At 36.4% G+C, this 119,520-nt stretch overlaps 10 protein-coding genes and 2 pseudogenes across 16 annotated transcripts; 5 read left to right on the forward strand and 7 right to left on the reverse strand.

The window, feature by feature from the left end:
- The first annotated feature begins 1,421 nt into the window (after positions 1-1,421).
- LOC149021112 (elongation factor 1-gamma 1-like) lies at positions 1,422-7,260 on the forward strand. The gene is made up of 8 exons (XM_089149367.1): positions 1,422-1,531; positions 1,631-1,669; positions 2,171-2,320; positions 2,421-2,481; positions 2,559-2,611; positions 2,742-2,843; positions 2,940-3,453; positions 6,624-7,260. The coding sequence occupies exons 2-8, from the start codon at positions 1,661-1,663 to the stop codon at positions 7,001-7,003; spliced, it is 1,269 nt and encodes a 422-aa protein (XP_089005493.1). The 5' UTR covers positions 1,422-1,531; positions 1,631-1,660; the 3' UTR covers positions 7,004-7,260.
- A 3,298-nt stretch (positions 7,261-10,558) lies between these two features.
- Positions 10,559-12,444, reverse strand: LOC149021113 (bidirectional sugar transporter SWEET3b-like). The gene is made up of 7 exons (XM_089147052.1): positions 12,332-12,444; positions 12,197-12,233; positions 11,865-12,087; positions 11,586-11,747; positions 11,219-11,338; positions 10,985-11,099; positions 10,559-10,821 (listed from the first exon to the last, which is right to left on the reverse strand). The coding sequence occupies exons 1-7, from the start codon at positions 12,369-12,371 to the stop codon at positions 10,790-10,792; spliced, it is 729 nt and encodes a 242-aa protein (XP_089003178.1). The 5' UTR covers positions 12,372-12,444; the 3' UTR covers positions 10,559-10,789.
- A 4,617-nt stretch (positions 12,445-17,061) lies between these two features.
- LOC149021114 (putative receptor-like protein kinase At3g47110 pseudogene) lies at positions 17,062-21,048 on the reverse strand (annotated as a pseudogene).
- Positions 21,049-23,954: 2,906 nt separating this feature from the next.
- Positions 23,955-24,584, reverse strand: LOC149021115 (polygalacturonase-1 non-catalytic subunit beta pseudogene; annotated as a pseudogene).
- Positions 24,585-29,409: 4,825 nt separating this feature from the next.
- LOC149021116 (bidirectional sugar transporter SWEET3b-like) lies at positions 29,410-30,859 on the reverse strand. The gene is made up of 6 exons (XM_089147427.1): positions 30,820-30,859; positions 30,684-30,720; positions 30,368-30,590; positions 30,082-30,243; positions 29,737-29,856; positions 29,410-29,526 (listed from the first exon to the last, which is right to left on the reverse strand). Exons 1-6 carry the CDS (start codon positions 30,857-30,859, stop codon positions 29,410-29,412), a joined length of 699 nt encoding a protein of 232 aa, XP_089003553.1.
- Positions 30,860-35,668: 4,809 nt separating this feature from the next.
- LOC149021117 (uncharacterized) lies at positions 35,669-41,215 on the forward strand. Its single transcript, XM_089149368.1, has 3 exons — positions 35,669-35,816; positions 37,949-38,227; positions 40,140-41,215. The coding sequence occupies exons 1-2, from the start codon at positions 35,741-35,743 to the stop codon at positions 38,185-38,187; spliced, it is 315 nt and encodes a 104-aa protein (XP_089005494.1). The 5' UTR covers positions 35,669-35,740; the 3' UTR covers positions 38,188-38,227; positions 40,140-41,215.
- A 5,201-nt stretch (positions 41,216-46,416) lies between these two features.
- On the forward strand, positions 46,417-52,157 carry LOC149021118 (agamous-like MADS-box protein AGL11). Its single transcript, XM_089147053.1, has 7 exons — positions 46,417-46,598; positions 49,157-49,238; positions 49,383-49,444; positions 49,661-49,760; positions 51,672-51,713; positions 51,853-51,894; positions 51,993-52,157. Exons 1-7 carry the CDS (start codon positions 46,417-46,419, stop codon positions 52,155-52,157), a joined length of 675 nt encoding a protein of 224 aa, XP_089003179.1.
- Positions 52,158-53,358: 1,201 nt separating this feature from the next.
- On the reverse strand, positions 53,359-65,175 carry LOC149021119 (KH domain-containing protein At1g09660/At1g09670-like). Of its 2 annotated transcripts, none has more exons than XM_089149369.1 (7): positions 64,680-65,175; positions 63,556-63,650; positions 58,380-58,525; positions 56,062-56,196; positions 55,807-55,926; positions 54,950-55,093; positions 53,359-54,863 (listed from the first exon to the last, which is right to left on the reverse strand). In XM_089149369.1, the coding sequence occupies exons 1-7, from the start codon at positions 64,778-64,780 to the stop codon at positions 54,717-54,719; spliced, it is 888 nt and encodes a 295-aa protein (XP_089005495.1). In that variant the 5' UTR covers positions 64,781-65,175; the 3' UTR covers positions 53,359-54,716. The 2 variants fall into 2 exon arrangements, with proteins under 2 accessions (XP_089005495.1, XP_089005497.1); XM_089149371.1 differs by having other exon boundaries at positions 53,361-54,863; positions 55,807-55,923.
- Positions 65,176-66,693: 1,518 nt separating this feature from the next.
- On the reverse strand, positions 66,694-84,151 carry LOC149021120 (immune-associated nucleotide-binding protein 9-like). Of its 2 annotated transcripts, none has more exons than XM_089149372.1 (6): positions 83,914-84,041; positions 82,585-82,835; positions 81,771-82,045; positions 71,640-71,804; positions 71,433-71,561; positions 66,694-67,438 (listed from the first exon to the last, which is right to left on the reverse strand). In XM_089149372.1, the coding sequence occupies exons 2-6, from the start codon at positions 82,814-82,816 to the stop codon at positions 67,226-67,228; spliced, it is 1,014 nt and encodes a 337-aa protein (XP_089005498.1). In that variant the 5' UTR covers positions 82,817-82,835; positions 83,914-84,041; the 3' UTR covers positions 66,694-67,225. The 2 variants fall into 2 exon arrangements, with proteins under 2 accessions (XP_089005498.1, XP_089005499.1); XM_089149373.1 differs by lacking the exon at positions 83,914-84,041 and adding an exon at positions 84,060-84,151 and having other exon boundaries at positions 66,696-67,438.
- A 641-nt stretch (positions 84,152-84,792) lies between these two features.
- Positions 84,793-86,486, forward strand: LOC149021121 (uncharacterized). 3 transcript variants are annotated; one of them, XM_089147054.1, is made up of 4 exons: positions 84,793-85,029; positions 85,406-85,773; positions 85,863-85,979; positions 86,183-86,486. In XM_089147054.1, the coding sequence occupies exons 2-4, from the start codon at positions 85,432-85,434 to the stop codon at positions 86,258-86,260; spliced, it is 537 nt and encodes a 178-aa protein (XP_089003180.1). In that variant the 5' UTR covers positions 84,793-85,029; positions 85,406-85,431; the 3' UTR covers positions 86,261-86,486. The 3 variants fall into 3 exon arrangements, with proteins under 3 accessions (XP_089003180.1, XP_089003181.1, XP_089003182.1); XM_089147055.1 differs by having other exon boundaries at positions 84,793-85,014; XM_089147056.1 differs by having other exon boundaries at positions 84,793-84,909; positions 86,183-86,485.
- Positions 86,487-88,683: 2,197 nt separating this feature from the next.
- Positions 88,684-93,287, forward strand: LOC149021122 (PPR superfamily protein). Its single transcript, XM_089149374.1, has 4 exons — positions 88,684-89,749; positions 91,148-92,465; positions 92,569-92,645; positions 92,764-93,287. Exons 1-2 carry the CDS (start codon positions 88,999-89,001, stop codon positions 92,239-92,241), a joined length of 1,845 nt encoding a protein of 614 aa, XP_089005500.1. The 5' UTR covers positions 88,684-88,998; the 3' UTR covers positions 92,242-92,465; positions 92,569-92,645; positions 92,764-93,287.
- An 8-nt stretch (positions 93,288-93,295) lies between these two features.
- On the reverse strand, positions 93,296-111,647 carry LOC149021123 (regulator of nonsense transcripts UPF3-like). Of its 3 annotated transcripts, XM_089149376.1 has the most exons (13): positions 111,166-111,647; positions 110,628-110,734; positions 110,277-110,372; positions 110,022-110,120; positions 109,697-109,776; positions 107,929-108,042; positions 103,729-103,876; positions 100,869-100,969; positions 100,024-100,579; positions 99,898-99,957; positions 99,671-99,792; positions 99,512-99,566; positions 93,296-94,660 (listed from the first exon to the last, which is right to left on the reverse strand). In XM_089149376.1, the coding sequence occupies exons 1-12, from the start codon at positions 111,303-111,305 to the stop codon at positions 99,531-99,533; spliced, it is 1,659 nt and encodes a 552-aa protein (XP_089005502.1). In that variant the 5' UTR covers positions 111,306-111,647; the 3' UTR covers positions 93,296-94,660; positions 99,512-99,530. The 3 variants fall into 3 exon arrangements, 2 of the variants coding, with proteins under 2 accessions (XP_089005502.1, XP_089005501.1); XM_089149375.1 differs by having other exon boundaries at positions 99,898-100,579; XR_016172279.1 differs by lacking the exon at positions 93,296-94,660 and having other exon boundaries at positions 99,671-99,809; positions 99,898-100,579.
- Positions 111,648-119,520: the final 7,873 nt, after the last annotated feature.

Raw genomic sequence — 119,520 nt, forward strand, 5'->3', positions numbered from 1 at the left:
ACTTGTTTGATTACATGAGTATGGAGATTTCAAATATATATACATTTCAAATCTATGTAATCATAATTCATAAAATTAACTGTTTGGTAAATATGTAGATTCATTCTGAAATAATATTTGGTCGACGTAATTTTCGTGAATGCGCAAATGTTTAACGTTTTTATAGTAGAGGTGAAATCTCTATATTATATCTATATCTCTACATATTCACGTTTTTAATGTAAAAACATGAATAAAGAATCTTAACAATCAAACAGATATAAATTTTGCATTCATTGCAGTATTTGCTATTGACATCACACCCCCTATGCAAGGCCACTGTGACCGTTACCAATGCTCAATTTTCCCCTACTTTCCTTACAGAAATATGGCGAAATCCCTGTAGTAAATTGAACTATTAAATGAATGTTTGTATCTGCTCTGGCTTTACCTAGTTTAATAAATTTTATAATCATATGTGAAATCAAACCAAATCTGAAATAGGAGTTTAGGGTCTATTTGGTTACACGAATACAAAAATTGATTAATGAATGCGAGATTTATACTTATATAGTTATAAAAATTCCTAGATTCATAAAATTTAGAGATTCATATTTTTAAAATTAAAAACGTGAATCTGTAAATTCATGGGTATATTTCACAACTACTTAAAAGTACTAAACATTTACGCATTCACAAAAATCACGTTGACCAAACAGTTTTTTCATCATGAAATTTCCACAAAATTATGTTAACAAAACAATTAATTTTATGAATTATGACTCCATAGATTTGAAATCTCTAGATTGTTGGAATCTCCAGACTCATGTGACCAATCAAAGGCCCTTACCAATTTTGCAAGGGCATATTTGATTATATGAATCCAGAGATTTCAAATCTCTGGATTCACAAATGAGAGATTTATACCCGTTTGATAATGTGAATCTCTGGATTCATGAAATCTAGAGATTCACATTTTTACACAAAAAACGTGAATATGTAAATTTATGGGTATAAGGTGAAATTTAGAGATTTCATCCATACTATAAAAAGTGTTAAACATTTGAACCATGACTCCATAAATACTTTTTTAGGATGAATCTATAAATTTCCTTCTAAATATTCAGATTAACCAAACAGTGAATTTTATGAACCATGATTCCATAGATTGGAAATCTCTAGATTTTTGAAATTTCCAAGCTAAAAAAAATGAGAGCTCGAAAAAATGGAAAATAAATGAAAAAGGGAAAAAAGAAAGAAACATAAACCGCAAAAGAAAAAGGTCTGAGCCGGGTGCGGAATCGAAACGAGTTTGTATCTCTAAAGTAGACCGGATTGGTCTAAAAGTACTTTTTTCGGTTTATTGGTTACGCTCGAAAACGGTAAACCGGATATCCAGCAGAACCTCTCAAATCTCACAAACCCTAGTACACTGCGCTTTATATCTCACAAACCCTTCAATAAAAAGCCGGTACCACAGACGCTTCGTTCTCTTTCTCGCTCTAGTTCTAGTTCGTGCATCTGCAAGACTAGGGCTTCTCATTCAGACAAGGTAAGTCTATTATACTTTTCTTCTTCTTTTTCTCGCTGATTTGTTAAAGCTTCGATCTGTAGTTAATTCGAGTTAATTACTCACTCTGTGTTTCATCAGATCTGCTGCATATTTGGCGAGGGTGTCGCTATGGCTCTGGTAATATACCTCTCATTTCTTTTTGATGGGTTTCACTAGTTTACTTCTGCGGCACAAATATGCATCCTGATGATTTCGCATGTTAATTTTAATTTTTTTTTTTTTAACTCCATTGATTGAGGTTTAATACTTCTTTATAATAAGTACAAAATTTCGTGTTGCTATTTTTACGATTACTTTGAACAGAAATTCGATCTTTCGTCGCTATATTGTGAATCCCATTTAGTTCGAAATGGATTCATGTGGGTCAATATCCTCTTTCCTGAATTGCAATAATTATGTCTGTATTTCCTAGAAATGTAGGAACTCAGTGAGCCGAGCAAACGGATCAATGCCTGTTTGACGATGATCGGTTTCAACTTTCAATTGATTTTATTTTTAACGGATTTTCAGAAATATAAACCAATATGTTTTACCTACATAAATGTTTTTATTTTTATTTTTTCGGTAGAAACCTACACATGTTTTCAGTATTACTAATATGTGTTGTATGCGTTAAAGGTCTTGCATGCAGGAAGTGGTAACAAAAATGCCTTCAAGGGTCTCATCGCCGCGGAGTACAGTGGCGTCAAGGTTGAATTGGTCAAGAACTTTGAGATGGGTGTTTCGAACAAAACTCCTGAGTTTCTCAAGATGAACCCTCTTGGAAAGGTACACAACAACTGTTATAGCCTGGATAATATAAGGGTCGTGTTTTATCCAGTTGGAGTTTTTTCTCAGTTCAAATGAAAATGCTTCGTTGGTTCTGCAGGTTCCTGTATTGGAAACACCTGACGGCCCTGTTTGTGAGAGCAATGCCATTGCTCGTTATGGTGAGAAACTGTTGTCAGATTTCGAATTTGAATCAGTGAATTCTAGAAACCTTACAGTTTTGAGTTACTTGATGCAGTTGCTCGATCCAAGGCTGATAACCCTCTTTATGGCTCTTCCCTGATCGAATATGTAAGACATTGAGTTTTGATGGACATGTTCTATATTTAGTGCTCAATGGGTCTCGAGCCCTTTTTCATTGATACTGTTATTAAATATGGTTTTATTTTTCTCATTATACTTGGATCTTTTCTTTTACCAGGCTCATATTGAGCAGTGGATTGATTTTTCTACTACTGAAATTGACCCCAATATTGCGCGTTGGATATACCCAAGACTGGGATACATGCCATATCTTCAACCGGTCGGTTGCTCTTTAATTTTGTTTACTTCTTTTGATTTGGTTGTGACTTTCTGCATGTTCAATTTCATAAACTGCTGATTTTTCCCCCACATGAAGGCCGAGGAATTTGCCATTTCTGCTTTGAAGAGATCACTTGGTGCATTGAACACACATCTTGCTTCCAACACTTACTTGGTTGGCCATTCTGTCACTCTTGCTGACATCATCATGACCTGTAACTTGCATTTTGGATTTGTTCGTGGCATGACTAAGAGCTTTACCTCGGAGTTTCCACATGTTGAGCGATACTTCTGGACCATGGTTAACCAGCCAAATGTCCGCAAGATACTGGGTGAGGCTAAGCAGGCTGAATCTGTTCCAGTAATTCAGTCAGCAAAGAAGCCTTCTCAGCCAAAAGAGCCTGCAAAGCCCAAGGCCAAGAATGAGCCTAAAAAAGAGGCAAAGGAACCTGAAAAGCCCAAGGAGGAAGCTGCTGATGAGGAGGAAGAGGCACCAAAGCCCAAGGCAAAGAATCCCCTTGATCTACTGCCTCCTAGTAAGATGATATTGGATGAATGGAAGAGGCTGTACTCAAACACTAAGACCAACTTCCGTGAGGTTGCCATTAAAGGTATCAGTTGAGATTTTTTCAGCTTCTTTTTAATCTCTTCTTTGCCGTTGTATTCTTGATATGTTTGTGATGTACGTTTACTGTAATATATGTTAATTGTTTAGTAGATCTTATCTCTTCATTGCTGTTGTATTCTTGAAATATTTGTGATATATTTTTTTACTTCAATATATTTTAACTAGTTAGTAGATCCGTGGTTTTAACTTTCAAGCATTGGTCAGTTATGGTCTTGGTCTCCTTGACTGATATAAAATTGCTCTTCCATTCAGCTGGATCTGATCAATCTGCTGATCACGTGCTTGCATTTTATGAATTATGTTGTTTTTGTCTGGTAGTGCCTAAGAATTGTATTTTTTTCTGGTGCCAGTTTTCAACTGTCGCCTGAAAGCCGTGTTGCATTTGGGTTATGTGGTTTCTGAAGAACTTGATAAGTTTAAGTTTGTGATGGATGGCAGTGTAGCATACTGTGATCTGTAAACTCTTTGCAATCACTATTTTGAAATTGTTATGCCTGGAATTTCATGAGTCTCTGCAGTGAGATCTAACATTCCCAAGGTTTGGTATCTTATGCTACCCATATGTACCGCAGAAACAAGTTGAAACCTAGGACATGCATATGGTTGTCCTCTTGGATAGAGGATAGTACTATCCTCTACCCAGGACATCCATATGGTTGTAGTCTCTGGGTTTCAGTGAGTTGGTATAATACTACCCTACATTTCGTCCACCACACATTCAAGAGGAGGCCTCACCTTAGAACACTAACAAGGTGGACCCCCCTCCTAAATGTGTGGTGGAGGGGGTCTGAGGGTAGTGGTATCCTGTAACCCTTGAGGGTAGAGGAACTAAACTCAGTTTCAATAAGGACTTTGGGATGTAGGGTTTTGTTGGGCCTGTGTTGGAATGCAACTTCTTTGTAGTGAATATTTGAACATATATTTGTATTCTATATTTATTTATAGATGTCATTGGTGCAAGATGTAAGGAAATATCTTATCCATGAAGCAGCAGGGTGTAAGGTTGCAGATGATACAGCCTCCCTGACTCCACAGTACCTGGAGCTTCGTGCACTTGATATTTCCTTTTTTGGATGCATGACGTTAATTGTGAACTAAACAGGTAATTTCACATGCAGTGAAAGATCTCAAATGAAATATGGAAGGATTATTTCCTTTTATAGAGGTGTCACATAGAAGTTGTCAAGTTGCAGTAGCAACTTTAAACAACTGATGGTTGTAGATCTACCCCCTAATAACTAAATATCTAGGTTACATAGTGATTGTTTGACTCATGGTGCAATTTGTAATAATATAGCAAATTGTACATTTTCTTAGGGTTGGCAAGTTATTGTTTAACAGGTTTATGGTCCTGCTTGTTGTAAATGCTTAGGTATGTGATATGGTCTTGAAAAGGAATGAGGCTTTTGAGAGATACTGCTTGTTTGATGGAGGGCGAAAAAAAAGGTGAGGGCATGACTTTGCTTAAGTGGGGTGGGAAAATGAATAGATGGGTGAGTTTGGTAGCCCTGCCCCCACAAATTACCAAAATGTGACTTTGCTCAAGTGGGGTGGAAGAATGAGTAGATAGGTGAGTTGGCAACCCCTTCCCCACTCCCTATGATTTAAAATGGTTCCATGCATTTTAATGGAACATTTTGGGAAATAAAAGTAGCTTGCTTTTTGATTGTGTTGGCAACTTCTTTCACCTTTTCCTTATTTTCCTATTCTCTCCTTCACTATACATGGGTCCCTCCCATTTAATTATTTCACCTGTTTTTCTGTCTAACAAACAGTCTCATATGGAAGGTTGTCGGGTTTTCCTCATCTCACATGCTTCGCTTGGAGAAATTGTAAGCAATGTTTAGGAGTGTTGGGTACAGTGTTGGTTAAAACATGATGGTTGCTCTGAAAATTTGTCTTGTAACCAACATTATGTTGTGTAATTTTAGTTGATACTAATGTTTTACTTTTTTATAGTTGAAAAGCAACCTTCAACACTGTATAGAGCTCTATATATCTGTTTTTCTTGCAAATTTTTTTTTTTTTTTTTTTGAGGGGGTGGGGTTGGGGGGGGAGACTTTTTACCCCTTTGTTTATGTTGTTTATGCTATAAATGACCTGCAGTGTCTTAGGTAATGTTGGTATCAAATGGAATTGCAAAAACAGATGCCATCAAAATTATGCTGATCAAAAATTTTCTTCACTTGCTGTACAGCCTACTATATATTTGCAATTAATGGAGTCTAGATTCTTTCACCGAATTAGAATGCCAATCATTAGGGGTTGCCTGCAGGAGAGTTGTTACTTGTGACCTGACTCTGGTGATGATCTAGTTCAATTAAGGCCCAAGTACACACTTTTATTTTCTTTCACATTAAATGCAAGTTCCATTCTGGAGTGCAGAGCAGAAAGTTATTTTGTAAAACAGATAGGGGTAGTCTTCAAGAGGTTACTTTTTGTTGCCTTCCATTTCGGAAATTATTGTGTAAAACAGATAGGGATAGGATAGTCTTCAAGAGGTTACTTTGTGTTAACTTTACCACCCTGAAAGCCATGGTTTTTTACTATGAAATATTGTAGGGTAAATTACATGATTAGCTCCTTTTAGCTTTCCCTTTACAAAAGTAGCCAATCAATGTTTCAATTAACAAAACTAGTTAAAATCAACTTTGGGTTTACAAAACTAAGCAATTCAGTGTTTTTTTCTTCTCCTTGGACGTTTTTACCCCTAAGAATAATCATACTGTCACATTAGGCAACCAACATCTTCATGCAACCCAATCATGAAACCCCACTTGCTCCTTTCTTTCTTTTTTCCCCCAATTGATTGATTTTATGGTTATCTAATGTGATGGTATGATTAGTTTTAGGGGTAAAAATGTAGACTCAAAGTTAGTTTCATGTGGTTTTGTTAATGGAAACATTGAGGGGCTACTTTTGTAAATGGAAACTTAGAAGTTGCTAATCATGTAATTTTTCCAAATTTATATGCTATCATGAACCTGATGGTTGTATTCGTTCATTTCTTCTTACTGCTGTCCAAGTTAGATGATGCAATTAGAATCTTTGTTTTAACTTGTCTAGTGTTTATGTTCATGGTCTTACCCCTTCCCTTTTCTGTCTTCTCAAATTTTGAACAGTCTGCTTAATTACGCCTGCTGTTTATTGTAGGTTTCTGGGACATGTACGACCCTGAGGGATACTCTCTCTGGTTCTGTGATTACAAGTACAATGATGAAAACAATGTTTCATTTGTCACCATGAACAAGGTCGGTGGTTTCCTCCAAAGGATGGATTTGGCTCGTAAATATGCTTTTGGAAAGATGCTGGTTATTGGCGCAGAGCCCCCATTCAAGGTAAAGGGGTTGTGGCTCTTCCGTGGAACAGAAATTCCCAAGTTTGTGCTAGATGAGTGCTATGACATGGAGCTCTACGAGTGGACCAAGGTTGACATCTCAGATGAAGCTCAGAAGGAGCGTGTTAGTCAGATGATTGAAGATCAAGAACCATTTGAGGGGGAGCCCCTGTTGGACGCCAAGTGTTTCAAGTGATTGGAGTCAATTGCTTCCATTGGCCCTTTTTAACTGGAAAGGTTTTTGTTACCCATTTATAATTTTTGGCTTTAGAGAACTTCACTTTACTACAGTAGTAGATTTTGTGCTTAGTTCTTCATGGTTTGTCAATCATGCTTTGATATTTATTAGGACATTTTTTTAAAATTTATGTTCTGAGTGTAGTTTTTAGACATATTCAGCTGTTTTCCTTCTGCGGGGTCGAAGTCTATGCATCTATAGTGTTTCAGGTTTCATATTATAGTGTTCTCATTCAATTTTGCATTCAATATGAGGTTCACTGCTGTGTGGTACATGCTGTTTCTCTTTATCCTTTTGGGCGTGTATCGTTTTGCATTCGAATCAGGAGGCAACTGCTTCTGTTGGCTTGAGTAGGGAAGATGCAGTGTGCAGATTTGTCTTTCTAGATTCAAAATCAACTTACCTTTCCAAAAAATGAGTATTTGATACTTGGGTAATGCTGTGCACTTTGCATATTTGTCTTTCTATAGCCAGAATCAATTTACCTTTCCAAAATGAATGTTTCATACTTGGGTCTGCTGTGCATCATAACTGAATTAAGTTTAAAGCTATGTACATCTCTCTGAAGATGGTAAGATGGTCGTATTTGACTATTATCTTGGCCGTAATAGCTGCCTTGGTTGCGACAGCGATCATTTGATGAATACTTCTACTGACAGTGCCTATATTACACACTACATGTCAACGGTTATACTGTCTTAAATCTTGGGGGTTTTTACATGCGGGTCATTTTAGTGGATCATAAACTAATGTTGGGTCCTGGGTACTTTTAATGTAATATATTATTTGTGGGTCTTAGATTAAAACATTAGCTGCTGTTATGTGTATTCAAATTTCAAACCTGGACGGATCATAATATATCTCAGTTTATTTAATACAATGTGTTATGACTAAAATGTTTATATATATATATATATATATATATATTAACGTTTATAGTTTAAATTAATTAATGTGAAGGTGGTGGCTGAATGGAGGTGTGAATATGTTAGCTAAACGGTTCTAAATATTTATTATTAGATCTATTAATCAAATGTGAATTGTCCAATAAAATTCTTATTTTTCTTCTCATTATTTATGGGTTAGATAGGTTAACCTTCTATCAAGCTAACAGTTAGAGACTTAGAGTAATGTCGCTTTCTTTCTTTGTTTGTTCCTCCTCTATCTTTCTTCTTCCTCTGTTCCTCCTCTATCGGCTTCATTGTGAATTTTTTCATAAAAAACCAGAAAACCACACATTCTCTCACTATAGAAAACTAAAGACAAAAATAAAAAAATTGAAGGGAATGGAGAAATACAAGAATTCTCATGAGAAGAATGAGATTTGCGACAATGGATAAATAATTTAGTTGAGATAGTTGAAAATCCTAAGCAGGAGAGCAATCATTGTTGTGAGAAACATAGAGAGGATTTGTGAGTGAGACGAGAGAAAAGGAGAGACGACAACAAAAAAAATACAGGAATCAAAGGGTTTTCAAAAACTACAAGAATCAAAGGGTTTTCAGGTTTTCAAAAACTATAGGAATCAAAGGGTTTTCAGTGACAAATTCCTAACTTGATGAATGCAGGTAAAAGAATTTTTAGTGAAGCCAATAGAGAAGGAATAGAAAGATGAAAAAGACATTACCGCCAATGAAAATCGACAACCGTAGTGGGAGGAAAAATAAGAATTTTATTGGACGATTCAGATTTAATTTAACAAATTTGACAATGAATATTTAGAACTGTTCAGCTAATCTATTCTGTTCAGCTACACTTTAACCTTAATTAATATATTTACGAAAAAAAAGTTTTATTTAATATTTAGTATAAAAGCATATACATCTTGGCTTAATAAAGTCCCTTTGTACAAAAAAAGAAAAGAAAAAAGAAAGCATATATATATATTATGGATAGTCAAAAGACATTTTAGTTTAACACATTGTATTCAATAACTTGAAGGGTATTTCGGTCCCTCCAAGTTTGAAATTTAAATACACTTAATGGGGGTGTTAGTTTGGTTGGGATCCATATGTACTATATTGCACTGAGGAGATCTAGCATTAGTTTATGGTCCTCTAAAGGGACTCACATGTAAACATTTCTAAATTGCTTATCATCATCAGGGGCAATAGCATCTGAAAAATAAACAATGATTTAATGATTTTTAATGACAAATTAGACTAATGTATTCAATAAAAATCTAATTTTAGATGTCTGTGTTTTTAAAAATAATGTGGATGTCAGTGTGTTAGTGCTTTAAGGCCTCCATTGTGAGATGCCTATGTAATTTGCTCTTTCTTGAGTTACTCAATTTATCGGTTAGATCTATAGGGTGAAATTATGTTAATGATAAAAATACCTCTTGTCTAAAGAACATTATTATCCTTCTTGTGAATTTGTATCCTCTCCACCCAGATTGTTCGTATAGTTATATACCCACATTCACAGGACTGTCTGTACTTAAGTTGACCATAAAGCTATACACCCACATCTACATAAGTGTGGGATCTTGTCTTGTCTCAACGTGGGTATTGTAAGTGTGGTTGTATGGCAGCTGGGTGGAGAGAGTCCAAATTTTGAGTCTTTTCACCTAGGCCGCCCAGAGTCTGCATCCTCACTCCGTCAGGGAGCACAGAGTGCTCCCCGACACCTTCCTGACCAAACAAACATGTGGGGCTCACAGGTGAAAATTTTAATTTTTTTTATTTTTTTCCAAAAAGTGTTTTTCACCTGTGGGCTCCACATGTTTGTTTGGTAGGGAAGGCATCGGGGACCGACGGGGTGAAGATCCGGACTCAGCCGCCATGTAAGTCAACATTCACACCCACAAGGCGACAAGCTCACAAACTTGCCTATGTCGGGGAAGGGCTGGCTGGGTGCCGCACTGACTCACCAACTGTGGTTTGCTTTTTTCATTGGCTGTATGCATTCGTTTTGGGTAAGTAGGACCCACAAAAGGACAATCGCCAGATCAGATGGCTGGAATACCTCCATCAGGTTCATCTGTGAACAATGGCATCTTCGTAAATTTCTTGACAATATATGTCCCAAAAATTGTGATCATTGCTCTACGACGACAAGTCTTCGGGGCTTCAACTCGACTTCATTAGCTTTGACTCGATGAAGAGATTCTATCTTCAACCATTTTATCTCATCATTAATCATTACCACCTTCACTGGTTTTGAGTTATTCTTTCATTTTTAAAATCTGTGTTGGAAATTGTACATGTAAAACAAAATTAAAAAGCTCTCTTTTTTTTTCTTCTTTTTGGTACATGGAACGAATCACGAGAACTCAAAAGTAAAAAAACAAGAAACAAAACAAAGCTGGCGCAGCCAGCAAATCAGCCTGAAGAATCATTTTCCAAATTCGAGAATTGATTTTTTGAAAGATATTTAATATGATATTATTTTTTTATTTTCATAAATTATTTTTGTGCACCAATCAACTGCTTTATTTCTTTCTCTACCAATGTAAGCAAATCAGACGTGACCATTTTAGTTGAATATTTGACGAATCTCAGCCACCAAACTAGCATATTTACCCTGCAAACCTTATGCAATAACAAGACAAAGCTTTATTTATTGAAAAACTTTCTAAGAGAACTAGCAAGACAAGGCTTTATTCATTGGATGCTTTTGTGCATTAGAATCTCATAACAAAATTGCAATAAAAAAAAAAAAAAAAACAAAGAACTAAAGTACACAAATTACAACAACTGTTAATCTGATACGTCAAAAAAGCTCCAGAACTGCTTGTCTTCAACTGGATTGGTTCGTCTTCTTACTTTCATCTGTCAAAACCATAAAAGATGATATTTTAATTTTCTATAAAAAAAGGAAATTAATTTTCAAGATATCTGTAGATACAAAAAAATCTATTCTTAAATGCATATAAAGACATTCTGATATACTTGTAATTTTTTTCCTTCTTTTATTAGGACGTAATTTTCTCACCATTCTTCTCTAGATCAATTTCACCCATTGGTTCTTGGTGAGTTTTCCTCTTCTGATAAATGCAGTATAGCACAAGTTGGAAGAGGCCTAAAGGTACACCCAATAGATTGGGCAACTGCAAAAAAAAATATCATTTCTTGAGAAAATTTCAATATGAAACAAGCATCAAATCAGATGGTTGAGCAGTTGAGCTCTTTTAATTAGAAAAAAAAGTAAAAATAGAGATAAGATTACCGCAATGAAAGGGTCATGACCCAGTATTCCATATGGTCCCCAAAGTGAACTGTTGAGGAATGAAAATAATGACAAGTAGAATGGCATAAATTCCACACTTTTTGTCTCAAACACTTGCTTCTGCAATCATAGATAGATACAAAAAAGGTTAAAACTTTTCTCAAAATCCTTAAAAGTTCATAAAATTATTGGGTATGGAGATTTAAAATATCTTTTTATTAATTGAGTTTGAGGATCAGATCTTATGGATTTTGAGATTCTCTCTTCATCTACAATTTTAATGCTAAGCTTGTCATTTTGGAATTAGAATCACATAAGATTACTTTAAGAAAAGGTAAGAAAAAAAATAGTGAGATGAAGAACTAACCACAACTATCAACGGGGAACTATACATCACTATAGCTACCACTAGTCCAATACTCCCAACAAAAAGCTTCCGATGATGGTGATCATGTAAAATGAATGTGGAGACAGATATGGTGATCGACATGAGTATGACCAGACCAGCCATCATTAGAAGAACAATTCGCTGCATTGTTGAAAATTTATGTGTTAATATCATATATACATATCTGATCACTAAGAGTTGATTGAGTATATTTCCATGTAAACTGTATGGAGATTATCTTGAGTAGCAGAAGCTTGCCTTTCCTCTTGGGGAAGCAAACCAATAGTAAATGAGAACGAAGGATGACTCAAGGAGAACCCCTACAGCACAGATGGAGGCAACAGTGATGTTTTCCCACTTGTAGCTAACAATGGGCAAACCATACCAAAGGTACAACATAGCAGTCAAGAGAGTAACAGTGTAAGGAAAACAAGAAAATCCCTCAGTGCTTTGCTTTCTTATCACCCTTCTAAAAGTTATCCTGTCAAGAAGAAAAACAAAAAAATGTTAAGAGTTTAGATGAAGATCAAATTAGTCAAAAACCATGCAACAAGACAAGAGTACAGGTTAGTGTAGGTGGGTTTACTTACATGGGAGATGCATAGAGAAGCACAGAAGTAACATTTCCTGCAAAACATAAAATACACATCTCATGTATCAAGAAGATGCAGCCATGCACGACGACCTAAGAAAATGAACACCAACACATAGCTAGTATATTGCACCTGCAATTCCAAGTGCCAAACGCAGTTTATCTCCTTCCATACTTAGAACTCTGAATATGAATGACTTCAACAGCTAGAAATGGTAGAGAGTTAAGAAAGAACTGAACACAATGCTTGGTTTTTCAGATCTGTTAATTGCATCCATATTTATAGCTGGTGTTTGCATGGAACCCTAGAAGGGGTATATGGGTTTGATTATCAAGAAGAGACAGCTAGTGTTCAAACTGAAATCATAGGACAAGCACGAGGAGAGAGAGAAAATCCATTGTATTTGTGAGTTTGCTTACGTGGAGATGTCAATAGATTTCCACTAACTTGTAAAGAAAACCATGTTTTTGTACTGTAAGTCCGGAAGTGATGGTCAGATTCTTACATTAAATATCTTTTGCTGCTCAACTCAACAAGTTGTGTCCTCCGTGGAGTCAAATATGTTGGCCGCAGGCTAATTCCCAGGCTTTTGGTCAGTTTTTTATTTTTCTAACCCAGTAGCTCAAGTGGAATTGAATTGAAGGGTGTTAAAATAGCATAAAACGTGCATATGCCTGAGATAGAATAGCATCTGATTACTCAGGTGTGAGTAAGAAGCCATTAAGTCTTCAATGCTCAACCACATCCAAAGATTTTTTTATCAGGTAAAGCTCCACCAAATTGAACTGAGAGAGTGAGAGACCATGTCAAATCAATGAGACCTTAAAGAGGCTAGCAGCCAATGAGATAGTCATCTGTTACTGAGATACTATTAGAATGAGCTAGAGCTAGAGATGTTTTTCTGTCATTAGTGATTATGCAATACTGTTTTAGATAACTATATATATCTACGTTAGTGTTCCTTGCATTGAAGGCTTTTCTGAATAGCCTACGCTAGAAAATAACCTATCAATATCCTTAGAAAGAATTACTTTATGAAATAGAGATTTACAACTCTAGAAAATGCACTCCCTTGAACCAATTACCACAGTTTGGTTGGTATATTGTAAAACTGTAGGAAGTGATATATAATACACCAAGTTGCCCATCATAATAATATCTATGTTTGACCATCTTAGTAGAATAAAACTAGAAGAATAATTTGACTGATCATTCCACAGAAATAGAAAATTGTTGAATGATCAAAGTCAGAAACAATCAAAAAGACCCCTGTAAGTGAGTGAGGTACAGCTTTGGGCCATCAAAGTTTCTGGAATGCAACAGTGGATGCGTGTACGGGTACTTTTTTTATTCTTTTAAGTTAGAATTTGATATAGAGGTACTATTTTGTCTGCAACTGTTTCATCTATCGTCTGTTGCCACCGCCACTAGTAGCTACAACAATTCATTCATGGCGGCCCAGTTCTTGACGGCTCTCCTTCCATGAGCAAGCTGTAAGGAACTATTCAGTGAAGAATTACACACGCTTTTGGAAAGTGTTTAGATTACTGTTGTTGCTTTATCTTGTCTCTTATCTACAGTGTTTTAACTTTTAACATGAATTCTCTGGAGCAGAACCGTCCGTTACAAATAGAGCCGTATGACTCTATGGTCTATGCTAGAAACATGTTGTGCTTTACAGTTTGTTTTTTAATGGGTAACAGACAATTTTGGCAGAAAAAGGAAAAAGAATGTGAGTGTACATAATATATAATGAGAAAGGGAAGCTTCATATACAAGTTCAACACAAAAGAAGCAAGATGAGCAAGTGGGAAAAGGTTCTCTTAAACCTAAGGTGTATATTTGTTCAACCAAATTCTAATTTTTAGTAATGAATCTAATTGATTGTGTGATATGGTGGAGAGTATTCTATGTTTGAAAAATCTTTGTAAACAAGTTGTCATGCAAGACATGAAATCCTTCCTCAAAAGAGAGGACTAAACTCAAAGAAAGGAAAAAGAAGCAGCACTAAAGGAGCAATGTCTCTGGAACCGTAAAAGTTTCTTTCTTGCCAGGTAAGTTTGACATGGAAAATCTACAAAGATCAAACAAGGTGACATTGATGTTCTAGTATGAAAATGATGTTGAGATTGGAAAAAAAAAAAAAAAAATTGACAGGGCATATATGTTTATTGATGTCCAAACAGCAAATAACAAAGCCAATAAAATTGGATAGAAAAGTGGAGAACTGTCTGTCAAAAGTTTTTTCAGAAACAATAATATTCAACTGTTCTTCAAAAGATATACAAAATATGACTTTATAGTGCCAATAAACCCTAAAACGAAAATTACAAAATTACAAAAATACCACTAAAAACAGTAAAATATATTCAAAACAATCCCGACAGACAAAAATCCAACGCTCACCACTGCAAAGTCGTGAGTCCTTTTCATGGGCTCGGTTTGGATCAACTTGACAAATTTCAGCCCATTCCGATTCCGGGACCACGAGATACCTCATATGCCACCCCATATGTATCATTTATCACCATTTTCATATAAGAAGGGTGTAAGTGCTATTATCTAATTATAAAAGGGTGTCATTTAATTTGACCAATTATAAGAGAAGGTAACTGTACTCTTATTATTATTACATTACTTTCTTACAATTTCAACTCAGCTATCAGCCATGACCGTCCAATCCTTGGACAGTTCTAGGTTCTTATGCTAGCTTCTCCACTGGCTTGGTAAGCTAAGGTGTTAATGAAAAAAAAAAAAAAAAAAAAAAAAAACAAGTGACATGATATAACCTATCATATGTTTATAGCATATTAGCTGAATTTGGAATCACTTTTGGAATATTCACACCAGAATGCCTGATTATGGAAGGAAAACTTTGGTAGGAAAGGAAAATTAAAAACTTAATCATAGTGAGATGTATTAAGCAAATATTAAGAATTTTAATGAGGAGATGCAATTATTGATGTTGGACACTATGGTGAAACTTTAGATATGATGATATTGGGCAAGTCAGAATATACCATTATTTATCCTTCAAACATAGAAGTAGGTGCATGTAACTCAACCAAGAGAACTAAAAGATAACTAAATCTTTAAAATCCCGTTCTCGTTTATCCAATGGGAGACCTCAATTTGGCTGGGGCCCAAAACCTAGTAGTTTAAAAGCACAATGATTTGGATTCCTAGATGATGTGTAATAGTGACATGCCATGATTGTATGATTTATTTTCTTTTGAGAATGTACATCAACTCCATATACTTATAATTTTGTTAGAATATGATGGCAACAAATTTGAAATAATGCATTACACCCAAAAAAAAAAAAAAAAAAATCTGAAATTGGAATGGCATGCTATGACATATGGTTGAAGTTTGGAGAAGTTTTCCTAAATGAGTTTTATAATGTGAATTGTAACATTCTCAGTACTCCATATGCATACCTGATGCCCTAATTTATTGGTGACAAAATCAATGAGGCCCTAAGCATAAGTCGCACAAGTGCTTTGTTCGCCATGATTAGGACCTTGTTCACATATCTTGAGGGTGCCTTGGAGATACTTATCCATGTTTAATTTATCAGGCACACCCCCAAAAGCTTTTTAAATTCTTCAATTTGAGCAAAAGAAAATGGGTTTTTGATGCCAAGATTATGGCAAATATGATCTATATGACATTGGATCCCTTGGATTAGGAATAGCTATTAAATTTCCTTCTTTAACCGTGGACTCACAGAAATGCGCCAATTGCCATTTGCTGACAACTGATAGGGGAGTTTCATTCGGAAATTCTTCATACTTTAGTTTTTCACCATTCCACTAGGTTATTGGTGGCATGGTTGTGTCATTGTCTAGTTTGGGCATTTCATTTGGGAAGTCTTCGTATTTTTAATTTGTCACCATTCCATTGGGCTATTGGTGGCAGTGTAATCTCATTCTTTGTCTTCTCCAATACATTTGTAGAACAAGCAGCATTAGCTTGCTTAAAAAAAGAACTAAGGTGGGGATCAAAATTAATTTCTTTCAACAAATTTCACAAATAGTGTTGTTTGGTTGAGGCCTAATGGAGAACTCTTTTCAACTAACAAATTTGGACGATCCAGAAGACCAATATGCTCTTTTCAATATTGTAAAAAGGCATTTTCAGCTTGAAAAGTGAAAACCCTAGAATGAAGGGGGTGGGTGATGAATAAAGTAATATCAAAATTAAAATTATTGTATTGAAGTAAAATTCTAAAAGAAAATCATCATTTTCCTTCCTCTAACATATGCTATCATCAAAAGTCCAAGCAACAATATAGCATGTGTCATGGTGGAAGGAACTGATATATCACTATCTGCAGTTGGTAACCTAATGAAAGGAAGTCCTTGTCTGATTGCTAGTTGAATCGATAAATGGGTTGTGGGAATTACAAATAAGAAATAATAAAATGAGATAGAGAAAAGTTTAGTCAATAATAAAAAGGACCCAAACCTTCCAATTTTGAAAAGATATATATTAATTTATAAAAATCTTTTGAATTCCTACTTTACCAAAAATTGGGATGTTAAAAATTTCCAGAATAGAACATATCAATAAAAAAAGTTCAGATTCTAACTTTCTGTAAACTTTGAAAAATTATTTACAATATTTTCAAGATCATGTGATATCACATTTCTTGTTTTTGCATTTTTTACAAACATAAAATATAGAGAATCAAAAACTCTCCTCTGCACACACAATTGCAACTCTACAAATACATAGGCTTTCAAAACAAAAGGCACACAAAACCCCCACTTAATGCACAAAATTTAAGTGGGAGAACTAAAAAAAGGTAACACTAGCAAATTTACAAGGATACTATTTTTTTGGGACACTGAAGAGAATTAATGTACAAGTACTTCACTATGTAATGGAAGGGGTTCATCTACTAATTGAGCTAGCCTTGAAGAAGTTGCTTGTTTCTCGACACTAAGATATTTGTCCTTGATCAACTCAATTTTCCTTGTGACCTCCCACATATGCAGTCTTTCACTTGGCGACTCTGAAGAGCACACTATTCCAATACGTATCATCGAGGTCAAGCAATCATATATTTTACTTCTGTCAGTAGATATTTCCTCTTCTGTGTTATCTACTTCTTCTGTAGGCAAGAGTACTGGGTCAATGATATTTATGAAATTGTTTGTCAAAGCCTTCTTACAGAAGGTGTGAAGGGTTATACCATCTTCAAATGTTTCATCGGTGGGCTTTCTTTTTGTAAACATCTCCAATAAAAGAATCCCATAACTATATACATCTCCACTTGTTGACACTTCAGCACGTAGACCATACTCTGCCATAATAAATATTTTGCGTTATTCTATGGATGATGATAATCCATGTTTCATGTCAAAATTAAGAAAAAAAAACGTCAAAGCAATTTCAGAATTTAGTTAGGCACACAGCATTATAGGTGAATTGATCTTCTATATTATATATCCTTTCTACTTGTTTTCCCTTAGTCTTATTTTTAGACTCTACTTTTTTACTAAATAAAATAGAGTTTTCAAAAATGGTCTTTTTCATATAAAATGATAAGATTGACCGGGTAACAACAGATGCACCCAATGCATTCATAAGGTGTGTTACATGGGTGGGTGAGTGTGCATATGAAATCTATATTTTATATATAAAACTCTATATATATATATTTATATATATATATATTATATATATATATATATATATATATATATATATATATATATATATATATATATATATAAAAGATTCACCGGGGAACAACAGATGCACCCAATGCATTCATAAGGTGTGTTACATGGGTGTGTGTGCGTGTGCATATTTGCATAAAAAATTATAATACCGGGAACAACAGATGCACCCAATGCATTCATAAGGTGTGTTACATGGGTGTATGTGCGTGTGCATATTTGCATAAAAAATTATAATATTATATATATATATATATATATATATATATATAAAGATTATATGACTAGAAATGCTAATGGAGAACATATGCAACAGATCCCTTATTTATATATATATAAAAGAGTATATGAGTAGAAATGCTAAATACCTGGAGCAACATATCCAACAGATCCCTTTATCTCAGTGGTTTCAGATTGATTTCCAGAATTTGAAAGCAATTTTGCGAGACCAAAATCACTCACATGAGCAATCATGTCATTGTCAAGAAGAACATTGCTTGGCTTCAAATCGCAATGAACTACTACTGTTTGGCATTGATGATGAAGATAAAACAATGCATTAGCCACATCAAGTGCAACATTCAATCTCTGTTTGAGGCTCAGATTCCTTGGTAATTGAATTTTGGTGTCATCTTCCTTTGGATGGATCCAATCTTCTAGGCTTCCATTTGGCATGAACTCAAATACAAGGGCTTTGAATTCATTACCATCAAAATCTATGCTTGAGCAAGCACTTATAACCTTAATAAGATTTTTATGCCGGATGTTTCTCAATACTTTGCATTCAGCCATAAAACTCTTGGAAGCATCTTGCTCTCGATTTTCGAGTACCTTCACTGCAACAACTGTTGATATATTTTGTTCGAGAATTCCCTTATAAACTGTCCCATACCCTCCATACCCTATCATATTGATTGAAGAGAATCCATCAGTAGCTTTGTATAGCCCCTCATAAGAAACTTTGAAGTACCATGAATACTGTGTTAACGAAGTACTGGAATTCGCGATCTTCACAGATTTTCTTCTCCAGGATATGATAAGAAACATGATCAACAATAAAGAGAGAACTACTCCAACTACTGTGACAGATAATGTGACCAGAAAAGGGATACTTGGTCCTGTGTTAGATGCACTAGCAGTGTTACATGGGGGCAACTTTAGTTCAGAGATGCCTCCACAGAGGTTGCTATTTCCAGTAATTGAAAGAGCAGTAGCATTTCTGAAGACCCCATTAAGGGGTACTGGGCCTTGAAAATTGTTGAAAGATAAGTTTAATTTTTGCAAGGAAGTAATTTGCCCTAGAAAACTGGGAATTGGACCTGAAAGACTGTTGTTTGACATATCTAGATCTTGAAGAGTCTTCAAGGAACTAAAACTTGAAGGAATGGTTCCCTGGAAGAAGTTCCCTTGCATATGAAGAAGTTCCAGGCTCATGCAGTCTGCAAGAGTGGGCGGAATCTCACCAGACAAGTTATTGTAAGAAAAATCCATTGCACCAACATTTTGCAGCTGTCCAATTTCAAATGGTATAGGACCCGATAAAGAGTTATGAGATAGATTAAAGGCAATTGAGATGGAAGGAAGGCCAATAATCTCCTTGGGTATGGTGCCATTAAGCTTATTGTGGCAGAGATACAAGATTTGCAAGCTTTGGCAATTTTCAAGACTCACCGGTATGTTTCCTTCAAGAGTGTTGTTATGCAAATCAAGTAGAAACAATTGAGTCAAGTTACCCATGGAAGCTGGAATTGTTCCTGATAAAATGTTCCCATTCAACAATAGTTTTTGCAACTTCTGGATATTGCCAATGGGATCTGGAATGCTACCAGTGAACAAGTTTTGCTCCATATCTAGGTAAATTAAGTTCTCAAAATTTCCAATTCCTGCAGGAATGCTGCCACTAATCTTGTTTTGACCAACTGATAGAAAAGTGAGCTGGGTTGAAAGATTGACTACTGAATGTGGAAGCATACCTCCAAAATTGTTTGCTGCAATTCCCACAAGCCCTAAGTTGCTGCAGTTGGTCAAGGATTCAAGGAACCCTAAATCATCAACACCATCACCACCAGTTCCAAGTTGGTTGTATGCAATGTGAAACCAATTCAGATTTTGCAGACGCCCAAAACCCGTCGGTACATTTCCCACGAAATTGTTCAATGGGATGTCGATCTCTTGAAGGGTCGATATATTAGATAATGAAACTGGAATGGCTCCACTAAATTGGTTATCTCCAAGATAAAGCTTCTGAAGATTAGGAAGAGCAAGGCCAATATCGTACCTTAGAGTACCATTTAACTTGTTAGAGCTCAAAGACAGAATTCTCAAAGACGAGAGATTGTAAAGAGAGGGAGGAATTGTACCAGAGAGACTGTTTACTGAGGCACGAAAAATTGTCAAGTTTGTCATTTTGCCTAGGAAATCTGGTATGGTACCACTTAGGCTATTTGATGATAGAGTCAGATAATTGAGAGAAGAAAGATTTCCAAGGGAAGGTGGGATTTCTCCAATAAAATTGTTGACAGACAAGGATAGTTCCATGAGTTTGGACAAAGAGCCTAGTTCAGCAGGAATTTCCCCACTTAAATTGTTATACTTAAGATGGAGGTATCTAAGGTTGGAAACTTTGGAAAGATTTAGAGGGATTTGGCCAGAGAAGTCATTATTGTTCAAATAGATGCCTTGGAGTTTGGATAAATGGGTGATTTCATGTGGGATTTCACCACAGAAGCTGTTGTTTTTCAGGTCAAGAGAATGAAGGAAGGAGAGGTTACCTATACTGGAAGGTAAGGTTCCTTGTAACTTCTTTCCTGAAAGACCCAACGCCACAACCCTTTGTTGTCTAGGGCCACATGTCACCCCTGCCCACTGGCAGAAATGAACAGATTCATTCCATGCGCTCAAGAATCCGAGAGGATCGCTGGTAATTTGATTCTTGAAATCTAGCAATGCCTGGAGATCTGTTTGGTTTCCAGAGGTGGCTGTTGCTATGGCAGATCCAGCTGATGACCCATATAAGTTGAGGCACAAAAGCAGGAGGAATTTTCTAAAACTCATAATGGAAAGCTCCATTGAGATGGAAGAGGAAGGAAACTCAGGTGATCTGGGTAAATCTGGAGATGGTGGTATCAACATTTCTGCATTCAAAATAGCTGTTCTCATATCTGGTTACTTCATCTTGAATACAATCCTTGATTTTTTTCCTCTTATTCTCTACAGTCATGAAATGAACCTTTGCTTACGTGAGAAAACACAGGCATAAAACATCCCCATTTCTATTGCTTTGCACTTGGTGGTTTGTTTAATTTATTTTAGTCTTTGAACTTGATGGCTAAGTGGTGAAGAACTTGCCTGTTGGAAAATGGGTTCTGATAATTTGCTCCCTTAAGGGGGAGAAGAATATTATCAAGTTTGGTTTAAACTAGACCAGCTACATATATGGCACATATGCTATCCATCTTGCTTTGAGCTCAGCCATTGCACAACTATTTTGCAACAGGTCGCTGGTCTCCCTTCTACTGAAAAATTAACTATATATCAAATCTGGTCATACAAAATCCTTTCTTCATTCTACCTAAGTCTGCAGGTGTTCAACGGTCTTTGGGTGATGTTATCATCAATAAAACTGTAGTTGATTGGTTTATAATTTTGAAAAGAATCTCTCCATTTATTTATTTTTTTGGATAAGACCTCGAATCATTATCATCTGCAGTGGCAAAACAAGCAGTCATCCATCGGCTTGGATTGGGGTTTAGCTCAAATTTTCAAATCTTAGCCATCTACAGTTTGAGATGATGGTTAAGACACGTAGGAGATATACAAGTAGTGCTGATGCATGGATAACTGCTTGTTTTGCAACTGCAGATGATGCATGTCAATCTTAAAACTTTTCTTCTCATTTTTTTCTTTCTCTTCTTTGGGTTAAGAAAACCTCTCTATTTTGAACTTTGGGATTTTAGATTTTGTTCTTACAAACACATCTCCACTAAAACATATACCTTATAATATGAGATAAAAAGTTCAAATCTTCTTGGATAAGGGACGAAACCCTACCATATATTTAAATTATATATAAAAAGTTACTTTTAGGATGTGGTAGAGCTGCACAAAAATGGTAATGCATGAACCTCAAATCCAAAAAGAAAACACCCCCACCCTTCACATTTATATAAATGTTAACAATGCATGCACAGAAGATGTAAATGATCTTTACTAACTTATAGTGCCCCTACCTAGAAAAATAAAACAAAAGTTGCAATGAAATATATCAAAGACCAATTTGTTTGGTATCCAATGGTTATATCTACAATTCAATCTTCCACATACTAGGAGTAAGTGTAACACATTTTTTTGTATGTCGATTTAAAAAAACCTCCAAGATATTTGGTATGAAATTTTAGGACCTTTTGATAACCCACAAAAAATGGTGTTTCTTACTTCTAGAACAAAAAACCATTTTGTTTTGCATTATTTAAGTGAAATAGTTTTAGAAGGGCATTGATGGAATTTGACACTCTAAACATAACAACGAAAAATTTTCATAAATTTTATTACAATTTCTAAATGTGTTTCAAGAAATGCATTTTATCAAACGGCTATGGAGTATGATTTCTACTTCCAGAAGCAAGTTTTATCAAATGCCTAAAAAAGTATTTTTACTTTCAGAAACACTCAAAAACTGTTTTTAATGTTTATTGAATTAGAGACACTTGGTGAATAATAATACTTATGATATAATTTTTTCCCATTTCAACCCATCTATATGGAAAACGAACTTAGGTTCTCTCAAGTAGTTTTCTGCAATGTTAGAAATATTAACTATAATCATTTGAAGTGACAATAGTAATTAATGATATATAGACCTCAAGGCATGGTGCATGAATTTTGAAAGCATGATAGGTTAACAAATTTGAAGGAAAAAAAATATGACAATAGTAATTAATAATGATATATAGACCTTAAGGCATGGTGCATGAATTTTGAAAGCATGATAGGCTAACAAAATTTGGGAAAAAAAAGAAATATAAAAGGCAAACGCACACAACCTTTGGATACATGTGAGGAGCCTTACATTTTAGATGCTCAGGTCCATCCCATCATCCATGGCTGTGCCTTTTCTATATAAAAATTAGTTTTTTTAACATACAAATTAAAAAAATAATGATAATGGAATCAGATTATCTTGATTTGTGCATGATCCATGTAACGGAGTTCAATTTTCCCAAAAAAAATTAAAGCAAATTGTACTAGCACTCTAAAATAGAGGCCTTAAAGCACTCACACCTCATTTTATGTTTAAAAAGCGCAGAGACCCAAAAGTTGGATTTTAATTGAATATGTTTGACATGAAAAATCCACAAAGATCAAACAAGGTGATGTTGATGTTCTAGTATATATAAAAGTATCACTGTTGAGATTGAAAAATATCTATACTGTGTACATAATGTTTATCATCTTTTTCATATAAGAGGGGTGTAATTGCGATTATCCAACTAAATATTATTTGACGAATTATAGGGGAAGGTAACTGAACCTTCTTCTTCTTCTTATTATTTCAACTCAGCTATCAGCCATGACCATTCAATCCTTGGACAGTTTTAGGTTCTTGTGCAAGCTCCTCCACCGCTTGGTAAGGTAAGGTGTCTGTTTTTTTGGTCAGATGAAAGGTAAGGTGTTACTCAATGAGTAAAAACACACAAATGACATGATATAACCGATCATATGTTTGGCTTATTTGCTGATTTTGAAATCAATTTTGAAATATTCATACCAGAATGCCTGACTATGGAAGGAAAACTTTGGTAGGAAAGGGAAAACTTAATCATAGTGAGATGTATTCAGAAAATATTAGAATTTTGATGAGGAGATGCAATTGTTCATGTTGGACACTATGGTGAAACTTTAGATATGATGGAGATGCAATTGTTCATGTTGGACACTATGGTGAAACTTTAGATATGATATCAAGCAAGTCAGAAAATATCATTATTTATCCTTCAAATATCAGAAGTAGGAACATGTAACTCAACCAAGAGAACTAAAAGATAATCAAATCTTTAAAATGCTGCTCAACCTAAATTTGGTGTCCAAACAATGCCATTCTTGTTTATCCAATGGCAGACTTCAATTTGACCGGGGCCAAAACCTAGCAGTTTAAAAGCAAGATGATTTGGATTCCAATATGATGTGTCATAGTGGCATGCCATGATTGCATGATTTATTTTCTTTTGAGAATGGATAGTAACTGCATATACTTTTACTTTTGGTAGAATATGACAGTAATAAATCTGAAACAAGAATGGCATGCTATGACATATGGTTGGAGGTTTGGAGAAGTTTCCGTAGAGGAGTTTTACAACTCCAATTGTAACATTCTCATAAGATCCTTTGACATTCTCAGTACTCCATATGCACACCTGATGCCCTAATTTCTTGACAACAAAATCAATGAGGTCCTCAGCAGAAGTCACACAGATACTTTCTTTGCCATGATTTGGACCTAGTTCACATATCTTGAGGGTGTCTTGAAGATACTTATCCATGTCTGATTCATTAGCCACACCAAAAAGCTTTTTCAATTCTTCAATCTGAGTAAAGGAAAATGGGATTTTTGATGCCAAAGATTGTGGCATGAATGATCTATATGACATTGGATCCCTTAGATCAGGAACAAGTATGGAACTTCCTTCTTTAACCATGGACTCTCGAAAATATGCCAACCCCCCTTGGCTGGCAACTGATAGGGGTGTTTCATTTGGAAAGTCCATACTTCAGTTTGGCAGCATTCCATTGGGCTATTGGTGGCATGATTTTGTCATTCTCCAATTGGGGCATTTCATTTGGGAAGTCTTCATATTTCAATTTGGCAGCATTCCATTGGGCTATTGGTGGTAGTGCAAGGTCATTCTTTGTCTTCTGCAATGCATTTGTAGAACAATTAAGCAACATTAGCTTGCTTACAAAAAGAACTAAGGTGGGGATAGAAATCATTTTCTTCTATGAGTTTCACAAATATTTTTGTCTAATTGAGGCTTAATGGAGAAGTCTTTGCAGCTAACCAATGTGGAGGATGTGGAAGGCCAATATGCTCTTCCCAATATTGTAAGAAGGCATTTGTTGCTTCAAATCCCTAGAATGTAATGGGGCAAAAAATAGTCAAAAAAAGAGGGATAAAATAACATCAAGATAAAAATAACCATAGTGAAATAAAATTCTAATAGAAAATCATGATTTTCCTTACATTGAAGAATACAATCATCAGAAGTCCAAGCAACAATATAGCATGTGTCATGGTGGAACTGAAATACAAAACAAAATGAATTGAAACTGTGATCTTCGAGGAATGGGTTTGGGGTGTTCGAATTTATAGTCACGGGAAATTTTGTAGTCTCAAAGAAAAGAAAAATAGGAGTAGATTTTGTATTTCCCTAAAAAGTAATGAATTATTCAAATTTCCTGTTTCTCCCATCGATTTTTCATTGTTATGTTGGTTTACCATAAATTACTATTACTCCATGGCATTAGCAAGTGTCCACTTTTTTGTTTTTGCTAAAAGGTCATTTGTATAATTAAAGGTAATTTTGTTTTTTTTTAGTCATACAATAATACATAGGCAGAGAGGAACCTCATACACTCAATCCCGCAACAAGTTACTCCAAATACACCTAATCTCACGGAAACATCAAGATTTAAACTTGTGTTCATTCATTATTTAAAACAATATGAGGATGCCCAGAAGCATCCCAATCTAATTCACTCTTAATCATGGCTGACCAAGGTGAATTAATATAAAAACTTCTAGTCTTGCTGCTGAATCAACCAAAAAATCGGCTGTAGTGTTTGTCTCTTTGTAGCAATAAGAAATTTACTAAGTCATCATGTGGCAAGGTAGCACTCTTTTTTTGTTCAAATGACGTATATGGAAAAAAGGGGTTTGGGGGGGGGGGGGGGGGGGAAGTAACTAATATATGTGGCGGTGAAGCCCGTTTCCCCTTCAACCTTACAAACCGGGTAGAATGGCCTATTTCCAGTTAGTGGTTGTTAGAGCTTTGCTTAGCTACTTTTCAGATTTCTGAATAAAGTACTAATTACCAAAAAAAAAAAAAAAACCCGTTTCCCCTTTAAATTAGTTATAAAATCAATTTAATTCTAATTTACCAAAACTTTGGGATGTTAGAAATTTCCAACATAGAACACATCAATAAAAAAGTCAATGTGCTAAATATAGGTAGAAGGCATATATTTTTCGTGAGGATCCTAAGCCATATGTTTTAGGCCAGAAAAAAAATCTTTCATGAGGTTGGCTCTCGAAAACTGATGCGTGAGAATGACTGATATCGATTATAGAAGGAAACTTGAAAGGAATAGAAACTTTGAAATTTAATAGCAAGAGTTGCTAAGAAAAATCGAAGCATGAAAAAAAAGACAATTGTTATTCGAGGAAATGGTCGCAATATACAAATTGTGAAATATCTAATTGAGAGCAAGACAAATCAGTATCCTTCGTTAAAATATCTTTTAAGCTCTAAAGGGCAGCTTTAGGCCACACCAGCTTTGGAAAATTTAATTGGTAAAGTAAAAGTTTTGGTTGTATGGATATATAGAAAATGGTCTAAGGTTGGCACATAAAAGTTTAGTTTGGTTGAAGCATGTCACTTAATATTCTTTAGTGCCTCAAAGTTGCCTTCATCCTGCGATCCTTTGAATCCATCAATTTTTCCTTGAAATTTTTCTTGTAGTTTTCCCAGTGGAACATTTTTTAACATCAAAATCACCGTAGCAATGAAAGCTGCAAGTGAAGCAGTCCCAAACTCTTATACAAGGTCAATAATGCTAAAATAACCTGAATAGGAACCCTCCATATATCATGTAAGACCAACTGAAAAAGCTAGTCCTCTCAACATCAACACTCATCAAATTCATTGTAAACATTAGGTGCGAACAAGCAGAAAACCCTTGTAGGAAAACAATTATAGAAGATTGTGGAAATGATATCCAAATATCCATTTCATTCTTTGATTCATCAAAACCATCCATTTCTCAAATCTTCTTTTCTTTACTTTTAGATGTTCTTGAACCTGTTGAAGCACAAAGACAGTACAAACAGGGTTGATACCATTTGAAAATATATACGATTTAGTATGTGTTCAATTGAGAACATCAATAAATATTAAATGCATTCAAAGGCAATGGACTTTCCTATCATAAGAACACCAAACGATGCATGCATTGCAACATACTTAACTCAGAGATACAGAGGTGAACCTTGACGAAGAAGCTAAAAACTATTTCCTGTCGTTTCTGGATGGTGAAAGTACTTGTCTTCTTCAATGAAGCAACAATTTTTTTCCTGAAGCGTAAGTCGTGCAACATGGGAAGGGTTTAAATGAGTTATTGGTTGGCAGAGGAAGCTAGACGAGTTCACCTTATTCGTCTCTCCTGATTCCCTGAGAAATAGGAAAGTGTCGAGTCCGTAGTTCTTCTCATCTTCTCACCATTCCTTTCAAACTCAAAATTTCCAGAAATATCGGAAATTGACTTGGACAAGTAGAATAACATCTCATACGGGCAATAACTATTTTAAGGAATAAAAATATTTACACGTCGAAATATTAAAAGATGTCCTAAGAACAATAAATTTCAAAACACCCTAGGAATTCATACTTAGAAATGCAAACGTTAGTCATGCACAGGGCTTGGCTTTCTTGTTGGAAAAAGATATTGAAGCAAACAATCACATTGCATTAAGAATATAGTGTGTTTCGGCACAAATATTTAAATTGTCCGAGAGAATTAGTGATTTTTCAGTAAACTTGAAAAATTATTTACAATATTCTTCAGATCATGTAATTTCATATTGTCTGAGTTTGTATTTTCCCGACAGTGAAAAAATATAAGAACCTAAGAGCTCTCCTCCCCAAACAAGTACAACTCGACCATTTAAATGTAATGTTGCACAAAAGACTAACCCAATTACAAATACGTAGCCTTTCAAAATAAAAGGCACACCAAACCCTAGCTTAATGCACAAAATTTTGGTGAGAGTGTTAGGAAAAAAAAAAAAAAAATAGCAAATTTATGAGGAAATTATCTTTTGGGACATTCAAGAAGATCAATTTACAACGACTTCACTATGTAAAGGAAAGGGTTCATCTTGTAATTGAGCTAGATATGGTAAAGTTGCTTGTTTCTCGACACCAAGATACTTGTCCTTGATCAACTCAATTTCCCTTGTGATCTCATTCATGTGCATTCTTTGTTGGCAACTTTGAAGAACATACTACTCCAATGCATATCATTGAAGTTAAACCATCAGATATTTTACTTCTTTCGGTAGATATATCCTCTCCTTTTATTTTCTCTACTTCTTCCACAGGTAAGAGTAATGGGTCAATTATTTTTATGGCATCATTTGTCAAGGCCTCCTTACGGAAGGCATGAAGGTTTATACCATCTTCAAATGTTTCATTAGTGGACTTCCTTTTTGTGAACATTTCCAATAAGAGAATTCCATAGATATACACTTCCACTTATTGACACTTCAGCATTTAGGCCATACCCTGTGATAAAAAAATATTTTGTATCATTCTAGAAATGATAATGCATGTTTCATGTCTTAAACTTTTTTTTTTTTGGAGTAAAAATAATTCATGTTTAAATCAAAGAAAGAAGTAGTCAAAGCAACTTTATTATTTAGTTAAATACCGTAGCATTATGTGTGACTTGATCTTTTGTTATATACATATACTTTACTTATTTATCTTTTCATGTTTCTGTTTGTGCTTCGATGTGTGAAGGTGGGTTGGGTCTTTGTCATTTGTGAGATGTCAATTTTGCTTGTCTCTGTAGATTGGCCTGGCAAATAAAGCATAGTAACTCTTTCTTTTCAAGATTTTTGAGAGGAAAGTTACTTGATGATAAGGGTAATTTGCAGAATTCTAGGCCTTGCACTTCGATTCTTTTTGGGCTAAAAAAGGTTTGGCATTTTGTTGCTGCTCATGAGAGATGGACAGTGGGTGATGTAAATTTTTTTTTTGGAAGGATCGCTGGTTAGGAGACTTTACTATTGCTGCTTAGTTGGAGGTTCCTCTTATTTTGGCGGACAAGTTGAACCTTAAAGTGGCGGACTGCTTTCTTGATCGGCAGTGGACTGATTTGCAAGAGAAGCCTTTATTTATTGGATGCTTCTAAGCATTAGATCTCATAGCAAACTTTCATAAAGAAGAAAATACAAAGAACTGAAGTGCGCAAAATACAACAGCAGTGCGACTGTTAATTATTTCATACATAACAAAAGCTCCACCACCTCTCAGCTTCAACTGGACTGATTCTCCTTCTTAATTTCAACTGTCGAAATCATAAAACATGATATTTTAATTTCCACCAAAAAAAATTAACATTGATTTTCAAGATGTGTTGTAGAACTAAAATCTATTCTTTGAATGCATATCAAATACATTATGGATGTACTTGCATATAGTTGTGATATTTTTATTTTTTTATTTTTATTAAAACACAATTTTCTCACCGTTTCTCTAAATCAATTTCGCTGATCGGTTCTCGGTGAGTTTTTCCTTTTCGATAAATGCAATATAGCACAAGTTGGAAGAGAGCTAAAGGTACACCCAATAGATTGGGCACCTGCAAAAGAAAAGATCATTGCCTGAGAAAATTTCAATGTGAAAGAAACATAAAATCTGATGCTTAAGCTTTTATTTTTTATATATACATATATATATATATATATATATATATATATATATATATATATATATATATATATATATATATATATATATATATATATATATATATATATATATATATATATATACAGAGAGAGAAGATTACCGCAATGAAAGTATCATGACCCAGTACTCCATAAGGTCCCCAAAGTGAACTATTGATGAGTGAAAATAAGGACAAGTAGAATGGCATGAATTCCACACTTTTTGTCTCGAACACTTGCTTCTGCAATCATGAACAGATACAAAGAAGGTTCAAACTTTTCTCAAGATTCTTAAAAATTAATTTTTTTTTAATTTTTTATTAATTGAGTTTGAGGATCAGATCTTATAGATTAGGACATTCTCTCTTCATCCACAACTTTAATACAAAGCTTGTCATTTTGGAATTAGCACAACATGAGATATATTAAGAAAATGTACGAAGAAAATAGTGAGATAAAACGCTAACCATAACTATCAATGGGGAGCTATACATCCCTACATTGACCACAAGTCCGATACTCCCAACAAAAAGCTTCCGATGGTGGTGATCATGTAATATGAATGCAGAGACGGATATGGTGATCGAGATCATTATGACCAGACCAGCCATCATTAGAACAACACTTCGCTGCATTGTCAAAAATTTTATTGTTAATGTTTTATGAATACATCTGATTAAGAGTTGATTAAGTATATAGCTACATAGCCGTAACTAATCAAAGGGAGATTAGTCTTGAGTAGCAGAAGCTTGCCTTTCCTTTTGGGGAAGCAAACCAATAATAAATGAGAACAAAGGATGACTCAAGGAGTACCCCCACAGCACAGATGGAGGCAACAGTTATATTTTCCCATTTGTTGCTAACGACGGGCAAAGCATACCAAAGGAACGACACAGCAGTCATTAGAGTAACAACATAAGGAACACAAGAAAATCCTTCAGTGGTTTGCTTTCTTATCACCCTTCTAAAAGTTACCCTGTCAAGAAGAAGAAATTTTAAAGTTTATATCAAATTAGTCAAAACCATGCAGCGAGATTGACTACGGGATAGTGCAGCTGGGTTTAATTACATGGGAGCTGTATAAAGAAGCACAGAAGCAACATTTCCTGCAAGACATAACATACAAATTTCATGTATCAAGAAGATGGCCATGCACGAGCTAAGAAATAAACACCAACACATAGCTACATGCTAATATATTGCACCTGCAACTCCAAGTGCCAAACGTAGTTTATCTTCTTCCATGCTTAAAACTCTGAATATGAATGACTTCAAGAGCTAGAAATGCTAAAGAGTTAGGAAAGAACTGAACCCAATGCTTGTTTTCCAGATCTGTTAATGGCATCTATATATAGCTAGTGTTTGCATGGAACCCTTGAAGGGGTATATGGGTTTGATTATGAGAGACAGCAGGTTTTCAAACTGAAATCACACGAGAAGCACCAAGAGAGAGAAAATCCATTTTTGACGCTTTGCTTACGTGGAGATGTCGATGAACTTCCACTAACTTCAAAATAAAATCGTGTCTTTGCGCTGGAAGTCCGGAAGTGACGGTGAGATTCTTACATTAACATCATTTGGTACTTAAATCAAACAACTTGTGTCCTCTGTGAAGTCAAATATGTTGGCGGCAGGCTGATAGTAAGGCTTTTGACGAGATTGTTTGTTTGTTTTTGCCTTTTTTCTAACCTAGTACGTAGCTCAAGTGAAAACTGAAAAATGACTTGAAGGATTTTAAAACAGCGTAAATCTTGCATGTATCTGAGGTAATATAGCATCTGGTTATTCAGTTATGAATAAGAAGCCATCAAGCGAAAGATCTTTTCGATCAGGTAAAGTTCCACCAATTTGAACTGAGACAATGAGAGACCATGTCAAATCAATAAGACCTTCAAGAGCTTAGCTGCCAATGAGATGATCCTCTGTTAACTGGGCAATATTTGAGGGAGCGAGAGATATTTTATGTACATCTATGTTAGCCTACTTTTTCTTAGTTTGAAAAAGAGTTTGTCATTAGTCTACGGTGTCAATTTGCAGTTTGAACCGTTAAAATCGAACAATACTACCCTCTTATAGTCCAAACCGGCTCAAACCGAATCTTAATGGATTGTGTTTGGGCTGAGGGTGGTAGAGTTTGCATCTGCCCGAACCCAAACTGCATTCCATTATAATCCATTTTACAATGCATTTTATAGTTTTACATTAAATATTATTTAAATCCAAAGGTATTTTTTTTGCATATCAAACTAAAAACCAACCTAAAAAAAGAGACAGATTTCATAGAAGGGAAAAGAAATCCACATTTTCACAAAACAATAACCAATTTCAAGACAATTAATCATAGTACAAGTTGGAATTTAAAAGGGTTTTTGATTTGAAGAATTGTTTCAAGAGGACTATCCGGTGGAGCCTGATAAATGAGGTGAGTGTGATTTCTACAATGTGGAATGACTTTTCATCTTTTAATAGAAATTGATCAATAACAATTTGCTTTCCATAGAATTTTGGCTCTTGTTGTAGGATACTCAACTATTTATTTTTGTGTTTTTTCTTACATACCATAAATTGTTAGCTCAAACTGTTAGTCAACCCAGTGTAGACCATTAGCCCAAATCGTTAGTTAGTCCAAACTCAAACCGCACCAACCGAAACCAACCGAAACCGTTATTTTGCTAACGGACTGTGTTTGGGCTGGGTGTTTTGAGATCGAAACCATTAAGCCCAACCCAAAATCGCCCCAAACAGCACCGTTGACATCCTTACAATAGTCTATGGTAAAAACAACCTATCTATATCCTTAAAAGGAAATTGTTTTATGAAATAGAGATTGTGAGATTGTTTAGTAGCCTAGAAAATACACTTGTTTATTCTTTTGTAAGAAAATTATAAAAAATGATTTATACCCGAAGAAATAAACATGAAAGAATTACCTTAGTTGGGTTGGTAAGTATAAAACTATAGAAAATGATATATAGTACATCAAATTGCACATCATATAATAGTATCTATGTTTGACCATCTTGTCTATAAAACTAGAAATTTTTTTTTGAAAGATCACCCACAGAAATGAAAAGATTTTGAATGATCAAAGTCAGAAACAATCAAAAGACCCATGTGAGTCGTGAGGCACAACTTTGGATCGTCAAATTTCTTGAATGCAACAGTGCATGCATATGTAGGTGGTTCTTTTACTCTTTTAACTTAGGGTTTTGACATAGAAAACCATTTGCAATACTATTTTGTCTGTGACTGCTAAAGTCCACAATCTTGAATTGAAAAGAGTAGGACATATAGACGTTTTTCGATGTACGAGGTTTGGTTGTGGTTGATCTTTGTAACCTACGTCCATGGGAATGTGATTTACTTCATTTTGACTATAGTACAAGTTACATATTTACAGTTACAAGAATCCTTATTCAACATTAATTTAGACTTCTTACTCCAGAGTTTGATTTATATAAGTTATCTATTTGTCTTTGGTATGAAATATGTCTTCTGTGTGTTTGAGTACAACACTGAATTTAATCCCTTATGGATAAGATGTAATTTGCTAGAGTCTGATCTTGAAGCCTTGCACGCATGGAAGAGCAGTGGCGGCTTGAACAACTCTAGATTCAACTAGAGTTGCTTGTGGTCTTCCTATTTTGTTCTAAGAGTGCAAAAAACCATTATTATCCTTAACAACAATTGTTCATCTATCTCTGTTGCCACCACCATTACAACAATTCTTTCTGTTTAACTCTGAACATGGCTGGCCACTCCTTAGACTTCTCTCCCTCCATGAGCAAGCTGTATATGGAATTTGAGTGTACACATTAATGTACAATGAGAAAGGAAGCTGCATATGCAAGTTCAACACAAAAGAAGCAAAATGAGCAAAGTGGGAAAAGGTTCTTAAACCTAAGGTGTATTTTTTGTTCTGTTATTTCTATTGTTAGTAACAAACCTAATTGATTGTGTGATATGGTGGAGAGAATTCAATTTGTTTGAAAAATGTTTGTAAACAAGTTGTCACGCATGACATGAAATCATTCCTTTTTCTGGACTAAACACAAATAAAAGAAGAAGAAAAAAAAACAACACCAAAAGAGCGCAGTTTCTGTAACCGTAGAAGTTTCTTTCTTGCCAGATAGGTTTGACATGGAAAATCCACAAAGATCAAACATTAAACAACGTGATGCATGAAAGTGTCATTGTTGAAATTGAAAAAAAGTGTCTGCCTAGGAATGAGTTTGGGGTATTTGAATTTATAGTAAAGAAACATTTTGTAGTCTCATAAAAAATAAAAAGGGAGAGAAGCTTTTGTATTTCCCTAAAGAGCAATGAATTATTTAATTTTCTGATTTTCCCCTAAAAAGTGAAAACCATTTTCTAGTATATAAACTGTTGTATACTTTACCCTATTTCAACATTTCTCCAATTAACTATACCATGTACAGAGTAGAGTACTAATCTTGATGTGGTAGGATAGTATTTTTTTATTTTATTATTTTTTTTGTTGAAGAAGTCTGGTCCTTATACTTCTTACTTATGAGGTGTTGGTCTTTGTCAATTTTGTTAATCTATTGAAGTATATTATTGTAATTTGATTTGTAACATCTTCAATATAAGGATAAACTAGTTTTTTCTTAATTTCTAATCACATGAAACAAATGCCATCAGCCAACTGCTTAGGATATAACATAATAACAAAAAAGTTCAGGTTCTAACTTTCAGTAAACTTGAAAAATTATTTACAATATTTTCCAGATCATGTGATATATCTCACACTGATTGCTTTTGAACTTTTTACAAAAATAAAATATAGAGAATCTAAAAACTCTCCTCCCCACACAATTACAACTCTACAAATACATAGGCTTTCAAAATAAAAGGCACACAAAACCCAAGCTTAATGCAAAAAAATTTAAGTGGGAGAGCTGAAAAAAAAGGTAAAACTAGCAACTTTACAAGGATACGGTTTTTTGAGACATACAAGTTGCTTGTTTCTCGACACTTGGTATTTGTCCTTGATCAACTCAATTTCCATTGTGACCTCACCCATATGCTTCTTTCAGTTGACAACTCTAACAAGCATACTACTCCAATACATATCACCGAGGTCAAGCAATCGTATATTTTACTCTTCTCAATAGATACTTCCACCTTCTATTTTATCTACTTCTTCGTAAGTAGGATTATTGCGTCAATTCTGAACGCTTTCCACATAAGGAGATCAGAATTTGAATCCTCTTGGGGCCAGGGAGCGAAGCTTTTTTTTTATATTAATTATATAAAAGCTCCCCTGAGGATGTAGTTGTGGTACGTGCAAACTTGCCCTAATGAATTTTAGACAAAGTTAAAAAGTTGGATTAGCAATTTTAAAAAGCATAGGAAATAAAGTAGTAATAAAAATGAGTACAAGGGGAAAATAATAATTATCCCTAATAAATAATATCATAGACCTTAAGGCTTGGTGCATGAATTTTGAAAGCATGATAGGTTTAACAAAATTTGGGGAGTAGGGAACAATTGAACCTTTACCAGAAAAGGTGAGTAAGCGTTAACGTCGTTGGGTTGAGCAATTTAGCTTGGAGTGGGCCAACCTTATAAAACCCAAGCTCAAGCCCAAACCTAAGCCCAAGCCCAGGATCATACATAAGTCAGTCCAATAAGAATTATCTGGGCTATATAGGTTGGGCTTAAGCTTCCCAAGATGGGCCGGCCCAGAAGGCTCTAGTGGGCTTACCAACTACAGTAAAGAGACACTGAGAATTTAATGGGCCTATGAGAATTTATTATGAATAGAAATAGAAAAACAAATCGATATCAGTTACGCCCAATTTTAAATTTCAAAATCTCATCCCTACCATAAAGAGAAGAAAATTTGAAATCTCATACAATCAACCCTAAATAATTACTAAATGATCTCTCTCTGAACCTTTCCTTGGAGAAAACACAAAAGATTCAAATTGCACGCGGAAGCTGTCAATGTAGAATAATCTCAGCCCACCATAAGTCGACGTTACCAAACATTACAGGTTAAATAAATTTAAAATAAACAAAATATAAAAGCTTTAACGGTAAACGACGGGGAAAAGGACGACGACACAAGAGGAAAGCGAATTTTGTAGGGGGAGAGCAGAGATGACCGAAATCCGTACCTGGAGCTCGTTTCGTTTCTTTGTTTTGCTCTCTTCATTTTCCCTGCAATTAATTTCAGGTTTGTTTCTGTATTCGCTCAATTGGAAGAAATTATTAAGCATCAGTTAACCAGGATCTAAGAAAACGTGTTGGTAGTTTTGATCTATTTCTTCCTTTGCAAGATCTCTGTTGTTTACCTTGTGATATTACCTGAGAGCCTTCCTGAGAATTTTTGTTACTTGAAAGGAGAAGATTGGTTTATAATTGAATTAGATTTTGTACTTTATACTTCCATGGCGTTTGAAAGGGTTCACGGATCTGGAGATTTACAAATTTTGATATTTATGCTCTCGGGGTGAGATGAACAGGGGTTTTTTAGTATATATTTTTTATTTTATAATAAAATTGAAAATTCAAGGTTTTGGTAATTTAACGTTGCGCAAATGAGGGCTTACAGGATTTGATTTCCTGATTTTTTTGGTTTTAGGTTTGTGTTCTGTGATTTTGTAATCTCGATACACGGGTTATTGATCTTTGCTGTTGCTGCGATTTTTCAATCTTTCTCCTTCCCCGGCAGGTCCTGGGTTCCCCCTTGTTAGCCCATCGGAGCAACATACTTCTGGAGACTGCTGTGACTTTAATTTTTGGTCTTCAAGATTTGCTTTAATCAAATATAAAAGATGTTGGTCTTGGGGCAAGGAATTGCCTGAATTTTTTAAAGAAGAGTACTAGCTACTATGGATTCTATCTTTAGTGTCTAAGTGTGGGTTTATTGCTAAACACATTCCCCATGCTATAAGCTGTAGCATTGCAATTCTGGTGACTGATCATAATGCCTATTCTTTTAGTTTTAAGTGTTTTCCAGTGGTTGATATGATGTTGGGGTATGAACGGTAGCCTGGTTGCTGAATCACCTTCCTCTTATGTAATACTATCCAGAGGAAACTGCATTTTCCTCTCATTAGAAAAGCATAAACACACTAGATGTAAATGAGTTGTCTTTAAAAAGGTAGTGGCACTTGATATTCTTAAAATATTGGAAGACATTTCGACTATTTGAAACATTGGTTAAAATGCAGATGTGTTTAAGGTATGTGTATGCTTCAATATACCACGGGCCACTGCTAATTGGGTAATGCTATTTGTCTCATCATCTGGCTTTTGATCCTTTTGCTTTAAATATAAAGCATTACTTACCTTCCTGCCTTGGTAATTTAAAACAAGGGAAATCACTTACCCCAAGGTCCCTTTGGCCAAGCTCATCTGGTTCCAGGATTGCATCTCCAGAAAATCTTCACTGCCTTGAGAACTCTGACCCACTGTCTCCCCACCCAATCCCCCCCTGGGCTCCTTGTCCTGTTTCCCATTTGGCACTGCCACAAACATCCCCGTGTCTTGGAGTTTGAGTGTGCCTGGATCATCTTTAGTTTTGATGGTTCCACTATTATCGACTCCATCGGCAAGTTTGTCTTCAGTGTCTGCCTCCCACTGTTGGTTAGAGCATAACCTTCGTAAGTGTTCCCCAAATCTCACTCCATTGACACGATTTGGAAGTCCCAAAAAAAAAAAAAAAAATAGACCCTTTTACATTCCCCAAGGAATAGACATATTTTTGTTTCCTAGGGGTTAGATCCTTCTATTTTGTCTCAGCCGTGCAGTTCCTAGCTGCACTTAATATATTAATTATTGATCCAAAAAGAGAAACTTTGGCAGCTGTTTAGTGGATGGAGGTAAAACATTCAGTAATAGTATGATATGTATCTATGAAGATCCAATATGAGCCATATTGCCATTACTTGTTTATTTCCTTGCTAGTATGATGATTTTCCACTTTGTGGGTTTCGTCCTGATTGTGTATCTTTTTCTTTTTAGTTGTCATGAATAGGTGAGTTTCAGTTTTACAATATCTATTTGAAGAAGTTAAGTTCAAAACATGGTGTTATTCCATTATGTAATATGCTCTCTTTTGAAAACTGAATTCCAGTTCCTACTAACAGTAGTGCTGCATTTCATGAGTTACTAGATAGATTTTATCAGAGAAAGATTCTCAGTTCAACTTTTGACTGTGTTTATATGCTTCTGATTTGGATCTTTGTCATGTAGTGTAAAGTGTAAAGTGTAAACTCAATTATTATGCATGCCTCTGAGTTTCTTAGTTTTAGTCTATTCGCTCTGGAGGTTGTCTGATGCAATATCTCTATCTTGATTCAGGCTTGGCTGATGATCCTGCAAATTCAAACAATGGTGTGAAATCTGAAGCCGATGCTTCATCTAGTAAAAGCAAAGGGTTCATACTTGTCATATGCCTTCTGGTTGTGGCTGTTGTTGGTCTTTCGGTATTCTTGTTTAAGCTATGGCAAAAGAAGAAAAGAGAAGAACAGCATGCACGCCTTTTGAGGTTATTTGAGGAGGATGATGAGCTTGAGCTTGAGCTTGGCCTTCGAGATTGAAAGACGTTTTTCTTCATACTATGGCTATAACTTAGTTGAGGCAAGTTCCCTAATAGGCATCTGAACCAAATTGTCTATAAATTTAGCTGTTTCATCTTTTTAGTTCCCATCATTCTATATGAAGTCCATATCAGATTTTAAGTTGATTTTTGCAGACAGCTTTAGGGTTCCCTGATATCATTCAAAATTAATGGCAATTCTGTTAGTAGTTGTTGATTCTTGTTTAATCTTCTATGTATTTTTGTTTTCTAATGGTACTTAGTCTAAAATTGTGAGGGCAAGTGGCCAGTTTTAATTTTTAGGGTATATGACATTTCTGTCCCCTATTATGTGGTTTAATGCCAACCTTCCCCTCTTAAATTTGAAAATGACAGAAACTTTGCCCTATGTATCAAACATGACAGTTGTACCCATTTCATGAAAAATTAACACTTCAATTGATGACATACCTCCCCAAAATGCTGTTCCCCCACCACATAGAGATGGATGGGGATGTACTTTCTTAACTCATCACTAACCTTATAGAAATGGGTGAAGAAATATTCACTATCTCAGGTCTATGTATAGATTTATTGGTCAGCACAGGCCTTGCTGGCAATTTATGCAATTTAAAATTCGTGTTGCGGCAAATTTGTTGCTCTGCATTCATTGTTTTGTTTGATTGGATGAGTTGAGGCCCTTGATGGACTTCAGGTCACAGAAGGTAGATTCTGGCAAAACCTTTACTTTCTGCTATTATCGTCTTTTTTTTTTTTTTTTAATATTTCATTAAAGTTGTAGGTCAGTTTTACCTACCTTGTGGTGCCCTGTTTTCCCTTCTTATTTCAGTTAGCTTTGATCACAATAACTCATTTAATCAGTTATTTAGTTCTGAATATGGTAGTTTCTCTTCTGTTATCAACTAACCATTCCCTCTTATAGCTGTTTCCAAATTTTAGTCCTTCATCCACAGCTGGAGAGGTGAATGCTCTTGTCTGTTTTTCTATTTTTGTCCTGTTTTCTCATAGTCCATATATTTTCCTTTTCTAACATATGACAAATTGAATCAGTATTTCTAACTAATATTTCAAACATTTCAAGGGTTGGGAAAATATGATCTGTGAGGTGGAATAATTTTTCCAGTTAGAATTCATTGAGTTCTTCCCATCCCCAGTCCTCACCCCTCATGAATAATCTGTAGTTTCTACTGCTTTCTGTTGGAATGTTGGTAGCTAGATAAGAACTAGGGTGAGGCTTCCCCACATCCCCAGTGTAGGGAGGCATTTGCATGCCCAACCAGCAAGAGAATAGACATCAGGCTCACGTATTCTGATCAGGAGAGAGAATAATAAATAAGCCCTTGCAAGGGAAGTTCCAATTTGGCCCTGGGGAATTTTTTTCCCATTGCTTTTTTCTGTTTAATGAACTGTTCCATTCACCATGCAAAGGCCCCATTCACTTCAACTTGTAAGGCTGTAATAACACAGTGCCACACAACTGTTTTGAAGTATAGTGGGGTTGAATCATGAGGGTGGGCCTTGGTGCAATGGTAAGGCTGCTTAGAGATTTGAGCCCATCTAACATTATGACCTTCCTACATGCCATAGTGGTTGGACCCTCATGCACTTGTCGTCTTTTTTTATATTTTTATATTTTTATATTTTTATATTTTTCAATTTTAGGCCTCACTTTTCACATCCTTAGTGGAGTTGAAACATGAGAATACCCCCCCCCCCCCCCCCACTTTCTTTCTAGGAGGCCGCCTTTCTTGAACTGCAGTCCAGGATGTTGTCCCGGATGGAGGAATGGTTTTTAAAATATTGGCCTGGCCATTTGAGACTGAGGCAATTCTCCCTGAGAAGAGTTTCTGGAGCTCTTCTATAGAGATTTTTCAAGTTACTTTCCCTGAATTCCCCGAACAAATGCCAATATCATGTTGGTGACAGTTGGGACAATTCTTTGTTGTTTTACAGGTTATCGGCCATTCAACATTGGGATGCATCTTCCTTCGATGATTGGGATTCGATATTGGGATTCTTCGGAGGGGTTTCTATGATAAGTGGCAACTCGGATGCTTCTCGTTTCAACTTTGTAGTTATTGTAACAATATGTTCCAGAACAAGAAGATTTTCCTGGGAAGAAAATCCATCTGATTTTGTTGAATATAGAGGTCATGATGTATAGCACGTTTGCTCAATGTTTCTATAAATTTCATTTTGCATTTAAACCATTATTTGATTGATAATTTCTGATTCTGATTGTGGTCTCAACACTGTTTTCTTTTGTTATTTTCTAATGAGACTGAAATAACTAAAAGGCCAGAAACAGTGCCTCTGCAATAACTAACGGTAAGGTTGCATACATTAGTAACCTCTTCTTTTGCGTATGAAATAACAAACAGGCATAAGGATCCACATAGGTCGTGCTTTCAGGTAGAGAACACTCTCCTCTGAATTTTATTGGAATATCTATAGGGCCATACTGCTAATATGATTTTTTTTCTAGAACTCCTGAAGTAAGAGTTGGAACCATTTAACTAGAGGTGTTTAGTGTTCTTCACTGTTTTCAGTTTAGTATTCTTTACTGTTTTCACTGAAAGTTCGCAATTGTGGGGGAAGGTTGAAAAGGTTGCACTAGTTTTTGAATTGGGTTGGTATAGCTTAGCCTGTTCATCTAATATGGGTAGGGATCACTTGACCCTTTCTTGTCTGTCCATGTTTTCTTTCAATTGGAAGAACTGCAATTCTTTCCTGAAAGTTGATCGTTTATTATGCCATTTCAACCTCATAAATGGCTTCAGTTGCAACAGTACAGAGATGGGAAGACAGGGATTCTTCCTTTTACACCGAACTTAACTGTGTTCAGAAATGAAGTCTGGCCTACTAAGCCTGCAGATGAGAGTCATACAAGAGAAATGATCCGAATCAGATTTGAGTACTCCAAAAGGTCCAACATGAAGACCTTAATCCTTCTGAAAAATTACTCTTATGATTACTAGGTTTCCATCAGCTTTAAATGCACTGAGTGATGACTGGTACACTTTTGGAATCTAGGGATAGACAAAAAGCTGGAAAGGTGAAGGAAAAAAAGAAAAAAAGAAAAAAAAGAGAGCTGTACGTGTTGCTTTAGAAGAAAAAAATGATGAAAATATCTCTCTGAATGCTAGCACAACTTGTCAAATTTGGAGCTCATAATAATTGATTGCTTATATTTTCAATTTAATTCAAGCGTGTGTAGTAGATATATGCAAGTGTATGCAGCTGTGAATTGCTCCAATAAATTAGAAATAGATGCAGATTATAAACTAATTATAATCCGATATGCGTTCTTGGTGGAGAAACCCAGAATCCAAATGAGGTCAATTCAGTATACTAGTACAACTGCCAGCTTAATAATGGTTGGCTAGCTCCTTTGCTCAGTCAACACGTCTATATCTGGAAGCCCTGGATACAAGAGAAGATAGTCATTAAGACACTGAAAATGAAACGGCTTTCAAAAAATCTTGATTGATCAATGATGATGACAACAGGTATAATTTGACAGACTGTTAAATCTTCTCGCAATCTTTACACCTAAAAATCTGTAATCTCACTGTTCTGATTTCTGGGTTTACCCGTTTGAGGCAATTCTAATGACCCACTGAGTCCAATCCCAGTATAGAACTCAAATGCTGGCAGCTTGAACTCTCGCATCATTTACTCTGCAAATCTTCTCTCACCCATTGCATGGTTTAGGCTTCAGAGAGAGAGAGAGAGAGAGAGAGAGAGAGAGAGAGAGAGAGAGAGAGAGGAGAGAGAGAGAGAGAGGGACTGTATAATCTTACTATTCTGATTTCTGGGCTAACACGTTTGAGGCAATGCTAATGACCCATTGAGTCCAATCTCGGCATTAAACTTAAATGCTGGCCAGCTTTAACTCTCACATCATCTACTCTGCAAATCTTCTCTCTCTCTCTCTCTCTCTCTCTCTCTCTCTCTCCTCTCTCTCTGTAGAGAGAGAAGAGACCTTTGTTTTGGACCACACCTGTTCAAGTGCTTGGACCACTTGGGCCATCTACTTATAAAATCACCCACTGGGTTAACTGTAGAACTCATGTTCTCTCCTGCATCATTTTTTCTAGAACTGCAGTGTTCGACAAGTACTGCATCAAAAGTAGGGTTTTCTTTAAAAGGGAAGTTGATTTAGAGAACTCCCATGCGAGTCCATCTCACATTTATGCAGAGGCATTCTTCCCTTCTGATTCCTCCTCGTCCACACTCATTTATTGCACTCTGGTGTCAACTTGTTTTTATTCAACCCAATGCGGGTGCATTGGATTGTGACGTTCTCTTCTGCATTACAATCATAATTAGGGTTGGTACACCACCTCTCCGCATCTTATGTAGATTTCTCCATATGAAATCTTCCAAAAGTTTAACTAAAGAGGTTTCTCAAATAAAAAAAAAAAGCAATAATCAATTTTTTTTTTCTTGTTTGCTTCTTCTAAATGATGACATTGAAACCTTTAAACAGGAAAGCATGGGTGATGAATCAAAAGTCAAGATGAGAAAAAGAAGCACTGAAGGAACATCTGGAAAATGATAATAGATCAAAAAGAACAGAAGTCTATTTGTAATCTTAAATGTAATGACAAACAAATAGTTTCAGTGTGAAATCTTTATCTTCTTTTGCAAATTAGAGAGAGAAATATTTTTTTTCATTCTTTGCGTATTTCTTTTTAATACAAACACCTTATACTAAAAAAAAGCAAGATCACAAGCAGGTTTTAAGTTTACGTATCATGTTACAAGAGGCAAGTAATGGATTTTTTTGGAGTACTTCTGTATGAATGGATATGGATCTTAGGAAAATTCACAAGAAAACTCTACTTATAGTTCAGCACAATTAAAGGGATAACATAGAACTGAATACACTTCTTAATTCTAATGGAAACTAGAAAATAACTCTGAAGTAGCCACACGAAAGATGGTTGACACAAGAAAAAGAAATAAAAAAAATTTCCCAAATCACAAAGTAAAGAAACGGTACATAACATATTATCTTATAAGAAAACTATTCTTGGTAAACCTTCTTTGCCACCGATTACAACCATGATTATGATAGAACAACAATAAGCAAATATTTTGTGAACATTCATACGTGATAGAGACCCACAGAAGAGTAAGAAATGAATAATAAAATTGAAGTTAACTCGATCTTTAATTATTTTATAATTTTATGAAAGATTGTCAAGTTTTCTTAACCATGTTAGATTGAACAGAATTAAATTGCCTCCATGCATATTATTGGGTTCAACTCCAAATTAAAATTGGTCTAGCTCTAAGTTATTCCCAAGGCTAATAAAGAATTGGCAAGGCTATGATGTGAAATTTTCTGAATGGGAGATTGCCTAGATTTGTGGGATAAGAGAAACTAATTGCAGAACACATAGATTGGACCTCTGACCTTATTCTATATTCCAGTCCCGTCTCTAGTTGTCAATAGGACTCATGCGAAATAAGACATCAAAAATAAGGAAAGAAAAACTAATAAATAGAGGAAATAAGTTATTTTTGGCTTGTTTTATCTTCTTTCTGCCGATCAGACCCATACCATTACCAAGAGAGATGCCATCGATGATTTGAATTTTAAACATGGCTATCACACTCATTATCATAAACCTAAGTTTTGAATTTGCATTTAGTTTCTATCTGGCCCTAAGTAACTTTAATCATGCTAGCAATAAGTTTTTGTTGAAGGTATATCTCTGGATACTGTATTTATATTTTACATTTTTTTCTGTTAATCTTATGTTTTGAAGTACATTATGGATTAATAGCAATGCTTAATTTGCTCTTACAGTATACTATATATATTTTTCCAAGTCTGAGGTCAAAGGTAGGACCAAGTTGCTACCAAAAAATAATAATTTAGGGCCAAGTTTTGAGCCATGATTGGAGCATTTAATGTAGGGTTAGGGTTTTGAAAAGCCATAGATATGCAACTTGATTTTATCTGAATATAAGGTGGTAAAGGAGAGGTAGGTTTTGATCTATCTAAGAAATAAGCTGCTGGATTTGATTTGAATATAACAGTCTACATCTAAATATGTCATTAATCATCTAATTCAGGATACTCGTTTGCTATTGAAATTGGCAATTTTTCAAGATCTGGTGATTTCATGTGGTGCTAGTACCTAAGGTTTGAAATTCCGTAGAATCTATGGTTGCATTGTTACTTCCTCATGAAAGAGAGTCTTCATGTTGTCTATTTTATCTAACAAGAGATATAAACGAGTCTCACTTAGGTCACATCTATAGAACATTGGATTTTGACACCTAGTGATATGAACCAACATCATATCCCTATCTCAAGGGAAACAAACTTTGAAACTGTAATATTATCTTGATACCTAGTGATATTTGTTAATATAGGACACTGAATATAAATTCAGACCATGTTTCCATGAAAAAAGCACCATCCCTCAACGTGTATCTCTAAATACTGACAAGATTCAGTCAAGCTAAAAATGTGAAAGTTCCTAATCACGTAAACACGGGATAATGTCAAGATATATTATCTCTAATAATTCTGAAATTTAATTTGTGGATAATCCAAATTTAGTTTCTGTTGAGACTAAAATAAAAACTAAAAGAGGTCATACTATGGATGAAGGTAAATTACTACCACACAACATATATCTAAAAATGATGAGCTAACTCTAGCTTAGATGGACCCAATTCAAGGAAAATTTTCTTGGAGGAAAGACCGCCACTTGGCATATTTGGATTAATTTGTATTTCAATTTTATAGGTGATTTTAATTCCAGAAGTTGTTTGCCTTGATTTTGCACTTTATTTCAACGAAGTAGAAATACTTCAGCAATTTTAGAGGTTTATTTTGAGTAATGCTTTATAGGAAATTTTTGCTTCATACAGTTCCACACTTGTTCTTTTCTTTTTTTTTTTCAATTGTATTTCAATTTATACATGTTTCAATTCATTTCCTTAGTGAGTTAAGTAGTCATTATCTATTTTAAAAATAACACCATCTTCGTTCTCTACTGGTCTCCCTACTCCCTCCTCAGTGAATCTATTTAAAAAAAATTGAATTGGCTGATGATTTTTTTTTTTTTAAATTCTTAAATGCATTTTGATATAAGCAAAACATTTTCAACTCCTTAATTGAAAACTATTGCAAGAGATGGATATGAAAGTAAAAATACTAATTAAGCATACCAAGTTCTAGTGGGTTTCGCCAGACTAATAATTCTCTAAAAGCAGTTCATCAGTTAATTTACTACTGAATTTAACTGTCAGTTAATATATGAAGGAATTCAAAGATCTCAGAACAACTTGAAAGGGAAAAATTTTAAATGGTAGATACTTTCGTGGAGGTCTCATGTGCTGCACCTGGAAAAGCTATTTGAAGGTCGTTTTCCTTCACTGCATAGTGCTTGGTCAGAGAGAGAGAGAGAGAATTTTGGATTGTTTGATTGAATGAATTTGTATGATCATGACAATAAATAGAGAGGAAAGGACGCCAAGGAGTGGAGGAGGGAAGTAGTTGATTGGCTTATTTGGGTTCAGAGAACGGCTTCCGAAAGCTGCTGCTGCTGCTGCACAAACTAAGAACGCTTTGAAGAAAGCCAAAAAAGGTGAAATTCCCGTATCTGGTGAATTATCTAATCTCGTGGATCTGTTTAGAACAACTTCCCATATTTTTTCTTCTTTCTTCTTTTGTTGTTTTCTGCTGAATTCATGGTGGGTTCTAAGTTCAAAGTCAAATAGCATCAAGACTGGCAAGATCAGTTGCATAGATTCAGATCTTGCGTTTCTTCTATTTTCCAAAAATTTCATCTACTTTGTACTTTTTGCAAAATTTCTAGAGAATTTCTACATCAATTTTGTGATACAAGCTTTTCATCAGTTTTCTAGAGCTAGGCTTAAGCAACCATCTGTAAGGTGGTGTGTAACTCGGTTCTTATTTTTCTAACCCATTTTTTTCTTCTTGATCAAGAAGTTCACATGGATAAACATCACTCCTCTGTGCTGTTTAAACCCGTATCAAATCCTTCCAATTCAGAAACCCAGACACATAACAGCCCTAACAAATAAAACTCACAATCATAAAATGTAATGGATGGCATTTTTTTATATTTTTTTATATTTTTTCGTCTCTAATAACATTTACTCATGCAGCACTGTTGATAATTTATTCTTCTTTTCCAAAAAAAACTTTCCAGGTTATTAAAGGTTAGGGTTGTATCAAATGGGGAGAGGAAAGATAGAAATAAAGAGGATAGAGAACACCACAAATCGTCAAGTCACCTTCTGTAAGAGAAGGAATGGGCTCCTGAAGAAAGCTTATGAGTTATCGATACTCTGTGATGCTGAAGTAGCCCTAATTGTCTTCTCAAGCCGTGGCCGCCTCTATGAATACTCTAATAACAGGTAGTTATTCTTACTATTCTTTACTGAATATATTTGATCCTTGAAACTCTTCTTTCAACCTATATATAGTTATCATATTTATGCCTTTGGAAAACAATACACAAGAGCTTCTGTTTCCTTCCTCCTTTTTTTCTACGGCGGTAAGAAAAGATATAGGTTAGAACACCATAAATTTCATCCATGATTTACTTAAAAATCTTGCAAGGTCGTTGATCCCTCCATATAATAAACCACATAAAATTTAGGAGATTCTGGGGTTGGGTTTTTTTTTGGGTAGTTCATTTGATTCTCTGCAAAATCAATAAATATCCACAGATATCAAACAAGGAGAGCGTGTCATACTTCGAGTGCATCGATCTTGTATCTTTTTAGCTGATTCTTTTGCCTATTTTGAATTACTTGGCCTAATCACTGTTCATTCTTCTTCTCTTGTTCTTAGGACATCTGTGTTCCTTTCATGGTTGTATGTTTTTGTTCCTTCATGTATTGTCGTACTAGTTAACTTGAATTTAATTATGATTTTTTTCTTTTTTTATTTTCGAATTGATCATAAATTTTAGCTCCTTCTATTCAGTTATCTAATCATATTAATTAGGATGATCTTAATATCTATGGGTAGCTAAGGAATGATATATATGATTTACTAATGCACTGAAACTCAAGGACCCAGTGGGCAAAAGATCTACCCTTTGCTCACATGATCTCGTTTCCTTCTTGGTTGTTCTTGACTTGACAATCTGCCTTGTTTTACTAGTAAAGTCTCAACAATTCAGACCAATTGAATAGAGATTATCTCCCAGTTGTTCCTTTCCTTTCTGGTTTCAAAACGAGAAACTCGTATTTGATCTGCAGACTAGAATATGAAGACGCAGAATTTTAATTTTATTTTATTTTCAATTTAGAAGAAAAACTATTAATGGAGCTTCGGGTCTACCCTGGGTAGCTTTCTTCTTGCCCAATTTCTTCACCAGTGATTTAGAACTTTTTATCGATCTACTTGCACCCCATGTTTTACTACTGCACTTCTTGTTCTTGGTTTCTGATGTCAAGACTAAAACCTGCATTGCCTTGTATTTCTTCTCTTACCTCCCTTTCAACGTTGCTTTCTCACCACCTGTGATTCTAGGGTTTCGTGTATATTTTCCATTCACTTCTGGGTTACTGTATTAATTACTTAAATAAAGGTTTCTCTCTCTCTTATGGCGTTTGCATGCACCCTCCGTGTGATGTACAATGTATTGAGAAACTTACATATTTGTTTGGGTTGGAAGTAGTGGAATGCATTCAATCATAGAAGCACTTGATGTATGAATGAACTCCTCTTTGTGCGGCCTGTCAATCAAGGCGGATAAGGTCAAAACTCAAAAGCATATCTGAGAGAATGGTCAGGAAGAACTGGGGAGCATGTGAAAAGGGGAGCTGTTGATCTTTTTAAGAATAATTTCTATTCGACAAATCCAGGATTAAGTGTTTGGAATATGCAGGGACTGTAAACCAATTTTTTATGAAGAAAAACAATTCACCTATCCACTAATATCGAGAGTCAAACAAATATATGATAATGTTTTATCACTAAGTTCAAGAACATGAAGCAGAAATGTTGCAAATGAATGACCTAGATGACCCGAATTCAAATTCAATGATAAGGGTTGACAAGAATGTGTCTCTTGAAAAATGAAATTGAATTACTTCCAATTTCATCAAGATATTAATTAGTTGGTCTATAGTGGAAATGAACCGAATGGATAATTTGTGTTTCAAAATTTTTTGCATCACAAAGAAGAATTCATTTTCAACATGTATATGTGGAATGTATGGAACATTGGATTAGCTAAGAAATGCATTGCATCGATCAATGTTGTCACACAAAAAGATTAAAGGGCACTAGTGTGCGATTCTAACTTCTCAAAGCAAACATCGAAGCATTAGTAGAAATATGTAATTAGTAATTGTTTCACGATTCAGCCACCCTACCATGAATCATTGATGCATGGATACTGAATTACTAGGAAGTCCTTGAGATGAGAAGCTAGCTACTTTTTAAATAGATTGTATCCAGTGCATAAGGCTCATGTCTAAGAGGTCTAAATATGTGTAACATTTTCCCTACTTCTAGAAAGACTATATTTAGGAGTGATTCCGTCATGAGTAGATTGAGTATTCAATTGAAAAACAATTGTAGTTAGACAAGATTGATTGATAGTGATGAGAATATCATAGACAAAAGTCAACATATGTGATTAATTTGACCATTTCAATAAAAATTGAAGGATCTGTCAACCTGGGTTCATATGTGTTGGTCCTATTTGGTATAAGTACAAGACATGCCAACTATTAGATTTTCAGGGACATTTTGAAAGCTTTCCTCCACTATGTGATCAACTATTTTTAACTTCAACAAAATGAAGAACAAATGAAGCATATGCCATAGGTGTGGCCGATGAACCCACAAAATTAACATCCTTTATTTTATGATCAAATATACTATGTTACTTTCTAAGGACTTTTCCCTCTTGTATAAAACTTTCTAATGTTCTAGTTCCATGTTTGTTCTTCAGCATAAGATCAACAATAGATAGGTACAAGAAGGTCGCTGCAGATGCTTCACACACAACCTCGGTTGCAGAGGCAAATGCTCAAGTAAGCGATTAATTTGTATCCATGTTAGCACTTTTCTTTTTTTAAATCTTGAGATCAGATATGTATCCACATATCATAAGTTCTGTAAATTATTAAGATTGCTTACATGTTTTTTTAACCTGGCTGGTGATGGATGGAATGAAGTACTATCAACAAGAAGCTGCAAAGCTGCGTCAACAAATACAGATCTTGACAAACTCAAACAGGTACGTACTCACTTCATTAAAACTGAGCTTATCTTGACGAACGCAAAGCAGTGACCAGGTGTGTCAGAAAGCAAGAGAGCATTACTTTTTCCTAAATTAGAGCTCCCAAAATGACTTCTGTTATCCTTGTTTCATGCAATCAAGTTTTGTTATCTCTATACAGAGTCCAAGTTTCCCATGCATGATTCAGTTTTCTTATTGTACTTCTGCCTACAGACACTTGATGGGTGATTCACTCGGTAACTGCACTATCAAGGAGCTGAAACAGCTGGAGAATCGACTTGAGCGAGGCATCACGCGCATCAGATCCAAGAAGGTAACCCTTTGATGCTCATATAGAAAGAGTGGTAAAAATGAAAAATTAAAAAATGAGATCTGGTAAAAATGATAAATAAAAAAATGAGATCTGCTTCATTGTCGATTTAGAATAGGTTACATCAACTCATCCTCAGAACCCTCCCACCCCCCACCCCTTGTAACATAACATAAGAAGAGTTCAGATCCTCTCCACCCGGGCAGCCCGTCCTCCCATACCATGGGCAGGCCTATGTCAGCCCCGCTGTAAGGGTGGGAAGATGTGGGGACAGCCCGCCTGGATAGAGAGTATATGGGTTCCACCCCTCTTTTTTTGCAGCCAGGCCTCCGCCTTATACTGACTCAGCCTACTCATCCCCTTCTAATGAACGGGTCGGCTCCTTCAATTATGATCTTGTGAATTCTAATGCCTTCCATACTATTGAAAAATGTTTAAAATTTATGTATACTATTTTAATATAATATATATATATATATATATATATATTATTTATGTCGTTTAATCTTATGATTTTTATGACGGAACTTTAGTTCCACATCTGATTATTTGGTTTATATAGAACATATATTATATATCGATCTTTAGGGTTAAAGATCACAGTCACATAATATGGTACGAACCCTTGTGAGATGCAAACCCAGCTCGAGCCCTTGTCTGACCTAATCACGGTCATATAACTATATATTAATTAATATTAATATTTCTATATGACTTGACACTTGAGACTTGAGACTTGGGACTTGGGTCAAAGGCTTTGATTCGAAAAGCCTAATGCTGAGTGGAAATGTGGAGATGCCATTAGAAACATATTTTCTTCAAGGGAGGTGAGCTGAATAGGTACCCTCAAGGTTACCTTATCCTTTCAACCATAGTTTTTAGGGCTCTATATAAACCCATTTTCGAGCTCATTTTCTGGACAATAAAATTTTCCTCCTCTATTTCCCTATTGTCATTCTGTTAAATAGTGAATACAACTCGATTGCACCTGAAGTAACCTTTTTAGGGTGCAACTTTAAAGGTTTGAACTGACTAATCTTGGGGTGAAGACACACTTGAAACTTGTGCTGCACAAATCAAGGCTTCTAAATACCTTAAAGAAAGTACTTCTTGTACATTTTAGCTCTATCAAAGTTCGTGATTACAATAATCTTACAAGTGTTCGTGCAAATTGGTTTCAACAGATACCCTTTACCATCCACTTTGAATTAGTCGATATACTTGAGGGTATTACCATCTTGACAATAGGGGTGGAGCCAGGATTTAATATCGAGAGGGGCCAAAAGCTAATATTTCACATAAAACATAATGACTTTTTTACTCATTGTACTTATTGTTAAAAATTCTCCAATAGAGGGGTGAAGTACTGATATTTCACACATGGAAAGAGGGTTAGAGGAAGAATTTCAAGAAATGGAGATGGAAGGGAAGATTTTCAGAAAACTGAATTGGGGGGACCAAATGTTGATATTTCACACAAGAGAAAAGGAGTTCGAGGGATAATTTTCAAAAATTAGGGAAGGGAGAGGGAAATTTGAAAAATGGGGGGAGGGGGTTGCACGGCCCCACTGGCCCTAGGGCAGCTCCGCCCATGCTTGATGAGGATTTCATTGTTGAATTCCAGCCCTCTAGAAAGGATGAGATGAAAAATAGGAAAAATTAGTGGCACTTGCGCTTTGTTCCTTTTCTTGTTTTCACTTTCTTTGTGAGCCGTGTTGGCTTAGTAGGGTTCTGCCTTTGCTTCTTATTGTACTCTTCCTCCTCCCCACCCCTCTCCTGCTCCCCTGGGCCTCTTAATAAAATAAAAAAACTCCCCGCCGCCCTGGGTTTCCTGGCCCTTTTTTGTCTTTTTCACAGTGCCTTCATGACTTTCTAACATCTTCTGTTTTGTTTTCATTGTGTTTCTGTCACTAGCATGAGCTACTGTTTGCCGAGATTGAGTACATGCAGAAAAGGGTAGGATGTTTCTTCCATAAGCAACACCTACCTCACCCATATATGTTCATTCTTGTATTCTTCAGCTATCTAGACAATCTCCCCTCCATCAAACTCCAGCTAATTGACTGGTTCTCTAACTTAAAAATATTCAATACAGGAAATGGATCTTCAGAATGACAATATGTATCTGAGAGCTAAGGTATGTCATAAAACAACACATTTGTTTCATCACCTTTTCCATTCACCTAACTCCGTTTCTGAGTTTTCTAACATCGTTCGTTGTTCTCAAAAACCCAGATAGCTGAGAACGAGAGTGCACAGCAAGCAAATATGGTGACAGGGCAAGAATTTGAGACACTGCAGTCATATGATTCCCGGAACTACTATCAAGTGAATATGTTGGAAGGAGGACCTCCTTATCCTCATCCCGATCAAACTCAGACAGCTCTCCATCTAGGGTAAGTGGATCTCTTTCAACTCTGGAGAGTACATGCAGTTAATTGAAGCTATATCTCATGAGTTATGATCCTTCTTCCCATGCAAGATTTGTTTTATACAGAACGGAATAGAAGGTAAGTAAGCAAATGGTTTTGCCTCACCAGTCACAGCAAAGCAAGCAGGCATCACCATTTCTTATATCCATGACTTCAAGTGCACCATGCCTACGTGATACTAAAGACAAGATATACTCTTGTTTATTAAACCCAGTTCAGAAAACAAATTTGTCTCCTTCAACCATAAAACTGATTTGAAGAATCAGGGCTGACCACTGATATAACTCACTTGGTTCTATCGTCAAATTTCCACAGTAGGAGCACAAGATCAAATTGGGTTCTTGGATAGAAAAAGGAAAACATGAACATGGAACCTTTACTTGAGAGGCGTTTCCTGATTCAAAACCTGTTATAACTAGGTCACTGTGAAGCAAACTTAACATTCAAATGCTGCACCGTACCAGAAAGAACTTTCATGCATTCCAAATTATCAAAAATTATAATATAAATATATGCCGTTTTGCTTACAAGAAGATTTGAGTGCATACTAATGTTCTGTTCTGCTTTTATATTTCACACAGGTAAGTTGGATGAAGTTACATGCCTTACAATGGATCGATGCGGCACTTGAACGTGAAACACTCTCTTACTTGTTCAATCTTTCACTTTAGTAGTGTGTTCCAAGAGCATATATAATTATAAATGAACCGAAAAAGAAAGGAAAAAAACCCTACCACAAGTGTCAACTGCGGCAACTAGCTTTCACCTTAAAACTCATAATATGGATTGGTAACATATATATTATTAGTCCATCCCTAGTACATGCTGTGTGTGCAATTGGAATAAGTTTTCTTTCACCTCATGTAGAAGCAATATTCCATCCATCACCTTTGGTACTATTGACATGTTCTCTTATTAGACTCAAATGTCATCAAAACCTGAAAGTGCCCTTCATAAACAAGAATAGGTTTTGGGTCAAGAGTTCGGATCAGCTCTCCGTTAGGAGAGAACTCAATTGGACTTTAGGGTCAAAGAGTCCGGATTAGCTCCTTAGGGGATGGGGCTCACATGGGACCCACTGACATTTTTACCTCTATTTTTTTTTAATATTTACAAATAGACCTCCCCACAATGCATAGTTCAAAAACGTCAGGATAGCACATTGTCTCCCCTGATGGAGAGGTGATCCAAACTCTAGGGTCAAGGTGATGGAAGGTGATGGTGGGATTCAAGAGGCACAAAAATAATGCTACAATTCACAAAACAACTGGGATTTCTTTCCCCATTCCCATTAAACCCTTCCACTGCTCTGCAATTTTTTGGTTTGGGTATGTACAGAAGATGATTGGATCACAAAGAAGCTGGGATTTTGACAGTCAAGCAAGTTGTAAGTTGGGCCGGACCATGAGACTCACACGAGAAACAGTAACTGAGGAGGAAGATGTGTCTACAAGGTCAAGAAGTGACCATGTCAACAATGACAAAGAAGCTCGCAGGTGGGGTGCTCTGGAAAAATTGCGCACCTATCATAACGTCATAACCACCTTGATGAAGTCGTTTCCAGAGAATGATCAGAACCCAAGCAGCAAGTTGATCTTGCATATGGTGGTTGATGCAAGCAAACTTTGAAAAAAATGATGCCCAAAACTTCATTTAGATCATGAAGAGAGTTGAGAAATTCATACATGAACTTAGAAATAGAATCAACAGGAAAAATAGAGACTGAAGCAGGAAACAGAACCAGAAAAGTGACCACTGGAAGCCCAAACGAACACTTACCTGAAGCCGTCGCATTAGAAGAACTAGTAGCTGCCACTATGAATATCACAACAGGATTCTGATCTCAGTATCAAAACTCGTAATAAAGGTTCAAAAGGGTTCCAAATGAGCTGTACAAATACTACTTTACCTTCTCCAAACCTCCACTTAGTCTTCTACTCAGGCTAATAGAAATTTCCATTAGTCAGAAGCAAGTCACTTCAAAAGTTTGAATCTGTGCCTTGTCCAAAATGTACAGGGCAGGCATGAAGAAAGAATAATATTACAAGTCAAAAGTAAGCAAAAAAGAAAATACTAACCAAGTTTACACTCAGAACATGCATGAATAAAGTTATGCATGTAATCTACCACGGAACACAAGACTCCCAAGTGCATTAAACTTTAGACTGAACCATTGAGAGTACAAGGAAATCATCCCAGAGAGCACCAACTGGAGCCACCCTAATACTAATGAAACTGACTAATGCAACTTTGGGGGGCTGATACAATAAAGAATAGATAACTGGAAATAGGCTTAACTTTGTTATGGAACAACCAATGAGAGAATACGCACACATCGAGATACGTCTAACGCCAAATCTTATAAACAATTCCCAGTACTACTAACCAGCTGAAATTTCACAGCCTCCCCAAGACACTTTGCACGATGGTAACTCATTCAGGAACCATAATGTCACAGAATGGCTTTTCTGAGAACCTGGTGAGAAATCATAGTCACTCCCCTTAAGCTCCAACCTGAACATAAGGGTCATCGTCCTGTCTTGGCCCGTTTCATCCCTGCACTATTAAAGGGGGACATACTCGGGCTCATGTGAGGACTCTCCTCTCTGAGTGTACCATTTAGCATAGCCAATTCCCTTAACTGTTGCTTCTTGTAGTAATCCAAGGATTCATCCTGAAAAACACAACATTCACAAGTAGGTCAAAAATAAAAACTGGAAGACAAAAAAAAATTACAATACTGGAAGTCTCATTTCATACCACAGGCTTCAAAAGGTCTTCTAATATCGACACAGCCTGATTCAGACGAGAATCTATCATATCTGCAGGTAATTCAGCCTCCACCAGCACATGTAACGGCTCATTTAGGTGCTCATATCCAGGTTTATCTCTGAGTTTTTCTTCCTGAAGGAAATTAGAAGCCCCATGAGATCTTACGTATAAGATATAGCAAAAGGTGGATGACAATTATTGGGAGAAAGACTTTTGTAAATAGGTCAGAATTTAATAAGAAAATCAACTTCAAAAGGTATAACCTAAATAAAGTAACTAACAAATTAAGGATTAATTCATCCAAAAAAGAAAAAAATAAGGATTAGTAACCAAAATAATCCTCTATTAAAAATTTCCCTTCTTAAGAATTAATTAATTAAACTCTTTAACACCTTGGAAAGCTGGTTAAACCGTTGAAAGATAGTCCAGTTAAAAAACAGTGGGCGTAGCCAGTGCCAAAGGCTTCCACACGAACACCCACCCACCCCCCCAACCCCTGGGGGGTTGTTTCCTACGCAGCCCTACCCCAGCAATTTTCGCTGACAAGCTGTTCCAATGCCTTGATCTCAGGCCACAACTGTGGTCCACCAACCAATGCACGAGGGCCTGCCCTCGTCTGTTTAAAAGAAGACAAAAGAAAGAAAAGAAAAGGGTATTAACACAGCCTGCATGGTAGCTTTTCTGTTTCTGGACCCTGTCTATCCCACAAATAACTTTTGTACTTAACAACGAGAAACAAACAACGAACAATGAACAATGAACTAGATATTGATATGCACCATCCATTCATCCTAGTCAATCAACCTTACAATTTTCAGTTATAAGATCAAAAGAGTTTCAAATACCTTAACAGAATCCTTCACAGAACCTCGGCCTCTTATGTACACCCTACACTGTGTAGTAGCTTCAACTCTTTTCAAGGAGTTCCCCCGCGGTCCCAAGAGTCGACCAACAAAGTTATACTGCTAATGAAAATAATTGGAGGAATTACAGAATGCAATGACTAAATTTTTTATCATATACTATAGTAAAAAAGGAGAGGGAGAAAGAAGGGGATGGAGGTTGGGGTTGGGGGAGAAGAGAGAGATTTTTTTACACACATTGGGAAAGTTGTCAACTGGAACATTTAGTCTAATAACCTTCTTCACGACAGGATTGGTTGTAACTCCAGCTGCCCCATGCCAACCAATTGGAGAAGCCTGGAAGGAGCCCATTCTTTGGAGAATTCCATTTTCCTGAAACAACATACTGTTAGGATATACAAAATTTTCTTCAGAATCCGACAAATATTTAACAAAAGATAAATACTCAACCAAGAAGTACCACTTGTCAACAGTGCCAAAGATTATGCTTCCTAATTTACACGGTTTCTCTCCCATTCCCCTCCCCACTAGCATGGTTCAAGAACTTGCAAGATCTCCATGGCATCTTAAGATATCTTTGCTTTTTCAGCCACGTGAGATGAAACAAGTGGCAGATATCATTCATATCTCATATATCTCAGTTAAATACATACATCTTGGATATCAGGCATATCCCAGATATCTTGATTATATCTCAGCTACCTTGGTCATATCTGGGATATATCAGTCAAATCTTGGTGAGATCTTGCCAATATCTTGGATATCTCGGCGAGAATTCAGTTTATCTTGGAATTCTCTTGTAATTTTATGTGCATCATGTCATGTGAACTGTGTAATTTGAACATCAATGATGATGAACATATTAATTATCATTTTGTAAGTTTTAAACACTCGTGTATTCATAAATATTAAGTATATGATGTGTACAACAGGTTTTATAAGTTTTGCTACTTCAGCACAAGGTTTTCAAATTTAGGGTCAAAAGGAAACTCACATAGACAGTCATTTTTTCACCAATCTAAGATCACCACTGTGTTTAGAAGACCTAAATAAGCTGGAGAGCAAGTTCTAACTGAGTTGGGAGGAAACATCCCCCCAACTTGCTGAGATCTCAGTTTTGTGGCCCAGCAAGATGGCTGGTGAGAGCAAATTCTTCAACCATGACCACTGTAAGCCAAAATTCAATCATTCAAATTTAGTGACTGGTTATCACAGGATGCTAAAACTGCAGAATCCATAGAAGCTAGTTATCTGATTAAAAAGGAACAGAAGCCCTGTTCGGAACATCTCATTCTCTAGGAGAAAGATCAGTAAACTCTTATCAGACTCTCTGCCCAAGGACATGAATAAACAGGTTCTTATATAGGACCATATTCAATTGTACGAATTCCGATCAGTTCACTTTTTGCCTTCTCTTGTACAGGCCCCTGAGGGGACTGCACACCTGTGATAGAAGTCCATTTGTTTATCCTCATATTTCCAATTTGGAAACAAGCCATTACTCTATTTAAGGAAAAAAAATAATACATTGAAAGAAGTCAGCAAGGATTTAAGCTTGGATCCAATCAACTCAACAAAAGATGAACCGAGTCATAGTCATAGACTCATAGTAGCCTATTCCCAATTCAAGCAAGAAACACATCGGGTGATCTCTTCATTACATGTACCTCAAGTTACAATGTGAACAGAACCATTATTGCCTCAAGTCATTTAAAATAAAATTACAGAAAAGAGATTGGTATATAAGTTCTGAGTATGACACAGTAGATCATTTTATCCAAAAACTGGTGGGCAAAAGAAATTATCAATTTAACAACTATAGTCAGTTAAAAATAGCCATCAAACACAAAAAATTAACATTCACTGTCACATAGCATTATAGCCATCTTGTTAGACAGCTGTCCAACTTTGGCTGCAGCAAGAAGGGGGCAAATAGAAAGGGGGGAAAAGAAAAAGCAATTTCAATCACTTCTGTTACTACAAAAATTTATGACAGCATAGACCAACATGACTTTTTTCCTTATTATCTCCAAAAGAAAATGATTAATTCTGCAAAACCACCCTTCAAAAGTACAGTATTCACCACTTTGTTACATGGCAAGATCAGTCATCGATCATATTCAATCTCCTTTATTAGGCACAAAATACCAAATTCTATATGAGAAACAGAAAAATCAATCATTCAATTATCTTCCTTTCTTAGATAACACCTGAGAAGCTAAAGTTTTTACAACACCCCCCCCCCCCCCAAAAAAAAAAAAAAAAAAAAAAAAAGAAGAAGAAAAGAAGAAGAAGAAGAAAAAGAAGCTCAAGTTAGCTTAGCTCTGTTACCATCCCACCATGTTGTAGATGTCAATAAATAGAAGCTAAATGAATATGCAAATGTGATTTTTAACCAGTTACCTGAAGGTTACTACACATGAAAGACAGTCCATACATAATTAAAATAAAAGACTGTCAAAGAACAAAACTTAGGGCAAAGCCCAAAAGTACAACTCTTAACTACACAAGGAGAATAACCAATCACAATAGTAACAAGCAAAGAAAAACATTACCTCTGGTTGCATCACAGGCCATCCCTCTAAATCCATGGGTCCACCATTCGGGTGTTGAACTGTAGATCTTAGTGGACTCTCATGATCAATTCTTTCATGATCCACAAAACCTTGATTTTGCACCATCCCAGATGCTCGAACAATTTCTGTAATGACATGCCATAACCAAATTGGTAGCTAAAAGAAATATTATAGTTCTACAAGAAGTTGGAAGGTACAGTTGCAAGGGTCGCTAGCAAAACACAACAATCTCAAAAGGTAGAAGGATCAACTTCATCCATATAAAACAGAAATGGTTCAATAAGTTGAGCATCCAAAGGACCCCTTTGTTATCCATCCAAAATTGCTTCAGCAACTACAATTGATCAACTTTTTCTCTTTTGAAGCATGGAATCCAACAAACACTGAATTTCTGTGTTAAAAGTTAAAACTTAAGTAAAATAATGCATCTTAAAATGGGATTAAACATATTCAAACCATCTTTCCCTACAAATCCCCAGGGGGGAAGAAAGAGAAGAAAAAGGAAATCTAAAAAGCATAGACATGGAACTTATCAAAAGAGGGGAGCAATTGACAACAAGTAACAAATAACGTAGCCATCAAAACCAACATCATCGTGGTTCATGTTAAACGGCCACATCCATACATACAAATAATAAAAGAAAATGATGACAGAGAAAGATTAAAAGGGGCTTACTTTCATATACATACACAAAAAATGATGCAACGTCTGTAAATCTAGTATATTTCCTGTCAGATGTAAGTTCTTTCATGACATTCTGTGTAACATGACAATAAAACATCTTGCTACTTATCTTAGTTGCTTCCCTTTTTCTTCTTGAAACTCAAAATGTTCAAAAGTTGATTTTCCGTTTTAACAGTACCTGGAACTTGGTTGTTCTCATTAGGTTTTAAGAAGACAACTCAGGCAGTCCCATAATCTAGGTATTGGATAGCATCTCAAGGGCAATTCAAACCCCAAAATTCCAGGACCAAAAGCCCTTTTTCTGTGAATCAATCAATCCAATATCTCACAATTTTTGTTCTGCCAGAGATAATTTTTAGAGCAAATCTGTCAATCAAACCATGTGTTTAGATGTGTAATTAATTGAATTTCAGAGGATTCTTGGCAGTGAACTAAACCTCAACAAGTCAAATGCCATCCTTGATTTTGTTTTCTGTCTCTTTATTCAAGACAAAAGACTGAAGACAAGCTTTTCAGTTAGTTAATCCCTATTTCTTATTTTTATTCATATACTCCACTCCACTATTATCTAGTTTAACCTTATTTGTCACTAGTTCCATAATTACCCATAACTAATAATTGAAAATACCACCTGGTTACCTTGTCCTCATCCTCTCAAGTGAAGTCTTTCCCATTTGGTTAATTATGGTCCTATCGCTCCTCCTTAATACCTATAAACATTTATGGTTCTGTCATTACCTTTCTTCTATTGCCTATTTAGTACTTGGTGGGCCATGAGCGAACCCAACAGGGTTCTTTGACCATAGAAATGCCAACAGTGGACAGAGGATGGTCTTCATAGGATAAGGGAAGGCAAAAGAGAAGTGAGAGAAGGGTGACCGAAGTGTACAGTGTACGCAACAGAGAGGGGCACTTGTGATAAGTATCAATGAAGGGGATGACACAGATCCCTACCTCTGAACACCTTGTTGCACCACATGGTCTATTACTTAATTTGACATATACAAGTACAAAATCATTGCCACCCTATAAACCCATTCCCAGAATTGTTCATCAGTGGAGTTACTTCTCTTTCCCAAGGGCTATTATATAGTGTTCACTTCACTTGCAAGGCTTCTTTTTTCTGAAATTATATTCTATATGCTATTATTTTGTTTATTTTCATGCATATATCAACTCAAAATATATTTTATGCCCTTACTTTTGCTCCTGGTTTCTGATAAAGGAACCATTTTAAACACATTCCTGAGGTAAGCTAAGCTAAAGTAACAAACACTAGCAAACTAAGAGACAAGAATTGCATTGAACCAGAAAACTGAGAAACACTGGTAGAAACTAAATAGAGTTAGAACTAACAAGACCAAAACTGATGGAGATGAAACTAATACAGAATGGAGACCAAAATTGGGTTACAATGTGATTAAAATACTGGTTATATTGGGAAAAAGCAAGAGTAAAAAAAAAAAAAAAAACTAAAAATCCAGAATTAAAAACTTGAAGAAAAACAACCAAAACTCATAACTGGTTAATAACACACTAAATATTGAAGGTCATCTGACCATGGGTAGAGGAATCCGTGAATGAAGCCATATTGCACAAAATGGACATAATAGAATCGTATGCACATCAAATTAGATAAGAAGTATACATAATATGCGAGGAACAAAAGCAAATCTAGATATAAGTGTACAACATTGATACATATAGTAGAGACCAGAAGTCAACCATATAGATTTCAGTTGGTTGAGGAAGCTTGCTGTAAAAATTTGCAGAATATTAGAGAAGGAAGATGAAGAAAGTAGAAGGGATATGACCAAATAGACTTCACCAACTAGTTTGTGACTGATTCACCATTGCACACTCACTCCATAGAGAAAATTGCAACAGCCAAAATTTATGGGCAGCATACCATCCCCTCCTTTATTTATTGCAGTTGATAACGCTACTATAAAATAAGAGCCATGTGCACTGGGTACAGACCTTCCTCTTCTTTTCATTTTAAATAAATGCCATCAGAATACAGGAAACTCTTCTAAATAGGAAGAGATCCTCACAGTGTGACAACTCAAGAAAGTTAGCCTAGAAGAAATTATCATTACAAACTAGAACTAGCTCTAAGTAACTACCATATACACAATCCTATATAGGCCTTTAAGTCCCCAATATTTGTGTTTAAATGATGGGCATGTTGCAATAGAAAACTCAAAATTATTTGATGACCCATATAACCTACTGGGAGCTAAAATTTGGGCCCACGTCAATGAACTGTGAGTTCAACTTGATCCACCAAGCTGAACAAAACCAGAATTCAAAAATTCTTTTTAAACAGGATGTAATCTGCATCATCTACATTTTTCATGTACTGTATTGTATCTAATTTTGAGCACCAAATTCTTTAAAGGATTACTGATGTCTTCATCCCTACAATATTTGTATGACACCTCTTCTTCTTTATTATCATTTTTTTTTTTTGGGGGGGGGGGGGGGGCAAAATTTCCTAGCTATATACCAAAGAGATAATGTGGTTTTGTGTGTATAGATTCGACATACTCCCAACAGTAAATAAAGTACTGCATCAAGTCTCATCTAAGAATACTGACTGCATACTTTAGCACTAACAGAAAACTAAACAACAGCGTTCCCAACTGTCACTCATCTATGAATAGTATGATCAAAGATAAGTGGTTTGTGGTCATACAGCCCCTAGCTAAATAAAGAACCACCACTGCCTCGCTATCACCTCCCATTCCTGGACATACTCCCAACAGTAAATAAAGTACTGCATCAAGTCTCATCTAAGAAAACTGACTGCATACTTTAGCACTACCAGAAAACTAAAGGACAGCATTCACAACTGTCACTCATCTATGAATAGTATGATCAAAGATAAGTGGATTGTGGTCATACTGCACCTAGGTAAATAAAGAACCACCACTGCATCACTATCACCTGCCATTCCTGGAATTCTACAACTTTCATTGGAATTCTTTTCAGATGTAGAATGATCACACAATAGCTAGAACTAGGATATATGATTTTCATTGTTGCAATTGCTTTTCCACAGAAAGAATGAACTAGTAATGGGAAAGAGAACTAACAAATTGGGTGGTTTGGAGTGGGTTTTGGATTTCAGCTATATTTCTCCTATAGGGAACAAACAATTTTGATAAAATGTCTACAAAAGAACCAAAGATTCTCACAGTAAGCTAATGCCTAAATTGTGAAAATTTTAGTTCAAGAAGACCCTTTACTTCCCTCCCCCAACCCCCATTGGAAATTAGACCAAGACTGCACAAAGGTAAGGTGTAAACCATGAACACATACACGAAAGTAGGACCAAGCTTATTCTCTAACCTTGACCTTAAAAAGGGAGACAGGAATTGATCAACTTCTAAAAGGCATCATTACAAATAATAATAGTAAGGACATTAATTCAAAAAAGAATTAAGGATATCTAAACCTGCAAATTACAAGCTCAAAAACAGCATGAAATGTTCAAAATTCACCAGTACTATTCACTTAAAAATATCGAGAGCGTCCTCTCAGATGATATTAACTCACCGGACATACAAGACAAGCTCTTCTAGTTCATAATTTATATCCCTTAGTATGCCATCATAACAAACATGTATAAGCAGAAACTACATAAGAAGTAAACAGAAGGGTTAACAAATCTCAACCACCTAGACAGACTAACCAAAAGTATGCTCCCTAATAATGACCTTACATTACTTATCTGAGAGCCAGTTTGAACAGTGTTCTGATCATAGTGTTAAAATCAGGGTAGTGTGACAACTGTTATAAATATGGGCAAGCAGCTCACAACTCTACGTGCAAGAAGGAGAATGTGCAGCAAGCAGATGACGGCAACCATATTACTTTTGCATGGGCAGAAATCAGGAACCTGAGTTTCTAGTGTGCTTTTACTTAACTATAGCTTTTATTGGCCATCTACTGCATTCAGGTTCCCTCTCAATATTCTGATAATCTACCACTATTCGCATGGCCAATAAAGATGGGAACTTCGCATATAAGTAGTATCTACACATTTTATGTTTAAGTGGTATCATCAGGCTAACTGATTCATCCAATTTCAAGATCCAAGCCCTAGATGACAAAAAGACATTTTGCCAGGGGAGGAGGGCAATATGACTTGAATTCTGGTATTGGCATTAGCTATCAAATTTTTAAGAACATCCTCAATGGTATGAAATATGACTGAAGGCTTTCACAGATTGAAAATTTTTTTATCAGGATTTTAGAAACAAATTCATGGCTGATTTAAGTTATAATCAAACTTATCAAAGTATCCACATTTGTCTGGTTTTCTTTGGGGAAAATCCTTTCTTCTTTTTTGCAAATTATTCTTCCTTCAAAACCAAAAAATGGATGCCGCAAAAGCATGAAAGAGAGAAATACATAGACTGAAACATGAAAATTCAACCAGTAGGAGATAATTGAGCAACTAACCTTGGTTGAGAAGCCGGCTGCAAAGTGGCAGAACTTGCATAAATGGTCCCAGTTTCTGCCTTTCTGCCAACAGTTCAGCCATATATCTTCCATTGCTGTGCAAATCATTTGCCAAACCACAAACCACGAAAACCAGAAATTACAAAATTATGACACACATTAAGGTGACCAACAAGCTTACTGTTTAAATCAATAGCTTTCTAAAATTCCCTGCATTAAGTAATTTCTTAGAAGAGATTTTAACCCCCCCCCCCCCCAAAAAAAAAAAGTCTAAAAAGATTGAGAGAAAGGAAAACAAGCAGACAAACACAAATGATAAATGCATATGCATTCTGCACATATACAGAACATGATTGTATAGCAAATCATATTAAGAAGACCATCAACAAGAGGCATCAAGGAGAACAGGAAGAAAAAAAATCACGGGCTATGGGAATACCAAAAGCAACCAAACAGTATGTCTTAAATGTTTCACAAAAGTGATACTGATCTCAATCAATCAACAGAGCAAAACTGTAATGAACTTCTGGCATAGGTATCATATGATTAGAATTATATCAATAGCTGTAGTATAAAGATACTAATTTGTACAGCCACCATATAAATAAGAACTAGAATATCAGACCAACAGGAACACTGAAAACAATAGTGCAGTGTATAGTGTGGAATGGCACTCACTATCTAAATATACAAAAACCTTGGTCCCTTAGGGTTGTCAACAGTTTCTGAAAAATCATATGATTCAGAAATAAAGATTATAACTTTCGGGCAAAGGTTATTATTCCTGCCGAACGCGCCCATTAGCATCCTACACACTTATCTGGCTTCAGATCAGCAGTACAAAAACACAACGGCAGGGTGCCCTTATAGACAATCAGAATATATCAATCAAAACCCAATTCAGTTCTTCAAAGGAAAAATAAAAGAGGGGTTGAAATCAATCAAAACCAAGTATAGCAATCACCCAACCCGCATAAACCCATGACCCGGATCATAAAACCGATATCGAAATCGAAACCAGCAGTGAAGCAACCACATTACTTACTAACAAAAATCCATCAAAATAGTAGCCAAACAAAAACCTTTTTTTGCAAGGCGATTAAATGAAAGATATTTGAACTGACCTTTCTCGATCTAAAGAAGCAGAAGAAGGCCTGTGAGGAGAAGCATGGACTCCAGAAGGAGAGTATTGGAAGTAACTTCCAGGTGGGATTCTATCGCCCATCGCTATACAGTCTGTGAGAAGCAGAGAAACAACCAGTCGTCTATCGTCTGTGCAGATTCTTCGTATTCTCTTTCCGCAGAAGAAGGACGAGAGAACCGGCGCAAATTATGCGATTCTATTTTTGACGCCCAGATTATAGAAACCTTTGCATATGGAAACAAGAAAGAAATATCAATTTGTCAAAGAAAGACATAGACACCCAACCCAACCCCTCCCCTCTCTTATTCGACTCTCTCGGGGCTGAGAAAGATGGAGAGCAAGAGTCCTCGCTGATCTTTACTTTACCGAATTTATACTCCAAAATCCAAATGCAGTGTTTCTACAAATTAATTTCAAACCCAAAAAATTAAAAAATTATGAATAAATCTTTGTTTTTTCGGTCCAATCTAATCCAAGTCCCAGCTCTCCTTGATTGTTAATTTTTGCACTGGTGACGATGTCTAGACATCTTGAGTTTCTTCGAAATGACCATCTTGTCCTCGTGTGAGATATTATTTTCAAATCACCTGAGGCGATTTTTTTTTTTTTTTTCTCGCCAAAACCCAAGGCTTTTTTTTTTAATTTTTGGGTAACCAATCATTTATTCAAAGCGAGTGAGAGGGGTACATGAATCCCCCAACCACTTAGTGGAACATGGCCAATTTGCCACATTCAAAATCTAAGGCTATTACATTTCCATTAGAATTACATTCAGGGGGTGCTTCCTAAGGACCAGGCCATGCCACTTTTTAAATTTTTTTAAGTAAGGCCTGGTGGTCCTCTTTTTTTATTCTTCTTCTTCTTTATTTATTTATTTATTTATTTTGAGGAGAGAGGGGGAAAGTCATTTGGTCCTCTTTTGATTTGTTAAATATCAACAGGAAAAAATTTTAAGTGTAAAGACAATGTGTAGAAATGTCGTTATGATCCTCCCAATGTTGAATCCTAACTCCACTTCTAATCACATATCTCGGGCAAGGAGTCATTTATAGGGACCTAGATGACCGGTGTGTTTGGGTATGGTATTTATGTATAACAGCACCCCATGGATTTTGGATCATGTCCTCCAATTTAGGTCTCATGTTTGATTTCATGTGATCTAGTCTTGGGGTGTATTGAACATCCTCATACAAGGACATGTGTGAATTCCACCACATGAGCATCACTCTCTTCTCCATATGAAAAAAAAATTACCTTTCGCCTTGTATTCTGAAGAGATACAAAGACAATACGAGTTATTGGCATAAGCCATGCTCCCATTATCAACAAGGCTTACACACGATAGCTTTATAACTTGGTTAGTGTACTCATTTTTGAAATTGAGACTTGCTCAAACAAGCTTACACACACCTCAATTATATCCTCACATGATAGCTTTATAACTATTTCAAATTCTTAGTGTTATATTATAAGATGTTAGTCTTTGCTAATTCAGTCAACCCCTTGAAGTCCGGTCGATGTACTGTACTCATACACCATGACGAGCGCCCCAATGAGATTGTATCTAAGAGCATCATCATTAATGACGTCTTTCGCTTCAAATGGGGTTACAATAATTGTACTCATATTTCTAGCATAAGAATCATTGTTTGGTTTCCTTTTATATATAGGGCAACCGAATTATTGTCTAGACCTCAAGATGTTGCATACATATGCTCGCCAATGGGAGGGAATGTGTCTTAAAACTGGGTTTACACCTTCACAGGGGACTAAATGGTAATTCTGCACTTCTATGCCCATGCCTTAAAAACAAAATGTACCCCATGATAAGGCAATGTTCTTTACCAAAAAACCAACAAGCATGCTGGACAACCATGAGGGGAACCATGATGTGAGGAGAGTAGGTGCACCAGGCAGCAGGCACCATCATTCCCCATTCAATAGATCAATGCATGCCCATGCATCACGTTGATCACGTGCCCAGATATACCATTCCTTCGCCCGCCTCTATTTTATTTTTTTCCGAAATCAAAAGACTTGAAGCACCTCACTTTTACGTGGGAGTTGAAGTTACTGGCCCTGCTTCATTCTCAATCCATTTGAGCAATGAATGTTACAAGTAAATCAGCTAGCAACAAGAGCATTTCTGAAGTATTGAGTCAAGCGCTCAAACATTACCTCGTAATTATTATCTAGGAAGATATGATCGTTCCAAACAGACAATAGGAGCATTTGCTAATGCAAAACCCAGATCCCTGTTCTTAAAGACTGGTCACAGTTCAGATATATACAAATATGAGTGTCAAATGGAGCAAAGCACTCTTCCCAACTGTTGAAGATCATACTCACCAAAGTAATGAAAAATTGACCCTCACACAGTCATTGTTTGTCGGTGAACAGCAAATCGTGCTCACATATATTTATGTACAGAGAATATGAAATAAAACATCTTAACTAATGGTTAGGTGCCTCCAGGAAATATACTTACAATCCCTGAATCCAAATGCAGAGGGCCGTGAAAGAAAATCACAGAATGGTGCATCTACCACTTTCAGCTCGCTTGCGAAGTTCATCTGTCTCCGACTTAGCTCTTTCTAAACTCTCCCTCAGCTTAGAAATTTCATCATTTGATTTCTCTTGAGCAGCTCGTGCAATTTGTTCAGCCTTCAATCTAGCAGCTTGTTCTTCCAACAATTGCTCCTCAAGCCTCTTGGTGGTCTCCCTAAGCCTCGACTCAACCTACACAAGAAGTAAGGATTACTGAATTTCCTGCTGACAGTAAAAGAAACATACAAGCAAAATTGTTCTTTCAAAAAATGAGAAAATCAACCTTATCCCAACTTAATGGGATCAGCTGCATGGATCCAAACAACACAAGGGCTAGAAAGAAGGGGGTAAGCCTATGATACCCAACATTTGCTGAACTTAGATGTTAGGTACCTCATGTTGGATAAATTATATACCATTTTTTAAATTTCAATTTTACCCATCTTGCCCCCTCACCAGAAAAACTGTCCCATCATCCCCTTGAGCACAATCTATCCTTCTATTTTGCTCAGTTTCTCCTTCCCAAGCCACCTTAGTAAGCACCAGTATCTTCCCAATTCCTCAGCACCTCCTTTATTCATCCTAATCCAATGCCCCAACCCTGTAATGTCAATCCACAGAACAGCCCCACCCACCCCCAGACCCTGCCTCACCTCTACTTTTGTCATATGCCGTTTCAAAAGGCAATGGGCCTTCAGTCTGAGCCAAATTTTGGAATTAAACCGCCATGAGTGAAGACTCAATCAAACATAAAAAAATCACAGCCATCTCTCCCAATGGCTGTGGACAATGGAGACAATACTGGACTTTTACAAGGGCCTCCTTGAGTACACAATGCAGAGAGAATCCCAAAATTCTCACCAGTATCATGACACAAACCACCAACCAGGTCAAGACTCTATCACATCTTGATTTCAGAAAGAATCAACTTGTGGGGAAGCTGCAGCAAACAATGCCCTCCATTATAGATTTCAGATTGCTAGGATACATATTCAACATGGAGAACTTGGGTTTAATGTTATCATAAGATATCTGGAAGTAGCTCTTTTGTATTCATATTTCTTATCTCACATCAGGTTTGTAATATTTCCAACAACATTAGTAACTTCTTATAGGTATGCTGGTTCCAGACTTCCAGTGGTTAATTTCTGCATTTTGATTGTACAAGTCTCAGATTTCTGTTCTTTTTTTAGATTATTGAACGCAATAAAATAAAATAAATTTAAGGAAATTGTTGTTGAGTTGCAAAAAGTTTTTATTCCTTAAAGAGGAGAAATTGTTAAAATAAAAAAAAAAAAATTTCTGGTGGGATGCACGGAATGGGCAGGGCAGTGAAAGGTCATAGCGTGTGGGGAGGGATTACAGAGGGAAGAAAGAGGCAGAGGGAATGGTAACAGTGAGGCTGCAGGGCAGGACGCAGTGAAAGGAACAGGGTGGGGTTGCTGGAGAGGGAGGAAATGTGTATGGGAAAAATAATATTGGGAGTGTGAGACCTCCTCATACACCATGCCATGAAAAATTAGGTACCTCAAACAACATGTCATGAAACATAAACTACATGAACAACATTTTTACAAACATTAGGTACATTAGGAGTCATTTCCCTAAAAAGAAAAACATCAAAGGGGAGAGAGGACTGCCTGGTAACTCAGGATAGCTAAATTGAGTCTGCTACTTGGATCCTTGCTTTCCAGTGGGCTTTATCCAAGGCCACACTTGGTAGAACTGTAGAAGCCCTAGCCTATGCATGTTCTTCCTCAAAACTTCTCCTAGGTCATTTTAGGCATTCCCTAGTTCTTTTGGCTTCTTCAGTTGGGGTCATATCAGTTCTCCTGACTGGGGCATCCATAATCCTCCATTGAACACAACCATATCACCTCAAACTTGTGCTATCATTATTTGTTGATCAATTACTTTAGTGTAGCCAATACCATGCAATGACAGCAATTTAAGTTGCTTGAAAGATCTCAAACTTGCAACCTCCCCAAAAAAAAGAAAAAATTAATAATAATAAAACAAAATAAACAAAACTTGTATGACAGAATTTGTAAAGTAAGGTGGGGAGAAAAGGATGTCACCTGTACCAATTATCCCCATTGAAGATCACAAGAAAATGCAGAAATCAATAGAAATTCCAAGGAAAAATATGACAAAACTAACAATGCTCCAGTGGTCTGCCAACAAATAACCCAAGGTTCTGATCAGTCATCACGTATTTCTAGTTTATGTACCCCTTATGCTACCAAGTAGTGGAAACCATAGTTGTCACGGCGACGAGGGGATGCGAGGCGGTTTTAGCTAGTTGGGGCGATGAGTTGACAAGGCGCCCTCCGAGGCGCTTTTGAGGCGGTCGAGGCGTTTTAAGTGAAATTTTTACTTTTTAATGTACATCTCATACACTAATTCATTATAAACATATCTTATATATAATAAAAAAAAACTAATATTAGCCATTTAGCCTACCTCAAGTCATCCAACATACTACAAACCACACATAGTAGGTCCTAAATAAATTTCAAGTATCATACTATCATTAACAAGAATCAAGATACAATAAAATGTAACTAAATAGGAAACACATAGATGCATGAGCAAAACAAATAAACACTAGACAACATACCTTCATTAAATGTCACCAACACTAGCACCATCAAATGCAAGGGATAAATAAATAAAAGTAGATAATATCAAAAGAATTGTTGTTCAAAGGAATCTCATGTACACAGTGCATACACCAAGCAGTATATCTCAAGAATGCAAACCAAACCAGAAGAAAAAAAAAAAAAAAAAAAGAGAGCAACTTATAACATTGTTACAACGCAGAAAAAAAATTATAAAAATCCGGCTGGTGACCGAAGCCACTGCAACTTGGTTGCTGCAACTACGGTGGCTTTCGTATGAGCCTATAAGGAAAAAAAGAAAAAAAAGAAGAAGCAGTAAGAGAGAGTAGCAAGCTAGCAACAGAAGTCGATCAATTTTGGACCTTCGAAACTGAAAAAGACAGTACAGTGTGTCACCGGTGATATTTCTGGTTGTCGCTGGAGTCGCTGGATGTCGCCGGAGTCGTTGGCTGCTGTCGTCGATCGAGTGGAACTAAAGAGAATAGCAGAGGAAGATAGAAGAAATCAAGAAATGAAAAGCTAAAGAGAATTCTGGGCCTTCTGGCTGTCGCCGATGATACTTTTAGCTGTCGTCGGAGTTGATGACCTTCGTCGTCGATGAAGAGAGTAGCGAGGGGAGAGGGCCGAGAGACAGAGACGACGAGAGCAGAGAGTTAGGGCTTGCAATTGGGATCGAGTGATTCTCGGGTTTTCTTCTTTTTTTTTTTTTTTTTTTTGTTTTGGTTAATGATTTAATGTTAGAATGATCCCAAGTATCTCATGTAAAACTTATATATGCACTCAACCATTAGATGATTCCCAATTGGAATCTAATTTCTAATTCATATTTTAACTTTGATTTGGAATAAAAAATATGATGGTTTTTAAAACCCACAAAGGCGACACATAGGCGACACCATAGAGCCTAAGGCAACCGCCTTATGGCCTTTATATGAGGCGCTTGTCGCCTCATCTCCATAAAGACCGCTAGGATGCCAAGGCGCCGCCTTTGACAACTATGGTGGAAACAGAAAACAACAACAATAAGCCTTGTCCCAATTAAATGGGTTGGCTACATGGATTCTTGCCTTTCAGTCATTTCTGTTTGGGGTCATGTTAGATACAAGGCCTAAGCTATGCATATGCTTTCTCACCACTTACTCTTAGGTCTACCCCTAGCTCTTCTAGTTCCTTCAATCTGGACTATATCACTTCTCCGTACAAGGGCATTTATAGGTCTCTGTTGAACATAGTCGTGCCACCTCAAACGACTGAATTGAACTGTGTCACTACACATTAACTAAGCTAATGTTCAAAAGATGATGATGCAGCCTGTACATCCAGAAAGTTGCAGTTAATAGCCCTTTTGGGTCCAGGTGAGTAAAAACTAAATCTTATCTGACACAATCTCGCCAAATTTGCAAGACATTTTTGTTTTTGTATTTTCTCCTCTCTGATAACCTAATCTTAACAAAGTTAAAGTCTCCTTCATTCTAGATTATCAATTAGAGATACAACACAGAAGATGTGAAAATATTGTGTTGTACAAGAAGCTAGCATGTAGAGGCAGAAGGGTCAAAAGCTACCATCTCAGTTATGCGTTTAAGTTGCTCCTCATATGACTTATACATGTGCTCCTTCAGTTCCAAAATTTCCTTCTTGGTGTGCCCCTTCGATGACTCATCCTCTTGTTGACGCAACTTCAAAGCCCCTTCCTGTCAACATCCGGATAAATAAATTACAATAAATTGAAAAAAGGCCAAGAAAATTGATGGGGGGAAGAGAGAATTTACCCTCAATTCAACAAAGAACTCATCGGAATAGGGCTGGCCACCATTCTCCTCAATGACCATGTTCACAAGGGAAAGCAGTTGCTTAACCTGTTTAGCCTTTGTCCTTGCATCCTGAGTCTTGTTATCAAAAAGTACAATTCGATTTCTACACAGACGGAGAATTTCCTGTATCCACATGAACCAACATTTGAAAAACAAACAAGCTTTGTTTAATTACAGTGAAGTCTATGACTAAATAGAAGGTGAACTAATCATTCAACATTTCAAGATATTTGGTCAAAGGAGAAAAATTAGAATAGAACAACTCTCATGATACAATACATGTTGATACTTGATAGGAGGATAGCTACCTTTGCTCAAGGCTCAAGCAACCAAATTTTAATTTAAAAATATCAGCTAGTGCCTGTGACATGCAGCATCAATATATGCACAATAGAAACTATATTTACTTCAAATAAAAGGGGGGATACCACCCAAAAGACAAATCATGGTGCCATATTAGTTCGTATGAGGAGAAACGCATATAATAAGTCCATCACCCTCAAATGATAAATAATCAGCAATCTAAAGGCCTAACCAAAATAACTGCTTGGCAAAATCATTAGCTATCTCATTGACTGATTTGGGCCTCAAATGGAATCAAGCAATCATTAAATAAGCCAATGACTACCCAAACCTATTGAAATAACACAACTACCAAAGGTCACACTATTTGTCTTAGCATTCAACCAATAACATCAGAAGTATTACCAGCCAACACAATCTGAGGAAATCTGCATCAAGTCCCTAATTCAGAGGCCAATGACCCAACTTGGAAACAATATGATGATATGGGCTTGATGTGGGAGCTCACCAAGCAGAACTTGGAGAATATATTTAGTAGAATCTCGTTGAGCTTCCATACTAGACATTTTGAACTTTTAGTGTTGGAACTATATATAGTGTGAAAATTAATTGATGTAGCCTAAATGGGATGAGGACCAACAAACCAAGATCCCTCACTGATCAGTAGGGGTTTACAAACCCTGCAGCTAATGGATTCAAGGGCTGTTTAGGGCTTTTGAGTCTCTCAGATGGTGTACAGGGTCTGATTTAGGGTTATAGGTCTAGGGTTCTAAAAACAAAAATCTGAATCTTATTGTTCTCCGTTTCAGATTGAAGTTTTTAAGTTTTAGTATTTTCCAGATTTAGGCTTTCAAGGTTTTAGGGTTTCTTGAAGGGAAATAAGGCTGAGACTAGGATCAAGTATTGATGGGAGTGGGGAGGTTGTGGATCTATAAGGAGAGCATTTGGATGGACGGTTTGAGAGATATGGAAATTAGGGTTTGGGGGAAGAAAAAGGGAGGGCCAAATGGGGTAGGAAATAAAAAAATAGCAGTATAAGGTGGGAGAAGATGAACTGAATGGTTACTTACGAAAAACAGAGGGGCTGGGATGGAGATGGAGGGGTGGAGGCAGACCAACGATTCTGCCAAAGGAGAGTTCCTTCAATCTGAAACCCTGGATGCTCGACAGCTTGATCTTGGCGAAAACTTTCAATAATTGTAATCTCAAATCTCTGTTTTGTTACAAGCACAGGGTGCCTATTTATAGCCTTAATAATGACTCCTAACAATACTAAACATCCAAATAGAATTCAAAAAAGAATTCTACCTCAAAATAGGAGGCCCACTTTAAATAGGACTTCTATTATTAATCTTGAAAGACTCCTCCTCTCAACCTAGACTGAGTAAAATAATAAATTTAAGGTTAAATATCACTTAACTCCCCTCTTAGTTGACCAAATAGCACTTGGACCCCCTCTTAGTTGGCAAATGTTTCAAACCTAACTTTTTCAGTTAAATTCAACTTTTACCGTCAAATATTTTTCTAAAACCCAAACTACCCTTGGCTGAAAACATATTTTAGCTTGAACCCTAAATTACCCTCAATTAAACCCAACTCACTTCAATTAATTTTGTTGCTAAATCCCAAAATACCTCTATATTATTTAATTTAAACATCTTTCTTTAAAAAATAAAAAGAAAAGAGAGAGAGAGAGAGAGAGAGAGAGAGAGAGAAATGACTCCTCATCTTCTTCAATCTGATTGAGGGTAATTTAGGGTTTAAGCTAAAACATGTTTCCAGCCAAGGGTAGTTTTGGGTTTTAGAAAAATATTTAATGGTAAAAGTTGAATTTAACTAAGGTTCAACAAATGGGGAGGTGGTTGATACATTTGCTAGGTTTTTAATACGAAACTATAAGCCATCCGGGGTCGAACCCAAGACTTCTCCACCGGAGCTGGCTCCCTCACCCCCCGCTTGGCGCTCCCTTCCGTCCCGCGGTGCGCGCGGCGGCCTCATGGGGCTTCTGGTGTCCCTGTTTTTCTTTTCGGTTTTGCTCGGGCTTGCCCCTGTGGGGTTCCCGGGGCGCGTCTGTCGTTCGTCTGTCCTGTGCGGCTTGTGCGCGTGCCCGTGCCTGCGGCTTTTCCCCCGCTGTCTTTTACGGGGGAGGTAAGTGATATTATCTAACTAAGAGGGGAGTTAAGTGATATTTAACAAAATTGAACTCCTAACAAACTCAAAATTACAATCATGCCTAGTTGGGCTCGAGTGGGAGTGTGGGACTGCCAAAATTACCAAACTACCCCTAGAATCAATTGTGCTTCTTATGCTAGACAGCAGGCCTTGGTCTTATTTCAGGCCTTGTACTCTTCTTGGGGTAGGTTAGGTAACCTTCATCCGTTAATTGTCAATTGTCAATATATATATATATATATATTATTTTATTTTTTTTATTCCTTAGGATAGAGCAGGCTAACTTGGTCCTGTTTTCTATGGACCTCTATCTTGTGCAAAAGGGATTAAATCTTTTCGCCTTAGAGCCAAACACCACTTGCCAACTTTTCTTTTCTCGACAACCTCCTACCATTAATAAGACACCAATAAACAATTGCAAGAGTCTTGTAAATTCTTCCTTTCTCCTACATTTCTTTAATTAAAACTTCGGGGACCTGAAAGGGAAACCTAGTATATCTTCAGTCGAGTTTATCCTTTTGAATTTCTTTCTTTAATTTCTGATGGAAGGATTTGGAAGGCATGCCTACGGTCATGCCTCTTCCTCTCTTGGGCCCCACCAAATTTCTTCTCACATTTGTTGCATGTAGTTTAGATTTCATATGTAAATTAGACCATACAACCTCCCTAAAAGGATAAAGCTAAACAATACTCCATCTTTGGGAAGGACCTAATTGTCAAGGAGCCCATTCCATAACCTAATTCCCTATTAAAGGCAGGAGGCTGTCGAGATAGGAAAAGTTGGCAAGTGGTGTTTGGCTCTAAGGCAAAAAGGCTTTAATTCCTTTGGCGCAAGACAAAGGTCCATAGAAAACAGGACCAAGTTAGCCCGACATTTCGGTGTTAGCAACTTCAGCATATCATGGATGTAATAGCAAAAAATTTATAAATATTAGATTTTGTTGTCTCCCAACCATAGTTCAAAAACGCAGCAAGATCTCGGAAATAACTCAGCTTTTCTGCAAAACCAAGAAGAGAAGTGATACAAGTTAATAGCTTGGATATCTCAGTCAGATCTTGGTATTTAACTATAATAGTATGCATCCCACTGCAATCTGGCTTCAATTCAACAAAAAGAACTGCACCAAATCACTGATATCTCGGTCAATCTCAGTTTTTTGGCAGACCAAGTTAGTATAAAGCCGAGTTATCAAACTATGCTTCCAACTTCTTCCATCTCCCCCACAAGTAGCCACTTATGTTTCCTAGTTTCCTTCTTGGTTCTTAGGGAGGGGGAAGAGATATGAAAAGAATTCCTTCTCCATTTATAGGGCAAAAACTACAAATCATAAACACCTCGAAATAACGGAAAAAAAGGAGTTTTACCACAAAAGCCTCTTCTTTTCATTAGAGCCACAAAGCCCTCTCAAAACAGTTTGGACAATGTAAAACCCATATAATTACACAAAAATAGAGCTTTGCATGCCTCAGGGATGTGTGGTGTGCTATTTTCCAAATAGATATGATCAATTAGAACATGTTGGACGATTTAAAATTCATATACTAATTAGGGGGCTAAAAAAAAAAAGAGCTTAGTATAAATAGGAGCTGTTAAGGCCTAAATATGATCTAAACAATCTCCATTATTACTGGACCAAAACATTAGGGTCTTCTTTTCCTTGTCTCTATGTGTGCGTTTCATCTCCTTTTTTTCTTCCTTTTTTTTTTTTTTTTTTTTTTTTGGGGGGGGGGGGGGGGGGGGTAAGGAGGTTGGACAACAATTGCTCAGGTTGAAGCAGTGTACCTAACCCAAGTTGGATATTCACTAAGGCTGTCAAATTCACATTGAAATATATAATACATGATTAAATATAAAAGAATTGATTGGTACTACACATTTTAGATCAATTATGAAGATAGCATAGACTAAATTAGAACAGATAATATAGATAATACCATCACGCAACTTTTTTTTTTTTTTTTTTTAATGGCAAAAACAAGCCAACGGGAAGAAACCCAAACCTTTATGACCTCAATTATAAAGACACATTTCCGACCAAATGTTTTAGCATTGCAAACATCTGTTTCTCAATCAGATAAAAGCAAAGAGAGTCATTGTTCACTTAAGAGAATCAAACGTCCTTAAGATATGTAAAATAATGGCGGGTGTGGAAGAAAAGATAACACTATACTTGCAACTCCTAAAAAGGGCAATGAAAGAGAAAAGGTTACAGAACCCCAACAGCTACTATTATCAACTGGCAATAACTTTATTGGCCATCTGGTATATAAAAACTGTTGTAATGTGAGGAATTGCTCCTCTAAAAGTATATTATTCACAAGACTCCAATAGGGTATTTATAGTTACAACCTAGTTAAGCCCTATACTAAGTAAGAAAATGAAATATAAAACAAATAGAAATAAAACTCTAGACTTATTAGGAATCATAATCCTATTCTAATCAGGAAACCTCAATCCATGTTTTCAACACTCCCCTCAAGTTTGAGCATAGATATTTATCATGCCTAACTTGCTCATAATGTAATTGAATATCTTCGTGCTCAAGCTCTTTGTGAGCACATCAGCCCGTTGCTCGTTTGAAGTAACAAAGGTGATATGGATCAGCCCAGCCTCAAGCTTCTCTTTGATGAAATGTCTGTCAATCTCCACATGCTTAGTCCTATCATATTGTACTGGGTTATGAGCTATGCTGATTGCTGACTTACTATCTGAGTATAACTGTATAGGAACCTCCAAATCTATCACAACCTCTTGAAGCAACCCTTTAAGCCATAGTACCTCACAAATGCCTTGAGCAATCGCCCTAAACTCGGCATCGGCACTGGACCACCCAACTACAGCCTGTTTCTTGCTTCTCCAAGTCACAAGGTTACCTCCCACATATACACAATACCCAGAGGTAGACCTCTTATCATCTGGACATCCTGCCCAATCTGCATCTGTATATGCCTCAATCTTCAAATGTCAATGAGCTGAAATTCAAATTCCTTTTCCCGGAGTAGTCTTCAACTATCTCAAGATCCGATATACTGCATCCAAATGTGAGGAATAGGGATCATGCATATACTGGCTAACAAGACTAACTGCAAATGTGATGTTAGGTCTAATGTGAGACAGATAGATCAACTTTCCCACTAATTTTTTATACCTTATCTTGTCAATTGGTTCTCCTTCCTTTGCCTTCAAGTGTGGGTTAGGCTCAATAAGAGTCTCAGCAGGCTTACATCCTAGCATTCCAGTTTCCTCAAGAAGATCCAATGTATATTTCCTCTAAGATAAAGATACACCGCTAGTAGAATATGCCAACTCTAAACCTAGGAAATATCTTAGTTTTCCCATATCTTTGATCTTAAATTCAGATCCCAAAAAAATCTTTAATGCTGAAATCTCATCCTCACTACTACCTGTGATCACAATATCATCCACATATACTAAAAGTATAGTAGTGTGGCAACCATCTCTTTTAATAAACAAAGTGTGGTCAGCATTGCTCTGCTTATAGCCATTAGATATCATTGACTTACGGAACCTTCCAAACCACGCTCTTGGAGATTGCTTCAACCCATATAAAGCCCTCTTTAACTTGCACACATTCCTATAAGTCTTTGTAGTAGAATACCCGGGTGGTATATCCATATATACCTCTTCTTGGAGTTCTCCATGCAAAAAGGCATTCTTCACATCTAATTGTTGTAAACTCCACCCTTTATTAATTGCACATGAAATAATAGTACGAACTGTGTCATCTTGGCAACAGAGGCAAATGTCTCCTGGCAGTCAACTCCATAAATCTGAGTTAAATCTTTGGCCACCAATCTTGCCTTGTACCTTTTAACAATCCCATCTACCTTATACTTAATCACAAACACCCATTTGCACCCAACAGTCTGCTTTCCAATGGGCAAAGTCACCAAGTCCCACGTTTTGTTTTTTTCCAAAGCTTGTATTTCCTCATCCATAGCTTCTTTCCAGTTTGAGTGAGATAATGCCTCCTGCCAAGTGTTAGGAATAGAAGTAGAGGACAAAGAGGAAATAAAACTTTGAAATTCTGGAGATAGAGACTGATATGAAACATAATTGGAAATAGGATGTTTGGTGCAAGTTCGAGGCTGCTTTCTTAATGCAATTGGTAAGTCCAAAGTAGGATTAGAAGAAAGGGTCAAAGACAGACTCACCTGGAGGAACGGATTGTTCAGGGCCAGGAACCAAAGCTTTTGACAAGCTTGGTTCAGAAGGGGTCACTTGTTGCTTTTTTTTATAGGTCTTCAGATGTCTAGTCTCCCCGTGTATATCATCCACCAGCTGTTCCTGTCTGGTCATTCCATCTTCCAAACCATCTTCCAAAGGAGAATCATCTACAGGAATCTCAGGAGAAATATCGAAAGGAGGAATCAACACTTTAACATCTTCACTAAAACTCTCCCCCTAAAGAGGTGTAGGGGAAAAAAAGGAATTTGTTCCTAGAACACAACATCCATAGAGACAAAAAAAGACAAGAACTAGGGTGATAACACTTATACCCCTTCTGTGTAGGAGGATAACCCAATAAAATGCACTTTAACCCACGAGGATCTAACTTTCCATGAACATGGTGGTTTCGAACAAAGGCAACACATCCAAAAACCATAGGTGAGACTGTAAAGACTGTTGTACCTAAAAGAACCTCAAGGGAACAGCGTTGATCTAAGACTCGAGAAGGCATTCGATTAATTAGATATGCCACACAAAGAACGGTTTCACCCCAAAACCGAAGAAGCATATGCATAGAAAACATGAGGGAACGTGCTACCTCAAGTAGATGTCTATTTTTGCATTCGGCAACCCCATTTTGAGGTGGAGTGTCGACGCAACTAGTTTGGTGTATAATGCCATGGTTTGCTAAGTAGGAAGGGAATGCGCCACCCAAGTACTCAATTTCGTTATCCGTACGAAGGATTTTGACTGTCACCCCAAACTGAGTCCTAATCATATTATGAAAATTTTGAAAGCACGAGAAAACGTCACTTTTTTGGTGAAGTAAGTAAACTCATGTGGTCCTAGTACAACAATCAATAAATGTAACAAACCATCTATGACCAGATACAGACACGGTCCGAGAAGGACCCCACACATTAGAGTGAATGATTGAAAAATGAATTTTTACTACGATTATCTGAAATAAGGTAAACATGCCAAGTCTGTTTGGCCAAAATACATGCCTCACAATAAAAATCATTCAAATTACACCTTTTAATCAGATTAGGAAATAATTTGGACAAAATAGGTAAAGGAATGTGGCCAAGACGACTATGCCACTGTAATAAGGTAAAAAGTGCAGGGGAGGTGGAACTAAAGACCGTAGAAAGAGTTGATAGGGACCCATCTATTAAGTAGAGCCCCCCTTTCTTGTCTACCACTACCAATCGTAAGCTCTGTTTCCAAGTCCTGATACACACAATGAGAAGGAAAGAAAGTTATTTTGCAGTTCATATCACAAGTAAGGCTACTAATAGATAAAAGATTAGCCGAAAACTTAAGAACATGCATGACATTAGATAAGGTAAAAGAAGGCGAACAGATAATAGATCTTTTCCCAGAGATAGGGGAGAGAGACCCATCAGCCATTCGAACATCCTGAGCAATAGAGACAGATGAATAAGTATGAAACAAAGTTGATGAGCCGGTCATATGGTCGGTTGCCCCAGAGTCGATTACCTAGGAGGGATAAGTCAAATTGACATTGTAACAACCAAAAATACCTGTGGGGATTTGTGAATCAACAGAGGGATCAATGACAGAGGCTATACTCCTTCTGGAAGTCGGTACTAGAGAAGATGAGTCAAGTCTAGACATCAATTGGCGAAGGTGCTGGAGCTCATCTGAGGAAAGAGGTGTTGGAGTACTCAGGGTGTCAGAACTGGCTTGATTTACAGATGTTTGATTGCTGCCATTGATTCCATTTCTACCTCCTCCACGAGAATTTGTTGGACGTCCATGCAACTTCCAATACTTGTCCTTTGTATGACGTTCTTTTCCACAATACTCGCACTTCACTGGAGAGCGAAAATTACCAGAACTAGATTTATTATTGCCATAACCAGCCATCAATGCAGATCTATCAAATGTTTGAGTGTAAACCATAGCTGTCCTTCGACTGTCCTCGGTATCTACCATGGCATAGGCTTGAGCCAGAGAAGGGAAAGGCTCTCTAGAAAGGATCTGTGCGCGAATTTGATCAAATTCTATATTCAATCCTGCCAAAAAATTATAAACTCTCTGTTTATCTTCCCATTGTTGATAAGCAATAGCATCTTCAGTATTCTTCGGTGTAAACTTCCCATAGAAATCTAAAGTCTAGTAATATCCCTGAAGAGTGTTATAGTACTGCGAAAGAGGAAGGTCCTTCTGCTGTAACTAATTATTTTCCGTCTAATTTCAAAGCACTGTGCATCATTGCCAATTATGGAGTATGTATCTTTAGTAACTTTCCAAATAGTTGCCGCATCAGGAAGGAGGAGATAACTCTGCTATGCTAGATTTAATGGAGTTGATGAGAAAACCCATGACCAAGCATTCATCTGTATACCACTTGAAAAGTAGCAGACCAGGTGTGGAAGGTTTTGTAGAAGTCCCATCAAGATGGCCAAGAAGACCACGAGCACCAACAGTGAGGGAAACTGAACGAGACCATCTAAGATAATTTATCCCATTAAATTTCACAGTGGTTATCTGAAGTGGAAAAAAACTCACAATCCTTATGAATGGAAGACATGGGAGACTCTTCAGATGTACCAGATAAAGGAGATATGGGATTAGCCATCATCGCAAGGAGAAATTATTCAAAAAGTCCCTGAACTTTTTCAAAATTCATGAAAAAGTCCCTGAAATTGTTGCAAATTGCAAAAAAAAATCCCTGAATTTTTTCAGAATTACTAAAAAGTCCTTGAAATATTTTCAAAATTACTCCCACTAATTCACGTGAAAAGTATCTCCTCAAGTTACCTCCAATTGGTATATTGTTGAATCAAAGTACACCAAGAAAGTTTTCAGAAAAGACTTGAGGGACACAACCGGTCCGCTTAAATACCAGACTCTCTACACAAAATTTTCCTAGACATGCACTTAATCACCCAATATACATTTCCAGGATACCCGAAAAGAAAACAAACACATGAATAGCGACTTTAAAAAAAATTTCTACAACACCTCTGTAGGATGAAAACAAAACCATGCTCTGACACCATGTTGTAATGTGAGGAATTGCTCCTCTAAAAGTATATTATTCACAAGACCCCAATAGGGTATTTATAGTTACAACCTAGTTAAGCCATATACTAAGTAGGAAAAGGAAATATAAAACAAATAGAAATAAAACTCTAGACTTATTAGAAAACATAATCTTATTCTAATTAGGAAACCTCAATCCATGTTTTCAACAAAAACCAATACTAGCATAAAAGACACTTAGATATTATTTAACATCCAATGGATAGCCAATAATAATTTTCTTGCGGGTAATAAAAACTTTGACAGCATATGGAATTGAGTGTGATACAGCTTCAAACAATAACAATAAATCAAAATAATAGTACAGATTTTCGAGACAGAAGGTTTTTTTGAGATATGAAATGTACCTGAAAAGACTTAGGAAAGTCCCGGCTCAGATAATCCTCAAAAGTATCTTCTTCATTAAAATCATCCCCACCAGTAAAAAGTATAATCATGTAGTCCGTAATTTTCTCTCCGAAGAAAGACTGCAAGCTATGAATTGCAGCTTCTTCTTCTTTTGAGAAACGGTTTCTGGCTGAGAAAACAACAATAATTGCATGAATACCATCCTTGGCTAGATTAATACAATTCACGATCTCCTTGCCAATCTGGTCCGACGCAGGAGAAAAATCAAATAGTCCTGCAATGAAGTTTTTTTTATAATCAGTTTGTCCATAAAAAAGAAATCTAAGAAACCAGAAACTTGGATAACAACCATGGATGGCACAAAAATGGAAGCAAAAATAAGTACAATCACATACTCCCATTATTCTAAAAAAGGGAAATGACAAACAGGATTATCTTAACGAGGACTTATGTCTAATGATTAGATTCTCTATATCTGACAAGGAAGGTAGAAAAGAACAAACAAGAAGAAAGAGTTGTACCATACCTACTAACCTACATAAGAATGGGTTGAAGGAAAGAACCAAAAAGTTTGGAGAGCATTCCTTAAAGGTGGAACCATGGAAAAGGTCCTTTTATATAGCCATCAGAGTCAACCAAATTCCATAGGCACCTCTAGGTGGTTGCAAGTATGAAAGAAAACAGCACTTTTGAAAGATTGAAGGAACAAAAGAGAAAAAATCAAGCATCACAACTATTGTCATATTAAACAAAAATACACTAACCAGGAGTGTCAATAACATTGATGATCTTATCAAACAAGAATATACTCACCAGGAGTGTCAATAACATTGATGACCTGGCCATCACTCATTACGGTTGTTTGCAGTTCACAAGAGCTTGTAACTCCAGCAGGGCTTCTCATCGACTTGAAAGCCTTCCTTCCTAGAATGCTATTGCCCGTTGCACTTTTCCCATTGCCGGTGCGTCCAACTAAAACAACTGTTTTAATCTCGTTAACCGGGACAGCCAACTCCCAATCATCATCTACCAAACTTCCACCCATTGTTTCCAAAACAGAATGCCTGAAAGAGAAAACAACATTCTTATCAACACAAAAAGGTGAAAAATACAAGAAGATTGAAATATGCCATTAAAGATTCATAACCGAACACTATGTACGTCCCACAAAATGCCATGAAAGTATGGATTTAATGGTAGGGCAAACCCTAACCTCAAACTTGCGCACTTGGTTTGCATACTTATATTTCAGAAAAATAATGAATAAATCAATAAAAAAAATCGTTTGCCCATCCACAATCACCACTCTATAAGAAAATGCTAACCAGCTATTTCATGGAACATGAGAAATCATGCACCTAAGCCCTCAATCAATTTGGTGAAACACTGCTCAACATACTCTCATAGGCATCATGAACAACGAATAGATGCTGTTCCATCAGTGATTTACCAATATATAAGTGTCTAGATATCCCACATCCCACAATGATTAAAAGAGCATAGACATGAAGGTTCTTAGGTCCAACATTCTAAATCAAAACATAAACCCACTACTGATGAACAATGAATAGATGCTGTACCAACGGCAATTTAACAATATATAAGCGTCTAGACATCCAGAATGATCAAAAGAGCGTAAGCCTAGACATAGAACGTTATTAGGTCCAACATTCCAAATGAAACCATAAATCCACTTCCGGCGCTTAATTAACCAAGTTTTTTTTGTTTCTTTTCATGGAGAACTTAATTAACCAAATCATTGAACTTCACAAACATAATTTCAAGAAATGAAAACCAGAACGAACCATAAATTTTCACTGCTAAGTGATTCTTTCTTGAAATTGGAATTATCAGTTAAAATGGCATCTAACAAAATTAGAAATCATTTAGCTGACTTTTCTTGATATAGCGTGAGCATGGTTAAAAGAATTATCTGTTGAAATGACACAAACTAAAGTCATCAATTATTGTCAATTGCAGAAGATAGAGTCAGAACAGACAGACTATCGCATCAAGACTTTAACACCAGAAACATCCACTCAGACGGAATTAAATGAAAGAAAAAAAATTGAAAATTTAACGCAAAAGCAAGAAAGAACCGTCACTACCAAAACAAGGCAAAGTTAGATTTGAGAAACTTACTTTTTGGTAGTAAAGATTTGTTATCTTTCGATTAAGCAGAACGCAAAAGATCGAAGAATCAAGACGAGTTTGAAAACTCCAGAAATTTTGAGTCGATAAGCATCGATATAAACTATGAAACTAAGAAAAGTTCAGAGATTACTTACTCAAAACTTCGAGAATAAGGATCGAAGCGTGTTGACGAATAGGATGAAAGTCCAGACACTGGAGAGCGCACACTGGAAGCCAGAGAATCAGAAAGGCCTTTTTGATTTTTTTATAGTATTATTTACTAGTTCTCTCTGACGGCGTAGTAAAATAATGCGGTGGGTTAGCGCACTACGGAAATTGAAGCCGTTGGATTGTAAAATTTTGGCGCCGTGATTTCATCACCGTCGGTAACCAATGATGAAGCCGATAAGAGAATCTCCTTCCACATCGTCAGTCAAGCACTGTTTGATCCTACGTGTCTATTTTTCTTTCTACCAAAAGGAATAAAAAAAAATGTCTATTTTTCTCACCCATCTCTATAAACAAGCGGTTGTATCAAAGGCATGGAAAATATCTGAGGCTTTCCCCAGTTTTGGGAGAATATATTTATTACTAATTTAGAAAAAAATTTAAAAATAAAATTAAATCAATGGAGGTTAGTCCAAATGGTAAACAGCTTGGTGCACTTAAGCAAGTTTCGGTATCGAAATTTTGTGAAATCAAAAAATTTCTGTTGGGAGACTCACCCACCACAGCTAGGTGTGTTGGGTCGAACACCGGATTAGTTAAGGCAAAAGCCTTGGAAACCGGGGTAGGCAACTAAAAAAAGGAAAAAAAAATTTCTTGGCCCAAAAGAATAAAAAGGGAAAAAAAAATTGGTAGAAAATTTGTTTTCGTCTAAATATCCGTTATCCCTATTGCAAGTTTGCAACCATCTAACTTCCGTTGGTTTCTCTCTCTTCTCCATCAAGCTACTCAGCTCACCTCTGCAACTCGGTTAAGCTCAGCTAGACTAGCAATTAACAGGTAGATTTCTACCTGTTTCGCTTACCTCCTCCGTCAGTGAATGGTAGTGGTCGTTGCTGTTTCCTGATCTTCTTCTTCTCCGGCACCGATAGTGAACAAGTTGCGGTACATCTGTTTCTGGTGCTTTCTTATTATCCGAGAGAAGTTGACACATTATTTTCGCCAATTCTCACGATTTTTTCATAAAAATGAGTTTCTGCGGAGTTCAGATTTTGCCCTCTTTAACCATGGCTAGTCTGTATTGCGCTCTTCTCAATAAACATTTGAAAATGAAACAGATTTAGGGTTATGGACTTCCTCCAGAAACTTTTTCTTTTGAAACCATTGGTTTGTTCATATTCATGTTCTCCTTGAACTGCATATTGCCTTCGCATTTCATTAGTTTACTGGATGATTTTGGATTACATTATTTTGATATATCACTTTATATAGCTGAATTTTGAATGTGAGATCTTGAAACTTCATAGCCATAAATTAAGTTTCTTTCTCAATAAAGGTGAAAGAAGTAGATTGGGAGGTGTTATGGCTGTTGCTTCATTGTCTATATGCACTTCAAGTTTAATCCATGGATCAAGAGACCACAATCCAAGATACAGAACTAGCCCATTAATTATTTCAGAAACTTGGAATATAGCTGGTGATCATGAAATGAGGAGGCTGTCCTTTAAATTCACAGTATCGGCTACAGAAGGTTCAGCAAAGCCAAGCAAGTCAGAAGAGACAATTCCCTCATGGGCTAAACCAGATTCAGATGAGCCACCTCCTTGGGCTCAAAATGAGACCAAGCAAAATGCATCTAAACAGACCTTGGAGATTCCCTTCTATGTTTATCTACTTGCTTCAACTATAGTTGCAATTGCTGCGGTAATTTCATCCTCTTCTCTGTTTCTTATTTATATATTACAACCTGCACAGACGAGTGGTTGAAACTGTTTTCAACTTCATGAACACAGATAGGTTCTGTGTTTGAATATGTGAACCAGAAACCTGTTTTTGGCGTATTAAATCCTGACAGCATATTCTACACTCCACTGCTCGGCTTCTTTGCCTTAACTGGTGTTCCTACTTCTGTAAGTCCTCTTTTTCTTTTGTTTTTATAGTTAATTTGGATGTGAAAAAAGGGCATTTCAGATCAAGTGATAAGTTGGTATTGCACTGGTTACATACTGAAACTTAAGTGATTTTAGTCCTTTAAATCATTCTAAAGGCTTGTTGGCAATTTCATATGCTATACATTATTCATCTGATTCTGTATTTGGCTCTTCCAATTCAGGCATTCTTGTGGTTCAAATCTGTTCAAGCTGCTAACAAGGCAGCTGAGGAGCAAGACCAAAGAGATGGTTTTCTTTAGAATTTACTTTGCTGTGTGACCTGGTATTTTCAATCATCGCAATTGCAGATGATCCACCTTGTAAGAAATAGCTTCCATAGGCAAGTTTCCAATTGTATATTGAGTATTCCTCTTTCAAGAAAGCTGACATTGTATTCAAACAGATTGTCTAGTGACAGACCATAAATTCATAATTACTATTTGTATAATGTGGTTGCAGTGGAGGAGTATTTCTTTGCATTAGGATTTCTGAAACCCCAGGCACTTCTAAGGAAAAAGAAGATAACAGACTTGTCCCTTTTTTTGTGTTCCTTTGTTCTTCATCTCCCTCATTCATGGTTTCTACCAAGGTTTTGAGATTGAAATCCGGAACCTTGAAATAGGCTGCTATCTCCAAAACAGGAAAACTAGGCACAGTCCTCAGTGGATCGATGGCTCTGAAATCCTTTTGGGCATGTTTTTTGGTTAAGGAACAAAACATTTTGGTATTTGTAAAAGGAAGCATTGAAATTTTCTAGATTATTAAATAATTTATATTTACCTAAATTTAGCATGTGGCAGTTCAGGATTGTTCCCAAAGCATCCATTGATTGAATTCCTAATCACTAGGGAAGGCATCATGGGTACAACTAGTATATTGCATGTTGAATTGTGTAGTCACCAAGGTGGGGAAATTAGAAAGTGTGATCTCTTAGTCTTAAAATATTTTTTATAAGTCTTAAAGAAGGTAAGAGCTTTTTTATTTTCATTACTTTTGCATCGGCTGGATTGTGGGGATTATTTCTGATGCTCATTTTTGTGAGAAAAAAGTTTGATGGTTGTTAATGGGTGCCTGCTCTAGTGTGTGTAGTGTTCTCCCTTGGTTTTTCTGCGGGTTTGTTCCTCCTTGGGTTTGTTGTTTTTTCTTTTTCTGTGTTTGTGCCTTTTTGTTGTGTGTGTTGCCGTGGCAGAATTGTATTGGAGAAATATCGCTGAAACTCGACAATATTTTGCTGTTTCAAAATGTGGAGAACGAAAATGGACTCGAAATGATACATGCGAAAAATCACTAATTTATTTTTGATGACTTCTCACAATATTTTCGGCAATAATCTTGGAAATATGAAGAGATTCTATGATGAAATCTTTAAGGTTAATGGATAATTTTACCAATTCTGTTCCAATGATTCATGCCTCAAAAGACAACATGTCAAATGAGGTTAGGAAGGAGAGTCTACATGGAGTAATTTCTAAAAATAATTCAAATTAGGAAAGCATGTTGTAGTAGAATCTTCAAGGTCAATGATCAATATTACTAATTATGTCCCAATGAATTAGGCCTCAAAAGACAATGTGTTAAATGTGCTTAAGGAGAAGAATATGCATAGAAGAATTTATAGAAACAATTCAAATTACAAAGAGATTTTATGGTGGAATCTTCAAGGTCAATGGATAATCTTTCTAAGTATGTTCCAATGATTTAGGTCTTAGAAGGCAACAAGCTAAATGCGGCTAGAGAGGAGAATTTGCAAAAAATAATTTGTAGAAAATATTTCAAATTTGTCAAGTGCCAACCTGATTGACCAAAACACCCCCTCCTCCCCAAATTTTTTGTTGGCAAAATCAACCACCAAAACCAAAATGTTGGACCTTTGGTTGTGCTTAGGGTGTCAATTGGTATGATTTTTGTATGATTCCAACTTTGAATACTGAAAACCAGAACCTTATCGTACCGAATTTACACGATATAGTACAATTTCAGTATTAGCAAAAATGGTTTGGTAAGGTTTTGGTATTAAATCGGTACAGAAAAACGGTTTAAACACTTTATATAGCAAACGAACCCATGCCACTTTTGTTATTAGATCATTAAGATCCTAATGAAATTGCGATCAAACAATTGATAGAATCTGATATTAACATAAACAAAACAAATAAATATAATTAATAGAGATAAAGCAAATAAATCTAAGAAGATGAGAGAAGGACGAAACTAAAACAGAGAACTAGGGTAAAGGTAAAGTGTCTTAATTGTAAAATTACATTTATATTCCTTAATTTGGTATTGTACCAATTCAATACGGTTTCAGTACATACCGACGGTATGAATATCTAAAATCGGAATTGTACAAAAAATATTATGTTTTGATATATACAATACCGAGTTTTGAACAGTACGGTACAATGCCATTTTAGATGGTGTGGTTAAACAGTTTCAATATGCAATTGAACACCCATAGGTTGTGCCATGTAAAGAGTTGTACCTTTGTTTTGCCGATTTTTCACATTAAATTTTCTCTTTATTCTAAGGTAACATTTACATGTCAATAAGAAAAGAAATAATATACAAGTTCCTTACGAGTGCGTTACCATAGAAGATGTTCCTAATGAGTGCACAGGAGAACGAAATAGCCATCACACTTCAGACGTAAGAGGTAAAAAGATTACATTTCAAGGGCACACGATCGTCTCCTTCGAATGGAAAATAAATAATGAAAACTTTTTCTTTCCTCGGCATCCGAACATCGCCTAATGCTAGTTTGTTCTCCGTTTTCTCGCGGTTGTTGCCGCAATGGGGCAAATTGGCAAAAGGTAGCCTTTCTGTCTGCAACGAGGAAGAATAGGCGAAACAAAGTTGCCCCTCTGAGATTTGAGGAGCTACCCTTAGAATCGGCAATTTGGAGCGCCTTTTCTCTGTTATCTTTTCTGTTGATCAATCAAGATTGATGTCTAGTTTGTTCTACTACTATGTTAGCTACAGCATTTTTAGTTTGTAGTGCATGGTAGGAATCATGAACAGAGTATGGAACGTCACGGTCAAGCACTTCACAGGAATTACCGTACCAACAGCCCTCCAATCCAAGATAAAATCCCTGTGCAACTTTGGAAGACTAAAAGAAGCTTTGGACATTCTTAACTCCAAACCCATCCAACTAGACTTGTCGCTGTACTCTCCAATTTTGCAACTTTGCATTAACTCTAGAGCCGAGAAAGAAGGTCGATTTATTCATGACCATATTTTACGAAATGGGCTTAATTTGGATTTGCATTTCAACACGAAGCTGGTGATATTTTACTCAAAAATTGGAGACATTAAAGCTGCTTCTGATGTGTTTGATAAAATGTCTTCTCGAAATGTTGTGTCCTGGACTGCCATGATTTCTGGGTTTGCTCAAAATGGATACTCAAAGGATGCTTTGGAGACTTTTAAGGAAATGCGTTCCTCTGGTGCTATGGCCAATCAGTTCACTTATGGGAGTGTTTTGAAGGCTTGTACAAGTATGTTGTGTTTAGAAGTGGGTAAACAGATACAAGGGTGTAGTGTAAAGGGTAGATTTTCTGATGATTTGTTTGTGCAGAGCGCACTTGTTTGTTTGCATTCAAAGTGTGGAAGGATGCAGGATGCTGAGTATTTGTTTCAGAGAATGCTAGAAAGAGATACAGTATCTTGGAATGCATTAATTGGTGGGTATGCTGTTCAAGGGCTTGCAGATGATTCCTTTGGAACTTTCAACTCAATGCTAAGAGATGGTACTACTTACATCTTCTTGCTAGGACAGCTACATTAGAAACTTGGGTTACTGCCTTACTGGAATGGAGTGAGGACTAGAGTTGGCACTGACATGTCTATACCAGAAATTCCCAGTCCAAACCCAGAAACCCAACCTTGGGCTAGATTTTTCTGGTTCAGGCAAGGTTCAAAGGTTCTATCACACACAAGGGCTTAGCTCTGTTAGGTATAGCATCTTGTTTACTCAAGATCTTTTTCAGGGGATCCTTTTGATTTATTGCCAATGAGCAAATCCATAAATTCAAAAATATTGGTCGTGAACAAATCAAAGAAACCCCTGACCTAGCTATTAACTTTCAAAGTCTTTCTTGGGCTGTGTAAAATGTCAGACTCCTTGGGTGCCTGAAGCTGGTTTGGGATTTGGGAAGGGACTTGACCTCTTAGTCCTTACAATGGGCTCAGGCCATCCATCCAGCCTGCCTAATTTGCTTGAGCCCCCTCACTGTCTAGGACAGAGCCTTTCTGTAGGTGGCAAGTCTTAAACAGTAATTCAGCAATCCCTTCTCTGAACTACTTTGGTAAACCCTGTGGGTAAGCTGTTGATATGACAATGATCAATGAATCTCTCAAGTATTGTTTGCACCATGGACACTTCCCATGTGTGGAAAATTTTTCGTATCAGATCATGTAGATTTCCTTAGACCATCTAGACCATTTAATTTTAAGTTCTTGCAAATGGTTGGGATTGCTTGCCTTGTTGATGAACAAAAGCTTTTCACTTGAGTCCCATTTGCTTCCTCATCAAGTCCCTAACAATTATGAATTTTCTTTAGTTTTGCTTTCTCACAGCTTGTCTCATATTAGAAAAATTAGATCAGCATAAAGTTTTAGATTTTATTTGCCAATTTAAGTATATTTTTCCTAAAACTTCTATGCTGTACCCTGATAAAGTTGGAGCTTGTAAAATTTCCTAAGAGTAAAGAGACGGTGTCAAAGGAAAAAATGTGTCAAAATATGGTATTATTGTTCCACAAGTGCATCCAATTCATCCATTGTAGAGTTTGATTGTGAATAGTCATTTAATTGAAGGTTATGACTGTATGGGAGTATTTGTTTGTTTGATTGTATTAGTTACTTTTTACAGAATGGTAGCTTTTTCTCCTTGTTAATTGCCACTAGGCCTTTTTGCATGACTACTTGTGTCTCTTCTTTTAATCAAAGTGATTCCCAATGCTGTCGCATAAAAGAGTCCTAGAAGTTTCTGAAAATTTGAAATTTTGGTTGGGGCATGTTCCCTGCACATCTTATATTGCTGCTGATTGAAAAGAAACTTCCTTGTATAATTCCTTTCCACTCTTGATTTTGCAGTGAGTGTTGCAGTTAACTTTCAGTTTATGTTGTTTCCAAAAAATTTGCAGGGATGGTGCCTGATCAGTTCACTATTGGAAGTGTTTTGAGTGCCTGTGGTAATGGTAAAAGTCTTGTCAAGGTTAAACAGATCCATGGTCTTATTATCCATTTGGGTTTTGGATCTCATGAAGTAGTGACTGGGTCATTGATTGATGCTTATGCAAAATCTGGAAGTATGAGAAGTGGAAAGATTTTGTACAATTCTATGCAAAAAAAAGATCTGATCTCATGCACAGCATTGATCACTAGATATGCTCGTGACGGTAGGTATACAGTGGAGGCGTTGGATCTCTTTGGTGAAATAATTCAGATTCAAATGGGAATGGACAGTATCATCCTCTGCTCGATGCTTAATGTATGTGCTAATGCGGCCTTATTAAGCTTGGGAAGACAAATTCATGCATTTGCATTAAAAAAACAGCCCAATGATGATGTAGCCATGGGTAATTCCTTAATAGATATGTATGCTAAATCTGGAGAAATTGAAGATGCTAACCGTGCTTTTGATGATATAAAAGTGAAAAATGTAATCTCCTGGACTTCATTAATTGCCGGATATGGGAAACATGGATACGGAGAAAAGGCTATCAAACTCTTTGAGAAGATGGAAGATAACAAGTTGCAGCCAAATGATGTTACATTCTTGACTCTTCTTTTCTCTTGTAGTCATACTGGCATGACCACCAAAGGACGGGAATGCTTTACTTCCATGATTGACAAGTACAAAATTACTCCAAGAGTTGAGCACTATGCTTGTATGGTTGATCTTTTTGCACGAGGGGGCCAGTTGGAAGAAGCCTATGCATTGGTATTGCAGATGAGTATCAAGCCTAATACCTCAATTTGGGGTTCTATTCTTGGAGCATGTAGAATCTATGGCAATATGTCTCTTGGTGAAGTAGCAGCCAGACATCTTTTTGATTTAGATCCCAAGAAAGCAGTTAACTATGTCTCTCTAGCTAGTATATATGCTGCTTCTGGTTTGTGGGAAGATGCTAGGAATATGAGGATACTGATGAAAGAAAGAGCTATAGAAAAAGATCCAGCTTGGAGTTCTATTCCATGCATGAAAAAGGAATTTCAACTTCTTGCCCCAAGTTAAGGAAGTTTACTGTATGAATCATGATTCCCTTGCTGGTTGCTTTTACCCTGTTTATGACTATAATCAGGGACAGAGCTAGGTTTATTATATCTACATCCCTATCATGAGCTAGCTGATACGATACCAAACTTACCAAGAAGAGAGAGGAGTGCTTGTTTCATCTACCCTTGCTGGAGGACCTACAACACAGAGTCATTAGGAGCCTTCAGATCTTGATTGACATTGTAATGTCTCACTGAGTATCTCTTGTATCAATTTGTTAGAGTTGCCAATTACTAGATCAGCCCTCCCCATCTAACTGCCACTATATTGTCTGATCTTTTGTAGGCTGAGCATGAAGACTTTCAGGCCTAATCTGCATGCGCCTGCACCTGTGGAAGAGTCTGCATTGCCACTACCTCCATGTATCAGATCTCTCCCTCTTTTTTACACATGTATTCATTTCACCTTGTTGACCGCTTTCATCAGTCTCAAATCTCGTCTTTTTCTAACATAAGCTTTATCTTGGTCTTCCACTCCCAGATTTGTAATAGATCTGGCCATTTCCAGAGGTAATCAAGATTTTCTGGAGTTGAGGAAGGCAAAACGGATTTAGCCTTCAGATAGAGTGTTACTGCAATGCCAGTGAATGGCCCCTAGTGTTTCATACTTTTTATTGTGTGGTCAGGGAACTGTGCATTTATGTTTAACTTCTTGTGAAAATTTTCTCCTGGTAGTGCTTTGTCGGTTATTCTAGTTTGAAGAGTAACAGGGACTTGTTTTTCTCTGACCTTATTTGTACAAAGGGGACAAAAGAATCTGAGGACTTGATTGAATCTTTGATCAACTCTACCCAACCTTTGTCGCATCCTCCGCATCCACATTTGTTGTCTGTAGTCTTTCCGTTGTAATTTAGGATGGTATACCATTGAATAACATTGTTGAGTTCTTGAAGTTTGTTTGCTGTTCAGATGATTATTGATATTTGTCGCTGGTACTTAGGCAGTATGTGGGGTGACACTCCCCAATACTTAGGGTTGTAATGTTAACTGGAGGAAGATAGAACGCCATATTTTATAAGGAATCTGCGTCACAGGCCATTGCTACAGTCTACAGTCTACAGATCACAGTTACGCAATTCTAGCCAAAATACCAAATTCCCAACAACTTGTGCTCATTCAAGAAGACTTGGAAGCATGATATTGGATCGTAATGGATGGAATTCCAAGTACAAACCGCACCTATCCCCTAAACGTTGCAGATTAGCGAGTTGAATCTGGGACAACTCGGAAACGAATTAATGTAACGACCAACTCGATGTATCAAAACCTTTGATCCAATGCAACACAAATCAATGTAGCCGACCCATTATAGCTGTGATGCGGCTTTGTTGTTGTGGGGCCTTGTAGCAATCAATGAGTTCTTATTGACAGAATTACGAAAAGGTCGTGGCAAACGGCATTTCACTTGAAACCAGTTGGTCATCAAACCAGATTTGTTAAACTCAAACTTCACTATCAACCACAAAATAACACACTTTGTCACTGTCAACTCCTGTAAGTACACACATTAGATTCCTGATGCAGTAAAAACCAATGCAACATTAACAATTTGTTGAGACTCAACAGTATCAGGACACCTTTAACGTCCTGCTGAGAAAAATATACAGCAACAATACCCGAGAGCAGATTACACACCAGGTACTCCATCCATACACAAAGCATAACCCTTCTCCATCCCCGACCACGGGGAGAAAAACAAATTGTCATCTGTATCAACCCGTTGCTTGAGCATAAATTCAAGCTGCAAACTAAGAAGACAACCAAACTACTATGCTGTTTCCTCCAACGTTAAACCCACATACAAAGCAGCTCTTACTAGCCAAAACTGCCAACTGCTCCCCTACCATATATGATGGATTCTCAACAGAACTATAGACAGTGGGTAACTGGCATTCACTGTCGAAAGGTATATTTACAGTTCAATATAAAGAACAAAACCACCTACGAAATCTGAACATCTCCAGCTTCAAGTGGAGTTGCAGCTCTCACTGTTGTGTTGCCCAATGAGAAAATTAGTTCCAGTACTGTACCAGCCCCACCATGTTGTGGATCTCAACGAAAATCACTATAAGTATTCATTCCCCAAAAACCATCACTGTTTTCAGGTTGGTTCTTCAAACACCGAGCCACTGTCAGCTGAATTTCCTCCGAGGTTAATTCAGATGAAAGATTGCCCCACCATAACTTGCTTACAGCCTATACACTGGTCATATCCATATAGTCACAGGAGAATGCCTCTTCCCTTAACACAAAGCATGAGGGACATTGAAGCCCCGATATTTCATGCCACATGCATAACCCAGCAATATAAAAGAGCATGTTACTGCAAATGAGCCGAGAAGTCCAACATCCAAATCAAGTAGCAAACTTGAACAGAGCTGCACACAGAGGAATCCATGTCAAAGAGAAAGCCATAAAAAAGCAATAACATTGTTGAATTCGAAACCGACAATACTCAAACTTCCAGAAACTTCAACAGCAAGTCAATAGCAAACTGAACTTCAGGATTGATAGGTCTGTTGGACATGATTTTTAATTATGTTTGTTACCTATGTATAAACAACCAATTAGGATAATATGTTATGGGCCCCATACAGTAATGGTTTGGTTTCTACTAGAGATACCAGATTTTGTATAATTGACAGAATAATATACTACGTATTATTGGTTTGGTCTCAGGTTGTTTAGGTTTATGGTTTACTTAAGTTAATTATAACCATGAAAAGGAAGTGCATTTTTAAAGAATTTCAAGTTAGTTAATTTCTTAATGGATTATATAGTTTTGGTATTGTTATTTAAGGTTTTTTTGGGTGCCTTCTGACTTTTATTTGGCATTGACAATAAGTTCATATTAGTTTGGTTTTGGTGTTTCACCCCATTTTGGCTAGTTTGACTCAGTTTTGGTTTTCACTTGGTTTTATTGCTTCGGCTAGTTTGGCACCCCTAAAATATGGTAAAAAAGAAGATCGCAGTGGTATGGAGGATAGAGGGGAGAAAAAAAATTGATTAATTCTTTACCATTTATCCCTACTTAACTAGCATTGCTGCACAGTTCATTAAAGGGACCGGTATAAACAATAATTAAAATTTATGGTAATAAATCATAAACAACTCAACCTGTCTATGGTTTACATTTAATATTGAAAATTAGGGGCTATAGATAAACCTGACATATCCATTTATATTACATCAAATAAAGATAAATTTAAATATTTAAATAGTACCAAAAGAAACTAACCACAACCATATCAAGATTCACAAGTTGCAAGTTCCAAGAGAAAACCAGAACTTAGTTAAAAGTTTCTCTACATCACCCGTTGTCAGAGGCTATCTCTGCACTAAATTTTTGCTATTTGGAAAGTGGTGTAGCAATTTTAAAAACAATTTTTTTGGGGGACTGAGCTTTGAAAATTATACCAAGGAAAACCTCCTGGAAGTTACAAAAAGGTCATTCACAGGGAAGTTTGATGGTTCACCCACCAAATGTTTATAGCCTCAGTGATGTAGCCTCAAGAGAATTGAGGGCCAATTCTTCCAAGATCACTTAAGCGAACTAACTCACATAGCATTAAGAAATGGTTTCTTGAAATTTTGGTTATCAGATATGGCATAGATTACAGGTATGACTCAGATGGATTAAAACTAGTGGCTATATTACCCTTGGTTGGATTAATTGGTATGGAGGAATATCAAGGATAACTGGGCGTTAGTTTTGGAGAAATCTAAAATGGTGGAATATTCGGTGGGATAAGGCAGGTTCTTGAGATATGGGATGAAAAGTTATGGAACGGGGTGCAACTTGGAGGGAATATAGGTAATGATATTATGGTATAGGGATATGAACCCCCACATTTGGTTGAGTTTAGATGGTTAAATTAGAAGATATAAGGATTCTTATTTTAGAGGTTAGAGGGAGTACTAAAATTTAAGAAAAAATTATATCTTGAAATTGAGCACCAGAATGGGGTCAAATTAGGATCTAAAGTCACTAGGGTTGGGGGGATTATGTACCTAAAGTTTGTGACAGATCCAACGGCTGGATTGGTATACATTTGACCTTAAATTTTGGGCCTCTAGAAAAGTGCAAAAATTCAAAGAAAAAGAAAAGATGGCGATATGAGAAGGAGAATGGAATTAAGTGCTGACTGGTTACTTGTAAAGCAAGCCTTGTAATGGGGTTTGATGGAGATGGAAAGAAGTGGAGGCAGTCTACAAGCACTGCTGAAGGAGAATCCTTCAAATAGAAACCCTAGGCTGCTTACTCGATCACATGGAAGTCCCTTACCATTGATGAGAAGCTCTACTAACCTTTCTCTTAGGCAGAAACACACTACTTATTAATTATATTCTGAAACATGTGATCTATTACATGCCAAAGGCTTTATTATTAACCTTATATAATCCCATTGAGATTAGGACTAATCCAAATTCAAAAGGACTCTTTATCATATCCTGGACTGACTCAAACATTACTCAAACTAAAAATATAACAAAAAAGACTATTCTACCCTTATAACTTAAGTTGGGAAGAATTTACATAATTAGACCAATAAAACTAAAATAAAAACCTACTTCTGTACTTGACCTAAACACGGAACTTATAGGTCCATACAGTAGGCCTATAACCACATAAACCTGCCAAACAAGGCCCAACACCCATACCTGAACGGCTGAACCCTATATTGATTTCAAAGGAAGTTGGCCAATTTGGTACTGGACCTGCATCACTCAATCTGGAAGAACCATAGGCGAGAAAATCAGTGAATTTATTGCTTCATCTGCAGACATGGCAGAACATGACTGCCATGAAAAGGTTAAATAAATAAGAGCACCGATGGGAATTGTGAACGTCAAAAATATAGGTAACTGTGTGAACCTTTTTGGTAATAAACATATGATGGGTACGGCAGTATTGAATCATCAATACTTTTATCTTTCTACTGGGAAAGCTCCTTTTGAGTTGACACTCAAAAATAACACATGAGCAGGAGACCTGATGCAGATCAGAGAGCCTGCAAGATATGGGCTTGCTTCAAAGGAAAGACATTATTCTTTCATATAGGCAATATCTGATAGAACTGTTTCAGATACTGTACAGAAAAGTTGCAGAAAAAACAACTAAACAAGAATTAGAACAACAGAGAAAAAGCGAGAAGAAGGGAGAGAGGGAGGACAGGCGAGAGAATTGAGGCAAACACCTCACTACCAAATAACTAATTCTGAACTCATTCATCAAATTCATTCTTACAAAATATTTAAATGTTTGTGACTGCTTGGGAAAGAAGCCAGGATAATCAGAGGTCTAATATGGGCTTTTGCATCTATTGTGGAGAAGTAGCAACAACCATAAGCAACCCAGGAACTCCAAAGCACCAAACGATACCTTTCATGTTGCAGCCTGCAGGAAGACCGTTAGGATCAGCTAGAAGGCCATATTTTGCTAGCCAGGCCTTTCTTAAGGAAAAGGCAACAGCATAAATATATCTATCTTGACAGAGATATTGAAAGCCCCCTTAGTTCGCTTCTATAAGTTACGAGGCGTACTTCATTAGTATGTTATAACTTGATCAATCTCATGCCCATAAGTCAATTTCACAGTTCACAGCACTGGAGCTGCAATTGTTCTCATCTTCCTCCCTCCCTGTTATATGAAACATCCCATCTCAGATGATCTTCCTTATCTCTTTCTCAATCCTCTCCCCCCCCCCCTTTTTTTTTTTCAGTTCTTCTACCATATTTTGTTTAATTCTTGCAGCCAACTATTTAGGGATTGATAGGCCTCTTGTATCTTGAGTGTATACTCGAAAGCATAGAAAGGGGGGCTCGGGCTCTGATGGGCAGCAATTAAGGAAGGAAATCAGTTCAGAGACAGGACTTGCTGATAAAGACTGAACTTGGGGGGCTTCTGTTATGGGGTTACTTTAGGAAACTATCTTCCTGTAGGAAACTAGCTACTACAGGTATCAGGGAAGGGTTAGGAAACTATCAATTATAAGTATTGGGGAAGGGTAGTAAGTTAGGATCATCAATTGTTATCAAGGGAAATAAGGGTGAGAGCCGCTGCTCTTGGGTAGCTGTAGGAATACCTCCTGCTGGTTGTGTTTTGAGTACTTCTGTTCTTCAGTTTGCTAATTAATAAACCTATTGTTTTTACTATCTATGTGTTGCTGAATTTGGGGTCTTAACAGGGATAAATCTTCAATGCAATTCTTTCTATCACAGAAAATTTGGTGAAAACACTCCATGGTGGGTGAAGAAAGCCCCTTAGTTTGGATCTGTCAGACCCCCCCAAGTTGTGAGAATTGGACTTATACTTGCCTGGTTCTATCCAACAACCCTACCGTAGCTTATTATGGATCCATAGTAGGGTGGACTCAAGAGGTTTGTGAGTTTAGAGATTTCCTCCTAAATTTTCAGATCAATTGGAACTTGCAAGAGAGTTCTTTCAATCGTTATGGATGTTGGTTTACTGTAGGACCTGTTCACCACAAGGAAGACAATATCATATCTTTACCAAATTCATTTTGTCCTTACATCTAATTGCATTTATGCCATTGATTCTGTTTCTTGTCCCCAAAAGATGTACTGAACTATTTGGATTATTTCAAAGCTGCCCATCTCTGGACCAATAGGAAGCAAATCAAAAGGTTTTGGAATCAGCTCGCAACCAATATTATCTGCTGAAAACTTATGAAAGTCCACAATTATCAGAAGCAGCAAGGAACACAAAATTGCCAAGGTGAAATGCACCTATGAACAAGATCAAATGTGCAGTAAAAAAGAAGAAGAAGATTATAAGGAATTAGTATTACCATTCCGATATGTATTTATGGTGGTTAACCTCGAAGGAAACCCAAAAGGGGAATTGAATAAGCACAAATCTCACCATGAACGGTGCACTACTCAATGCAAGTATGCCTGATCAGCTACTCCTAGGATGATCTGAATTCTGAACACTGAACTCATGTTTTCATTTCAAACCACTGAAAATATATGATCCTGACTAGGACCCATTGTTCAGAAAACCATTCAGGTACTCAAAAAATGAAGTACTCTGGAACAGTCTATCAACAGGACATTAAACGCACTCCACAAGCGTAAGATGAATACAGTAAATATTTGTATCAAGTCAAACATGAAAAAGGCATGCTGAACCACTTATAATCATTTTAACTATTTGACGATCTACTTCATTGAGGAAAATAAATAAAAATGCAATAGGGACTTACCAACTTAATAATAAAACTATTAACCTGAACCTGATTTCTGAACCCATACTTGCTTCTGAAATAAATTAAGACTTGAATTAATTAATAATTTGGTTGAATTTACATAATCATACACAAGTGCAGATTCTACAAGAATATAAAATCATTGTATAAGCACACCTCATGGGAGCCATAGCCAGAAACACCTTTTTTGAATGGCTTTCCCTCAGTTAGGTGCATAAAGCCATCAATATCCTTTCCCCCATGTCCAGGTCCACGACGACCCGCATGTTTGTGGGATCCTGAGGAAAGTACAGAGCTGAGGTGCAAATTTAAAAACAGGGACCAAAAAGGAGTATGTGCATTTCTGAAAGATAAACAGCTTAATTTGGACAGCAAGAGCTAACCATTCTCCACAGAAAAAAGGCTGTTTCGTCCACTTCCAAGGATTTTAGCTTCAGATCTGCCTGCATGAGTAATATCAGCTTTCACTTCTCCATGACTTAGAGCAGTATCACAGGCAGATGAATTACCACATCTTCCTACTTGGGAACTGTGAAGAGATACATCCTGATTATGGCGTTTCCCGGCAGAGAATGCTGATTTATGACTAGACTCCAAGTCCTCAACGTCATCCCCAATTTTAGCATTTTGAGTGATGGTCATGCCATCAAAAGAATCTGACACTAACTGTGTATGCAGAAAAGGAGGTGTTGCCAGGGATTCATCACTTGCAGGCAATCCATCTGAACGACGAAGAGGCGCCCAAATTCCACGATCAGGTCTATCCTTATTTCTGGTGCGCTTTTCTTGCTTTTCATTGCCAGAACCAAACCCATGCACATCATTCCCATCAAGTGACTTCTTTGTATGGCAATCAGAACCAAACGGGGCCACCGAAATACTAGAAATGTGGTCCTTCAGAACTGAACGAATGTTCATGGACCGAGGTTGCCTTTTGCCCTTTCCTAAGTTCAAGGTCGGAGTTTGCTGGTCAGTTTGGCTAGTTGCCGATAACTGAATCTTATGTAGTTCCTTGTTTGAAAGAATGCTTTTGATCATCCTTCCACTAGCTTCATGCCTAAGACTCTGTTTGAAAATCATTGATCTTGGTGAGTTTCCCACTTAAATGTAACACACAGAGCATGTGAAAAACCCCACCCACTCACCAGATGCATATACAAGGCATCAGGATATGAGCAGTTATCGACTGATATGCATTATATATGAGCAACTACCAACTGATGTGCACTCAGATAGGGCTGAATAAACCAGTTTCTCATGAAAGAAGTTATGAAATAGAACAAAATTCAGCTAAACCTGAAAATAAATGTATTTACAGAGGCAAACGGAAACAAGATAAAGAAAAAGAATTTACCCGAGAAATTTCCCGCTCTTTCCCCCTCAGGAGGATGACCTTTTTCTTTCCAATGTCAGCAGCAGAAACCACTCCTGGTTCAGCTCCATCGTTTACATGACCTGCAGTTTCATATGTAAACGTGTGAATACACAAAAAGCAGTCACTAACAGTATTAACCACTTGCCAGAGTCAGAGAATATATTATACCACCTCCAATCAATGCAAACAAATGTGCACAAACATACCACAGCGCAGTCCATGAGTCCATTAAGAACCACAGCAAAGCAATATACTGATAGAAATACACATATGAAAGCACACACACGCATGGCAAACATGCAAATTACATTCAACAGAAACTTAAACTCAACAAATATAAAATTTTGGATCATTTTCTAAAATATCGTATCTTTTCCTCATCAACTCTCTTAAAAAAAGAAAAAGAAGAATAAGAGAGAGAGAGGAAGAAGAAGAAGAAGAAGAAGAAACCAAGCTAATCAATGTTTCAGTTTCTCAGCCCAGTATTAAGGTGATTTCAGTTAAAAAGCTTAAACTTCACCAGTACTCTGAATATACTGAAGATATACTATCCAATTAAAACCCAAAAAAGAAGTGCAGTTGGCAGATGAAATAAATCAAAAGGTGAAATACCACATGAATATAAGAAAAAACAAATAGGTAAACTTATCACATAACAGCACCACTCCAACAAAATGATGCAGGAGAACCTTGGACAAACCAAAATATGCCAGGGAACCCAGATCAAGAAACGGGTATAAATATGGATACTAGTCAGACAGATATTTTGTATATTATTTATTCAATTTAATGGGACACCTTGTAAGCAAATATTTGATTCAAGTAGGATACTCAGAAATAGTTTTAAATTGTTATTATTTACATACTCTATCTGGAGAAGTTCATAATTTGAACAGCCTGAGTGCTCTCATCTTCTCCCGAAAAACGCCCCTCCCTTCTTTATCCTCATATGATCTCCTCTCTACCTGCAACTCTGATTCTTCCCCTCTTCTACCCCTTCATTCTTCTGATTCCCATCAGATAAGGTTGAGCAAAACATATCCTATAACAGAAACTCTCTTCAGCCTGCAGTACTTCTGCCTTACCCTTCCACATATCATTGTGTTCAACTTCAATCATATAAGCACCGTGGTTGAGTTATCCTTGTCATTGTGCCTAATGTTGCCACCTGTAATCACCCATGCATCCACTCATTTTTTTATCTTATCCCCCAAATTAATCCAACTCAATATATATCATCAAAGAAGGGGTTGCTACTTCCTGGCAGTGGTGTGAACATGAAGAGAAGGCCCACCAGAAGCCGCAAGGGGGCTTAGTCCTCCCTGGTCCATGTGCACCCCTCTAAGAGTAAATCTGTCTTTTCTGAGTTTTTTTAATTTACCTTCTCATCCCATGGGCATGGTAAAAAATTCGAGGGAAACTCAAGTTTCGACCGGGTGAAAATGGGAAACTTAGGTGGAAACTTAGGAAATTTCGAGGAAGCCGAGGACTTTTCCGTACAAGTTTTGACATCAAATTTCGACAGGTTTTAGAGAGTATTTTGGGGTGGGATCCTGTATTTAAGCTAATTAGAGTATAAAGAATGCATTTGTTGTATTTTGCTAAAAAATCAATGTAGATATGTCATTCAATGTACATAACATCAATGTAGAGTTGTCCAAAAGTACATTATAAACTTAACTACTTAAGCACATAACATTCAATATATAATTTCTAACTTCAAAATAGTTGACAATAAAAGGAAAATACAACTTAGTGTTAAGAGGAGTGCTAAGAGTGGATTCATCCTATGAGCTGAGTAGTACTATGCCTGTAACATCCTCTCCTCCAACCAACGAACATAGACATCCCATGACATTTTATGCTTATGGTTGTCAAGTTAATCGACAACTGTAACTTTATGAGTCCGGTCATCAATATGCTTAAAAGAAGTAGATAACCAACCTGAGGGAATACGCACTTTGGATAGAGAAGTCCTGATGGAGGGGGTATTTGGGAAAATATGAAATAAACAAAAAAAATTGAAAATCTGGGAAGCTACAAAATTTACAGGAAAAAAGTCTCAAGTTTCCACAAAATTTCCCAAGTTTCTCCGAAATTTCCCAAGTTTCCCACGAAATTTCCCAAGTTTCCCACAAAATTTGGGAATTTTTTTTCCTCATGAACCAGCTGGTCCAACTGGGTTGAACTAAGTTTCGACAAGTTTTGAGGTTTCGACAAGTTTCAAAGAAATTTCGACAGTTTCGATAGAAACTGAGGACTTTTTTTCGGTCCTCATGAGTTTCGTTTCGCATTTTCCAAAATGGAAAATTTCGGTGGAAATTTCGCAAGTTTCGATGGAATTTTGTTCTATGCCCATGGGAATTTTGAACCCTTCCACATATCCCTGGATCCTTTAGACCAAATTCTTACCCCTTTGGAAGTTCCCATGGCTTACCGAAGCTACCCATGCCAAACCCAAAACCCTAGAATTACCCAAAATAAGGAAATTCTGAAATCTCATGGATCCCCTCCTCCTTGGTTAACATCAGGCAGGAAACAAAATCTTGCATAACCGACCATAAAAGAAGCAGAAGATGGAAAATGAATGGTATAATCAGGAAAGTCTACTACAACAACATCAAAGGTGGTGTGAATCTACTATAAATAATCAACTTCTAACAAATAAAGCCCAATAAGCAGGACACAGAAAATAAAAAAATTCTGTGCAGACCACCTGCTGATCATATAAGGGAATTCAAAAACAAATTGTCTGCAACTCCCCATGATGTGATAATGGAGAATTGGTATGATTTTTCTTTTCAGCAAATAACTCAAGATTCAATTTCCAGAGCCATACCACTTTCATCTTCCAAGACTTCAGTTCCAGTTGTAGTAGCTGCAGAAGCAGATTTCTCCACAAGCTGTTGATCTTCTGGTCTTGGCACTAACATATACCTGGACTTATCCTTCCCACTACTGCTCTTTGTATTCTCCCTTAAAACATACTTCAAAGAAGACAGGGGCAGATGAGCATGAAATACAACTTCCACATTATCTTACTTTTAACTAATAATGTAAGGAAGTAGGAAAAACACAGGAAAGTAAAATCAATAAAACCAGAGAAAATACAGGTGGGGGAAGGGGCTCACAACAAGAAACTGAAAAGTTATCTCCCAGCATTAAGGATAGCAAAGCACTCTGACAAATGATGAGTGATACAATTATAGGAAATAAGTTTAATGAGTAATTTGCCTCAAATGTTTTAGTAACACATTCTGAGTCAAAATAGGAAGCAAATGATAAGTTTTTTCTAAGACTGTTTAGGTAACCCAGAAACATACAAAACTGTGGCAGAAAACGAGTAAGTAAACATAGTACAAAGGAAAGAACTGTTAGTGATACCTTACAATCATAAGCAAATGTAAGAAAACAAAAAGCAAATTTATCCCGAGCATTGCTGGATATTAAGTTGACTAAATTAAAACAGTAAGCAATTATTGCATATGATTGATATGAAATAGACGGAGAATAAGAAGTCTCCAAAAACAACTAAACAAAAAATGTCCAGATAATCTACTCACAAGAATCATTTCTTGCACGTAAGTAAGAGAGTTCTAAAGAAAACAAAATAGAGAGCTTCCACACTGCCACAAACTAAAACCAACTACTTAATCCTGTATAGGACATAAATCCCTAATACTTGGGTTATAGATTGGCCCATTATAATCAAGAACTCAAAGATACTTTAAAACCTATTGGGCATTTAAAATTAGACCTAGCTTTGATCCAAGAAGGAGAATACAACCCGAAACATTGTGAATTTTAAATTGCCAAATTTGCATCATTTGGTCAATTGGTCACGACTCCAACTACTCAACAAGTTTAGGGTGGGTATTTAATATATTATTGCAGTAGCTTTTTATGTGAATTTTAAATTGAAAAGGTGGACAATGCCAGGCTGCATGGCCTTTGCACCAGCATGAGGACTATGTGAAGAGGGCATCAAACAGGGGTGGGATTTTACATTTCTCAGAGTGGCCTTGTCATTTCCCTTCCTATGTCTGTGCACATGCACCAGCAAGATCAGGCAGCCTTCTTTTCCACTTTAAAATTATATGGAAGTCTTTTCTGTCAATAGACAATGAAATAATTTTCGTCTTAGTGAAGGAATAGGACTACATGGAGCCGGTGGTAGTATTTATCACCTTTTACCGAAAAAGGGAAAAAGAAAGGAGAAAAGGAAATGTGCTACATATCACCTCCAACTGGTTTTCTTTCCTAGTATAACCCCGTTCTGACCAGCCAATTTAAGAATACAAATAATTTCTTGAACTTCCATAATCCCTAAAACCAAAAATACCCCGTGTCTTGCAAGTTAGCCACCCAAACACAACCAAACTTGGAGGATCATATTGTATCATTACTTGTATTCCCTCCAAGTTTTATCCCATTTTGACACCTGTACACCCCAGTCCCCATCTCCAGTATATTCACCCCATATCTCTAACCCATTGGCAAATTTTTCCAGGCAGCTTGGATTGACCCCAAATTATTACAGATTACATAAACCACCACACAGTCATACCATTGGATAATGTAATCATACATCACAAGAACCTACTTAGATTTTCCCCTAATTTCACTGCATAAAACCCCAAAACCGAAATTTCAAGAAACCCCTTTTTGCACCCATTTGAGTTCATTGTCTAAAAAGATCTGGGATAGCTGGCACTCATCAATTTGAGTGCCATATCAAGCTTGCAATCCAAAAATACAGTCTTACCCTAAATAGGAAAGGCCTTGTTCAATCCATAACCTGGTAACTTAGATTAACTAGGAAACAGATGATAGACTCAAATTATAAGTCCTACTTACATTCTACTAACTCATCATGTGCTACGTACATGCTAATTCAATTGAACCATCTAATGAAACCCATTGAACAATGGTTCAATTAAGAAACATAAAAAGAATAGAACTAAACTAAGTATGGGAATTTCATACTAAACTGGTGTACCCATGCTTTAGGTCTATCAAGTTGGCTAACTACAAGGGAACCCTATCGAAAGTTGGCCCAACCCATCTAGATATCAACCCTAGGTTGTTTCCAGACAAAATAACACCTCTTTGGTGCTGAATCTACATTATGCATACGAGACCTATCATGTTGTATCATATTTGATTCTTGAATTAGGCCAATATATTATTGGGGGGAAAAAATCTGATTTATCTCTTATTAAGAGAAAAGATCAGGGTTACTGGAAAATAATAAGTAGCTATAGTTGTTTGAGCGGCCTCAACTTTATGTTTTCCACTTAATGAACGCTTTCCTTTTATTGCAACAATAAACAGTAACATCGTTGTTTCCCAGGTCTAGTTTGAAGTTTCTTAGTTAAAAAGAAAGTCCTAAGAGGAAGGCTACATGCTTATTTTGGTTATGTATTTTGTATACCAATACTGAAGATTTAAAACGTGTAGAATAGAAAAAGATATGCGTAGCTTTATTTAGCCTAAAAAAGGTCCACGAAATATCGGAACCTACTCTGGCTGTTTGACCACCAAAACATCTTCAGAAAATTTACGCAATTTTTTCCATATTTTGCCAATATCCAGCCATCAGATAATGACTGAAATGAGAAAATGGAATGTGTAATAAAACCTGCCTACAACACAAATCTTAATATTAACTGCTTCTGAAAACCCCAGAATTCATATCCTAGTGAACCCCAACTGCGCCCTTTGTTGGAACGGCACGGAAAACCTTGAGCACCTATTCTTCTCCTGCCCTTTCTCCAGATCTATCTAGAGAAAAGCCCTAGCTTCCCTATGGCCCCATTCAAGGCATTCTTTTGGGTTTGCTCGTGATTGATCTTGGATTGTGCAAAACTTTTCAGGCGCTTCCATTTGTGATCGAATTGGTAAGCTAGTTTTCTATGCCTCCATTCATCATCTATGGTGGGAGCGCAATCTCTGGAGATGGACTTTCAAATCTCGCCCTATAGACATGATTTGGAATGCCATATATTTTGATGTTTCCTCTCGAATGTTAGCTTATCCCCACCCCCTGTTGATGATAACCCAAGGAACAAATTCATTGTTGTCTCCTGGGGTCTTAGCTCCTCCTTTTGGTCTTCCTCTTAAAGACCTTGTATTTCCTTTTCCCTATTTTTAAATAATTATTTATTCATCCAAAAAAAAAATTAATCTCTTTGGCTCCTTTTCTTTTTTCTGCCTCCTGCCTAGCTTGCCATACTATTAATACAAACCGTTATCCAAGTATTAGACAATTCAAATTTCCCACAAAATTTCATAAATTTGGAGCCAAAAACCACATTCATTGTACAGTTGCTCTGCTATGATATTTTGTATCAGTAATAATACCTGGTGGTCATTTTCTTTGGACATGTACTTTCTGACCTGTTTCCCTTTCCTTCAATTACTAATATCTCAACACCCTTTTTCATGTTCTATCTTTCTACCAGCATTTAACGTGTCCAACAGACCAAAACCACTCCAGCCACGTAAATTATTTTACCTAATGAAGTACTAAGATTGCTCCTATTTTAATTAACAAAAAGCCTACTCTGCTCTCATCTCTTTTCCCCCTGCTTAGCTAAGAAAAATCACGATGGTAGCAATGGATAAGTCCTACTGAGCAAATATAAAAGCAACATATTGTCATCCAAGAATGTCCGCTCAAATTTGAACTACATCAGACTACACCTCCAGCTCAGCCCTAACTGAAATTCATCAATTGCCAACATAAACCCCAAATTTCACCATAGTAATAAAGCAAACTGCAATCCACTATTCATGCTAAGTTCGATTACAAAATGAAATCACTAAAAGAAACAAAACAGGCCCTCCTACAACTATGGAACAAAAAGATACAAATTAATAATCTTGAGCATGTAGACTTGTGTAAACATGAGTTGATAATACTGAAATTGGAACTCCAGTAAAACCTTAAAACATTCCAATAGGAATTTTGTTGCATGTAGTTTGAGAATGAAAAACAATTACAACTGGATTTCGAAAGAACAAGACTATGGAATACCATTGAAGCAGAGACTCTTTTCTTCTCAGAACCTCTTTTGGTTGAAGAGGAACTAGAACTGCCACATGGAGCTCCTCCTGATCTTCTGGTAAGCTTTCCATTAGATGGTGACCTCTGCCATAAATCATGAAACAGAATTAGTTGCAAAAATTGAGAATAAGTAGCAGCACAATAGATAACGATAGAAGGAAAAATGATATGATGCCTTTTGCAGAATAAGCATGCTGATTCATTATTGGAATCCAAACATCTAAGGTTGAATCCCAGGATGATTCTAGTTCACATCCTTAAGATGATAATTAGAGTCCTGGCAAATATCAGCTGAAAATGAGAAAGCATTTCTGCAAGGACGACAAAAACAAAAGGGGTTTCAGAAATCTCTGTATCTCAGCGAGACCCCATTATCTTGATTGAGATATTGCACTTATGGGTTTTGACCTTCATCTTGTCTTGCCTTCACAAAAAAAAGCAAACTACAGCGAGATCTCAGCCGTTCTTGAACTATACACTTGAGCAGTCCAACCTCACAAGGTTACAACCAAAATAAACTAGTTTCTTCATCAAAAGTCTAATTTTATGTTGGTAACAAGCTCGTATAAAATGAAAATTAAAACTCCAAATTGCATTCTAAAACTGAAATAATATCTTAAAGCAACTCGATTACTAATTAACATATAATTCTACGATAAAAGAATACAAGATAAATCTCAGCAAATAACAAATAAATAAACTGCATATTGTAATAAACCCAAGCACCCAGCTGGACCCGGTTCGTCTTTACAAGGATATCAAACGGGTTTAGGTCAGTCCAAAGTTGTGCGCTCATCTGCCACCCCCCCCCCCCACAAAAAAAAAACCTTATTTTTGTTAGATAGATTGCCAGATCTCTTAGCTACCCAAATCAATGATACACTGGTTTTTTCCAGCCTGCAGAGACTAACCCACATCACCAAGGAATATGAGACACCTAGCACATTCTTTGAGTCGTCTGGTTCTAGGGGGTACAACAACCATCTGCAGTAGCAGTAGGTGCGGGGTCCAGTATGACAAGTAATGTGACTGATGTGTGGAGCACACAGTACTCAATGTATATTGGTAAGTTTACTCTTTCTTAGTTCTCATTTCTAGCAATAGCTCTTCACCAAACAAAAATCCACTTTCTGATGTATTTCATGTATTCCATGACTAGAATGGGGGGATATACGTTACACCACAATTTTGAATCAGAAGAAAGATTCCAAGAAATGGCAGACTTATCAACAAATGGTATATCACAAAGGATTTGTCTTTTTTTTTTTTAACTTCCCATGGATTACATCCCAAAAAATAAAAGTAGTTGAAGCTAAACCTGGAGCACCATGTTAAGGTTTTAACTGATTAACCCAAAAAATTAACAATTAGTAATAAAAAAATTTACAACTCTGACTAGACCATGCCATACCTCCCCTACATGTATATAAATCAAGACTAATCCATTTCAACAAGAAAAAGAAGATATAAAGGGAGACACATCTTTCAGGTTGACTATTATGCATTTCTTTCAAAAAGCATTTATCTACTTGCTTCTTGTATTCAAGCATGCATTTGTCATTCCATCATGCCTGCAACGGTTTACAAACATGCAGAAAAAAAAACAAAAAGCAACATACAATGATACATAGATTTCTATAATAAAATAATCCCTAGATTCCGCAATTTTGCCTGAAGTTTTGGTTGCTACTGCATATAAGATACAGTTAGTGGCAAGTTTAAAAATAAATATACATACCTGAGACCCACTCTTAGCAGCTCTTTTCTGACGAACATAATCCATCAGAGGAGTAACAATGGAAGACTCTTTTGGAGCACCTGGAGATCCCAGAAAGGGAGACAGTAAAAGCTAACCTTAAATGAACATGTAAGTCCCAACTATATTTGCACTATCCTATATTGGTTCAACTAGCTTACTCGATAGTATATTGGGTTAATCTTCAGTAAATAACAAATAATTTATTTTCAGACAGCAAATGGAAGTATCAAGGAACAGAGGAAAAATCTTGTTGGTTTACAGTGGGAATTTATCATACTCATAGTATGTGAATATTGCAACTAACCAGCTCGCTCCGCTTCTCTTCTTTCCAATTGAACCTCCGCACTAGGGAGATTCTCAACAGGCTTTGAAATAAGTTCCAGGAACTCCAGATACTCAGGATCTATAAATTCATGAAACAACTTTCCGTGATTAAAGTAGAAAACGAATAAATATATTCATTCAACCAAACCAAGCCCATATAAATTTGGACTTGCATATAATGGAAACCTGAATGGATGGGTATCAATAAAAGGGGGGGGGGGGGTTGTAAGAGCACCTTTCAACATAGTTCCTTCACGACCATCTTTTTTAGACCAAGGTTTCGGAACACGTTGTGAAGGGGCATATTCTACTATGATTTTATACTGTGTACCTACAAAATTTAGAAAGAAAAAAATAATAAAAAATAAATAAAAACTTTTTAAGTTGTGGCATAGTAACACAATTAACAGAAATAAGAGCTTCAAAACTCATGTTTACTTGCACTCAACCTAAATATATCCAATTTACAATACCCACAAAAGAAAACAAAAACGGGAAATGTTACAGAAATTCAGAAATGGAAGGGTAAGAAATTTTTCGAGCAGAAAAAATGAAGTAACTGAGACCTAGTTGTTCAAGAATTTACCCTTCTCATTAACAAAGACATGTCCATTAAAGAACTCAGCGAACTGAACTACATCGTCTGACTGCTTGAACTCAATATAAGCTCGTGAATATCGAGGATGTTTGTGGCTGCAAAATCAGTTTATGCGACATCTCAGCAAGTCTGCCAAACAGAATCACAGAATCTACAAAATGCAACGCCACTCGCACACTGATACACCTCCACACACACGAAGAGGAATGTGAATGCCTATGGTTTCTCTTTGGTCCTACATTTAAACTATTAATCACAACAATAATGCAATAACCTTCAAAATAACTCGACCATATCATACAACGACATATAGGGGGCATTTTCAATTAAATTGGGTAGCTAACCACTAAATGTAGAGTTTCTGATCAGTTTCAACAAAACAGTTCTTTGAAAGAATAGGAGTAAGGCAATCACAAACAATCCCAATCAAAGTAAGGCCGAGAAGAGAAAAAAAGGCGGCATAGAACTACATAACTATGATCAAACCCCAAAAGCAAAAACCAGAAAAAATAAGTAAAACCCTAACCTATTCTTTCCGGGACGAAAATAAAACCACTTGTAACGACCAGCGAACTGGGTATCGATCTGTTCCATGAGCGCCGGCTGCGATAGCGACGGAGGCAAGTGCCGAAGCACCACCTTGGTTCGATCAAACGGATCCTTCATATATGCTCAAACCACGAACGAAAGTTGCGGCCTTAAACTGAAATTTTATGGTAAAATGATTGACGCTTCGATTCCTGATCAAACTCTGATCTCCCCCTGGAATTACATTTTCGTAAGGGTTTTCGTAACCGACTCTGCAATAGTTCTACCCTAAATTTGGGTCTGATACACGGAGGCGAACATTCGGTTACAGTGAGAAAATGGAGATAAGAGGAGGAATTAATGAAAACTGGAAAGGAACTATGGGAGAGGAGAAGAAAATATAAGCAGAAAGGTTTAAGGTTTTTGTGTTTTATCGTCGTTTTGAAAAGAAACAGAAAATGTTCACCATGCACCGCGAAATGGTGAACTCGGCCGGGGCGTAACAGTTGAAGTTGATGGGTCACGGTGACGGGTTTTGCGGACTTCGGAACCGGATCCGAAAACTAAAGCCAGTGGGTGTTACTGTGTTATTAAGTTACAAATGTGGTAAAGTGCAAGATGAAAAAATAGCAAATTTATTTTTCTTTTGGATAAATTATAATAATAATAAAAAAGAGTAAATTTACATCATCGCTTTTAGAAACTCTAGATTAATTCATCTGAGAGTAAATTATGTATATATCGTAAATTTGTATATTATCCAAGTAAATTTGTATATAATTATTTATTGCCTTCCTTTACGTCTAAACTCATTTTGACTTAAAAAACAAAAAGAGAGTAAAGAGCAAGTGAACAATCATGCCTGAATTTTATTTTATTTTTTATTATGTTTTTTCGCATGTAAATCTTCTTAGTATAATATAGACTAATGTTAGGTCTCCATAGTGCCGGAAATTATTTCTATATCCTAAAGCAACTAATACCGTTTGAGTGGAGTTAAATTATTTCATAAAATTACTAAAATATCCCTCCACCCATATTGAGCCCCCAGACCCATCCATCTTGTTGGACATCATCCGCCCCAAAATAAAAAACTACACCACTGTCTCATCTTTGGTAAAGTGGCTTGGGAGGGGAGGCTGGGTATAGGTAAAGGGGGGTATTTTAGTTGATTTCTCTGACGGTATTAATTGTTTTGTGACCTAGATATAATTTATTGCAATAAGGAAATCCAACATTCATTTATATTTTCTCTCCCAATTTTGGCTTACAAATAGGAAGATTCATCAAGATAAATACATTTTTTTAATATCTTTAAATTATTTTTGTTGGTAAACATATATTTTAAAAGTAACATCAACAGACACAAGGATGTTTTGTTTTTTTTTGGTAAACTGGGAAATTTATTTGAAATGAAATCCTCTAGGAAAAGAGCACCTAGAGGCATCGAAGTACAAGTTCCAGTTTAGTATGGGGGGGGGGGGAAAGAAATGAAAGATAAAGGAGATTGAGAGTTTGCAAGTGAAGCAAGTTTATCTGCTACATGGTTTCCTTCTCTAGGGGTGTGAACAAAGGAAATGGATTCAAAGTGTTCTAAAAGTAACCGGATTTCTTCAAGGATGTTTTTGATTATCCATGGTTCCTGATCCTTCTGGTGGTTCAACAGGTTGATAATTGCTTCATTATCTCCTTCAAACATGACTTTCTTTAAGTTTTCTTTGATGGCAAGATGTAGGGTTGTTCTGAGGGCTTCAGCTTCAGCTTGGAGAGCAGACAAATTTGATTTGGAAATGGCAAAGCATAACAGGACATGGCAAAGATGAACACGAGCTATACCTCCCACTCCAGCGCTATAATAACCATTCGAGTTCCTTCTAGAGGAACCATCGGTGTTGAATTTGATCCAGACACAAGGATGTTTATAATACAAAAAATTAGAGTAGTATATGTACGTTGCTCTTCATTTAAATACCCTCAAGTTTCTCTGTCTCTTAACAAAAATTGTTAGAGTAGACTACATTGCGAAACTACCCCTAACTTGCTTGCACAAAAGCCATCAGTGCTAGTGGCGAATGGAGTAAATTTATGCATAATTTAAATATAAGAGGGTGGCCTCTGTCTTGACCCAAAAATATTTAAACTCTTAACCTTGTACCATAAAGTATTAGTTGCCAACTTAACCAATCTGATCACAATTTCATTCTTTTACTCATATAACGCTTGTTTAGGTCAGCAAAATAATTCTCACTTTTTAAATTGATATAATAAAACGCATAAATAGATGATTAAGTCTCAAAGAGATTGGGAAAATTACTTGATTAGCTAGTTTTGAGTTTTTATTTACAAAACTAACAACTCAAAGTTTCACTTAACAAAACTAACTAAAACTGAATTTGGGTTTACAAAATTAGTCAAAATAGTGATTTTTCATTCATTTGGACATTTTTATCCCCAAAATTAATCATACCAATATGGGGTAAAAATGTCCAAAGGAAATGAAAAATTAGTGATTTTCCCTTTTTAATGTGATTAGTTTTAAGGGTTAAAAATATCAAAGGAATTAAAAATTACTATTTTGGCTAGTTTTGTAAATTCTAACTTAGTTTTAGTTAGTTTTGTTAAGTAAAACATTGAGTGGTTATAAAAGAAAACTTAAAAGTGGCTAATCATGTATTTTCCCAAAAACATTCCTACAAAGGTGTCCCAATATTATTTTGAGAAATTAATTTGTTATTTCCATGGATACTCTAAAACGCCCAAAGTTGAGATCATAATTATTTAAAACCAATGACCAGTCCAAACCCTTAAAAACAAACTTTGTTGATGAATTAAAAAACTATATTTTTTTTATTACATGAAGAGAAAAATTATCAAAAGCGACAAATATTTGTGACATTATTATAGTGCCACAAGGCTTCATAATAATATTGTCCTTTTAACTCAAAAATGATTTACCAAAACAAAAGAAAAAACTCGAAAAGGAAAATTCATAATGACTAAACAAATGACATCAATTAGAATCCAATCAAAGATTACTGAGCAACAAAAAGAGAGTATCACCTCCATTATGTGCATCAAGATCCATAGGAATTTTTATTTGTGCTAGTGGTTGCAGCCAGCAGCCAACGCTTGTGATCGCCCCACGTGTACTAATTCAAATCAAATGGTCTAAATTGAAAGTGTAGGGTTTGTATGTTAGTATAGTTTTAGTTTTTATATTTGACAGTTTTAAGTTTTCAAATTTACAAAAAGAAGCCCCTCGCTCATGCCCCATTTTTAAACCTTCTCCATCTCAAATCTGATTTTTAAACCTTCACATTCTACTTCTTCTTCGCATTTGTCCTGCTCAGCTTGTAAGTAATGAAACTCCTCCATTCTTCATAGATCTATTATGTTCTAATATTAATTTATCATTGTTGTCTATGGATGAGTCGATGTGATTTTAGTATGCAATGTATAGGATGATTGCATCTAGACGGGGCATGGCGACTGATCGATCTTCAGGGAGGCAACTTGACCATCGTCTAACCTTGTCGATGTGGAAATTATGTGAGTCCCCAATCTAGGCTTTGGCAGGTCTATGGGATGACCCACTATTAGAATTGCCTTCCTTTCAAGACACTTGTGTTTTTCTTTGTTTAAATTTTGATTTTTATATCTGTTCAGCTTATCTCTTTGATTCAAGGGTTTCTTAATAACAATGTTTCTTTAAATGGGGTTCACATCTAGGTACTATTTCTTTTATTTATTTGTTCGATTTGTTTGAATCTAGAAATTATGGTTGTGAATCATGGGTTTGTTTTAATTTTACTTCTTTCAGGATTTTTGAATTTTTTTAATTCTTGTAAAAACTTCTTTTGCTTCAATTCAACCTGTGACGAGTCATTCTTCTGTTTAAACTCACATTAACATGAACAGAGAGGAAATGTTATCTGTCTAAAATCTACAACAGCTATTTAGCTACTAAGTTTTCTGGTATGAAAATGAGGTTTAAAGTCGGGTTTGAGAGACGGGTTTTTGTTTGTAAATTTAAAAACTTAAAACCTTTAAATATAAAGAATAAAACCACATTTACCAACACCCCTGTACTTTCAATTAACACCGTTGGATTCGAATTAGTACACATGGTGCGGTCATAGTATTTGATTTTTTTTTTTTTGGGGGGGGGGGGGGGGGTATTTGATTGAATTAAGCCTTGGAGATAATACACAAAGCATAAGAGTGATTATAGAAAAAATTTCTTGCCAAAAAATGAATATAGAAAGATTTAATAATAAAGAATTTCACTAAAATCAATATGAAGTAAATTATAAACAAATAAATAAATAATGGGACCTGTTGACCGTATCTTCATTTCTTATTTTTCTTTGGTAAGAAATGAATCCTCGTTTCACTGCAACGATTATAGAAACCGGTAGAAACACAGTAGCAGCTTCTGTGAAGCTCAGCTCCTTCACATGTTTTTTTGCAGAAAACACATGCAAGAATCCACACTTCATCAACACAGCCATGGTGGTCTAACTCTCTTGACCAGATTCTTAAGTTTGACTTCTGGAAAATGTTTATCTACTATTATATTTCGTGGTCCTCATTCAATTCCTCGGATCAAACTTTGCCCATATGCCAAGTAATACTGAACTGACTTGAGAAAAAAAGTAGAATCCAATGTGATGCAGAGACACAGAGAGGCAAACAGTAGAGATTCAAAGCAAAAAAGATGATAGAATTATGATGTAGGTTTCACTTATGATGATTATTTCCACATATCAAACTCAAAGGGCAAGAACAAAAAGCCTGTAACAACTCTTTCCCAAGTCATCTCTGAAACTAGGGAGAGGACAACAAGATAACAGATGAACAAAAATTAAAGTCCAAAAAGTTTCTTACATGCTTTAAAGATCTTGCCTTTAGACTTCTTGGATCTGGTTTTCATGGTGATCATACCATCATCATCATCATCAGTGGGAGAGCAAGCTGGACTGCTTTGGTCATGGATCTTGGAGTACCCATCTGAAATTGAAGAAGATCTCCTCATAGAGAATACCCTTCTCACTCCAGATTGAAGTGCCCTTATGTTGTTCTTCTCTGCTCTTAATCTCCGAGGAACTGCAGAAACAGAATAGCTTCTGTTCAGGATGACTCCAAATCTCTGTCCATCTTCATGTTCTTCTTGCTCTGGAAATGGCTCAAGTGGGTTCTTGGGTTTGATCAGGTCACTTACTTGTTTTGGTTCTTGGGGTTTGGAAGAAGGAACTACAACAATTTTGGGGCTTTCAGGAAAAGAGTTGATGTCTGCAAAATCTATAGATCTGGATTTGGTTGTGCTCAAGCCTTTGATCTTTGAGTACCCAGTCATTTTCCCTTCTCTTCCTCTTTCTCTTTCACAATTTAGAGTTACTTATATGGTGGTTTAGGTTGAATTGATGGTTGAGGTGAGGCTAGGTGGCAATGGATTTTGTTTTTATAGGAAGGTAGATAAAGAAAAGGTTAATAAAGGGAGAGAGGAAAAGAGAAGAGAAGGTAGAGAGGAATTCTGGGTAAAGTAATATCACCCTGAATAGGTGATTTCCTCTGTTTTTTTTACTAGTAAGCACTCATGTGCCAACACCTGTCCTTTCTATTTCCTTAAACAACCCTCTTCATACGGAAATTTATCATGTTCATTTCTGATTTCTTGTTAGAAATGGACCATTATTTCCTTGTAGATGTGTGCCATGTGTTCTAACATCACATCAAATGGTTGAAATTCATTTATCAGTCACATCAAAGAGTATTGATGTGACTGATAAATGAATTTCAACCATTTGATGTGATTTTAGAACACATGGCACACATCTACAAGGAAATGGACCATCCATTTCCTATCCATTTCCTTGTAAGAAATGGACCTGATATTGGTCCTTCTTCATACAGGTGTTGTCCATTGAACATATGTGTAGTGCTCAATTAGAGTACAGAGAGTCAAACCAGGGCCATTGACATCAAATCATCATTCAATTATTGAGTTCGACATTTGCAGGTAATCCAGAGTGCATGAGGGGGTAGGACAGTTAATGTGACAACTACAAATAGAAAATGATCAAAGAAAACTAGATCAAAATCTTAAAGAAGTTCTTACAAAGTATTTATCATAAGTATGTCTAGCTTCTCTTGTTTTTTCATGTTAAAAGAGAGTGTAATGTTGTAGCAGATTTCTTTGTTGGTAAGACTGTGTCGTTGCGTGTCGGACTCTTTTGCCTCTGTTGGATCCTAGGTTTCTTGAGCTTTGTAATCTGGATGTCTTGTGTGGGTTATGCGTTAATATATAGACCCTTTTTTACAAAAAAGAAGAAGTATGTTTAGCTTTTTTGAAATATAAAAGACATCATATGTATAATAATAGTGAAATGAATGTTTTTCACTCCCTACATATGAAACTAGGCAATGGAGGTGTCGGTGGAATAATACAAGACTAGTGGATTTCTTCTTCTTCTTCCTGTTTTAAGGAAATAGAATGGTGGATAACTTCCAGGTATTCTTGGGGTTAGGTATAATCATGAGGTGAAAATTTGTGCAGTCTTAGTAAATTTGAAAGGACTTTGTTTGGGTCCTGCGCATTAAGGACTTTGCTTGGGTCCTGCGCATTAATAAGCCAAACACTATAGACCGTCAAATTAGAATTTCGGTCGAAATTTAGATCTCGACCATTGAGATTTAACAATCGAGATTCAATTTCAACTGAGATTTCAGATCCAACGGTCCAAAATCTCGGCTTGACGTTAATGCGCATGACCCAAACAATTTCGAGTTTCGAAGGAACTAGAGCACTAAAATTCTAAAGGTGTAGATGGAAAGTGATTTAACAACAACTATGGTATCAGTACAATGAATAAAGGTTTCATGGTTGTGTGTTACAAACGTAGAATGCCTCACAACCATTCATGAGCTCAATTGAATGGTTAACTTCACATTACCATACAGAGACAAAAGGTATTGACAAATTCTTTGGCCCATTCAGCAGCAAAGCACCAAAAAAGAAAGAAAGAAAGGTGGAGAAATATCAAGTTGTCCATTATTCCTCTTTTTCCTTTATAATTTGACTTCTATTTATAAAAAAAAAAATCCTCACATAAGCAAATAAGGGTTCTTAAATAAAAGTATAAAACCAAAACTTTTGAAATTAAGGTCGAAGAAAAAAAAAAAAAAGAAAAAAAAGCTGATTCAATTTAGGATGGACTCGAACTTAGGGTTAGGACAAGCATAAGCAAAATCAAGAGTGGGTTTAGTAACTTCATTCGCCAGATTTCAAATCCATTAATTCATGAATCCAAATTTTAATGAACATTCAATTTTTTTTTAAACAATTAACATTAGAATCAAGAATCACACAGAGGTATGAATGCTATGGATTTTTATTTGTTGCACCGGCTGCAGATTGTAGTAGGCTGTCAAGATTGAGCCACGTGTATAAAAATGAATTGGATGGTCTCTAATTAAAAGGTGGGGGTTGTGTTGTAAATATGACATTCTTTTTTTGTTACACTTAAGGATTTAATATTTTACAAATTTGCAAAGAAAGAAATCCCTAGCTCTACTCGACCCTAAACACCTATTTTCCTATTTTGCAAACCCTATTGGAGATTACCGCTATCAACTTGGTTTTGTCTTTTGCAACTTAATCGCAAGGAGAGATGAATTTTTATACCAAAACATGGTTTCATCTTTAGGATTATTAATTTGGAAAAATCATGTTATAAATCCATGATTTTGATTCTTCATTTGATACCCTAATGTTAAAGTGGGTTTCATGTCTTCATAGTTTGAATCTAAGATGTTTCATCTTTTTTTCAGAGCAGTGATGTGAGAAGCCTAAGGTTTTGCAGGCTTTTAATCTTCTATGGCCTTTACCCAAAACCAAAAAAAAAAAAAAAAAAAAAAAAAAAAGGGGAAGAATAAAACTTGCATGGTTGGAACTTGTTCTTGGAGTTCCTGAAAAATTATATTATGTTTCAGTTTGATCTATCTAGCAAAAATGAAGGACTGATATTAAAGGATATTTTGTGATTATCGCTACAACCAAGAAAGATTCTTACCAGTTTGATCATATGAGTTCTTTTTCAGATAGAATCCCGAGTTAAAACTATGGATCCATCTTCAAGTCAACTTGGGAATATTTTCAGTTGGAAGCAAACGATCCAGATTTCTATAATTATTGCTTGCAAAAATTGGAATTTATGATCGAGTAGAGCTAAGAGTTTTATTTTGTAAATTTGTAAAATATTAAATCCTTTAATGTAAAAATAGAAAGTTGCATTTACAACCTAACCCTGCCCTTCTAATTAGAGACCGCTAAATTGGTTTTTGTACGCATGGC

This window comes from Hakea prostrata, chromosome 3 (assembly GCF_041222555.1).
Source record: "Hakea prostrata isolate BN-2017 chromosome 3, UWA_Hpros_2, whole genome shotgun sequence".
NCBI lineage: Eukaryota > Viridiplantae > Streptophyta > Magnoliopsida > Proteales > Proteaceae > Hakea > Hakea prostrata.

Bases quoted from the DNA above. Each gene is read 5' to 3' on its own strand.
- LOC149021121 (XM_089147054.1), top strand. From the start codon at position 85,432: ATGGCTGTTGCTTCATTGTCTATATGCACTTCAAGTTTAATCCATGGA. The intron at 85,774-85,862 runs GTAATTTCATCC...TCATGAACACAG, and splicing joins CTATAGTTGCAATTGCTGCG to ATAGGTTCTGTGTTTGAATA. The intron at 85,980-86,182 runs GTAAGTCCTCTT...CTTCCAATTCAG, and splicing joins TAACTGGTGTTCCTACTTCT to GCATTCTTGTGGTTCAAATC.
- LOC149021118 (XM_089147053.1), top strand. From the start codon at position 46,417: ATGGGGAGAGGAAAGATAGAAATAAAGAGGATAGAGAACACCACAAAT. The intron at 49,239-49,382 runs GTAAGCGATTAA...GATGGAATGAAG, and splicing joins TTGCAGAGGCAAATGCTCAA to TACTATCAACAAGAAGCTGC. The intron at 51,714-51,852 runs GTAGGATGTTTC...TATTCAATACAG, and splicing joins TTGAGTACATGCAGAAAAGG to GAAATGGATCTTCAGAATGA.
- LOC149021119 (XM_089149369.1), bottom strand. From the start codon at position 64,780: ATGGGCGATAGAATCCCACCTGGAAGTTACTTCCAATACTCTCCTTCT. The intron at 63,651-64,679 runs GTCAGTTCAAAT...TGATTTGCACAG, and splicing joins GCTTCTTTAGATCGAGAAAG to CAATGGAAGATATATGGCTG. The intron at 58,526-63,555 runs GTTAGTTGCTCA...ATGTCATTACAG, and splicing joins CAGCCGGCTTCTCAACCAAG to AAATTGTTCGAGCATCTGGG.
- LOC149021116 (XM_089147427.1), bottom strand. From the start codon at position 30,859: ATGGAAGAAGATAAACTACGTTTGGCACTTGGAGTTGCAG. The intron at 30,244-30,367 runs GCAAGCTTCTGC...TTGACAATGCAG, and splicing joins TTGCTTCCCCAAAAGGAAAG to CGAAGTGTTGTTCTAATGAT. The intron at 29,527-29,736 runs GTAATCTTCTCT...TTTCTTTTGCAG, and splicing joins GTCATGATACTTTCATTGCG to GTGCCCAATCTATTGGGTGT.
- LOC149021120 (XM_089149372.1), bottom strand. From the start codon at position 82,816: ATGGGTGGAAGTTTGGTAGATGATGATTGGGAGTTGGCTGTCCCGGTT. The intron at 71,562-71,639 runs GTAAATTCTCTC...GGATGTTGACAG, and splicing joins AGTTCTTTGTTGAATTGAGG to GAAGGGGCTTTGAAGTTGCG. The intron at 67,439-71,432 runs GTAGCTTTTGAC...CTTCTTGTGTAG, and splicing joins TTAAACGCATAACTGAGATG to GTTGAGTCGAGGCTTAGGGA.
- LOC149021112 (XM_089149367.1), top strand. The intron at 2,844-2,939 runs GTCGGTTGCTCT...CCCCACATGAAG, and splicing joins ACATGCCATATCTTCAACCG to GCCGAGGAATTTGCCATTTC. The intron at 3,454-6,623 runs GTATCAGTTGAG...TGTTTATTGTAG, and splicing joins CCGTGAGGTTGCCATTAAAG to GTTTCTGGGACATGTACGAC.
- LOC149021113 (XM_089147052.1), bottom strand. From the start codon at position 12,371: ATGGAAGGAGATAAACTGCGTTTGGCACTTGGAATTGCAG. The intron at 11,339-11,585 runs GTTAGTTCTTCA...CTATGATTGCAG, and splicing joins GTTCCCCGTTGATAGTTGTG to AAGCAAGTGTTTGAGACAAA. The intron at 11,100-11,218 runs GTAATCTTATCT...TTTTTTTTGCAG, and splicing joins GTCATGACCCTTTCATTGCG to TTGCCCAATCTATTGGGTGT.
- LOC149021117 (XM_089149368.1), top strand. From the start codon at position 35,741: ATGACCGAAATCCGTACCTGGAGCTCGTTTCGTTTCTTTGTTTTGCTC. The intron at 35,817-37,948 runs GTTTGTTTCTGT...ATCTTGATTCAG, and splicing joins TTCCCTGCAATTAATTTCAG to GCTTGGCTGATGATCCTGCA.
- LOC149021122 (XM_089149374.1), top strand. From the start codon at position 88,999: ATGGTAGGAATCATGAACAGAGTATGGAACGTCACGGTCAAGCACTTC. The intron at 89,750-91,147 runs GTACTACTTACA...AAAAATTTGCAG, and splicing joins CAACTCAATGCTAAGAGATG to GGATGGTGCCTGATCAGTTC.
- LOC149021123 (XM_089149375.1), bottom strand. From the start codon at position 111,305: ATGAAGGATCCGTTTGATCGAACCAAGGTGGTGCTTCGGCACTTGCCT. The intron at 99,793-99,897 runs GTTAGCTCTTGC...TACTTTCCTCAG, and splicing joins CCTTTTTTCTGTGGAGAATG to GATCCCACAAACATGCGGGT. The intron at 99,567-99,670 runs GTGTGCTTATAC...AATTTATTTCAG, and splicing joins CTGGCTATGGCTCCCATGAG to AAGCAAGTATGGGTTCAGAA.